This window comes from Festucalex cinctus, chromosome 6, assembly GCF_051991245.1.
Source record: "Festucalex cinctus isolate MCC-2025b chromosome 6, RoL_Fcin_1.0, whole genome shotgun sequence".
Lineage (NCBI taxonomy): Eukaryota > Metazoa > Chordata > Actinopteri > Syngnathiformes > Syngnathidae > Festucalex > Festucalex cinctus.
Window position 1 is genome coordinate 17824733 of NC_135416.1, and position 142116 is coordinate 17966848.

General features: G+C 38.6%; 1 long non-coding RNA gene across 1 annotated transcript; it reads right to left on the reverse strand.

Moving 5' to 3' along the window:
- Positions 1 to 520: 520 nt before the first annotated feature.
- On the reverse strand, positions 521 to 71394 carry LOC144021282 (uncharacterized). The gene is made up of 4 exons (XR_013284094.1): positions 71223 to 71394; positions 9008 to 9109; positions 7748 to 7852; positions 521 to 1118 (listed from the first exon to the last, which is right to left on the reverse strand). It is a non-coding gene; the product is annotated as an uncharacterized LOC144021282 (long non-coding RNA).
- Positions 71395 to 142116: the final 70722 nt, after the last annotated feature.

Here is a 142116-nt window from a genome sequence, read left to right on the forward strand (position 1 = left end):
AGACCACCTGTTTAAAATATCATTGAAAATTTCAGCGCAAACAAATGTTTTACGTAACAACTGACCTCCTGTCCGGTGTTAGTTTAATTTAATCTGTTTATAGTTGCCCTACTACCTGCTAGATCTTCCTAAAGCTTTTGACTAATTTGTTATTTAATTCAAGCACAAAATGTTGCCAGATTTAATGTTAAACTCTGGTTGCTGATTTTCTTCATTTGCTGTACGGTACTTGCTTTCACATCTTATCAAAATGTAGCACCTACTTTTCAAGCTAAGTTTTTTTTTTTTTCCCCTCACCGTGGCGGAAGAGTAACTATTGCTCATAATTGCCTTGTGGATCTAACTAAGAGCTATTTTTATTTGTCATCTCAGTCTTCTGAAAGTGTTTTACACTTACATGGGAGATTGAACAATTATGACAGGAAGAAAATGTGGAAGAAAATCAGGACTTGCTGGCAACCGAAACACAGAGTACACTTTTATTTTTTTTTTATTTTTTATTTTTTACACTGCAACTGAAATCTGCTCTGACAGCACACTGGCCCACTTTACACATCTGTAAGTCAACCAAAAATGTAGTGTAAAACTGATGGGTATATTGCTTGGTTTTATTAGTGTTAGTTGGAGGCTGGGAGATATATTTCACGTGGTATTTTCCTAATATTTCAGTATGTGTAATTTAAAGGGTTATAGTGAGCCGGAGTTTGACCTGGACAAAAGGTGAAAAAATAAAAAATAAATAAAAAAAATATGGAGTCAAAGCTGAAGGTAGTACCACTTTGCAGACCTTTGTAGCTCATAAGTAACATTGTGCCATGAATCAGACACCCTCAAGGGTCGGCACATAACAAGCAAGAAAGCCCATCTTCCCACTCAGCTTTCTAAAGAGTGTGAAGAACATTTTTGGGGGAGCTAGCTTTGCTTGCATAAATAGGACGTTTTAAAAAGTTTAGCTCTACTCTTACACACGCACACGCACATATAGTCTGACAGACAAGGTTGGTGAGAGTAGATGTGGGCAGGTTCAGTGATTCTGATGTCAAAGGCGGTCTGAACGCTATGTGGGTCTATCCTGCCTCCAGCAGACCTTACATGGCAGTTCTCCTCTCAGGGGTGTTCTGAAAAGAGACAGGAAGGGCGGCAAAGGAAAGGGATAAGTGGAAGGATGGGGAATGATGGCAGGTACTGGGGGATTGTTCCAATGCCCTTGACATCCAGGAAACGCTACAATAAGAGGGAACAAGCGCCAACCAAGAAGAGGGATCAAAGATAAGACGCACTCAAGAAGACTGTAACTGGGTGGGAATGTGCACGTTTTCTAACTTATTTAATTACTGGAATATAATGTAAATAGGCATGGTTTTCTGATTGTGTTGTGTTCTGATTATGATTGTGTGGTGCTATACCAATTCAATACATTAAAGACACTGGAATTTCACGTGTGCGTGCGTGTGTGCCTATGTGCGCGCACGCCTGTGCACTCTCACTCTCCAGACCCAGTACGAGACGCAGACCAAGGCTTTTCTTTGGCTGAGCAGATGTTTTGCTCTCACCTTGCCACACCTCATAAAGTGTGATGGCTCAGGACCCTGGGGCCAGAATATCACTCACACAAACACACACACATGCACCAATATGCCAGCACATGCAGAACCTCACTTGCGCAAAGATGCATGCATTATATATATATATATATATATATATATATATATATATATATATATATATATATATATATATATATATATATATATATATATATATATATATATATATTTATTTATTTTTTTCCATTGTAAGTTTTTACGTATTTAATGACCAACAGTTGGATAAAAATAAATTAAAGTCTATCTGTGGTGGTCAGAAGGAAAAATATATGTGCTTTATCAAGAAAAACTGCTTCCAAATACATTTTTGGTTAAACTGCAAGGTTATAATAGCTCTCGTAACCTATTTGTCATCCCAATTCAACGCAGAATTTAATTGGTCAGATTCTGACAAATCGGACTCGTTCACGCAATTTTCCAGAGTCAATACTGACGGAAGGTTGGTCAATGCGTCACTGACGACGCCCGTTTTGCTAAATCTTTGTTAAGACGAGGCTGCAACACAAAAATAAATAATCAGCTACTGCATGCGAAGGCAGAAGCTTGTCTGTGGCATGGGTCAGATTACATCCTTTCTGTTTAAATAAATAAATAACCAATTCTGAATGACATATTTACATCCATAGGCAAGCGATATGGCGTATCGCTAAATAGGAACTGGTGGGTGCAAAGGACAGCGGATTCAGTGTGGTGATGTCACATTCGTTCTAACATAGCCCACTATGCTTTAAAATTAACCAGGATATTATATTATTATTTTTGGTAAATACATGTCTAGACACAAAAATTGGAACACCAGATTTGTATCAAACTTTTTTTTTTTTGCTCCGTTTCCCCATCAATACCTTGAAATGTGCCGCCAGAGGTACACTTCAAATGATGAAAAGGGATGTCTGGGAAGGGTCATATGAGGATGACTAAAAGAGATTTTGAATTATTTAAAAGGTCAGTTGGTTAATACAACTGACCTTTTAATTTTAGAGTGAAAAGTGGAAGATTGAAGGACCCAAAGTTCACATAATTCTTGGCAATTGAATTGTCATCATACACTCACTTATAGGAACATAATTTTATAGTAGTACCCCAATTCCACTCATGAAATGAAAAGCACCTAACTTATTGTCTGCATTGTTTTCTTACTTAATAACGGACATCAATGCAGATAAGTTAATCAGTATCCGAAAGTTTAATGTCATTCTTCAAAATTCAGATTTTGCTTTGGTGAACATAAAAGTGCTAAAGTAGAATTAGAATTACAAGACAGTATTAGTATTATTAAGATAGTGATATTCTAATACAAGTGCTGTATTTACTAGAATTTACACCGATTTGATCAGCTGGATCGGGATCGAACGGTATTTTGCATTTTATGCAAAATCGGTGATCGGCTGTAGCATGTTCATTTGCCGGGTCGATCAATGAAGTCATTGATCGGCTCTGCAAAATAAGACATTGCATGTTGATAAGTGATTTTTGAAGATTTTTTTTTTTCCATGCATTTAATTGGTGTCAATAGGGTCGTTTATAATTACGCCCAAACGACTATGTTTAGAACAGCGCACTGTGCATGTGCGTAGCCAGTTGATTTTCATACAAGAAACACAGGCAGGCGACTGAGGGAGTGTATTTGTATGAGCAAAACGTGCACTTTCACCATAAATATCCTAAATTAACAGACGTATTATGGTTACAACAAACCTCTGCTGCTTTGGTGTCTGCCGCTATGTGACGGATCGAATGAAGGGAGTTCCCAGAGGAATGTCTTACACTGGGTTCAAGCGTATAAACAGCAGGGATTTACTCGAAAAATGTCACCGAAGACACCTATACGAGCTCTCTACATTTCGTTGGTGGAAATGGTCCAGCAGCTGAAAATCCAGACCCAATATGAGCGACTGCAGTGTTTGTGCATGTATGTTTATCATCTTTCTCAGCGCTAGCCCTGCTAGCGGCTACAGCATGCTAGCTATACTACTACTATTGTACTATACATCATGGTTAAATTGTAAATGCACCAAAAAGACCTTGAGTTTACCTATGGAGGTTACTGCTGCTTAGATGTGAAAGTTCATATAAAGTATACGCGCTATAGAACCCTATTGGATGTTTAAAAAGGTAACCTTCATGGCTTTGCTGTTTCGAGGCTTTTTTTTTTTTTTTTTTTTTACGATAATGTACGTGTTTTATAAAATGTATGAAGATTTGAACATTGAGAATGTTTAAACAAGAGAGAAATGTGAGAAAATGTGAATCATAAACATTTTTATGAATGCAAAAGATAAAGTTAACTACTTTGCGGATTTCATTTATTGCGGTTATTTTTTGGAACCTAACCACAGCTGAAAACGAGGGAACACTGTACATCAGACTCGCAGTGTATTTTCATCAACAATAAAGTTTTGCATGGTTTAGAGATCGTGTTTGTGTAACTAAATGGTAAAAAATATCAATAAAAAGTCAAACTTCTTTTTGACAAGATTACAGTACGATGTTTTTAAACCACTAAGCAGTGCTTCTGTAAAAGTGCAACGTGTCACAAAACATAACTTATTTTGAAAAGCAAATAAGGACAAAAAAATTATCTTCAATGATGACGCACCTGCTGCTCGCCTCTTGCTTTTTATGCCTTTCCATGACGTTCTACGGCTGATTTTCCCTGATTGCTCACGTCCACATCACACTGGCAAAGCATTCAGAAACTGTGAAACGAGTCTCGACTGCTTTTGGCCAGGAAATTGTGCTTTTTCGTCCAATCAATATTTAAAAATGTCCGGTGTTTCGACATTTTTGCTAGCGCTGCATTTTTATTTATGTTTTATGCTTGCTAGCACTGCTGCCAAAAGACGATGAGGAAATGATGTACTGTATTTTCCGCACTATAAGGCGCACATAAAAGCCTTCAATTGTTTCAAAAGCTAACCGTGCGCCTTATATATGGATCAATATTGAGCCGCAACAGGTCTCGCTGTCAAGACGCTATCGGTGACCCTGCACGATCGGTGACGCGCATGCGCAGAAGATCCCGCCATCTTGGATCTCTAGCTAATACTAATACTTTACCTCAGAGAAAATGATAAAACAGCTGTTTATTCATTTTGGGAGTGAATGGAGTTGTCAGAAAGCTGGTTTGTATTCTATTAATAAAGTTTGACTGACCTATCTGTTTCGTTGACATTCCCTTTAGCGCAGCACCATCTAATGGATGCATAATGTAACCCCAGCCTCTACTGTAGCACCTTATATATGGAAAAAGTTTGAACATATGTCATTCATTGAAGGTCCGCCTTATAATGCAGTGCGCCTTATAGTGCGTAAAATACGGTAGTCAGATAGCCACATGTAGAGCTTTGTTTAAATTTTTTTAACTAATGATATACAAGATTTTTAACTGAAGCCACTTTTGGCCAATAACAGACCAGTCGTGACAAATGATGTTGGGTCACAAACTCAACTGTGCCTCATTTTCTTGAAAAATAGAGGACAACCCAGCGTCCTGCTTAGAGTTGTGCAGGTCACATCCCTGAAAATTAGGACTGTCCAGCCTCAACCAGTACTCCTGGCCACCCTAGCAGACACTGCGTGTCACCAAGTCACTTTAACAAAAACAAGTAGACAGAAAGTAACAGCCCATTCTTTATTTCCGCCCACTTTGAGGTCTCCGCATGTCAGCCACCAGTTAAGCTGTTCCAAAGTGTGTTTGTTGATTGAACCATGTTGAAATTTCACACCTGGGATGTTGTTCTTTTCCAAAATATGTATACCGGGCCAGTCCCTATCCCCTCCAAATGGCGGTTGTTGACAGTAGAGTAAGTAAAAATTGGTGAACAGACAAAAAATCCTCATTGTGTAAGGTTTGTATTGACCTTCAATCTTCGAGAACGGACATGTCACAATCCAAACATTTTAGAAAAGCTTCGTCACAGTGACAATTAATCTATTCAGATTTAAAATTTTCAAACAGCCATTATTTGGTATGATGAATATATTCCTCCCCGTTTTTCTGTCTTTAGACAATTGTAGTAACTTTTTTTTAAAGTTTTTTTTTTTTCAGCTTTTTCTTTTTATAACACTGTCGTAAAAATGAATTGTGTGATTTTCTCATTTCGACAGGCTGGTCAGTATCATGAAGATGTAGAGATGATTAAATTTGGGGACCACCAGCTTGAAAATTGGCAAAGTGATAGACAGAATGACAGGCAACGTCTTGTCTGTGGAGTCATTATCGAGCTCCCGAGTGTGTCAGAGATTCAGGGCTGAAGGTGCTCAAGCTCCTTAAATGCAGTCAAGGAGACCGCAGAGAAACAGAAAAAGTTTTTAGAGCAAACCGTAGGTGTTTCTTGCCCATTGTTGGGGGTCCTCAACAACCCAAGATACAATCTCAGCAGCTCTAAAATTCTACACATTATTTATTAATTTGACTGTATGTCCTTTTTAAAGAAGCCAGAAAAGTGTACAGGAATGAATCACCACCCCTTGCCTCAAAAATGGTTTATTCCACTCAATTCCTGACATCGCTCCTCGACTGGGAAGATGTGGCCATCCAGTTAATGATGGGCGATTTTTATTTCATACTGATTACTTGTTATGATTTTTTATTTATTTTTTTGATATACCAATACCGATCCTTTGTGTGATTTATTTTTATAATACATTGTTAAATGGTCAATTATTATCATGTGATTTAAAAAAAAACATATATCACATGATAATAATTGACCATTTAACAATTTTAATGTTTTGCTCAAAGCACATTGGTGATAACAAATTACATTACTTAATTTTTACAAAGCATATGTAAATGTTTAAACCTCCGAAGGCACACGAACTTTCCGTGAACTTGAGACAAGCCACCTTAACATTCAAAACAATGAAGTGAATTGTCAAGAATCAATACACATCATGAATAACATAAATACGAATTAATTTATTTATGAATGAACTACACTGCCATTTTACTTTGTCAAATGAATGCTTTGTTGTTGAAGTCCATCTTGAGGTGCTGCTGTATCGGTTCACAATGAGTTTGTTTTATAATTTCAGATTAGAAATCCAATTCAGTCTTTATAAGATTGATGGTTTAGTCACAGATTGCCCCAAAAAGTGTTGTTTTCTGCTTTCATAAATACGGGAATGAAATTGCATTGAATTCTGCAAAACTGGCCAAGAGCACCCCTACGCCTCTGATCCTAGAATTGTTGCTTCTATTTCAGTTGAATATGTTAAAACAGTTACTTGATTTATTATTTTAGCATTTTATTTTTAATAATACAAGTGAGTCTGCAAGAGAGGTGTTTCTTCAGAGTACTAATACCCTGAAGAACTGTACCAGGGAGAATAAAGAAAATAGCAACATTTAAGACAAGAAAGAGAAGCACACACATTCTGTCGGTTTGACAGTCAGACCGGAGGGCAGTCAACACTGCTGCGATTCTCATTAAAACACAAAGGAGAAAATCCCTCTTAATCGTGGAAGCGTTACCCTTGTGGTAATCCACTGTGTTGATTGTGCCGAGCCTCAACGCACAAATCAAACCACAAGGTGGCAGAGAGCCTTGCTGTGCTCCACAGTGGTTACACAAACATAAACTTCATTTTTAAGCTCTTGAAAGACTGACCAGAATAAGAACTAACCGCAGGAGAATAACATCTTATTACTTTGGATTCCAAATAACAAAGACAATTTAAACCAGATATCTTTCAGTTCAACAAGAGCAAACTGGGTAACAAACTCCTCCTCATTTCATCAGTACACTGCGGCTGTAGCATAGGACGATAAGCATAGCATATATGTGTTTCTTCTGTTGCTGTGTGATATTTTATGCATCTTTAAAACCGCAGTATTTTTCAACTTTATCGTTTTGCTGAATTGAAATACATATATTTTTTAGTCCTTTCATATGTACTGTATACATTGTACTCATTCACAATTCACATATACGACTATTCGACTGTGTGAAGATAATATCCCTGGACAGTGAGCTATATACAGCTGTATACATGTGAAACATGTATATGGCTATTTCATCCCTCCTATTTTTTTTGTCTTTTAAAGGTGGTTTCAATGATTTTCTCAAAAAATGGAAGCCAAACATCTGTTTGCTACGTTTAAAAAAAACTGTGCATGCGGAAGACCATCCTACCAGCTCTCCTGCTCATCCGGGGGAAACGCCTCTCAAATGTCGCTCACGTCCGAGCTCATCTTCATCATCAGTCACTTGATACGGATGTCCTCTTGCGGCTCTCACCTATTTTCAAAGTACACGGTCAGCTCGGTGGAGTTACAACGGTGGCGCTACAACGATGAATAGCCGAATCCGAAGCTAGCTAAATGCTACAAACACTTGAAGCGCGCGTGCTTAGCTAGGAACGAGCACGCACGATGGCGTTACACAGATTGATTGACAGAATCGAGAAACAACTGTTAGGATGATCCACCCGGAAGACGCAGCGACAAAAAATTACTTGAATCCACCTTTAACACTGCTTATCCTGTTAAGTGTAACTGAGACCTGGAGTTTATACCAGTTGACTTCTAATGCTGAACGGGTCGCCAATCATGCACCGGAATCACAATCGCCGCAACGGTTGTTTATACAACGTGCCGTGGTGCCAATTTGTGAATAAAAGCTTGACAGGTAATACTGTACATAGACATTGGGTTCGCCTAAGGAAGTAGCCACAAGGATGTTAACTTGACTTTTAGACTGTCAGCTGCCCTGCTCCTTGTCATATAAATTACTACAAATGTCCGGTTCAGCATTGTTACATACTGAACGTTTAAATAAGGTCATGAGCGGTGTCAGCGACGAATAACTTTAGCTCACTGGTAGTATTATGTGCTGCCAAAAACAGAGTGCATGGGTTTAATCCCGGCTAAAAAGAAATAAAAGAATAGAAAGGTCGATCACAGGATCAAAAAAGGTTGTGCTTGCATTAGGCCATAATTAATTCATTTAATTTCATCAAGTAAGGACACTAAAGAGGATTGTTTTTTTTTGTTATGTTTTTTTACCCATACGGGTGCATACCCATAGGCATGCTTTAAAATAGTTATAATGTATGGCATCTTTGACTAAACTTTGCGAAGTATCTCAAGGCCGGTCCAAGTGTCCTCTTTTATGGAAATCAAAAAATGGCCACCCTATGTAACAGTAAACCTAAACAGCAAATGATAAACAGCTTGAAACAAGCTTGATGTGCCCCTTTTATTTGGAGAACTATGCAAGCGAGAGAGTGGATTTTCAGGTGAAACGTTGATACTATCTTATATTTATCTTTTGATGTCAATGCCAAATGTCTTCAGTCTACAATAAAAAATAAAAGATGTGGCATCACTGTTCAGTACTTCTGGAGAGGAGTGTCTGTCTACATGCTCAAGCTTGAAACACAGACCTTCTTACTTTGCATTTTATCTTCATGGTGAGTATAAACAGAGCAACTTGAAAGGCGTCCTGTTTAATCTTCCGGCCGACCACCGATCAGAGTCACGATGTCGTCAGATTCTGTTGGTTACAAAAGACAAAGCAAATATATTGCCTTTGAAACGACATTCTATGCATAGTAACTTACTTTCTCAATTTGGCTTTGTCTGGTTGACTACCCCCTGATGAGAAGCTTTACACAAGCATTCACACATTTGCGCCTTCTTTTTATCGGCGCAAGTGCACAAACATTGCTGTCAAATGCACACACGTACACACAAGCACATCGCTTGTCATTATTCGCTCAGTCAAAGCAGATCATAGAGACATTAATTGAGAGTGCAATCAGGCTCCGAGCCTACGGTTCAAAGGAGCTGATAATAAGCTGTGATAGGTCCAGCTGATGGAAAAGTCAGGCAGGCAGTTGGAATGCAGAGACACACTGCTGTTGCTGTGTGCACTCTTACTTGTCCTTTTATATTTTTTCATTGCACAATATAAATCAATTAATATCAGGGACCGTTTTAAGTGGATGTGGGCTGTTGAATTTGGATGGCTGGTCGAACAGATTTAAAAGCTGATTATTTGTGAAACTATGTTGGATTTGAGTCAGTGTTTTGCCTTATTAGATTCATATTCAGTGAGTGATCTTTATAATCCAGGGCAGGCATAGGCAACTAGTGGCTTGCAGGTCACACTAGGGCCCCAACCTTAGTTGGGAAGCAAGAGTGCTTCAGGTGGAAGGGGTCCACTGACCAATGTGGAGATGCTCGGGAGCAGCTCAGCTCCACAGCAACAGTGTTGTACTGCTTGCTCATGGTTGGATAAATCGGTTTGCCAATAAGATAATGTGTTGCGTTTTAGAGATGTAACAATAAAAGCGATACTGTATCGCGATATCAAAATTTCCAAAATTATATTGTCATCGTCATATCTGTTGAAAGGTTTGGTTTCATTTGTGAAGTTCCAGAACCCTCCAGTGGTTAGTTTATTAGTGCAGTTGAAGTTTAAGTAGGCATGTTTTGGCCACTGTGGCGGTTATCACTCCCATAAATCAGTCATAGCAACAAATATTTTTCAACATTTCCATCAAAAACATGACTTTCCGCCTGCTTCAGCCGAACACAGCATGGTAACTACATAGAACATCATACTTTGTGCAGCTGAGCTATTAACATGACACAACATGAAAAATAAGGTCAAGCCTATTTCTTTTTTTCACTGCTGTTATGTACAAAAACAATATTGTGTTTTTTTTTTTCCCCCAACATGTTTTCTTTGACAATATAGTGAGTTTTCATACAGTGTGTTTTTTTTGTTTGTTTGTTTTACATCACCAACAATACAATATCGTGATTTAATGTATCGTGAAGTTCATATTGTGATAATTTTTGCATTGTGACGTTAGACTATAGTTAATATAGTGAGTTTTTGTACAATATTGTGGTATTTTTTTACATTGCCGACCTCCCCATAATATTGTGATAATTATTACATCATGAAGTTAGAATATCGTGATATCCCTTGTAAATGCATGTTAGTTGTCCACTGGGGGCAGCTGCGCCTACTTAATCCGTCTTCGCTTCTTCGCCCGTAAGTGCAGTTGCTGTTTTACAGCACTCGTAAAAACTCAGTGGCGCTCGTGCATTGTGGAGACTTCAAGCTGCAGTGGCGACAGTTAAACCCAACAACACTGGACTTTGGTTAAGACGGGGAAATAACAACTTGGAAAGTGGAGTGAGGTGTGTTTGATGTATAGAATTGTGGACATTGAAATTGTACAATTTAAATTGTAAATTGTACAACAACCGCGGGTTGTTTAATTACGTGTATGTTTGCTCATTAATTAATTAATTTAGTGACTTGTAGTTTGTTCGTGTTTAAAGCCAATTTTGTGTTATTTGTTGTGTTTATTCTGTTGTTTTCATGGTGCTTCATGCTTGTGGCTACTTTGTGCTACCAATGCTGACGGAAACACTCCAACCAGTAAAAACTCTAAATCACCCGTTTGAAGCTCTGTCTATTTACTCATTCCGTCGGACTCTTGCCTTTGCCATCGTCAGTGTTCTAATGATCTAACGTCTCAAAGTTGAACTTAGTTTCAGTTAACTGTACAACTGAAGCATGACTGAAACCCTTAAATCATCAACAATTACAAGCACTACAAATTGATTTTTTTGGGGGATTTTTTTTAATGTTATGAGCATTTATTATAATCCCTACAATGGATTAAGGGATTAAAAGAAAACCTTTAATTATCAATTAATTGATAAGTGACAATCAAGTCCATCCAGCTGTTAGTGTCCTCTCACAGCCTCTTTGTTATCAGTCTAAATGTGACTTTGTGCTCTTGAATTACTGTGCATGTTTTGTGAGCAGACACTCACGCCAGTAGCACTTAATCTTGCCAGTTTTGTATGCCTGGCACAGCTGTGGTCAGTAAGACAGTTAAATATAATAATGTGTGTAGGAGGTGGGTATGTAATGTCCATCTATTTTCTAGACTGTTTCTTTTCTACTCATTATGGTCGTGGGGAACTGGTGCCTTTCCCAGATGACTATGGGCGAGAGGCGGGGTCCACTTACAGTCACAATGCACAAACAACCATTCTGAATCAGATTCACACCAATGGGTTATTTAGAACCTGAAGCATGTTTTTGGGACGTGGGAGGAAGCCAACGTAGCAGGAGAAAACCCTTGTTTATTTATTTATTTATTTGAGTGTACAAAAGCTAAGGAGTGATTTGTTTTTGTTTTTTTGCTTTTTGTTTTTTTTGGCAAAAAATGCAATACAAAATTCAATCAAATTTCTCCCTTGGTTTCTCGAATAAACAAAGTGTATACAAAAAAGAGGGAGAGGTCGTTGACTGGTCGAAAGACCAGTTTTGTTTTGTTTTTCTTAAATAAAATACTCGTGAATAAAATAGGAGAGCTGGGAGAGACAGAATATAAAACCACATAACATTAGTCCTTGTGATGTTCAATATCACTTTTCTTCAGACTGATAACAATACGAGTACAGTGGTACCTCTACTTACGAAATTAATTGGTTCTGGAAGAAAGATCTTAAGTAGAAATTTTTTTAAGTAGAGATGCATTTTCCATGTACCGTAAATGCCCTAATCCGTTCCAAGCGTCCCAAAATTCAGACATAAATGTTTTATAAAGCATAAAAATGCATCAAAACATGTAACAAATACGTGTTAGAATTAGATTATTCCACAATAAATGAGTTGTGCGTAATGTAGAAAAACAAAGAATAGAGTAAAGAATAAAAATGATGGCCATTTACCTTTTTAACTACTATCCTCGTCGTTTTTATGCCCTCTTTGGTTCATGTTCTCGCTCAGAAGTGGGGGTTTTTTGCCTGGTGTTTTGTTTAAAAAAATAAAATAAAAATAAAAAAACCTGATCCAAGGATGTTTGATTTTTTATTTTATTTTTTAAAACAATCCTTCGAACATTTTCCAAGGGAAACATCATTTTAGTGAGCGATTGCGCAACTGATGATCACTTTTTCTGGGTGATTCTTTTCAACAAATTCCGAAACTTCAGGTACAATGGTGAGGCATCTTTTTCCAAAAAAAAAAAGGCCCGTTTCGTCGCAATTAAAAACTTACTGTGCCTTCATCAATCACCAATTGTTTGAATTGTTGCACTAATTTGTCGGCCCTTAGTTAATACATTTACGATTTAACCCCCATTGGAACACCTCATAGCCCGTGATGAATGACAAGAACGCTGCATAGACACCAATCTATTATCTACGCACATAGATACATACAGTAGAGGTTCCTCTTAGACAATGGGATGCCAGAAAGATGCTAGGTAATAGCCATAGCTGAAAGTATGTTGCCTTAGGTACTGTAATTTTACGTTTCGTATCTTGAAATTTCTCTCGTAACAAGAGGCAAATTTTCCTGTTGAGGCGTTTCATAACTTGAAAATTTCATATGAAGAGACGTTCGTAAGTAGTGGTACCACTGCTCAATTCAAGTAGTCACCGATACCAATACCATAAGTACTTGTGATACATAAAAGTTCCCCAAAAATAATGACAGATAATTTTAAAGAAAAACCTATATACAGTATCACAGTAAAACATTTTTTCTTTAAAATTGCTTGAATTTAAAAGCATTTTATATTCTTCTAATTTCTGATTTTAAAATGGCCACCATTGTGAGTACTGATACGTTAAAATAAGGCTCGGGTATATCGGTAGCCCACCCCTAATTTGTAGGCTACTACTTTGCTCTCAAAAGTGGGTCCTGGCAGTGTGCATAAAATAGCAAAGTCTGTATAACCACAACATGTTTCACTTACAAATAAGAGCGCTCATATTACTGTATAACTCAGAGATATTGCCTGATCTGTTTCCTGGCAACGCTTAAACAATTAAAGTAAGAGATGCCTGTATGCTAACAGAATACGCGTTTGGGGAACGTGTTCACGGTTAATGACCCACAGCTGACAGAGCAGAGAGCCCAGGCCCGGATTTGGAAACTAATCCCTGCTTTTTAATGTAGTATTCTGCAGGAGGATGTTTCCAAGTCAGTCCTTCCTAAGTGCACAAGATATCTCATGGGAGAGTTTCACTTCATTTGGTTGTCTCTCATTTGCTGTGCTACATATTGAAATCCGTTTGCCGTTTTAGGATCATATTCAGGAGGGGGACGCCCCAAAAAAAAAAAAAAAAAAAAAAGTCTCAATTTGACAGGTGGTCATTTATTCAAAAATAATTGTATTCCAGAGAAAAGAAATAAGGCCTCGGCATTTTTCAGCAACATTTCCAGGAAACGGTAGTTAATTCATTAATTCTTTCAAAGAAAGCATTCACTTTGATTGCGAGGTTTGTCAGTAGCGCTGTGCCAAAGCTATGCCTTTTCTTTTCTTTCTTTCTTTTTTTTTTTTTTTTTTTTTAATTGTTCAGGAAAAAAAGGTAGGTGTTGAAGCTAAAACCCATTAAAATGGCTTGTTCGGAGCATGGCGCAGCTGTCAGTGAACCATGCTGGACTGCACTTGATGGTGCATTACTGACTCTCAAATGGTTGAAGTATATTTTATTGTAATTCAGTGTACTTATTAACAAGAGGGAGAAAGTACACTCTTGGACACATCACTAGATACACTTTCATAATGAGATCCTACACTAGAACTATTTTAAAACTGGTGAAGCTTGAAAACAACAGAAAACATCCACATTATAATTTAATCCTTAAAAAGGGATCGTTTCAAAAAATATGTATCCGCACAAATATGCCGAAACATGACAACATGGCAAACAAAACAGAACTGGAAACCTGTGCAATGTAATCATCCAACAATGACAGGAAATGCAGAACGAGCAAGAAATGAGACATTTGTGTCATAACGATGACGATAAAGTAGAGCTTCTGCAAAAATATCACCACCAAGGTAAAGAACATCTGACATGAGTGTTATCGATGTTTCTGGTGGTCATCGGTCACACGAAAACAAGGAAAGATGCAAACATTTTGATCACACAGAACCATAATGGCAGCATTTTCAGATGTATTCACTCTGAGGCCCAATTTGAAAAACAATTGTCGTCAGGCTCCAAAAATCCTGATTCCAAATTGCAATGATGATTTATACAAAACAAACAAACAAACGCTGCAGATAAACTTAATCATGTTTCCATTTGGACAGGGTCTTATGTCCAATTCACACTGATTGAGGAGCGGAGCATTTTCGGTAAGGCATCCGTACGGACTGCAATTCACACCGAGTACATTGCGTGATCTGTCCGTGTCCGTAAACCAGCACGTGAAGACACCGCAAGATCACGGGGGTTCATTCTGGAGAGTTGATTTCATGTGATAACAACCGTGTATATAGAGTAAACAATAGCCGCCTGTCGTCACATCGATATGCTTTTTGGACAATATTTCTGGCTCTTCTACCATGGGTAAGTACTTTTTGTGTTTTAATAGTGTTATTTTGTCATTTTTAATTTATTTTGAGCTGATTTTTTGTCTTTTAAATATCCGACTCATGTCAATCTTTGTAGTTGGCTAGCCCCAAAAAAAAATAGTTCACAAAACGGTTTTATTTTGAAATATACCGGATCTACCTTGATGCCGACACCTGACTTCCTGTCCGGCTCGTGTAATTCTTCAGCTTCGTGAAAATCCACATGCAGAATCCGGAGAAAAAAATAGAAACCTTGCGGAAACCTTCCGCAGCTCCGCATACGCACCACAGCTGGTGGGAATTGACACGCACACTCAAATGATTTCTTTTCCTTGCGGCATTTGTACGGATGCCATTCCGCATCAGTTACGCAGTCAGTGTGAACATTGATAAACATTTGATGGCATTGATAAAAATTTCACAAATGTCTTTATTATTGTTGTTTTAGTTTACTGTGTAATCGTGACAGGGGTGTTTCTAATATTTTGTACCTGCCATGCATCTAAATAAAATTTGACAGTCAGAACTTTATAACTACAGTATCATTCAAAACTTTTTCAATTAAATTTTGAAATTCTAAAATTCGAGAAAGTATCTGTCATGTTCTGAGCCTGCAGGTTGTGCTCTCAGGCATTGTTTGTTTTTATTCTGCAGCAACCTGACCAAGGGGTGGTGCCAATGTGACTACACATCTGTTCCTCATTGTGTTAATCAGCCTGTCTATTTAGAAGCAACTGAGCAGGCTTTCCGTGTAAAGTCAAGAAAAGTAATCTTTATTTATATAGCTTAGCTTTCACAAAGCGCTTTACAGAAACACAACAAAACAAACATAACATAATGGACTATTTACTTGCTTACCATTGTTGCCCGAGCACAGTTTCGACCCGTGTTCCTCGTTTTGTCTCGTACCTCGCCTAGCCTCGCTTAGCATAAGTATTTTTTGTGCAAGTTATTTTTTTAGTTATCTCTGCAATTTATACGTGCACTTTTTGTTTATCATTCCTTGCATTTTGCAAGTGCTTTGATTTGTACTTTGTTTGTTGTGTACTATGGATAAAAAAAATAAATTGTGAAACCTTACTTACCTTTCTAGGATCCATCTCACCCTGACAGGATCATAATCCAATGATTTTTAAAAATGTAATTGCAGAAAAAAATGCAGAAACGGCTTTGCCTGCAAGCTGAATTCTCGCAGTATTTGTGAGTTCGGTAACTTCCGAGAATCCATCTTGTACCGAGCCCGCTGATTTTCACCGATCGTAACCACTGGTGTTTCGGACCAATCACAAAGCAACAGTGTGTTCGGGGGCGGGATATGCGGTGGTGACAAAAACAAGCACAGAAAGAAACAAACAAACCTAACATGGCGACACCGATGGACGCTGCAAATAATTATGTTTGTGCATAATTACCCAGTTTTCTTTTTTTAAAGAACACCAAGAAGTACTTCGTGCCTTTTTAGCTGGTAAAGATGTTCATGCTTATTCCCCCCCTTGAAGTTTTGTACAAAATGTCCCGCCGTTCCCGAGCAGATTACATTGGCGCAGTCCCATATGAATATTGTGGAGAAATTCTTTGAGCGATTCACATTATCAATCTGGCTCTTGTCAGGTTAAAACTGCATATCTTTGAGAGAAATACAGGTCTGCATCAAGGTATAGCTCCAACTTTGACATATGGGCGGCAGTCCATGATTGCACTCAGCCAGTTTCCTGATTCATTCCCACATTTTTAGATGGCTTCATCTTTGAAACTGGGCTTCACCTCAGATAAAAATAATCTTCCATTCCATTCATCCCTCATTCATGAACAAGACCCCAAGATCCCTTAACCCCTCGCTTGGGGCAGGATCTGATGCCCGAAAAGAGTGGAGTGCCCTCTTTTCCGATTGAACTGGTCTCAGATTTGAAGGTGCTGATTCATCTTTCATGAAATATGATATAACAAATAGCAATCATTGATAAATATACATCACCACATTTTTTTTTTTTTTTGCAGGAAGACAATTTTAATTCTGAAAAATGACAAAAATTGAGTTAGCCCACTCTAATTTGTCTAGTATTACTTAACTGCAGTTCTCTCATTACATACACACTCATGTACATGAAATATTATTTAAAAATAAATAAATTAATAATAATAATAATAATAATAATAATAATAATAATAGGGTTGTAAATCTCTCCATTCAAGGCGATTTGATATGCATCTCGATACGTGGGGTGTGATATGATACAAGGACGGATCGATTTTTACAATGGAACGTTTCGGTTCGATAAAGTTGGATTACAATTTGATTTGCTTCGATTTGGTGCAATGATGATTTGATTAGTCGATTGTCACTTTCATTTATAATTATTTTTGACTCTCCACCATTGATCGTTTGAATATCTTGTTTAATTTAAAAATATCTAAATCTCATAATTTGCACATTTACAAGCGTCTGGTTTTATTTTGGGAAACTGTGATCAACATTTTTGCATATGTAAGGCTCTGACATGTTACAGACCAAATTAGTAACTGTCTTTTAAAATGTTATTTTAACATGTATCTGCCTAATAAAATATAACACTTGTAAGTATTGATGGGCTAGTGCCGATACCAGGTATGTGTGCCAATACCAGCCTTATTTTAAGGTTCTTTAATGTTTAGGCAATGTTGTTTTATGAAAATTTATTTAAGATTTTCATTCAAAATTGTTCAATACATTCAATTTTAGTACACTTTTATTTTCCTACAGTCAAGCACAGTGTTAATGTTTTGAATTGTGCATATGTTGCAATGGCCTACAATAATAAATACTAGTTTATTTTAGGAATATATCCTCTACCTCGTTTTTAAGAACGCTCAGCTCCACTATGTTATTGTATTACGATGCTGTCCAAATGGTGGTGATTTTTGGTATGTATCCAGGTAGTTTCTCCTATATTTTCCTCATGCAATTTTATTATAATACATTAAATGTTTTGTCATGATTACTGCATTATTACATTCAACTGCAGCTGCAACTGTAATACCATTAAGACAGCAAACAATGACAATTATGTTACAATTTTAAATAAAAAGTTGTCAAGTGGATGTTGCCAAACCATGAAGATTTGACAAGGGTTCGCGTCCTGGACTGGCAAAATAGTCTGCCGCGTCATCCTTGGTTTTCCCCCACAAGTCTTGAACGGGGGCAATATAGTTACGTTTTGTAGCAGAAGCCGACACAATATTCGTATTTTCACCCTTCCTCAGTTCGCGAGAGAACGGTTTGCTTGATAATATTTGCAAGCAATCAAGCATCAGCATTTATTTTTCCCCGCTAGAATCAGCATGCCGCGCCGGCAGATATAAACAATGCGTCATCGGCTTGGTTGGAGCGATGTTGTGAATCAACTGTAGCCAATCATGTGAGGCACTGGCAGCATCGAGGATTGCGGTATTACTGTATGCAAATTGCACATGGCCATGTTTTTTTTTTTCCCCTTCGTCATTGGCGACGTGAATGGGATGTGCACACCCTGTAATTTCAACAATTGTAACAGCAACATAAACCAATTTACAACATTTTGACTGGGGTATCGGCCGGTTGAAGCTATTTTTAGACCGATTCAGTAGTCGATGTGCCGGTGTATTCGCATCGTTCAAATCAAAACCGGATTAATGGTTCAAATCGTTTTTTGTTACACCCCTAAAAGATATATATATATATATATTAAGGGTGTCACGATTTCGATTTTTTATCGAAATCGATCGAAATTACGTCACGATTTCGAGCATCGAAATAGAAGAGAGGACACACGATTCGATGCCCCCCCCCCCGCGCCCGCCGCCACCGCCACCGCCGCCACCGCCGCCACCGCCACCTCCCAGGAAAGCAAATGAGACGCAGCCATTCAGCTACTAGCTAACGGCACTTGTTAGCTGACTTCTCCTGCAGTCATGATGGCAAGAGCGGACAGACACAGCAATGGTGCTTCAAGCCGCTCCCGCTTCTCTCGTCACCAGTTTGGAAACATTTTGCGTTCCCGGTGAGTTATGCCGACAACGTTCACGTTGTCGATAAAAAGACCACAGTTGCAAGATATGCTATGTGCGCGTACTGTACTCGGCCACGGTGTTACGCCCGGCTCGTCAAGGGGAAGGGAAGTAACACAATAACAGAAAATATAGAGTAGATAAACACGGGTCGACTTTAACATCTGAGTAGTTTTAATTGAAATTTCAGGCAGGGGTTTGACAAGGGAGTGAAAGTGGAAGGTGAACAAATAATAACCGCATTTGACAGAACTGACAGAACGGAGGAGAAACAACAATAACCAATAGGGGTATAATACACGGATACACAATAGCGTCGCGCTGGCACAGTCGTCCAATCGGAGTGTCGCGCTGGCACAGTCGTCCAATCGGAGTGTCGCGCTGGCACAGTCCTCCAATCAGAGTGTCGCGCTGGCGCATTCAAACTGAAGTACCATTATACGGGCACCAGCCGACACAAACACACACATACATACTAGGGGAGCGGAGCCGGCGGCGGGCCCGAGCCGCCAGCCGTAACAACGGGAAACACGACAAACATGACGGGACATTTACGCAGGCATCACAAAGATTTAGATTTATCAAATTCAACTAGAAGTGGGAAAACAACGGTCCAACCAACTATTTCATCCTCATTTACAGTGAAACTTCCACACACTTCAGCTCGCGCGAAACGCCAGATCCATAGGTCTATTTATAGCAGCAGACCTGCAGCCTTGGAAAACGCTGGATTCAAACATTTAATTAGTGTACTTGAACCACGCTACAGTATGCCCAGCAACTGTAAATGTTGGGATATAGTTTGTTCAGGCTGTATTTGTTCCATGACTTTGGATACAATATATTTTTTGTTGTTGTTGCACATTGCACATTATTTTAAGAGGAACGCACAGCACACTGTTGTAACCAAAAACAGTCAATAGATGGCAGGCACCCACTGTGACTTTTTGTTTTTGTTTTTTTATTTTTTATTTTACACTTCAGTAAGAACAAGACGGTTAACTTTATATTGTAAATAAATTCTTTGAATTTGATCATTCCTGCCTAATGTCAATTATCATATATTACATAAATTTACACAAAAATAATATGGAAATTGCATCACCTATATGTAGCCGATCTTTTGAAATAAGATTTACTGTACAATGAATAGAACCAATGATCATAGACTAGCCTTAGCCTACAGAAGCATATGCCTCTGTGTTATAAAGTGGGGGAGCGGGAAAAAAAAAAAAAAAAAAAAATCGAAAAAAAAATCGAATCGTGACCCCAAAATCGAAATTTAATATATATATATATATATATATATATATATATATATATATATATATATATATATATATATATATATATATATATAAGGGCGGCACGGTAGTCGAGTGGTTAGCACGTCCGCTTCCCAGTTCTGAGGTCTCCGGTTCGAGTCCAGGCTCGAACCTTCCTGGGTGGAGTTTGCATGTTCTCCCCGTGCCCGCGTGGGTCTTCTCCGGGTACTCCGGTCTCCTCCCACAGACATGCATGGCAGGTTAATTGGGCGCTCGGAATTGTCCCTAGGTGTGCGTGTGAGTGTGGATGGTTGTTTGTCTCTGTGTGCCCTGCGATTGGCTGGCAACCAGTCCAGGGTGTCCCCCGCCTACTGCCCAGAGCCAGCTGAGATAGGCGCCAGCAGCCCCCGCGACCCTTGTGAGGAATAAGCGGTCAAGAAAATGGATGGATGGATATATATATATATATATATATATAGTGGTTAGCACATCCGCTTCCCAGTTCTGAGGTCTCCGGTTCGAGTCCAGGCTCGGACCTTCCTGGGTGGAGTTTGCATGTTCTCCCCGTGCCCGCGTGGGTCTTCTCCGGGTACTCCGGTCTCCTCCCACATTCCAAAGACATGCATGTCAGGTTAATTGGGCGCTCCGAATTGTCCCTAGGGTGTGCGTGTGAGTGTGGATGGTTGTTCGTCTCTGTGTGCCCTGCGATTGGCTGGCAACCAGTCCAGGGTGTCCCCCGCCTACTGCCCAGAGCCAGCTGAGATAGGCGCCAGCAGCCCCCGCGACCCTTGTGAGGAATAAGCGGTCAAGAAAATGGATGGATGGATGTATATATATATATATTTTTTTTTTTTTTTTAATCGGATTCACGGTCATATCTTCATGTTTGTTGTGTTCATCCTGTCGTCAAATCATGACCAATATACCCATCTACCCACAATGGCACTTCAAACAAGCAGGGTCAATAAACGTGGTGCTGCTTTGTGCGGCAATATTGCACCGTCTCTCTGCTCGACTTATTTAATTTATGGTGCGGCTCCAAGCATCAACTCTGGCATCATCCACTCCACCCACAGTATGAAAGATCTACAGATGAAGTCACCATGATTCCATTGTTTACAATTCCTGGCAAGGTAACTGCAGCCTTTTCTGATCACAACTGGGAGGGTGTGGAACTTTATGTATGATGTGCAGGCTTTGTAACTAATTACAAAATGCTTCATCTTATTCATTATCTAAAATTATATTTTTCAGAGCTCGGCGGATGCAACTGTGGCGCTGAGCAAATGCATTATTCCGAAGCACCCAGACAAGCTCCAAATTAAATCATAGCAATTTTTTGAAGCCTTGTCTCTTCATTACTGAACTCAATATGATCATATTTGTGATCTTAACTCTTTGACTGCCAAAGACGTTTCATGATGATTAGTAAAATTCCAATGAATGGAATGCGATCTTTCATTGAGTAGCCACATTGTATATGTAATAAAGGCAAACAATATTCTTTTTGCCTTGAAAAATGAGTTAAAATGCTCAAAAGCGGCTGGCACTGTGGATTTTTTTGTTTTGTTTTTATAACGCCTGGCAGTCAAAGAGTTTTAATAAAAAATAAATAAATAAATTAATAAATTAATAAATAAATAAAATATTTACTTTGATAATACATGTTTTGCTACACTATATGCTTATGAGGACAGTGTCTGACATTTGACTATATTTGAAGAATAAGATGATATATACTGTACTGCGGCCCTTGTTTTCCTCTTGTAATACAGCATTTAATGTTTCAAAAACAAATGAAATAATCTTAAGTTAAAATGTGCAATGTTTAACATGGACATGAGGTAGTGAAGGGAGGCCAGTATTGGAGTTATGTGCTCCTACAAGCTGCAGTTAAGCGGAAAGCAGCAGCATTTTTTGAACCAACTGGAGATGCTTGAGGGAGGACTGGCTGACTCCAAAATAAAGTGCATTGCAGTAATCAGGACAAGATGTAACGAAGGCATTACTTTACTGTTTCTAAGTGCTTCTGCGAAAGGTGAGGCTTTACTTTATCAAGCTACTTGAGATTTAACAATAGCACCAAAAAAGTCAGTACATCATTTGTTGGAGTGCACCCATAATTTCTGCTGTGAGATTTGTGCACTTATTTAAACACTGTAAAAATATTACACCACCAATAAATGTTTTCCTAAGTACTAAAGAGCATAACAAAATGAATTTGTATAGATTAGATTTCCACACATATTTAATACCTGCTCCCAAAACTTGAGTTCCTAAAGCAAATCGAACATCTGCAGAAGGAGCTGAAACACGAAAACTGGAGAAGGTACCTTTCAAACATGAGACACCAGAGTAATTTACTATGAGGAGTTATTTTGACAGCTTGTACAGAGTGACAAGTATTTGGAATGAAGCACATTTATACTTTGTTTGTTGTAATGTGTCAAAATTGTAATCTAACTGGATTATACCACATTATGTTGACCAATGCATTTGGAAAACCTTATTGCGGAGCATAGCAGGAAAGCACTTGATGTAATCAAAATAAGGAATTTGGGAGCATCGCTGCCCCTCTTCCAATTATTGCTAGAAGACGGGCCTGTCATGTCTGGCACAGAACAAAATATTCCCATACTTGCCATCACATTCTGTCAAAAGCAGTTGATTAATGAATAGACGTGTCAACCACGTATTAGATGCCATGCCTGGTAAGCAGCAGCCGAATTATGCATGAAACCTTCTGTATTATCAGATGGTAATGACAGGCTATATACCAGGTCATATTTTACTTAAATTGCACAAAATATATTTTTAGGATGTATAAACAGCATCAAAAGGATCAAATATATGTATACAGAAGTTTATGGAAAGGCGAACAACACATCACAGGTGACTGTGAAATACCACTCAATTCAACACATCAGCACAATCTCCTGACAGCTAATCTAATGAAGTACCTCTTCTCATCACTGGGCGCCAAGTGGCAACACTTTGTCAAGGCTCTTTAGCATCTCTTACTGATGAACAAGGCAACCTTTTGTGATTGTAAGAGGCACGGTGGGCTGTTAATCACTTCCGATGGAAGGCCTCTCGTAGACTCAACAGCTCCTGTCGTCATACATTGTATGAGATGTGTGATACCAGTGACGGATGCGCAACACTGACGTGATTTTCAACCACAACCATGATCACCCGCGCCCAATTATAATTAGACAGACGCAGGTTTATGTCCATCGAACCGCGTCAGTATAGACGTTCCGTCTAAGTCCTCGCTGAAAATGCGGAAGCACTCTGAGAAAGGTGGGAATCCATCAATGATGGGCAGACGTAAAAACGGAAGTACCCACCTCTGTGTAATAAATATATTGTACAATTACATTTGCAAGTACATTTATACATGGTAATGGCCTGAATCTAATTGGATGAACAAATGTGATTGGATGAGTGTGTTGAGGGTGGGGCGACTGCGCAACGGGGGAGTTTATGTCTATGGTGGGGAGAATGAACTTGGATTCGGAGGCTGAAAGCAAACAGTGTACAAGGTGACAATTTAAAAATATATAAATGACATGAGTGACGCTCTGGCCTTCGTGGGTGGAGTCTGCATGTTTACCCATGCCTGCGTGGGTCTTCTCCGGGTACTCCGGTTTCCTCCCACATTCCAAAGACATGCATGGCAGGTTAATTGGGCGCTCCGAATTGTCCCTTGGTATGCTTGTGCGCGTGGATGGTTGTTCTTCTCTGTGTGCCCTGCGATTGGCTGGCAACCAGTCCAGGGTGTCCCCTGCCTACTGCCCAGAGCCAGCTGAGATAGGCTCCAGCACCCCCCGTGACCCTTGTGAGGAATAAGCAGTCAAGAAAACGGATGGATGGATGGATGGATGGATGGATGGATGGACGGACGGACATGAGTGACTAGTCGACATTGTTTCAACTACAGCCACACATCTTGGACTGCAAAAAAATTTGAAACCTCACCTATAGGTGGGAGTAGCTGTGCAGTACTGAATTTGAGGGCAACCGTAATATCACAATTGATGATCATGTGATTACAGGACGACCCCTCATTTGAATAACATGCAGCATGAAATAAAAATGAGAGCATATATATATATATATATATATATATATATATATATATATATATATATATATATATATATATATATATATATATATATATATTAGGGGTGTTAAAAATCGATTCGGCAATATATCGCGATACTACAGCACGCAATTCTCGAATCGATTCAATAGGCAGCCGAATCGATTTTTTAACATCCATTTTTTGATGGAAAAATATTCAACAAAACGTCTACCGTAACTTTCATGCCTTAAGCATGGAAGAATGTTATATTAAAGGAACATTAAGCCTTAATATTTTATTTCAATGCTGTTCTAACATGAAAACGGTTACAACCTGTTTGTTAAATACAGTGGCTCAGTTTCAGATCAATAAATAATTTTTTATACAAATCTTACAGTTTACACGTACAAGTTTACACTAATGGTATTTTCTAAATTTGAGTAAAAAAAAAAATCGCAACAATTGACTTGTAAATTCTTATCGGGATTAAACGGTATCGAATCGAATCGTGACCTATGAATCGTCAGGTACTAGGCAATTCACACCCCTTATATATATATATATATATATATATATATATATATATATATACACATATATCTTTTATGTATAATTTGTATTTATTTCCACATTTATTTTATTTTTATGATTCTCATTTTTTTTTAGTTTTGTATTCATTTATTTATGTATTTATTTATATCTATATATTTTGTTGTTTTATTTCCATTTATATTTATTTCTGTTTGTATTTAATTTTGAAATAATATTTTTGCATCAGTTTTTATTTAAACTGTTTATTTTTCATTTGGGCATTTTTGGTCCTCCATACCGAACATATATATCCCCATTGCATACTGTAACCAGTGGTGTCCAAACACTCTCCTCAAGGGCCGGAGTCCTGCAGGTTTTGGATGTTTCTGTTGTCCAACACACCCGAAACTCATCAGCAAGCTCTGCATAAGCCTGATAACGATCCTGTTTCATTGGAACAGGTGCGTTGGAGCAGGGAAACATCCAAAACCTGCAGGACTTCGGCCATCGAGGACAGAGTTTGGACACCACTGCTGTACACTAACCATCATAGCTTCTCGTGATCTAAATCTACTGGTCCTTCCATTTGTTATTGATTTAAAATTTTTGTGAGATTTGAAGATTGCAGGTAGATGAAGTTAACAGAGCCACTTAATCTGCAAAAAGCAGATGGTAAAATAAGGCTACCGAATCTGGCTCCCTCAACACTTTGGTTACAACTACAAATTCTGTTCATAAGATTATGAAAAGGATCGGTCACAAAAGAAGTGAGAGTTGTGCAGGTATTACATTTAATCTCTGACATCAAAAGCCAAGTGTATCAGAAGTTGCCACAGGGTTTACATTGGAGTTAAGTGCCAGCTGGTTGTGTCTCACAGTTTCCAAGGAGTGTCTCGAGACTTGAGAGCATTGCTGTGTGACATCCGGAAACCATCAATGTTTGATGTCATGGGAAGTTGTTATATGGAAGAGAGAGAGTGGGAGTGACACAAAAATAACAGAAACAACATTGTAATACATCACAACATTAGCTTAACTCATTTGCTCCCAAAAACGCATAAAAACGTTTTATTTAATATAGTACGACTGTCCCAAAAACTTATTTATACGTTTTTTTTTTCTTCTTTCTTATGCTAGTGCATACAGTAGGCTTTAATGCGGCTTAAAGCAATGGTAGCTATTACAAAAACTGGCAAGGTGGCAACAGAGTATAAGAGATCAGCCAGGGCCATGTTGCAACACACTCTTTTGTGAATAATGATGAAACTTAGCTATATTCTAATGCTAATTACTGCAAAACGGAAACAGATCTAAAATGTACTTTTTTTTTTCCTTGATGAAAGAAGAGACTAATATTTCCTTTGGTAGGTTCCATGTTTTTATAGCAATAGAACACAATATTCTGTGGGCCTTGCAAAATCAGTCAAAATCCAGTAAAACAGGAGCGAAGGGGGTTGCTTCAGTGAAATGGATGGGAGTGAATCTGTTAACTTTGCCACTATCAGCGAAACGTGTAATTTGGTGTTGGTCTGTGCACTGTAAATGCCCTGATTCTCTGATTTTTCCTCCTTGAAATAAATGTCCTGCCAAGCATGGCGTTAAACTTATATCATGATTATCATACAGAGTTACTGACAGTATACTGTATTATGCGATTAATAGCTAAACATGTTCAAAGATCAGACTAAATGCAGCCAAAGCTGAAATATCGACACCACTTTTAATCATAAATGGGTTCTCTGCATGGAGTAGGGGGTTCCACCAGGATTGCTTACATTTGGGGTTTTGGGATAAACTTTATATCTGGATTAGTTTTGACATTAGTGAGTGTTCAATGCTCTGAGTCTGGATTAGATTGTTTCCTCATTTAATTCAGACATTACTATTAAATATGTGGCTTTGCTCAGAAGTGGCATTAAAAGCTTAACACATTTGTTCTGGGAGGAAAAAAGACAAAATTAATAACCTTTACAAGACTTACTTTTTATATATTATTAGTGCATTAAGGGATTAAACTAGAATATGCATATTACAACCAAGCTTTTCAATATGTTTGTAGCTTTTATTATTTTTTTTGTAAAAGTGATCCTACATTTACAAAAAAAAAATATTATTATTAGGGCCACATACAAATATATATAAATATGTATATATATAAATATATATATGTATATATATATATATATATATATATATATATATATATATATATATATATATATATATATATATATATATATATATATATACATACATACATGTATATGTAACGCTATTCTGGCTATTACATCCCATCTCTCTCTTATTTACCTTGCATGTTCTCGTTAGTGAGGGGCGTGGCTTTGGGTGGGAAGAGTGATGATAAAGATATATTGTAATCTTGCTTGTGGTTTGAAATCTGCAAAACCCCCCTTGAAGTTAAGAGATGGATTAAATAGAAAAAAAAATACATTTCTGTGAAACCAAAAAGTAATAAAAATAAGGAATCCTGTTTGGTAGAAAAGTGAAGGTGGATTATGAGGTGGATGCAGTAAGTCACTTGTGTTCTTTTTAACCTTATAGCATACTTGTTTTTTGGTTCTGTGCCCCAGTCTCTATGAATTAATACATGTGACAGTATAAGAACTTAGCATAACACGGAAAGTCAGTACAATATAATAGACAAAATAAGAAAATGCAAGTGCACTGTCAAGTGGAATAAACTACAGCTCAGGGGTAAGAGTACATTTGTTGTCATAGCGACCTTGTGCATGCATCCATCCATCCATCCATTTTCTTGACCGCTTATTCCTCACAAGGGTCGCGGGGGCTGCTGGCGCCTATCTCAGCTGGTTCTGGGCAGTAGGCGGGGGACACCCTGGACTGGTTGCCAACCAATCGCAGCTTGTGCATGCAGTTGAGCAATTTTAACAAAGTGTTCCATGGCTACATGCCGTACGTGTGAATCTCCACGTGCACGTTTTTATGTGCTGGTAGAAGGGTTTTGAAGGTGCATGTGTGGCTGTTACTAATTCATAGCCAGCCCCAGAGACTGTGTTATTCTCCAAGAAAAGATCAGTGTTGCATATTCAGATGATCTGTCTCATGGGGGTCATTAAAAAGCATGTTTCAGAGGAGCCAGCAATTTCACACTGCTGTTAATGAGCTATGGTTATGGCTTTATTAAAACTAACACTTGTTAGCCTGTCTACATTTGGACATCGGCACAGGAAAGACGTCAATGTGAATTGGCCTTTTTGCTGTGCAGTTATCCAAAGAAGCCATTTTATAGACTTGCACTTTGTTCCTTGTCAATCTTTCCTGAAAGCCTTTGAATATGCAGCATGCATTAACTGCACTGTGTCAGTCGCATCAAGATATTTTGAAAATTGAAATGTGCTGCCAACCTCAAAAGTGATATGAAACACTTGACAGCATTGTAATTCAGTGCAACAGGAAGCCAGCCATTCATCGACAAGGCTCTAATTTTGGTGCACCATCTGAAAGGCTGTTGACATCCATTTCCAAGTATTAGTGAGACCCCCTGTCGAATTTCTTTCTAGAGAGTCTTGAGCTGTTGGAGCAAACTATACTCTGGTAATTTGTATAATGTGGAATTTCAAATAAAGAGTGGTGTCAATGTGAATACAGATGTTACATTCTTCTGTTTTGACATTTTTCTTTGAACCCCTGTTTGTGTTTTTGTGCACTTATTTTTCTGCTAAAGGCTAAAAGAGCACAATATAGCATCTGGTGGGGTCATCACAGCTTCCGTAGTTGACCTAATGGTCTCTCACAAATGGAATAGTGGCTGCTAGCAAACAAGGAAGTGAGTGTCGGTCATGAGTGCAAATGCAGCCAGAAATGGGACACAGACAAAAATGAAAGACAAAAGCGAAAATGCTGATATGTTCAGCAAAGGACGTGACCACCACCGGGATATGACACTGTCAATGACTGATGAAGAGAACACTTTCACAGAAACATCCTTTTATCTCTCCGGAAGCATTTGAATTGGGTTAAACGGGGCGCAAGAGACAAACCTGCAATGAGATCAGATCTGAAATTATTCAGATCCATTGGAGGACATCGTCTCCACCAACTAGCAGGAATTGAAGCTGATCCTCTGTGCCAGAAGCAGCACGCTCTACATGGAGCCAGATAAAACATGTGGGGTGCAGGCCGCCACTGTGAACAATCCAAGACCAGTTTGGCAGGGGAGACACAATCCAATAAAGCCTTTGCTAAGCTCGTACTGTTACTGCTGAAGTGGGTAGGACAGTGTGTGATTGGAAATGCTTTATAGGGTTTTCTTTTCTTGTTTTATTAAATTAATTGAACATGTAAACAAGTGACAGAAATATTATACTAATAGAAAGTTAATGAAAAATTAGAGAAGAAAAACGACATTGTTAAACAGTTTACAGGTTCAAAAGGGAGTCGAAAGAAGTTTAAAAAAATATATCTATCCATGCCCCTTGTTCTTTGTACATTTTGACTTATTTCATATTAATACAAAAAGAGCTTTTTCAATACGGAAGAATATTGCATTCACTTGAAATACAAGAAAAAAAAAAAAACTTTGGGCCAAATCCACTAAGAATGAACTATCAGCTGAAAGTGCCATAAATTGCTCTTTATTTGCACGTTTGCCGTTTGCTCCCGCTGAATGTCCCATTAAGGTGCAAACACACCCAAAAAAAAGTTTGACAGTTCAGTGCAGTTTGCACCTGATTTACCACACACGGCAATGCTGGATTTACACCAAGAACACCATGGAAGAACAATAGCAGTTGAGAGAAAGATGGAATTATCAGAAAGCAAGCATGAGCCAAGGAGGTGCAAAAGCGGGACTGTCTCATTAAGCAAGTGGAGAGGAATATGACGATGTCATTCCTTCATTTATTTAATGTCCATAAAAAACAAATTATTGGAGCAATCATTTTGATAATTTCAGAGGTTGATGTGAGCGTATGTACAGATGTGCACATGGATTTTTATACAGTATAAAACACGGCCATGTGAAAGCATCATGTTGATGCCCGGGCTGATAAGCGAAAAGTGGTGTTTTGGGGCAGTGTCATGTCATGTCAAGTCCCCTTCCCACCATGATTGATTGTACCGCAAAATGAGTTTTGGGCCTAGTACAGACCCTTGGGGAATCCCATAAGTGATATTCAATTGATTTGATTGTGCTATGTTTACCTGAACAAACTATCTGTTATCTAAATAACGTTTTGCCATTTATGCAAAACATTTTATAACATATCTCTCTAATTTCTTCATTAACATACTACGATCCATATTATTAAAGAGATGCTTGACTCATTGAACAATTTTAAGCAGTGAAAAATTAATATTTTGTCCATAATGAATTTGAAAACCATTATTTTTTTATGTACAATAATACCTTTAGATTCTCAAGGTATTATTGTTTATTTATTTGTTTATTATTATTATTATATTTTTCTACTTGCTGTCGACTGATGATGACATCACCTGTGCTGAGGAAGTAGGTAACGGCCAATCATGGCTCACCTGTTTTCTGTGATTGGTCTGTAAACTGAGCCATGATTGGCCGTTACCTACTTCCTCAGCACAGGTGATGTCATCATCAATCGACAGCAAGGAGAAAAATTTGTTTTTAAAGGCATTAATTGTACATATAAAATAATGAACGTTACCACATTAATTATAGACAAAATATGAACTTTTTACTGCTGAAAACGGCTCAATGAGTCAAGAATCCCTTTAAACGCTGATTACCAGCAGATTGTCACATATTTAATATTCCTGCTTGCATCTTTGCTGTGGTCAATCAGTTCGTTTGATGTCTTTTTTAATGTCATCCAATCTTTCTGAGTGAAGTATATGCTGTTTTTGTATGTCTTCACTTTAATTTAAATGCTATCAAGTTGTGAATCCGTTGAGTCCATTATCAAAGCTGCTGTTGTTGCTTTAGAACCGTGAATGGCTCTCTTTGTTGTTGAAATAGTTCATTGACTTGCACAAGCGTATTCCTTGTCCAGCTTTACTTTGGGCAGGTTGTCATGCAACCATCTCACATTGCAACAGGGGCTTTTAAATATTTCAAAAGCAAAGCTTCAGTATTTTTCTAATCATAGCATCACTTTTTATGATTTTCTCTAAGTATTTAAACAGTATTTTGTTGATGCTTTGTTTGCTTGGATTTTTGTTAATCTTGGCCTTGATTAATTTGTGACAATAATTATTCAATACGAGTTAGATATACAATAAGTGTGTTATTAAAGCAATGTGACCTGACATTTATCATTGAATATTCCAGGCACATACTTCAGAAAATATGCGAAATACACTCAATGTAAGAAGATGAAGTGATGCAGGGGCTGAGTGAAGTTTGCATCACTGGACTCCCCTGCCACTAATGAGTATTCATCTTCTGTTTGGGTTTGAATGACGTCCTTTTCATCATCACACCATATGCATAGAAAACAGGGTCTTTGCTTTTTGAGAAAACTATTTCGAGACTGCTTTGGTTAAGACATGACAAGGATTTTTGAGGGGAAAACAAATATTAGAAGCATAATTATTTATATTTATTGACTCGTTTAGAGCTGATTGCTTCTTATTAGGTATAATATGAAGTCATACTTTTATATAGAGAACGCATTATGTGTGTGTTTTTTCTCTTTTTTCCTTTTTTTAATTTTACTGCCTACAATAAACATTCCAGAAGGCTTAGAAGTGACTGATTTTAATTCAACTTTCATGACATAAATTATCCCAAACACTGACAAGACAAGGTTTGTTGGGAAACATTGGGAAACAGAGTCTTTATACACAAAAGTACGAAGTAAAAACAGAGAGCAGAGGTGGATTCAGATGGCCTCTGAGAAAAACATTGACTGGATGCAGAGAAACCTCGATTGAGAGAACACATGGAAGAACAGCTTGCATGGAAGAGTAGTGATAGGAAACCTTGAGGTGCTGAGAGAAAACCTCTGTAGTAGTGCACAATTCTATATGACAGAATAAAGATGTATATGGCAAAATAAGAGTCACAAATACAGAACCTAAAATACAGGAGAAAAGTGTGACAATTACAGGAACATAGCAACTGCTTAGCAACTGACAACTTCACTGTCACATGGGAATACAACTGCATGGCAACTACAAGTATCATCACAAGAGGCATAGCAACTACATAGCATTTGACAGCATCAACATCAAAACAACACAATGACCCAACCCAAAACATTCCAGTCCTCGAGAGACGCTGTCTTGCCTGCTTTCGGTGTCTCCCTCCTACAAAACCCCTCATTCAAATGACAAGCTACAATATGTAGAAGCCTGATAACTATCTTGGATCATTCAACATCGAAAACAGGCAGTGCAGCAACTCTTGAGGAGCAGAGTTCCCTACTCCTGAGTTATAGTAAGCACTCAGTGAAATGAATTATTCAAGTACTGGTGACTAACTTTTGATTTATTATTATTATTATTATTATTATTATTATTATTATTATTATTTTGTCCACCACACAAATTCTGCAGAGTAAATTTGACTCTACTAGAGTTGGACCAAATAGACTCAGTTTTAGAGTAATATTTACACTTAGAAGATTGTAAAATAAGTAATTGAAAATAAATAAATAAATTTCACTCAAGGGTTTAGGAACAAAGTCATGACCTTCAGCTTGGGAGACACCGATCTATTCTGGTGAACCACGCAGCTCATGCTGTGTGTTAGTATATCTGATCGCTCATGTCTGCTGGAATCTTCATAACTCCAAGAGACCAAAAACAATATTTTTGATCTCCTCTTGGATTTAAGGAAACAGTAGGAGTGGCATAGCCCGGGTGGTAGTGTGGCAGTCTCCCAAGCTGAATGTCATGAGTAGGTTCCTCAACACTTGAGTGACTTTTATTTTATTTATTTTTTCCAATTCTTTATTTTACTTTCTTCCAAGTGCAAATATTAGCCTACTCTAAACCTGAGTCTATTTGGTCCCACTCTAAATAGTCAAATTTATTCTAAATAGAGTCAAATTTACTCTACAGAATTTACTGTGCTGAAGGAAGTAAAAGTGGACACCAGCAGGAAGTCACATTGCATCCATAACAGGATAAGTGTTATAAGTGTTAACAAGGATAGATGAATATCGGTTTATTCTTTGGCCCAAGCGTTAAGTTCTGTGGAAATTGTTTTTATAATTTTAATTCACTCAGACCTGAAAGAATTGTTTTGCAAAAAATTATTAGCATTCAACTATGCATAAATACACTAAACAGGTTCGATGAAAGAAAAGTGGTTTGTTAGTTTGTTGAACATTTTTTGTAATTATTTGTTTCACTTTATCGGTTGATCAACTCTGTTAGTGATGTAACCCGACAGGCAATGTTTTACATGTTTGCTGCTCGGTGACCTCGACATATTTATCAGCTTCAGGAATCATCAGATGTTGCCATACTCAGTTCAATTGTGGCACCTTCCTTGTCACTTAGTGCCTATTAGCATTTACAAATGATCTGCGTGCTCAACAACATGGAATGCCTCCTCAGTTTCCTCTGTGTGAATATGAAATGACTTCAAGGGCAAACACAAGATCATATTGAGAGAGGGAGAGATGCACTGTGAGGGATACAGAGGTTTATTTCATTCTATCGCTCACTCTGGCTTATACGTCCCCATGGGTGATTAAGTCCAGTGCTGAGAAAGCCGATAATTTCAGTCCTGAATGAATACGCATGTCATCAGTCGGAGCAGTACAATCTATCGGGGTCTTATTGGAATGCATGACTTGAGGGGGAGGGTTTTTGTGCCTGGATATATTGGCGACGGAACAAAATGAGAGCCGCTCGTTTTGTGTGATCCATGCCTGGCTTTGCTGGCAAGTCTTTACCATGCATCAGCCGCCTCTGCTCTTTGGAGACTGGCAGCATCTGCGCACGATGTTTCGCTCTGCCGAGTGAGACAGCACAAGGATGTGCACAACACGACAGGGACGGAGTGACCGTGGAAGTATATGGAGAACAAACAGATACCAATTTAAAAAAAATAATAATAATAACTGTCTCTGAAGGGATACTAAATTGACTAGAGAGCAAACAGAGCAGAACAAAGAAAAAGAAAATATGAGGCATTTGTGTATTTGAGGTGAAAGCTAGAGTACGAAATATACAAGCAGAAGAACGGATCCAGACTAAAGTACAGACCTTAAAATACCAACCAATGACTTTTTGCAGTTATGAATGACACGCATTAAAGTGTGGCATTTTTGTCTTTTTTTTTTTTTTTTTTGTGTTACTGTTTTTCACGTATAGGTATCTTATATTTACTGTTTAGGATTGTTTTCCACCCAAATATTTACTGTAATTCTGACTTCACCACTACACTACAATGGTCAGTGATATAAACTACGAGTGTTCTGATGTATGTTGAGATTACATCGGCGTCAGGAAAAAAACACCATCTGAAATTGTCGACCCTCTCTAAATTGTTCTTTTTAAATGCATAAGATAGACACAATACTCACAACGTAACAGCAGCCCTTATTTTATGATACAATGCATTAACGTATAATCATGTTGCTAGGTAGCGTCGTTTCATCTTTCCGTTTGTATTTTTCTTAGGGCAAAGGAGTGGAAAAAGCTGAGCCGGAGTAAGGGGGCAGGAAGTGTCATGGGAACTTCAAAGGGGTTCAATGATGATGCAAGTGAAAGCAACATATTGCCAAACTCCAACAATGGGCCTTAAGAAGCAGGTATTTTTGAGTAGAGGCCAACAAACTGCTCACCAGTGTGGGCAGGAACCAGTGGCTCTCATCCTCATCTGATCTTCTTGATATTCAGGTTGGGTCTGAAATGTAGCTTTGATTAAGATTCCTCTACTGCTCCCGTGCAAGAAAATATATTTTCATTGAGCTGAAACTGGGGCACAATCATGTGACAGCACATATATTACCTTGAGAGACGAGAAATCACATGAACTGGTGATTACATCATCGCAAACTCAAGCACTTTAATTCTCAAGACTTATCGTTTTTTTTCTTTAATGTGTGTGCGTGTGTACATGCGTGCATCCGTATAAAGTGTTTTTCTTCCTATCTCTTTAACAGTTCAACACATTTGGCAATAAACACAGGACATGGAGCTCCTAACAATTTTGGATAACTACAAAAAAATGATACCAAATTTATCCAAACAACTGACTTGTATTTTCCCTGTCATTCAAACACATCTCTAGCCACTTTTGCAATCTTTACTAAAGCCGGGACCTTTCCTGGTACAAATGGCACTGAACCAGCGCGGAGAGGGTGAAATTGTTTTGACAACATTCTGCCGTCACAATCAAACAAAATCTGAGTGTAAATCCAAGTAGGATGACAACTGATAACTGTGAAAGGAATCTCGTAGAGTAGCTTGCATCCATACTCAAACATATTTTATGTGGCTAAACTGCATGGATAGTTTCATTAAAAGGTTTTGTGACATTTTTGATGTTAGCCTATATTTACTTGGAATTGGCCATACAGTACACATAGGGGGCTTATTCACTAAGAATATGCTGCATCCGGTAATAGTGTGAAATATTGCACCACAACTGCGGCCACAGTCTGCGCCCAGTTACCCACCTATACCGGCGCAAACATGCCCACAAAACTGACAGCTTGGAGCAAATTTGCACCTGATTTACCACACATGGCAATGGATTTGCGCCAAGAACATGGTTGTTATAGTAACAGTTGCGAGAAAGATGACATTATCAGAAAGCGAGGTTGGACCGAGAGTAAGCGTTTATAGCGCTATTAAGCTGTACAGAGCAGAGAGGACGAGAACGACGTCATTCATTCATAAAGTACAAATTATTGGTGTGATCGTTTTTTAAAAATCTAAAAATATATTTTCAGAGGTTGGTGTGGGTGTACAGCATGCATCTGGCACATTAATGTCAAATGTGTGCAAATTACCAAATTTACATACGTGCAAATAACACCGGTGCACCGGGGCGCATTCTGGTTGGCAGAGCACTTAGTGACGGATTTCCCCATCGGCGCGTGTTTAGTGAATTAGGCGCTCCCGGATTGCTCCATTTTTACCGGTTAGCGCCGTGCAAAGGCGACACAAACCTTAATATGGTACTAAGCTTCAACGTAATACAGTACCTTAATTTAATAGCTGTTGTAAGTTACCACTAAATTTATGGCGTTTTCATGAGACACAAAATTCCATAGAGATCCATTTTGAAAATATGTCACAATTTGATTGTGAAATCAACTTGCGTGGTGGGTTAGTGACGCGCATGTGGCTCATCTGCGGGCTACTTTAACGGAGTTTGTGTTTTTGCATTCACTTCTTAATACATACAATATGAGCAAATTAATCAGAATACCGTGCTCATAATGGAAAGCGGTGCAAATGGAAAATTACATTGCCAAGCATACTGAGCCTCGAACATGATGCATCAAATCATCACCCCCCCCAAAACAACAAAAGAGAGAAAGAAATCTATAGCATACGGCCCATTATTAATTATTATTAAAGATCCTCTCATATGAAAAAAGAAGTCCACACTCATTTAAATATCACTCCACCCAAACAGTGTACATTTTAAGAAGGTGCGTAGTGACACACTTAAATCGATGGAAGAATGTGCGCAGCCAAAATAGTGCGCAGCAGAGAGCCTTTTTTGACGGGAGTACCCGGGAGAATATGGCCCAATATGAACAGAGAACAACCTCTCCCATTTAAAAAGTGAAGTGAAATGACTTCTTGAGTGACGAGATGATATCACATGAAGATTTAAAGTGTTACATTAGTTTTCTACCAATACTTCTGTGTGTGTAAAAATAATAATAATAATAATAATAATGATGGGAGTATAAAGGCACAGACTTTTTTCAAAATAATCTATAAAGTGTTGGTATCATTGACGGTGATTTCAAGAGGTCCACTTTCCTTGGAGATTAGCCATCTATCAGTAGTTGTTGGTATTTATTTTTTTGCATTGCATCTCATCTGATTCATGTTTGAGTAAGAAGCGTAAATCAGTGGGGAAAAAAACAGAATGAACAGAACAAGATCAATGTTTTTCATTCAGTCTTTGCACTGTAATACCTTTTTTAGTGACATTCTACGCTGTCGTTTGAAGGTTTGAGGCTGACTTGAATATGCAGAAGCTGAAGCTTTTGTACACGTGTTTACCATAATGCAAGCTGTTTTCAAAGGCCGGGAGAAGAAATCCAGCCCTTTGAGATAAGCGACCCTTTGTTTTTAATCAAAGGCTGTGTTTGAATGAGAAAATGTTCGAAATGACTAGCGTCAAATGAAACAGATTTAGGCAGCTACAGAGCTTTTAGTTATCAAATCAAACCTCAAAACCACACCAATAAGAGAGGAGGCTGTGAAAACAAAATTAACATTTTGCTACTTTGGAAAAAGTTCTGATTCATACTCTAACATTCTCAAGTACAGAAACATCAAGAATTTACCAAGAATCGCCAGTTTTAACAAAACTATTCCAACCTTAATATGCATTTTATTTATGTCATTTACCTGCTTTTCATCTTGTGGCATAAAGTCAATAAAAGTGATACAAAAGATCTTGGAAGCTCCAGTTGGGCCACCAGTGTTTTGCAATAAATGATCTGATGTAGGGGTGAGCGATATGACGATATTAGATCGTTAAGGATCGTTAAGTGTTGACGATCTCATAAAGCTGAAAGATAGACAAGATCGTCTGTAGGGCACATTTTATACAGATTAACTTTATGCGGGCTCAAGCTTGGTTTATGTTTGATGCATCCGTGTGGTCTTCTTTTTTTTCCCTCCACACACGCACTCACACAAACACGCACACAAACCTATTCCAATAATAACCCAACAAATATGCAGCGTAGTAATGCAGCACGTCGGAATTTCACGTTTTCCGCTATTTCCGGGTTTCGTACGCGTACAGCTGCCCTCGTCATTTTTGTCCAATGGGAGCATGGATCGTCACGTGGGTTGATGTGATTCCGCTGTATAGTCCACTTGCAAAAAGCACAGTGTGAATATGAACCACACCGAAATAAAAAAAATAAAGTCCGCTTTTGGTCCGGACCAAACAAGCGGACTAAAGGACTTTTCTGGTCTGAATACACCCGAAAGTAACCAAGGCTGTTCATTCCGATTTATGTTTACATTTATTGCTTTTACTATTACTTCATCCCTCCACAGTCCATCCAAATAGAATGCAAGTCATAAATTGAAAGGCGGACGAAAGTCTTCCCTCCCCAGTAGGTGATGTTTAACCAGAGCAGATGCACATATTCCCTTCCTGCATTTTTGAAGGTCCTTTAGAAGTCACCACTAACTAGAAGCTGGGGAATAAAGTGTCTGGGTTGATGCAGAAGCGAGTTGGGTCCCACATGAGGCTCCGTCAGCGCCGCAACGCTTGCACCTCATACAGATTCTCTTTCATGTGGACTATTAGCATCAGGTAACATGCAACTCGCTGCTTTGAAGTAAACGTAGATATCAAAGGTGTAGGAAGAGACATGAGAAGGGGATGCCAACCATATTATACAGCATCGCTGGTGTTGGGCTGAAACCTCCTACTTCCAATTTTGGTCAATCTCACAGTTTTTACAAATTGATTCCATTGGTCCATTCCTACATGGATGTTTTATTTATTTATTTATTTATTTATTTATAACAAATGATCAACAAGTATAATTTGACAATATGACAATGCTGTTGTTTGGCTCATCAAACGTTTTTTGTTTTTGTTTTTTTCTCCTGCATCGAACTGGAGGTTTGTTGCAAAACTAGCAAAGAATGCTGCCTCTGATGATTGTGACTGTCCTCTTCAAAATGGTACTGTTGTTATTTCTAGAACTCTAAGTTTTCTCTGTTCAGAGTGATTGGAATAGATATTTTCTTGTCATAAAAAACATCCATAAAGTTTGGTTCTTGTATGACTTTTTTTTATTGCTTAACAGAAAAAGTGACTAAATCTGCTGGGTCAAAAATAAATATACAGCAACATGAATTATCAATTTCGGTGACTACGAAAGTTTGTCAATGAAATGAGCTTCATACCATTGCCTCTTAACTTCTTGTGTGTGGGTAGGAGTGGCTGCAACTTCTCTGAGGCTATTGAAATAGTGCTCATTGGCTACCAATGCCCCCAAATGCAGACAAAACTGATCTGAAAACGGAAATAATTGACTTGAACCAGTCAGCAAAATCGCTTGGAGCCATTTCAAAGCATCTGCCGGTCCCAAGACCAACAGTTGCAAGCAATTGTTCGCAAGTAAAAAGTGAATGGCACTGCTTATCACTCCCATGATCAGGAAGAAAATGCAAGCTATCACCTGCTGCTGAGAAAAATTGGTCCGGAGGGTGAAGAGTCGACTTGAGAATCACCAAAAAGCAGATCTGCCAAGAATTAGAAGCTGCTGGAATACAGCTGTCAGTATCCACACAGTCAAGCGTGTTTTTGCATCGCCATGGACTGAGGCGCTGCTGTGCAAGAAGGAAGCTCTTGCTCCAAAAGTGGCACCTTCAGGTTCAACTGACGTTTGCTGCTGATCATATGTACAAAGATAAGACATTCTGGAGGCAAGTTCTGTGGTCAGACAAAACAAAAATTGAGCTGTTTGACTACAAGGTCCAGCAATAAGTTTGGAGGAGAAAAGGTGAGGCCTTAACCCCAAGAACAGCATGCCTACTGTCAAGCACGGTGGTTGTAGTATTATGCTGTGGGGCTGTTTTGCTGCCAATAGAACTGGTGCTTACACAGAGTAAATGCAGTAAGGAAGAAGGACTTGGGCACAGTTGGGTATTCCAACAGCACAATGACCCAACCACAAATCAAAATGGTAATGGAATTGTTATGTTCTGGATTTGGATCCCAAAATGCAGACACAAATAAGATTTTAACTCTTTACTCGCATAACATCGAGAGGCGTAGAACAAACTTGACTAGACGAAAAACAACGAGAATGTATCGAGAATCACTAGACGCTAAGCTTGGGCTGTGGAGGTACACAGAGGTAATAATCCGACAAAAACACAAATTTCTCAGACAGACTTACATAGACAGTGAATCGATCTGATTGGTTGTGACAAGACGTGGGAAACAGGACTGACATGGAATTATCTTGACCAGATAAAGAGATTAAAAATTCTTGACATCACATAGCTTCTGACATCACATAGTGTCTTACCAGTTGAAACTAGATGCTGGTCACATCAGTTCAAAACAGACACTTGACCTCACGGTCATGACCCAAACATAACCCTTGCATGGCCCAAGCATAACACTTGCATGACCCTAGTCATAACAGTAAACATAACCCCTACATGACCCTAGTCATGACAGTAAGCATAAACCTTGCATGACCCTAGTCATGACAGGAATGGCTAAATTTGGCTAGTTTTAAGGTTTTAGAATGGCCTTCCTGAAGTCCTGACTTTAACCCCATTATGGGCAATGCTAAACTAACAAGTCAATGTAAGCAAGCCAACAAATTTAACTGAATGAGAAGCTTACCAGAAGCTTGTGAATGGCTACCAAAGCGCCCAATTGAAGTAAAAATAGCCAAGAGACATGCAACCAAATATTAGCATTGCTGTATGTATATCTTTGTCCCTGCAGACTTGCTCACTTTTTCGGTTAACCGTTAATAAAATCGTAAAAGAACAAAATTTCATGAATGTTTTTTGTGACAATAAAGTATCCATTTAAAATTACTCCATCAACGAAAAATCAATAACGATTAATAAATGGAAGCTTTGGAGAGCCATGATATTATGTTCTTTTCAAGTGTATGTATACTTTTGATTACAACTGGTATACTTCATATTTTGTCATTTGTGTTGATTGATAATCGCTGCTCATCATTCTACTGATTAATTTGCATGCATTTGAAGAATGTTCTTGTGTTCTTCTCATTTGCACATATGCAGTGGAAATGAGACAGTTGGTCTGAGGATATTGTGTGCATATACTGTACATGCAGTATGCATTAAGCATGTGGAGTGTTTATGGATGCTTCTTACTGGTTATTATATTACTATCATACTTGATGTTCACGTTAAGTAGCACAGGATTTAGTTAGAGTGAAGAAAATAAGTATTTGAACACCTTGCGATTTTGCAAGTTCACTCACTTAAAGGGGTCTGAAACTTTCCTCATTGGTGCATGTCCACTGTGAGAGTTGCAATCTAAAATAAAAAAATCTGAATATCACATTGTATGATTTTTAAAGAATTTATTTGTATATATTAGTGCTGAAAATAAGTATTTGAACACATGAGAAAATAAATGTTAATATTTGGTACAGATGCCTTTGTTTACAATTACAGAGGTCAAAGGTTTCCTGTAGTTCTTTACCAGGTTTGCACACAATGCAGGAGGAATTTTGGCCCATTCCTCCGTACAGATCTTCTCAAGATCTCTTCAGGTTTCTGGGATGTCACTGAGGAACACAGAGTTTCAGCTCCCTCCAAAGATTTTCTTTTGGATTTAGGTCTGGATACTGGCTAGGCCACTCCAAAAACATACTTCTTACGGAACCAATATACTGGCTGCGTGCTTTAGTTTGTTGTCATTTTGGAAGATCCAACCACGACCCATCTTCAATACTCAACTGAGGGAAAGAGGTTGTTGGCCGAAATCTTGCAATACATGGTGGCCCTATTCATCTTCTCCTTAATACGGCACATCCTGTCCCCTGTGTAGAAAAACAGCCACAACGCATGAAGCTTCCACCCCCATGCTCACAGGAGGGATGGTGTTCCTTGGAATTGTACTCGTCCTCTTTCTTCATCCAAACATGGCGTTAAGATCAAAAATTATATTTTGTCTCATCTGACCACACGACTTTCTCCCATGATTCCTCTGGATCATCCAGATGGTCTTTGCCAAATTTCAAACGAGCATGTGCTGACTTAAGCAGGGGAACCTTGCGTGTAATTCATGTTCTTATATCATGACGTCTTCGTGTATTACCAATAGTAACATTTGAAACAATGGTCCCAGCTTTTCTTCAGGTCATTGAGTAGTAGTGAGGGCCGATTCCTCACCTTTTCTTGGCATCACTGATAAGCTACCCCACAAATTTGAGATCTTGTGTGGAGCTCCAGTCCAAGGGAGGTTGACAGTCATCATTACCCTCTTCTATTTTCTAGCAATTGCTCCAACAGTTGTTTTTTCACCAAGCTGCTTGGCAATTGCTCCGTAGCCCATTTCACTCTTCTGGAGTGGTTTGCCATTTTTCCCCTGGTGTCTTTTGACAGCTCTTTGGTTTTGCCCATGGTAGCCATTGTAGTCTGACAGATTGTGAGGTGCAGCTCAAAAAGGTGCTGCTAAGTTAGATTAATAAATGAATCGGAGGTGGAGTTTTTGAAGGCACAGTAACAGGTCTTTGAGAGCCAGAATTCTTGCTGATTGGCACAAGTTCAAATACTTGTTTTCAGAACTAACATACAAATACATTCTTTAAAAATCATGCAATATGATTTCCTGAGTTTTTAATTTAGATTGTGTCTGTCACAGTGGACATGCATCTATGAGGAACATTTAAGACCCCTCCATAATTTTTAAGTGGCTGTACTTGCAAAATTGGAGAGTGTTCAAATACGTATTTTCCTCACTGTATATAGGATTATGAGGAAGTAGAGATGGGGGTAGGAGCAAATAAATTTTATATGTTCTTAATATTATTTTTAGAGTTACGTAATCTATTTTTATTGTATTTTATTGTCTGTTTTGTTATTTTAGTTGCCACTCACAATGTTGCAATATAATTCAATTAATCAATTCAATCACTCAATTAACAAAATCTATAATATTTACAGCAATGTTGATAGATGTCCTTTTTAAGCATTCTCATTTTACTATTTTTTATTATTTATCCTTTGTTCGCATTCACTTACAATCTGTATTTGTTTATTTTTTCTCTCTCTCTCGTAGAAAATCACACAAACACATATGCGCCAGGAGAGTATTTGTATGCCTCATTTAATTTATTCCCTTCCTTCCCTTAAGTCTGGCCTCAAACAGTATTTTGGCCAAAACAGTAACATAATGACAGCCCCACTTACCTGAACTAGCAACAGAGGAGAACACCTCCACTACACCGCCTGTTACTGGGTCACTCAGAGTTCACTGCTGGGAGTGCAGTTTTTAACTCTCACTTTCGTTCTTGGAGAAGTTCACATATTGATACTTTGCCAGCTGCAGGAGCCTAGATTGTACAAAAATGGCATGTTCCAAGTTTGCTTCTAGAATAAAAGTGGAGAGTGCAAATGTACAGCCACACACTCAAAGTGCAAAGCCCCTGAATGATAGGGGAGGTGTACATTTTTCTTTCTTGCTTGAGATTCTTTGAGCTCCAGATGTCTGTATTTGTTTTGTATGACATGAAATGACAGGCATCATGTTATTTTTTTACTCAACTATTTATTTTATCTGCGATTGGCTGGCAACCAGTTCAGGGTGTTACCCCGCCTACTGCCCAAAGCCAGCTGGGATAGGCTCCAGCACCCCCTATGACCCTTGAGGAGCAAGAGGTTCAGAAAATGGATGGATGGATTTATTTTATGTCAAAAGGGAATGACATTTCATTTTTGTTGTTTCAAAAATGTGCTGTGTTACAGTATTGTCATATGTGGCCTACGGAAAGTCAATAAATGGGTCTTTGACACGATACTGGTATCAGCAGAGGCCTCGATACTGCATTAAAACAGTGGTATCGGTGTCGGTGAGTACGAACAAGTAACATGCCAATACCATTAATTCCAAACCTAATATAGGACTTTGGATGCAGCATCTTGTGTCTTGCTCATACACGACATTCATTGATATGTGACATGCTGATCTAAGATGTCCTATTGGCCCTTGAATGCTCTGAAACAATGGCAGCACAGCTTTGTCATGTTGAGGAAAACAAAAAACAAAAAAAAACTTGTATGTATTGGTATGGTATTGGCATTGGCCAATACTGCAAAGCTGGGTATCGGAATCGGTATCGAGGGCCAAAAAATGGTATTGGAACAACAAAAAAAGAAAAAATGACTTATTTTCTAAATATTCGTTCTAAAAACGAAAATGAAGAAAACGGAGAATGACTCAGAAGACATGACCACCGTCAAAGTCGAGCCACGAGTCAGATAAACCCCCCCCCCCAAAAAAAAAAAATCATCCAAACTGGATGAAACGTCCAAATCGCCCATTGTCTGTGTTTCCCATCTTCCATTTGTGCACAAAACGTTTTCAGTTTTCTTCATTTCGTTTTTTTGGAGCGTATATTGAGAAAACAAGTAGTTGTTTTTGTTTTTGTACTTCCCGTTTTGTTTGGAAAAAACAACTGAACAAATGATACACAGATTTTTCACTTATCATAAGCTTTGTATTCAAGTACCTCTGATCTAAAGTATATTATTCAACACATCCATGTTCAGATGGTTAAACAGATATTGATGCCATCGGAAGAGATTGTCCGGCATTCTCACAAACAAGCACAAGCACTTCATCCTGCGCATGAGACATGCATTTCACACCAAAGACACTTCTTTTGCTGCTTGGTTAATCCTGTGCCTGCATAGAGACAGAGAATAACTGAAAGAGATGGACAGAGACAGAAAGAGACTTTCATGTAACGGGGTTCAGCCAAGTGTGAACACCAGATATGTGGAGTCCTGGAAAGGAGCCTGATACCCTGGGCCCATCTCGCAAACACAATCAGACATCCACTTGTACACGCACACACAGTACGTTCACAAATGCCTGATAATATAAGTAGGTGAAGTGCAAAGCCATCCCAAGCCTTTTGGAAGACTTCAGAAACTAAATCAGGGTCAGGTACTATATCAAATCAAACCAAATACTCACCAAGAATATGAATAATATGAGACTTTTCAAAAGATGCATGCTATTCACCAATGGATATATTTTTTAACATAACTCCATGTACTACTGACGCCATTGAAAAGTGTTATGATTGAGCAGAAAAAAATGTTCATATTTTTGCTTAACTTAGCCGTTTATCGACTCCCATTTTTTTTCATTGTTGTTTATTCAATTCATGTATCACCAAATTAAGTATAAAATGCATTGGAGGATGAAAACATCTAAAACATGCAGGATAGTAGCCCTTGAGGACTGGATTTGGCCACCCCTGCTTTTGACTTTGTATGAGCAGCAAAAGTTGCAGTGGACACACCTTCATTAACAGCTGGTGTCTGCAAATAAGCTGGGCAACTAATTTTTTTGCTTTCTACCTACAAAAAAATACTTGGAGGAGTAGATATGAATAGAGTTTTTTTTAATTTGCTGGACTTATCAAAAGTGAGACGGATTTCTGTGGAAGATTTTGTGCCTTTTTAAGTCGATGTCTGAAAGGCAGGTGTCAACTGGCACTGCCGAGAAGACATTGGCATGCCAGAGAGAGCCGCCTGCCTCCCTATATGCCCAGATCACACACTGTGCGTAGGGTGCCATACACAATCCGGAGAAGGGGGCGGGGGTGGGGCATTTTCAGCTTTTGCATCTATGGGAAATGTATTCCTGCTATCCACTGCCATCACAACGCAAACTGATCTTTGTAGAAGTATATTTCCAATGCAATGCATCTCCGGCTTAACATAACAAGTACAGCCAGCTTCCAATAGATGTCGGGACAGAGCGCGCAAAAAAAAAAAAAAACACATTTCATTTTCAATGAAATTTTAACATCTAATGTTTGGTCACCCTAAATTAGCCATTATCAACTGGTCAACAGTTAACGTCCAACACTGCCAATATTGATCTCGAGTCTAGACCATTCTTTGCATTATCTTGATAAGTTTACTGCCCTGCTTTCTCATGCCTCAACTCCGCCTGCCTGACAAACCTGTACTGGAATAATCCATCATGTTCCTCTACGTCAAACAGCAATAAACTGGTGGTCAACATCAGCTACTCCTTCATTAACTTTTTGCCTTAGAAGGAAAAGGGCATGTTAGGGAATTACAGAAAGTTCAAATAGATGACTTTGACAGGAAGAAAAAAAATAAAAAACACGAGTAGGTGAGTTTGCATATGATGAATCAAACCTGCTCTGGTTTCATCGATTGAAATATGCACTTTGTTGTATGGACAGTCTGTTGTGGTAGGTGAACACAGCAATGTAAAACAAACAGCAAAATGTGATTTATTGTGTTTGGCTGCAGCTTTACTGTTTAAAAAAAAGCCATGACTATAATTGCATATAGAAAAAAAATGCAATTAGACTTGGATTTCTCCCTGGTGCGTTCGTTAACGTATTGTCTTATTGTGAACAAAGCAGAGCGATGGATTGTTTCTGCTTTGTGGAAATAATGCATTGCTACTCTTCCAATTTCCTGATCACTCTGATTAATTAAAATGATTGGGGTCAGGGATTTCTTCCCAAGGCCACTGGAAGTGAGTGTGCTCAAGGAGAGTGCACTGCAGCGGGATGCATTTATCTGAGCAAGCATGCAGAGAATTAATGTCTAGGATTGAGAAGTTAACCACTGTTGCATTAAAACAATGAGTCATTCTTGAAAGGCTGCAATTATTGGTATTAAAGGAGTGGAGTCACCCATTATTCTCAGGGAACAAGCATTCATACACACGGGATTCAAGCGGCACTCAGAGAGTAAACAAATAGAGTAAAGGTTGGATAAATAAATATGCTGTGTATTTTATCTTATTAAAAAATCCAGTTCTTAATATATACAAGCACGTTTCCCTTTGCCAAATTTTAAAAGGGGACGGATGAAATAGATTTGCAGCTACATCCTCTTTCTCTCTCTTCCACTCCCCTGAAATGTTTTAGTCAAAGTGATATTAAGCGAGTGTGGGCGGTGATTTTTGGTTAAATGTGGGGGTAATCAGCTTAATGCAGAGTTAAAGGGATGATGGGATGCTGGCCAAATAGCTGAGCTATTAAAGTCGCGCCGCATCCCTGCCTGTGACCTCAACTGCAGCTTTAATTATGGCTGTGGTGTTGCCTTTAGCTCCTCATCCCTCTCGCTTTCACTATTTGCCTTTTACCTCCTCTGCAGCCCACATTTGCACTTTTTACAATCTATTGTAGGAGTGCTTTCACATTGACACTCTTAAATCCGTTTTAAGCAAACTAAATCATGCTATGCGCTTGTTGTGGTTGCTTTGGACACGTGTGAACACAGACGTCATCCTCTGATCCAAACTAAAACAACTAGTCGAAGACGACCTGCAAGAGGTCATTTTCAGTGTGTCCGCAGTATCGCAACATTAGCAAAAGCATCAGGAGCTCAGCTAATAGCATTTAACATGTTGATAATATGCTCTCACCACACTAGAATAGCATCATCGTGAGGTAGCTACATACAGGAAACAAATTAGACTGTTCACTCTACTTTGGTTTGGCTTAGCACGTTTGAAGTTTGTGTAGTATAATAGTACAGTGAACTTCCTTTTATTGCGGGGATGCATACATATTCATAGGTGAAAATTCATGACGTAGAAGAAAAAAACAACCCGTTTTTAAAAGAACATACCACTTATTAAAAACTAACCATATATTCTGTGAAATGGTTCAGTCGAACTCTTCCCTGAAAAAAATGTTCACTATATGGGTTTATTTATTAAAGACTACAAATGTACTCTTATAAATTATACTTATTATACTTGTAAATTCGTATCGGGATTAATCGGTATTGAATCGAATCGTGACCTATGAATCGTGATACGAATCGAATCGTCAGGTACTAGGCAATTCACACCCCTAGTGTGTATGTTATATACAGTACTTACTTACTGCTTATAGCATACAAGAAGACTCCAGGCAAAGGCTACTATGAGAGCTTAGTGGTTGGGGTCCTTTTCTGCCTCTCCTCACTTCTGAATAAAGCTGCTTCTCTTCCAGTAGACCTCAGTGCTGCCCTGTATGATGCAGCACAATGTACAAGTACACTGAAGGCACCCAATTCTAGTTACTTGTGATTTTTTGCTATTTGAGGAGAATAGAGACCAAGCCCTACAAGGAATTGTGAAAATCTGTGCTTTAATTTTTTTTCAATATAGCCCGTATGTGAATGATGAACCGCAATATAGCAGAGGGGAAGTGTATCATCTACAAGTACGACAATAAAACATTTTTGATTCAACTTAAAATGAGATCATATGTTCAATCAAATAATACAAATTCAAATTAAAAAGCAAATTTTGAATTTTATGTTTTTTATTATTACAGTCTTCCCTCGCTATAACGCGGTTCACTTTTCGCGGTCTCGCTGTATCACGGATTTTTTTTTTAAGTGCAATTTTGCATATTTTTTTACAGTAATATACCCATTTTATAAAATTTATGAAGGTTTGAACATTGTCAAAGTTTGAACAAGAGAGAAATGTGAGAACATGTAAATGCCTCAATGAGAAAAGTGTATAAATTGTGCAGTCGGGGATTTTAGAGCCTTAAAACATTTATAAGAATTGTAAAACACAAAGCTAACTACTTCGCGGATTTCATTTATTGCGGGTATTTTTTGGAACCTAACCCCAGCGGAAAACGAGGGAACACTGTAATTTGTTGAATGAGCTGTTTTTAAAACAATTAAACAATATAGTAATATAGTTTGAAAAATGAACTAATTTACAATTTGTTAATTTCTGGTTGCAAATTGATAAATTCCCTTTAGTGGGATGTCAATTAATCACAGATTTGTGCTATTTGAAGGGAATAGAGACCAAGCCACACTCTGTTTAGCTCATAAATTTATAAATGTGTGTGTGGCTCTAATTTCAGTGCCTCGCCAGCCATGAACTTCACTGCATATAACTGGTGTGAACATAAACTGAACCGGGTAGATGACATTCTTTCTAAACCCATCAACTGATTTTCCCCCAGAGAACGCGAAAGGTGCGAACGCACCCAACGACTCGCTTAATAAACTCCTGCAGCAGCACCTACTTTCCCAGGTTCATTCGCAAATGTCATTTCCCCTCCTTTGCTTTTCTGTCTCTTGTGACATCCGTTAATATTTCTGAAGCTTCCTTGCTCGGCCCACCCACCCTCCTGCTCTCGCCTTCTGTTCCAACCCTTGCATCTTGAGAGGGGAACAACTCCACATCAACGCACCCGCTCCTGTCAGCTCCTTTTCTCTCTTGTTCTCCCTTCTCGTCCTGCATTCTGTGCTTTGCTCTTGCTTGTCACTTCAGTGCACTGGAGGTGAATGGCAGCTGGCGTGAGCTCGAAAGTATTCTGCTCATTTGATGATATCTAGAGAGGCCAGTGGGAGGTCCCATGCCATGATGACTGTCTATTTTTTATAATCTCAAGTTAGGGAGTGAAGTATGATGCTCTAATATTTCTTACAATGGGTATCAGTGTTTTGGGACGTCTGAAGTTGCCTTTCATTCTTCTTTCTGTTCACTTCTTTTGTCCTCTAATGCCATTCCCCTTTTCCTCAATGCCTGACAGGCTCTTTATCTGTCCGTCTCATCCACTTTGACATTATACTTTTTGCTACCCTTTTTTCTCTTTCGGGAAAAAGTACAATATAATTATATAATATATATGTCACTAACTTTTTTTGCATCATGATTCCATCTCTCTACCTTTGTTACTTCAACAGTTTTTTTCATCCTTCTCAATCCTGTCAAACACAATCTAACCGATTTTTCCCTTTTCACTACCTCATTTCTCTTAATAACCGTTTTATTTATTAATGGTAAATGCATTAACCAGCACATCTTCACCACAAAGATGTATAATCAGTGAATGTTTTCTCACCGGTGGCTGCATACTATTGGAAAAACAAAAAAAAAAGTGTGCAAATGTGGCTGCAAGATCTGCAAGTCAGTCAAACATCTGTTGACATGGTGATAATTTCCAGTGAGCCTGGAAATAATGTTGCTGGCCCAACACATCTTCTATTCTCACAACTCAACAGTGCATGTTCAAGCCTGATTAACTGTATACTGTATGGGAGAATATCGGCAACAGTAATCTTGCTAATCTGCAACAGGGAGAGGCTCGGTGCATCATGAGCTCCCACTGAAAAAGGCTGAGCCTACACTAAGCTACTCCCCATTGGAGAACCCACAGAATTTTATTATTACAATGAGAAATGTTCAGTGGATTCATACATTAACGGGAACTGTTGTTTAGAGATGGAGGCCCCTGAAACAATTGTATTAAATAAGTTAGTGTGACATCATGACAAGTGCAACCAAGTGAAAGGTAAAAATTGATTTAATTAAGCATTTGTTTTACTTATTCTTATGTATTTATTTAAAAAAAAGGTTGGAAAATGTGTAATTGCAGTCACAATACAATATAACTATAGCCTAAGTTAAGTGTGTGCTGTCTGTAACCCTTCAACTACTACTACTAAGGGTGTACTCAAAAAATCGATACGGCAATATATCGTTGTGGGCCTCATTACAATACACGTATCGATACGCAGGCGTCAGAATCAAGATTGCTCGTTAACTTTAAATAGGCAGTTAATGTTTGCCTTTGCAGCTTGCATTGTACCTAAAAAATAAAAACCAGCAGCGTCTTTGAAGTTAATTGCCTTCAATTAACGCAAATATAGCTCACCAGTGATTGGACACTGCGTCTTGCTTAGAAAAATGAAAGCAGAGGAAGAATATCAACATTTATTTGCTTATAAACTTAACATGGCACGTATTATAATGTACCAATTTTCATATATTTTGTTTAAAAACGAAATAGAATGCGTTACATGAAAAAAAAATTGTTTTTATTTCCACAAATATTTCAAATAAGCACATTTTAAAGCTGTAATTTAAATACTTTGATATTTTTGCTCATATCGGCTCATGCCTATTAATAAATGTTCCCGGTGTGTCTGTGAAAGCTGCTCCTTGCTCTACAGTGCGTACATATTTAGACCAGGCATGCCGCTTGGTGGTAAACCAGAAGAGCTGCTCACAAAAATATTTTTGTCAGTCAGCATAACAAACATATGCTTTAGGTATATATATGACTGTTAATATAAAATTCAAGTAAATTAATGTAATATATCGGGAAACGTATCACTTTGAAGATCAAGTATTTGGATACATATGTATCGCGATACGCATCGTATCATGACCCCTTTATCGTGATACGTATCGTATCGTGAGGTTGGCGGCAATACCCAGCCCTAACTACTACACCAGCAATCAGGACCCCAGCAGTGCCAAAGTGATGGATTGCAAACTCTTGGCAAAATGGAACAATGGACGAAAAATTATAAACTGAACCAAAGTGTATTTCTTAAGCTGTCGTTAAACGACAAGATCTATGGCGGGCTATAGCAATCCCGGACCTCGAGGGCCCATGTCCTGCAGGTTTTAGGTGTTTCTGTACTCCAACACACCTGATTACTATAATCAGCAAGCTCTGAGAAGCTGATTCATGTATTGCACTGACGAGGTCTTATAACAACTGTTTCAATTATCTGACAGCTTAAGTTACTAGTTACATAACAATTTTCTGTTCCTCTTCCCACTGTACAGTGAGCAATAATCATCACCAACGATTTTGAACATTGTTTATTTCAACTAAAAAGTGTGAATTTGTTCAGTTTCTATTTACTAGCTGAGTACTAGTAAATATTTGAGGATTATTATCTTAAAAAAAAAAAAAAAAAAAGAATCACTATAACACTTTTACTCTAATTGATAATGACATGAGTGGACTATATACCAGTAGTTTACAATTTCAACCATTCATAGTCGCGTCTTCTTCGCTCGGACCTTTTGTGTTCCTTTCGGCTTCCGTTTTCTAACTAGGGTAAATCCACAACACAACAGCAGCCACAAGTGTAATTTACTGCTTTCTTCCTGAATAAAGTGTGAACATGGGCAGCAAGATGGAGTAGTTATTCTCTGAAAATACATGTACAGTATGGAACTTTTTTTTTTTTTTAACACCGTTAATGAGTCTGACATACTGCCAAAAGGAGTGATGCACGATAATATCGGTGGCCGATAATTATAGGCACTTATCGACCATTTTGACGTCAAACAGATAAACCAGATAAAAGAGAAATCTGCCGATAATTATCGGCAATTTGATTTCATACCGATAAACCAGATAATAAGAAATCCATCAATAATTATAGACATGCAACATTGGTTCATCTGTTGTGTTTCTGGCTCATATCAATAAAATTCAGCTTCATGGTGCTTTACATACAATGAAACATTGTGCAAAGTTTATACAATGTTTCAATGTATTTGCTAGACTTATAGTAGCACTTGAAAGCATATTTGTATACAAATTAATTTTGCAAACAATTATCGGCTTACTTATCGGTTATCGACATCGGCACCTCTAAATTATTGGTGTATCGGTATCGATTGAAAATAGCATTATCGTGCATCCCTAGCCAAAAGCAGATTTCTAGCTATGATGTTGGCTGGCCAGAGGCTGAGCTGCACTGTGTTTGTTTACAGACCATTTCCTGCACTTACCCAATATTGTCTGTTCTATGGCTAGAACTTGGTATGCCTCTGTACTGTTCTGAAAAAATATCTAAATATGAATACAATACATGCCATTTTTACTAGCTGTGTCTGTGACCTACTTAAAAGTATACAAATAATATATGAAAATGCATGAGAATCTTTCATGCCTTCCTATTAAAAAATAAAAATAAAAAATTGTACTCACGCAGACCAAGTAATGTACATACAAAGCAAACAAACTGTGAGACAAGCTAGTTCAAATTATCAAGCTACTCTGAATCCTACAACAAACCATCTTAAATCTTTAATAACATGTAGAGCTATTACAGGATGAAACTCATTACCTGATATTGTCAATACACAAACAAAGTCCAACTTTCAAAAGAAGTTAAAAAAAAAAATAGAAATGAAAAGAAAGTCACAATAACACTCGCAAAATGTGGTTCACCGACCAACAAAGTATTTGGTGCATTTTAGTGGGATGGTATGTGGGTATAAATTGAAAGGTAGAGAGGGATTAGTGTTTTGTTTCATTTTGCTCTCATCTGTGGGGGCATGCACATGCATATTACAATAAATGTAATGTAATATATGCATGTGTACTCTGGGGGAGGAATCTGTATTTACAAGGAAATCATATATACAAACACAAAGCAGGAGCTGCAAGGATTAGATTGGCTATTGGCTAAGATGAAGGTCGTGAGTTCGTTCCTCAACCCTTGAGTGACATTTTTTTTCAATTATTTATTTTACTCTCATCCAAGAGTAAATATTACTCTAAAAATTAGTCTATTTGGTCACACTCTCAATGGAGTCTAGTACACTCTACAAAATGTACTCTTTTTTTTTTTTTTTCTCCCACTTTTCAAACGAGTACCTCAATGTCAGTCTTGTAGAGACTCTCCACCCTCTTTGCCAAAATTTCAGATCATTCAAAGAGATTCCTGCTATTACATATGGTCAATTGGAAGCGTTTCAGAATGCGAATGAGGTTAAACATGCACAAGTGTGCCAGTTGAGAACAGGTTGGATTTATCAACATTCAACACTCATCACTTACTGGTGTGATTACGACGTGCACACACGCTTGTCAAATACAGACATTTTGTGCACTTACATCTTCTAGACTTCCGTCGTACGGACAAATTTAGATCCTATTAAGTCTCTTGACCGCAAACAATTGAATGTTTTTGCCTAATGATTAGTCTTGCCGTGACAGAACTATGATTTTGAGAAATAAGTTCTGGCAACAAATGAAGAGCCTTGTAGGACAGAGTAAGAAGAAAAATGAATGTATAAGTGTTCTTTGTCATTTCTTTATCAATGCCAAAACCAATAATTGATCACTAAATATTATGTATGATGGCTGGAATAGAGGCATGAAGAGTTTTAATGTCAAAACAAGATAGAAGACATGTTTACAGCTTACATATCTCGTCACAACCAATCACAGATCAATTCAATATAAATGCATGACTTTTGAATTTATTTTACTAGGGGCAAACTTCATAAATTTGATTCATCTTCAAGAAGTGGCTCCCTTACTCACTCTTTTTGGTCTTGTGGGGAAAAAAAATTACAGAAAGCATGGGTTGATAATGAGAAAAGGCTCTCCAACACCAGTAAGCAGAGATTTGCATTTGCACTTAAGAAACCTGCTTACTTCAAAATGTGATAAAAATTAAATAGTCCACTGTACACTGAATGTTGTAACAGGAATGTTTTTGATTAATGTGTGTGTGTGGGAATGAGTAAGACATTATTATAGCTCTGGAATAACAGGATTAACAGTACATTTCCCCCTCTTTTTTTAACTGCAAAATAAAAACAGTTGAACAAAAATAACTGATATGTGGCCCTTGACCTCTCTTTGTTATGAGTTGAATGTTTCAAAAGTATATTGTTTCATGACATTGCTCGCCAAGGAGCTGCCTCTCAGTGTGGAGAAACTCTTTTTCTTTGGACTATATGCTAATGCGTTGTATTGATGAGGATCTCAAGGGCTCAGTTGAGCAGTCTATCTCCCACACCAAGTAGCCAAATTCACTCTGTGGGTCACAGAAGGGTTATTGAAGGGTTATTGTATTGTAATCCAGTAATATAAATGTTACATTGTATGGCAGTACATGTCACCTCTCCATTAATTGACATACAAGTTTTTCATGTCAAATATTTACTATCCATTGGAAAAGCTCAAGCTTTAATGCAGGACTTGATCCCGCTGTTGTGTTTATTTCTCCAGCAAGCCTCCAGCTATTCTCCCAACAGCACCATACCACCTGCCTTGTCCAATTTTTAGCAGTTGTCCCTCGGCAAGCAGGATCTCAACACCTGGTTTGTCCCAGGCTCACTCAATCGCCGTACATCTTGTTGTGGAAAGCCAACAACAACATTGTTCAAGACTGCTTTGTACATACAATTTTATCTAAACCTATATAAAGGTACGTACTTGAATTAAGCAAAATGTGTTTCTATACATTCGACCACTGCATACTGTCGGTTCGGTACCTGTGTATTATTATATTCATGGATATTTTTTCACCTTTTTTTTGGGGGGGGTTATTTAGCAATATATATAGGCTTGTTTAGCCATGTGGAGCATGAAAAACGGTAAAAGGGTGGAAAGAAGAATTCCACATTTCAATGTCTGAATGCTAAAAGTGAAGCAGCAAATGCTGCTGTCCTTGTGCTTCATGTGATGGTACATCAGTCATTCTCTACACACAGAGAGAGGGAGAGAGTATTAGGGCACATTAAAGGAGATTAGGGTAAGCAATCAAGTAATGGTTGTCATGGTAACGTCAATCCTAAACTGTTATTAAGTGGAGCCCAGTGGCTAGCCAACAGTTAGATTTCACAATAATAGGAATAAACTATACGTTTTCTGTCTCTCTTAGAGCAATTGTAATTTGAAATCATACAGCAATATACATAGTACATGCCAGATAATCAATGTTCTCTAAATATATTTATACTTTTGACTCTTCACAGCAGCATGGATTACAGAACGAACAGTTTCAAATGTGTTCATATGTAGATGGGAAACTAAAAATGTTTGGAGCCAAATGACATTTTAACTATCCATTTAAGCTGGTAATTTCCTGATTCTATGACATCTTCAATGTTGATCCGTGTTGTCATATTTTGTTGGCATCCACACAGAGCAAATACTTGTTCTCTTTAGATCTTTGTCAAAGTGATAGCATGAAATAGTGATGTTTTGTTTTCTACCGGTAGAGGGATGGGGGGGGGGGGGATTTTAAGCACGGAAAATGACATGAAAATCTCTAATTGTTTTAATACAAAAACTCAAAAACATGTCATATTATTTTACAGCATATAAAATCGTGATGGTTCAATCCTAAAAAAAACAAAAAAAACATAGGGTTATCCAGTATGTTTGAAAATATGTATTTAACACTATAAATGTTTTCTTGTAATAACGCAACAGTGATCGGCAGTTTTTCAAATTTGCCATTCCACCAAATACTTCTTTTTTTTCTTGTCAGTCTTCTTCCAAGAGGATTAGGTTGGTGGGGGTCTGGGGGCTTGTTGTCAGCCTCCAGACTCTGAGATCACCAACACACCATTTGTGGAATGCCAGGAGACCCCAAAGACAACATGAGAAGAACGGCCAATGTCTCCTGTGTGTCCTTTTTTTTTCCACAGAAAAATGAAATTTCATGTGTATGGCTGTATGCAGTTTTAAATAACACTACGAAATATTGTTCACGTGTTTCAGTGTCTGTGTGTATTTCCTTAATTTCCTTTTTTTTTTTTTTTTTTTTTTTTAACCTTGCATGTATTAGAATCACAATTTAGAATGTTTTCAGCGTGTTCATGTGTATCAGTCGTGGTTGGATTGATTGAACTTTGACATACAGGACTTATCAGATGTGAACTATAATTTTAATATATATGATCAAAGATGGGACCAGGTTAATCTGAACACTTTTCCAAATTCTTTGGTGAAGCTAGTTAGTTCCCCTCTACTCACAAATTACGTGAGACGTGGAAGAGTCCTGATTTCGGAGATCACCAAGAAGAGATCCAAGGTCCCTTTCTTTTGTTGCTCTTTTATTCTTCTCTTCTCTCTTGGCATTTGTGTGTTTCCTGTTGTTTTCCCCTTTTGTGGCAGGAACTATGATGAACTTCACATCTTTTTCATCCCCTCTTCTTTTTCCAAGAACTTCTTTTCTTGGTTTTCTGAGCACTAAAGTGCACCATCCCCGTTATTGCAAACCCGATGGCCACAGTGTTAAACACTACCCCCACGAACGTGTGGGCTGTGCTCTCCCAGAACAGATCGCCAGCACACCTCCAAAGTTCGTAAACAGACCAGACTACACCTGGAGAATTGCACATTGCAACTACGAAGGGCCACGAAAAAAAACAACAATTAATTAATTTAATAATTAATTGAACCAATTTATGCTCCAATAAATAATTGAAAAGGGAATCAAATCTTGATTTGCACTCAAGGCTTCCATTACTACTTCACAGCTGCATTGTTCAGTCAAACAGACATAGCCAGTCATGAGCGAATAACAATACCAAAGGACTGCGGATCCGTTTGTGGCATCGACGATCCCAAGAAACAAAACAAACACGTCTGTGTTCTTCAGCATGTACACCAGAGACACGTGAGTGATCATAAGCACCACTGGGTCAGCAGGTTTAATCCATATCGGCTACACCTTTTCTTCTCCTTCAGCACAAAATGTCTTGCCAAACTCCAGGAAGCGTATCTAGAGGCGAGCTAGCACAGTGTATTCACACTCCAGGTGTAAGAACAAATCCCACAAACCTACATCAGCAGCTGACTAAAAGATTTCTTGTGGTGCTCAACACCCTGAGCATTAGGTTTATTAGAATCACTGGTCAATCTTGTAATGCTTACATGCTGACAGTTAGCGAATGTGTCAGGATGCTGTAAAATACAATGCCATGCAGTGTAGCTTTAGGAGTGGTATTTTTGCAAAGACAAAAATCCTTCGGATTCTGGGGTGACTGATGTTGGACAAGATGGAAGCCAAGGCACTTAAGTTCCTTCATACCACAATCATCACACTATGATCTACACTTCCATTGGTCTAATAGGTTTCACAAAGTGTTTAGGATCCACCGCATGCACCCTCCAGCATTAAAGGGTTGCTCTAATGGCGGAAAAAGATGTGTATAATATTTGAGTTAATGCAAATGTAAAGCTTAACTGGCACAGAGAGTGCCTTCAGCTTGTTGAACTCCATGTCTGATGATACTTCCTGTTATAAAAACAATAACAAAACCATGTAATGGATTTTGTGGCATGGAAAAACACAGGGCAGCTTGAACCAGGCAAAAAATATGTAGCATTTGAAGCAAAGGGAAATAACCGCACAAAGCTAACATATCCACGCCATGCATCACACAATCAATTCTTTAGGTAATTTTGCCAAATTATTCATCAATCACTGATTCTAATATCAGTGGATTACATTTGATAATCCTGTGGAAGTTTAGATGCAACTTTGTTCAAAAAATGTTTTGAACAAAATTGAAGTTGAAGATTATCTTTTAAAATAATGCATGTTGATGTGCTTAAATGTTTTCTTTTGAATTTCATTGTTGAAGTGTGAAATGTGGATTTCAAATCTTCTCTTCTTGGTGTGTTCAATTGATTAGTCATGCACTACAATATTGTAATGTCCTAGAATTCAAATGATTATGATCAGACTTACAAGGTGCTTTGAGAAAATGTGCCCGTGGTAGGTCCGAAGAAAATCCGCTGTCAAGCTAAAGGATCGTCTGCGCTCAAAATTAAATGTGATTAATCCGCATTCATCCATGATTAAAGATTACATGATCTTTTTTGTGATTAATCACCGAGTTAACGCTTTAACAGCACCAATAGATAGATAGATAGATAGATAATGTTTTTCATCAATCATTCTATTTATCTCTGCAGTATCAAATCGTGAGGTAATATTACTTCAAAAAGGGAAGCTTAGTGACAGGTTTTATGATCAGACTTTTAAGGTGCTTTGAGAAACTGTTCCCATGGTAGGGCCGAAGAAAATAAAGTTAACATGAATCCTTTTCAGGGTATCTTTATTTGGGAACTAAGGGAAATGCAAGACCACCGAGCTTATGGGAGCTTTTGTTTTCAGCTCTCACCTCGTTATTAGGTCAACACCACAAAATCCCTGCATGGTAGTCATCCTATTTCTCAGGATATTTGACACTGCTCACCCAGGAAGAAGCTTTGGCCCGCGTAAATTGAATTTGGAATATTAATATTCCACACAGGACCGTTTACACTTTAAAACAAAGCTGGACACATAATATTGTGTCAGTATAAGCCGTGGGAAACCCCTCCATCTGTATAATGGGCCCTCCTTCGCAAGACTGACAAAAAAAAACACCCCTCCCATCTCTACCATGCCACCCCCAGTGCCATGGAAATGCTTTCTCAACAGAAGCCTGCATATTGCATGCAATGTGTGACCCATGTTTGTGTCATGTCATTACACCTGTAGTACATGCAAATCCTGCCCTTTCATCAGCATGGGAGTTGAGGAGCAAGTGCAACAACACCCTAACTGGCAAGTAATGACAGAGGTCACCTACTTGCGTCTGGGGATGCATCTGACATTAATTATCCTCGCTGTTATATTACCCTATTAGCTAAATCCCAAGAGGTACCTTATCTTTACTGCCATCTGCTGGCATGGCATAACAATTGATTAATGAACAAACAAGGCTTAAAAGAGCAGGCACTCATTAAAACTCATTTTATAGTACGGGCACGGTGCCAAAAATCTTTTGGGTTCTTCAAACTGACTTCACACGCCTTCTGCCCCCGTCTTTCAATACCTTTGGGAGCAAAACTGAAAAACGGTGAATCCTTCGGAAATAAGGCCCACAATTAGGGAGAGGGGTTGGAAGGGAGTAGTGGTGAGGGTGTGCATGCGTGACAGAGGAGAATAAAGACTTGAGGGAAATATGAGAGACTTGCGATGCACCTGCATTACAGCAGATTGTGGCCCGCAATAATGCAGGCACAACACCATTAAGAACAAGTTATTACCCTCGAGGGAGTTATTGGCTTTGTGATTTTTTTATGGGCACTGTGATGGCTGGAAATTGGCAGGAGATCTTGTAGCATTAATGGAATGCTCTTTAGAACAAGTTCCCATTGGATACATTTCACATGCCTCACTGTATAGTGCACGGGAATATGCATATGTATGTTTCTGTGCTTGTACTTGGAAGATTGTAACCTTTCAAATGCCTCATTGCGCCAAGAAATTCACACGAAATACTATTATCGCTTCTGAATTTCTATCTGCTACAAAATGGCAGCAAAGGCAAACAGTGTACCTACTATGTTGTGATGCCACAGTGATTTCTTCCTTTTCACATGAGATCAGTGAAATTTTATTAAGTCCAACTCTACTGAAGAAAATTATAAATGCAACACTTTTGTATTTGCTCCTATTTTTAGGTGAGCGTAGTCAAAGTTTTAAAACTTTTTCCACATAAACAAAAAGACTTTTCTTCAAATATCGTTTATAAATTTGTATATATATATATATATATATATATATATATATATATATATATATATATATATATATATATATATATATATATATATATATATATATATATATGTGGTGGTGGTCTTCTTTATCAAGATAATCCATCCCACCTCACAGGTGTGCATATCAAGATGCTGATTAGAGAGCATGATTATTGCACAGGTGTTCTATAGGCTGGCAAGTATAAAAGGCCACTCAGTAATGTGAGGTTTTATCACACAGCTCAATGCTACAGATGTTGCAAGTTTTGAATCTGAATGCAATTGGTATGCTGACTGCAGAAATGTCCACCAGGGCTGTTTGACTGTGTATTTAATATTCATTTCTCTACCATCAGACATCTCGGAAGGGATTTCAGACAGGTGATACACCCGGCCTCACAACACACAAACAATGTGTAACCACCCCAGCCTAGGACCTTCACATCCAGCAAATTCACCTTCAAGATCATCTGAGACCAGCTACCCGGACAGCTGCTTCCACAATTGGTTTGCATAACCAAAGAATTTCTACACAAACTGTCAGAAACCATCTCAGGGAGATCATCTGCATATTCAACGCCCTCATTGGGGTCTCAACCTTACTGCAGTTTGTCGTCGGAACCGACTTGAGTGGGCGAATGCTCACATTCAATGGCATCTGGCAAGTTGGAGGTGTTCTCTTCACGGATAGTGAATCAACTCGATAAAATGAAACGTGTTGTACTGCATGAGGCAAATGTTGGTCACACAAGATGTTGACTGGTTTTCTGACAACCACGAACATACCCCCCCCCACCCCCACCCCACCCCCCTTACAGGGAAATGACCATTCAGTGTACATTGGTACCTCTACTTACGAAATTAATTGGTTCTGGAAGAAAGTTCTTAAGTAGAAAATTTTGTAAGTAGAGACGCATTTTTTCTGGGCGATTCTTTTAAACAAATTCTGAAACTTCATGGAAACTTCCGGTATGGCGAGGCATCTTTTTCAAAAAAAAAAAAAAAGGCCCGTCTCGTCGCAATTAAAAACTTACTGTGCCTTCATCAATCACCAATTGTTTGATTTTTTGCGCAAATTCGTTGGCCGTTAGTTCATACATTTACGAAAAACACCTCATGGGCCGCGGGATGAATGATGAGGACGCTGTATAGACACCGATCTAGTATACGCTCATAGATACCTATGGTAGAGGTTCCTCTAAGCCAATGGGATGCCAGAAACATGCACAAACACCGATCTAGTATACGCTCATATCTATGGTAGGTTCCTCTTAGCCAATGGGATGCCAGAACGATGCACAAACACCGATCTAGTATTTACGCTCGTAAGTACCCATGGTAGGAAATAGCCATAGCCGAAAGTATGTTGCGTTCGGTAATGTTTTTTACCTTTCGTATCTAGAAATTTCTTTCGTAACAAGAGGCAATATTTTCCCGTTGAGGCGTTTCGTAACTCGAAAATTTCGTATGAAGAGACGTTCGTAAGTAGAGGTTCACTGTACATCCAGACTAGGGGTGTGACGATATCTTGATACAGCGATACATCGTGATATTTTGTCTCACAGTGGATTATCGATAATATGCCTATGCCAAGTATCGATACAGCCGCTATAAAGGCTCCATTGTTCATTACTTATTGAGCAATTACTTGGAGGGCCGCTAGGGGGAGCACCTCATAAGAATGGCAGGGAAATGTCCGGAAGTCTTCAGGCGAAAAAGACTCAAGTAAACAAAACACCGGCTGCATACAAGTCAAAGATGTGGATATTGATAGTGTGGAATGGTTACATTTCGGATTTTATCATATGGAAGAGAGAAGAGAAGGACTTGGGTATATGCAAGAACTGTCTCACAAGTTACACTGGAAACATGACAAATATGAACAGCCACTTAGAGCAGCATAATCCGGTGCTGAAGGTAAGAGGTAATCATTCTCTACTTAAAGCAAAACTCCTTTTGAATTCTCCAAAGGCAAAGTTGATCACGCACAGAATCCCTGTATATATTTGCAATCCATCTCCACCCATATAGCGTAGTTGCGAATGACGGTTTTCTCTACGTGATTTTTTTTGGCGTCAGGGGCACGAGGTAGATGTCTTGCTCAGGGAGTTTACAGCAGGGGCAACACTACACAAAAAACACACATGACCCTGTGATACGTTAAATAATGAAATGGAGCTAAAGCTCCCGAATGTCAGGGCACTCTCCCAACTTTCCAAACTTCAGTAGTACAACAAGAAATGAGTAACAGCGTGATGAATGAATTACGAATTAAGGCGGAAGTCAACACGAATGAATAGTGGGCTAAAAGTGACTGGTCGTATTTGTGGCTAAGCTTGCACTGAAACAAAAGGACAGCGGAACAAACTAACACACGAGAGCGGGGCTGGCTAACTAAACGAAGGGAGGTGAACACACACAGCCAGACCACGACTGAAGACAACCGGGTAAAATAACTGGCCGAAAAAATTTCACTGAGAAAAAGAATTACAACTTTGTAAGATGAGATCAGGGCTAAACTAATGCACTTGAGTCGTAACATTTTTATTTTTTTTTTAAGATAAACATGAGCTTACCTTTACTTGTGAAAAACATTTATCTGTCCAGCGAGTGACTCAGTTTTGCATAAGTTTCTATGAAAAATGTGTATTATATCGTCAATGTTAGTTTTAAAACATACCTTTCGACTTTTTGAAGCACGCATTTCTGAGGAATGTTAATAATGATTTGATTGATTTTAATATATAAAATTTAATTTAATTTTGAATTTCAATTTAATTCAAAATTTATAAAATGAAACAATTGACTATGTAACTGACTGGCATGTTGTATGACAGTGTTTAAGAAAGTCACAAATTTGTTCACAGAAAGTTCTCATTTAAGAAGACAATTGTATTTGTTTAAAAAAAAAATGCACGAAATTACTCACTCTGAAGAAGGCACCAGTTTTAATAAGGTTTTTCAGTGATGGTACAAAAATAAACTATTTTGTCATTGAAAAAATATCAGTTTATGTCTTGAGTATCTTTAGAGTGATTATCGTGGAATTATTTCCTGACCAATATATCGATAATCGCAGCAGCATCATATTGTGAGATAATCGTTATCGTGAGCCTTGTATCGCTTATATCATATCGTGAGGTACCCAGAGGTTCCCACCCCTAATCCAAACATATCTACAATACAGTAGTCCAATTCTACTTAACATAATCAGAATTATGCCCGTAACAACAATGGACTTGATTGCCATTTCCTTCCTCCCTCAGAGAGGAGACATTGTCAGAGGAAGCAGAAAGGAGGCAAGCAAGGTGGTAGGGTTGGCTAGTCTAATGGGGAACCTTCAAGTATCACACCAAATGTACTTTTGCTGAACAATTAAAAGGAAATATAAAAAGCTGCAGAGGGTTCACGAGCATGATGTCGATTTATACTGTGTTTGTTTTTGCAGAAACACACCAGACTCCTGAAAAAGAGAGGGGCTAACAGAACACTGAGTGGACACAACTCCCAGTTTAGGAGGAAAATTTCAAACTAGTGGATTGTGTGTTCAGCAAGGTTTATTGGCGGGATGCTCTGCTGGTTTGCAAACACTGTCCGATGCATGTGGAGTTCATGATTATCAAGTACCTCCTATGTCTTTCCATCATTCCCCCTACCATCAACAACACAGTTGGGAATGAGGCACTGGAAGAACTCAGGCATCAGCAAAGAACAGAAAGCTGAACTGATTTGGATTAGGTGCTGGTGAATTCATAAATACATATCTCAGTTCTTGTTAAATATTAAACATTTGCACTTTTCAACAAGGGGGAACAAACACTTTGGATTCTGCCTTCATGTCTTCAAACTGGACAAACTGGTGCTGGGGTCTATTTCACAAACCAATTTGTGATAATACTTAGGTGACATGCCAACATTCTGATTTTTTTTTTTTTTTAAATGATCACACCCCTTATTTTTATTTTCTGAATTAATGAATGATGTCATTGTCCTCTCTGCTCACTACAGCTTAATGGCGCTAAATGAGGAAAATGCTTCTGCACCTCCTCGGTCCAACCTCGCTTTCTAATAATGTCATCTTTCTCGCGACTCTTACTATAACAACCATGTTCTTGGCGCAAATCCATTGCCATGTGTGGTAAATCAGGTGCAAATTTGCTCCCAGCTGTCGGAATTTGTGGCCATGTTTGCGCCGGTATATGATCAGAGGAATATCCTAAGTGAATAGGTGGTTAACAAGGAGCAGCGAGTGCAGTTGTGGAGCAATATTTAGCGCTCTTAGCAGACGCAGCACATTCTTAGTGGATCTACCCCAGAGTTTCCTCTCTCAATGTATGTCAACTTGCTGTTCAGGGTTAGTCTCAGTGTTTGTTGAACATGGTTTGTGAAATGGACCCCTGAACACCTCCATGTAATTTTCTCAGTGAGAGGATGCAATCAGTTTGGGTCGGCAACACATTAAACACCACCGTTCTCATCACAGGTTCCTCCACACTTACAGATGTGTTCCAAGACCCATTCTCTTTACGCTGCTGACCGTTGACTGCACACCAGCGTTGAGCAGCAAACACATTTTCACCATGATTAACAACAGATACCTAAGTTAGCCAGCACACCATGAGGTAAAGAATCTCCTCCTGAACGTGTCAAGACCACAAGATTATTTACGTCAGGAAAGGATACCTCCAAATAGGAATAGCAATTAGTAATGTATCTTCATTAAATGCATATTTACAATGCAATATGTATGTATGTATGTTGTTTCGATATAGTACCGTCTACATTTTCAATTGCTCAGAGGGGCAGCCATTGAATATCACATTACTGGCATCACTGATCTCAAGGCACCACTGTATTGACAAAGACGAAAGAAAGAAGACTAATCTGGTTCTTAGTGTGTTATATTTATGCCATATTAATATTTCTAGATGAATGCTGTACATATCTGTCACATCAAAATTAATTGGAAAGTCACTCATCAATAAAAGGAATCACACAGTTTAATCTTGTGCAGCCACATTTAGCACACAGAAATCTGAGGCCATTGCTCCCTGACTGTCACGATTGGAAATTGCAAAATATTCACAAATACTATCATTGACTAAGAGATGCTATAGATAGACCTAAATGTCATTTGTTAATCACAATTTACCAGAGCAATCCCCAAATACAATGCAAACATGCCTCCCGTAGTAGCTGCGTGCAGGTTCTAAGAATGCTGGAAAATTCAAAATAAAAAATAAATATGCCATTGTTTGCAAGGTTCAACAAAAGGATGCCATGAATGTGTCTATTAATGTAGCAGTACACAAAAAAGACAGTGTTTGTATGTGTTATATGTGTAAAACTTGCTTGTTATATGTATAGCAAAGTTATTTAGGCAAAGATTTTTTCGATGAATCTCCATCAAACAGACTACACTGCCCTGTCCACTTTATTTTGGAGGAGGGAAATACACACAAGTCAATCAATTACAATATGTTGATTTTAATATACTGCTAAACAACAAGTAGTGTCTTGAGATACAAGTTTAATTCATTCTGTGACCAAGCTCGTAACTCAGAACACTTGTTCCTCAAAAAAATTGACTGAACAACAACTCATTTCGCGGGAAAACCTGTCATTTGTATCTGAAAAAAATTTCATTTGTATCTCAAGGTACCACTGGTGGAACACAAACATGATGTCCACAGCTTTCCCTTGTTCTTACTTAACTCTTTTACTGCCACACGTTATTAAAGAAAAACTTTGATATGACAGAGGCTTTGACCATTGACAAAAATAGAAACAATGCTTCCATCTGCTAGCCATAGTTTAGAGTGTTTTAGATTCCATAACCCATTGACCAGGCACTGAGAATAAAAATGAAAAAAAATTGTTGACGTTATTTAACGTTTATGGCAATATACGTCGTGATTTTACTGATCGTTATGAAACGTTTTTGGCGGTCAAAGAGTTAAAGGCCATAACAAAATGTACACCGTTGGAGTCGGGCTGAAATCTCGTGAGTCACAATTTGGCAAATGTCATATTTTTTTTTAAATACTTTTGGTCAGTCCACATCCCGTCTGAGTGTGATTTTCACGAGTTATTGACCAATCTAAAATGTTGAAAATGATTTGCTCTCTTTGATGATATAATGTTAATGGTTGAAAAAACCTCTGACTACAAAGTTTTGGCCTGACACGAGCGACATGCATTACATATCATTCTCCAATCTGACAAACATATATTTTGACCACCAGTGTGGAGTGCTCCAATAAATAAAAGGGCCCAGCTGACCTTTGAAAGACACAACCCGACACAACCTGAAAATGAACGAGCAGGTGGAAGGACATCGCCGCATATAGAAAAATGCCCACATTTGCTGCCTCAAGTCTGGTAAACCAAAGCCATGTGTTTATTTTTACCCAACGGGCGTGCGGCAAACCTGTTTGTTTTGTGTGTGTGCCCCTCCCTCAATGCTCACCCAACCCTCTCCACACTGACCTAATGCCCCGCTCCTGATGTGCGCTGTCGACAACACTGCAGCGATGACGGTGAAAAATGTGATTGATTTACAGTGCATTCCGGGAGCTAAATCATGTTACTGTTTTTAAAATATACTACGCTGTGAAACAGTGCTTTGATGCATCTAGGGGGAAAAAAAAGGTAATTGGATTTACAAGGCTTTCATCAGACGAAGATCAGCTTCATCATTGTATACGGAAAAAGGTGCTCAACATGATTCAAATTTACAAACTGCCAGGATTCATAATTAATTTAGAAATTTAGTGAAAACACATTGAAATATTGTCAATTCCGTTTCTACATTAATATTTTAAAATTCTCACACAACTGATCAACTTCATTTATCATTTAATGATGTTCTCAGATGTTACAGCACACTGAGAATTTCCCCATGTTTACACATTTTTGTAAGTGTTCCATTTAAATAATGTCACAAACGACCATAAGCTCCTCTGGCATCTCTGTATCACTTGGAGACAGCCATCGCTAAAGCTATTCTCACTGAATACATCGGTGTCCGCCTCTCCCAACACTCATCCCCTAATTATTCATAAAGAGCTGAATGGGACATTGTTCGTCGAGACTGTGGCTCCAGTAGACATTGTGCAATGGGCTGTACACCTACGTGTGTATGTGAAAGCTTGGTAAACCAGAGGAAAATAAAGAAAATAAAGATCTCCAAGTAGCTCATGCACAGCCAGCCAACTTTCTAACTGGTAATTAAAATACCTTTGACCAAACAAGTTCAGCTGTCTTCCTACTATTGTTATGGTAACGACGGCTCAAGAAGTAAACTAGTTCCCACCATCAAGTGGGTGAAGAGGGAATGTGTTTAGCTTCATCATGTTCTAAGCAAGTATCTCACTGAGCGCCACAGGCTTGCGAGGGTGCGCACATGTAGCGAGTGTTTCGTTAGACTATGTATTTATAATGCATAGGATATGTTTGGTCAATAACAGAATTAAGTATAGATATAATCTGATGCAATGAACATGAATTGGGATACTATTAAGTCGGGATGTTTGATACAACTTTTTTTCAGACCTACCTATTAGGGATGTCACAATAAGGGCAATATCGTGATATTGTGATGTTAAAACTCCCACAATATCGTCATCGTCATGTTCCCAATATTTAAAAGGAACACATTTGTTAAAAAAGTCAGGTTGATTTCCATTTGTGCAGTTCTGGCACCCACTAGTGTCCAGTTTATTAGTGCAATTTAATTTTCATTTGGGATGTTTTGGCCTTCTATGTTTAAAATCTATGCTAATTGTCAAATGAAAGGGAATCTAATTTGCTTGTGAAGCGATCAATGTGTGCTTGCATTACCAAGTAAGTGCCTCAATATTGTTATTAGAGATTGTAGGTGGTTTATATGCATTGCTGTTATGTACAAAAGCACAATATTGTGCTTTTTTTTTTTTTTTTTTTTTATGAGCTCTCTTTTTTTTTTTACAATATTGTGATCTTTTTTAAATATCGCCAACCTCCCCACAATATCCTGATAATATCGTATCGTGATGTTTGGATATCGTTACATCCCTACTACCTATACCGGAAGGAAGACTTAAGTCTTGAGTAGTCAACGATACAGATGCCAATGTTGCATTCAAGGATGGTCGAAGGTCTGCCTCGAGTATAAAACTAGATAGCTTTCTTCATTCATAAACATTCCCCATAACTTCACGTAACACAACGTACGTGACAGTATACCGCTATCTCCCTGCAAGAAATTACATGGTGAACTACTGAACTGTAAGAAATGCTTTTGAAATTAAATGAAAATAATAAATGAAGTAAAATTGCAAGAAGGCAAGTTTGCTGTAGGTCAGAATGAGTTTTAAGAACCACAATAAAAAACAATTTACCACTATCCACCATTGTGGATGTTTACTTTCACCTGGGTCAGAAGTTTCAGGTCAGAAGTAGGAAAAACCAACTCGGATATATATCCGACTTCCGACCATCCTTGAATGCAGCGTAAGCACTAGGGGTGAGCCAGATATGCATTCTACATGAGTATATAAAATAACGTGAAAGCGCTGTGGAGAAATCAATATATACAAGTGAGGCTCATTTAGCGAGTGGGACGGAGTTGTACATACAGGTTGTTACTACAAAGACCAAGATTACTTGTGAATTCAAATAAGAAAAGAAGGTGAAAAAGAAAGTAGAGTGAAAAACAATGTGCCATTCATTCGAGGTATTCCGAATGAGTCTGTGAGCAAGAATTTGGGTTATGAAAGGGGTAACCCAGGGGTCTTATTCGGGTTTTTATTGCGTGTTTTACAACAAATATGTCTTTGGTGAACGAATAGAAAACATATCATAGAAAATTGCCATTAATTTCATGCAATTTTTTGGAAATTCTCTATATTGGGACATATAGGCCTTTCTTTAAATTTATCTGTGTTTTTTTTGTGTGTGTGGAAATTTCACGTATTAAAAGTACTAGTGAAATCGGTGAGTATTGAAGAGTTGGTCTGAGGAAAAGTGGTATCGAACATCCCTAATCTTAATCATATATGATGATAGCATGATTATTATTAGTTTCACTGCACTCAGGCAATTCATTGCTTCACTAAATAACCAGCTGCTACCTAACACTTCTTGGTAGCCTGGATTAATGGTGTATGAGGAAGTAAATTTTTCTTCCTTTGTGTTTGAATTTTTCATTGATTAAATAATCATCAAATTAAATGTAAAGGCTGCAACACAAGTTTACATAAAACATTAAATTCATTTCTGTATGTCATTATCATTCTATCCTACTATCTAGTCAGATCTTCTTCCCCATTGCCAACACAATCATTACCAACCGGAGAATTAGGCAAAAGATCAAATTGTCCTTTACTGATTTTCCTGAGATTCCATTGACATTTGCAATAAAGTTGGATGGAAACGTAATGAGGGATGCAGAGAGGCAGTCATGGCTGTGGTTCTCTGCACATCCATTCAGAAACCTCCCTGGATAAGCACCCACTTTCGAGATAAAGCCCTTGTATCATTCAAATGTTAATAGGCTTTATATGGGCTTAAACCTGCATTTATTATCGTGCAAATTAACCAATTTCCTCATATCTATATGCTGCTGTTAGAGCTGGCATGTTTAGTTGTCTGAACTTAATTAGAATTATTAGAATAGAAGGATAATAGATGGCAAGTATGGAGGACAAGGAGAGAAAAGAAAAGGGAAAGGTGAAGCTTTTGCAGAAAGTTTCCTCATACTTCCTTTTGAACACGCAGATTCAAGGATGATTTCATTTTTCTCAGTGTTTCCTTTTTTCTAAGCAGGAAAACTGCTATATTCTAGGGGGAGATGATTTTCCTAAAAAATTGATAGCGAATAACATACAATTGATATACAGTTGCTGTGGAGAACAATCAATGCAAAACAAATCAATTGCAGTGGTAGAGATCTGTTATTAGGGACCAGTCACGGGGTGCTTGTGGAGTCGTGGATGTTAATGGTTCTTGGTGGAACAGAATTGTCCTCATTGCGGTCGTTTTTCGCCAAATCTCTCGTTCTCGACTGTTATTTTGATTAATGTCACTCACGAATGCCGTTCAGGTGAGGACTCTTTGCTAAAATACTAAGTTAAGGTCCAAAAGGAAGACATGCCCATCACGTCGTGACACGCTGCCCTCGGCACCTCCAAAATAAGTCATTATCCATTTCAGCAGTCAAAACACTTTTATTGTGATGAGGTCCGACAGCAGCAGTGCCTCTAAATGACATTTTTAGAGGAAGATTTCCGCAAAAGAGCAACACGACTGCACAACGTCTTATATCTTACTTCGAACCTTGAAACTAATAAATGAATTGTAACGCAACACATTTCACATACAATAGCGGCGTTAAAAATATGGGGAGAATAATTAATTGGATTTATTTGTTTTTGAAAAAAAACAGTTACCGAACACCGTTAGTTTAATCGTCATTATTCCCAACAGTGACGATTAATAGTAATCAATGTAATCCCATAAGATTTTCAGTGTAGTGCAGAACCTATCCCACAAATATCATAACTAAATTGTAGAATTTGCAGACTGAGGTGAAATGAATTACTTACACTGTAACTAAAATGTTTCTTTCTTTTTATAACTCAAAATCAAATTTAGATATCCTTGATAAGAAGATCCATTTTGTTATTTGGAACAGCCTTGGTTAGTAGAGAACGTTTGATGATACTGATTATGTATTTGACAATGGCAATGATCTGGACAATATCGGCAAAATAGACATTTTAATTAGTTTCGAATCTGGCATTTTTTATGATTGTTGTGGGCTAAAATAATAATATATGAAATAAATCACAAATGCTGTGAAATACAGTGCTTAATGCTATCATGGCCAAAATCATTGTCATCACTACATACAATCATTGCCATAAGTACTACAGACGCAACTGATGCTAAAATCTGGCATATTTAAAACTTAATTTGTTGTTCATCAATGACCATTGTCCCTCAAATAAAATGAAAATGAAATACTACATTTACTCCTCAAAATCATCAGCTTCCACTTGATCTCTCTTTAAAACATTTGTGCACTTTCAATAAAGAGAATATGGTGCTATATCCTCAGTTTATAATTCTACACATTTAAAGACATGTTAATTGATTGATTCATGTCAGACAACAGCCCAACTCTAAGCATGATATAACTGCGACCGTTTCTCACATTAATTAGTTCAGTGCGCCCGACAGACCTTGACTCCACTATCAGTGTGATTTACCGAGACTGGATATTTCTTTCAACACTTTTCACGTGTTTAGCACTGGTGAAATAAGAGAAATACAATTGCTGGCGCTATTAATTACACTAGGCGAGCGTGTCGCTATGACTTACCAAACAAACACTGGCATCTTGTTCTTTATTGCTGTTATGGTGCTTGCTTGTGGAGTCGCGATGACAGAAATGTCAACAATCGCTCCTCATTTTCCGGCAAATCACTACTGTTATTTTGATTAATGTCACTCAAGAATGACTTCCAGGAGAGTGAGGTAGACTCTTTGCTAAAATGCTCAACTAAGGGCCAAAAGTAAGACACGTCCGTCACACGGTGACACGTTACCGCTTCGCCTCCAAAATAAAAGTCACTATACATTTCAGCTGTCAAGACACTTTTATTGTGACGAGGTCCGACAACAACAGTGCTTCTAACTGTGCGGAAAATACATTTCAGAGCAGGGGGAATAATTGGTTAAATTAGTCAGTCCATTTATGAAGTAAAAAAAAAACAAAAAAACGGAGTTAACCGTTAGTTTAAACGCCGTTATTCCCAACACTGATAATTATATATTTAGAATTCCATAAATATGTTAGAAATACAAAAAATAGAAGCAAATGTTTACTTGTAGAGTACAAATGTCTGAGTGAATTTAGAGTGGCAGTAAATTAAACTAAAAAAATAACAATTACAGAATTAGGTTGAAAGAGTAGTTTCTTCTCATTGTCTGAAACAATTAATCTGCTTACAGTTTCAGAACAAATTATGCATCAGTATTTGTGTTGCTGTCATGTTGAGCCATTGGGAAAAGAGCAGAATTTGTAACCCATTTGGAGAGGAAAGTTTCAGGTAAGACTGCAAGGATAAGGTGGCTGCTTTATATATATATATATATATATATATATATATATATATATATATATATATATATATATATATATATATTAGGGCTGCACAATATATCGAAAAAATATCAATATCGCGATATTGGCCCTTGCAATATGCATATCGCAAAGGCACGCAATAAGTTTTATATGGAATTTTATGCTTTTTATATGAATTTGACCAGTCATATGCTAACTAAAATGTGCATCGCCATTCAATATTTGAAAATTATCAAGACATAATTACAATTAAAGATTACATGAAGGTTGCTTATTTTGCCCCATGAAAAATGTTTTTCTTTCATTAGGTAATAAAAATTTAATTTCTTTAGGTAAATGTTAAATATCGCAATAATATCGATATCGCGATGTTCCGCAAGTATATCACATATCGCATGTTTTTCCAATATCGTGCAGCCCTAATATATATATAAATCGCTAGAAAGGTGAATTCATGGAGAAAACAGTGACACTGGTTTGTTAGTGTCAGTTACGTTGAGTTTTGCCCTTCTACCTCCAAATGTCTCCTTTCATCTATAGTTGCGAGTGAGTGTAGGTTGCAAAGAAGAGGACAGTCAATCATTCCACTTTTGAGTGACAGATGACCTCCAGCATAACCCCCTTTTCACAAAATCTGTAGCGTAGGCCTACACACTGTTTGCATGTCTCCAACCGTTTTGCCATTGTACCCGTGTCATTTTGCTAAATCATTCATAATTTTTCTTCTCACCCATTTCTTCTCTATTTACCATATATCTAAAATTTTCTCTGTTTTCATAATTCAAAAAATATGATCTCCAAATCGTTTCTTATCTCGCAATTCTTTCTTTCCTTTTCTTGACACTGCCATTTGAACAACCCCTTCTCTGCTCTCCCCAGGCGAGATTCTGTCCATCTGCTACGTCGCTGTGACAGGACAGTGACAGTGACCACTGACACCAACACAATCAGTCAGAGTCTGGCAATTGGCACGGACAGATTTCTTTCTCACTGGGTTTTTGAGCTGCCCAACTGCTCACTTGGTGATCTATTGCACTGATTTTCAGAAGGCGGGTTGTGCAGGAATGGGTGGTGACTCAAATGGAGTAGCAAATTGGCCATTGAAAACGAATGCCAAATCATAATTTTTCCATTCTAGCTCTAGCTAGGATGATGCTATTTACAATGTAGGTGGATTTAAAATGGGATGAAAGAGGAAAAAAAACAACATTTATTCTACCGTTGGCCAAGTTAAGGCGCGCTGCAGGATCATAGTTATTTTAAACTAAAAAGGTTGACCTTTCCATCTGTTGACACGCCGGTGTAAATTATGCACCAATATGTTTGAGTAAGTAAATATGGCTTTGTAAACATATCATCAAAATAAAGTGCTATATATGCACTCCATTTACTTTTCAAAACAAATTATGTATATATATTTTATTTTTTTGGCTAGTAGCGAATGTTGACCTTTGGTGTAGATGATGCCACACAAACCAATACCTTAGAGCAGCTTGTCCACAGGCATATTTCTTAAAAATAAGATCCAGAAATACATTAAACGTGTGCATTAGTTGGCATGAGTCTAACGAGGCTGTGGCAATTATTTGAAGAAGATTAGTGAGTGTAGTTTCATGAGTGAGTAACATGACGAGTCAGGATGAAAATGTGCCAGGTGTGGTAAGAATGATATTTTTTCTGTTCTTTCTTTCTTCTTCCTTTTTTTAACGAATATAAGACTGTTTAACTGACAAGGATGTAATTGTATAATGCTTGATAACACTGGAAAAGAAAAAAAAAGCATGAAGAGTATGTGTCAGGCCGGCAGCAGAAGTACACAAGCCTGCTAGCTCTTTTCTTATTTATTTATTTTTACTTTTATGCCATTACATGTAACAAGAGTGCAGATGATTCAAACACTGCCATTTTTGTTTTGTAACATGGCGATATCTTTTGTAGTAAGGAGAATTTGCTTGCTGTTTGAACATGAGCTTTGTGTCTTTTAGAGTATATTAGCTTGAAATCATAACAAATGTAATCATTTGATAACCAAAACCCATGAAGGCTTTTCTACTTCCTTATGAAATGTTTTTAGCAAAAGACATTTTAAAATAGTTTAGAATCCACCCATCCATCCACTTTCTGAACCGCTTGCTCCTCACAAGGGTCGCGGGGGGTGCCGGACCCTAACCCAGCTGGCTATGGGCAGTTAAGTACACCCTGATCTGGTTGCCAGCCAATCGCAGGGCACACAGAGACGAACAACCATCCACACTCACAAGCACACCTAGGGACAATTCAGAGCGTTCAATTAACCTGCCATGCATGTCTTTGGAAAGTGGGAGGAGACCGGAGTACCCGGAGAAGACCCACGCAGGCACACAGAGAACATGCAAACTCCACCCAGGAAGGCCGGAACCTGGACTCGAACCCGAGTCCTCAGTACTGGGAGACGGACTCATTCACTGTGCCGCCCCCCTGTTTAGAATCATCATCATAAAATGATATCATTCATAACCATCAATTAATTGTGTTCTGAAATAGATAATTAACTGATCATTAAATTATTGTGGCCATTGCTTGACCAAAATGTCATCCTCAACAGCTCACTCCTTTCATTCACACATCAACACCACTACCTGCCACCACTACCTCCGTAACATCAATAGACCCCCCCCCCCCCCAACACACACACACACACACACACACACACAACTGACATTCTTCATTGCCTCGTCACCTCCCGTTTGGATTATTCCAATTCCCTCCTATTGGGCCTCCCCCAAAATCCTCTCCATAAGATCCAACTGGTCTGCATCATTACACAGACCCCCACTTACTGCCACATTACCCCTGTCCTCCAGCACCTCCACTGGCTCCCTGTAAAATATCGCATCAGCTACAAACCTCTCTTATTTACTTACATGGCCAGCCACAACCTTGCCGCTCCCTATCTGTCAGATCTCCTGCAAGTGGCCATTCCCGCTCGTTCGCTCAGATCCTCTTCCTCCATTCATCTCTCTTTACCCCCAGCTCACTTCAGCACTCTGCCCCCGGACCTCAGAAACAGTGACGCTCCCTCCACCTTCAAAACTTACCAATTCTGTACTGCCTAATGAATGTTTCCAAATGTTTTCCAAATTCCAGTTTGTCATTTCAATTGCATTGATTGTATACCTTTTTTAAATTTTATTTTATATTTATTTATTTTTTTCTGCCCAAATTTTTTGGGTTTGTTTTTAACTCTCTTAGTTTTCTTTGCCCTGTAAAGTGTCCTAGGGTGTCAAGAAAGGCGCTGATAAATTCATTCATCCATCCATTATCTTAACCGCATACCCCTCACAAGGGTCTTGGGGGTGCTGGAGCCTATCCCAGCCCGGCTTCGGGCAGTAGACGTGGTATACCCCGAAATGGTTGCCAACCAATCGCAGGGCATACAGAGACGAACAACCATCCACACTCACAAACACACCTAGAGACAATTCCGAGCACCCAATTAACCTGCCATGCATGTCTTTGGAATGTGGGAGGAGACCAGAGAAGACCCTCGCAGGCACGGGGAGAACATGCAAACTCCACCCAGGAGGTCTGAAGCCTGGACTCGATCTTGCGTCCTCAGCACTGAGAGGTGAACGTGCTAACCAGTCAGCCACCATGCCTCCCATTAAATTCATTATATTATTATTGTTATTATTATTATTATTAGTAGTAGTAGTAGTAGTAGTAGTAGTAGTAGTACTATTATTATTATTATTACTATTATTATTATTTTTATTATTATTATTACTGTTATTATTATTATCTTCAGGTCACTTATAAAATATACGACACTAACAATGGTCAATAGTCCTTTAAAGGTTGTGTGCTTGGCCCATTATGCTCATGGTGTCTGAGGTCTTGCTCAGTAAAATGGCAGCCCTCCTCTCGTGAGATTCAGGGCCAATGTCATCCAAAAATCAAAATAATTCCTTGTCACCAATTGCACCCTTTTGGACCTGAAGTCCAATTTAGTTCTACAAGGGTGTATAATGGGCCATATTATATATATATATATATATATATATATATATATATATATATATATATATATATATATATATATATATATATATATATATATATTATATATATATATATATATATATATATATATATATATATATATATATGGCAAAAGAAAGGAAAAGTAAGAGGAAGTCCATAGTCGTGTGGACGTAACTTAACTGCAGCGGATAGCATGTAGCTACGACAAGGATTTGCTATTTAAAGCAGCAAGGGGCGCATTAATTGACCAGGATTCTCCCTTTGGATACAATCTGACACAGAAGTCTAGTTAAGGTAAGTCATTTAAACTACTGCATAAAGAAAAGCTTTGCCCAAGTGGAAGTTGTCCAAATGGTGTATTGTGTATTTTTCGAGAGGTAGACTCATGATTTGCTTGCATTGAAACAAAGCCAATTTTAATGTTATAAAACAATCAGCAGCTCAGAGCAGCGAATGCTAGAACTGTTTCCTTACGGTGCCTCCTTTTGGGAGTACTTTGAATAACAGAAGAGTACATTTGAACAACGCTCTTGAGTTTTTGAACAGAGTACGTGCACCGGCATATTTCTTTCGGTTCGTTTTTTTTTTTTTTTTTGTAACTGTGTGCTTGGGCATATTTCCGTGGTCTGATATTTTTGAAAAATAAATCCCAAAAAGGGGAATTTCAACCTGCCAACATTGAAATTGCCCTAACTTCATCAATTTATGAGGTACCACCATATTTGAAAGGGCATGTAGAATTAGAATAAATGAATAACGAAATTTTCATTTTCTTAGAGATTTTGTGAAAACGCATATATATCCATCCATCCATCCATCCATTTTCTTGACCACTTATTCCACACAAGGGTTGCGGGGGGTGCTGGCGCCTATCTCAGCCGGCTCTGGGCGGTAGGTGGGGTACACCCTGGATTGGTTGCCAGCCAATCGCAGAAAACTCTCTCTCTCTCTCTATATATATATATATATATATGAAAGAATAAGAAGAAATTAGAATACAAAAGGATAACGGTTTTTGTTTGCACTGTGCTAGGGTATAAAAAAGTAAGTAAGTTAAAAAGTTTTAAAGACTCTTAAAGAGTGTTCAACCACCACAGCTGTCTTATCTCTCTGAGCATGTCCCCTGATGCTTTAAAGACATGGGAGGTGGTGGTGCATACAAAACGCCCCACTGGCAGTTGAGGTACATGACATACACCTTTTAGTTTCTCACTGAGCCTTTCATGTGACATTACAATGCAATGTGTGTCGTAAGTGATAATAACAAAACCCGCTCAACAATGCACCCAAGTGACACATAAGTATGGCGGAAACAGAATTAATCATTATTTCCGTGATTCATATTACTCAGTATGTAAAGGGATTAAGGGTCTAATTATTCATTGATTATGTTGGTAGCTTGAAAACGTAGTGGGTTTAATCTCATGAAAAATTTAATTGGATCCTACTTCCTTGGGATAGACTGACACACACTCTCTACCTCCAAGCATGTGCATGTCCTCAAATAAATCTAAAACCCATTACATAAGCCACTGGTGACTTGTTAGCATTGAAATGATTTACAAATTCACTGCTGTGCCACTGCTGGGATGAGATGTGCCGTACTGATGTGGTCGTGGAATTCACATCATAAAAGAATATGATCAGCACTGCATACTTTTATCCTCTGTATGTGAGTGGTTTTAATTACAGTACAAATCCACGATGGTGAGTGCTTTTGAATTGCTCAGCATGTGACAAATTATAAGAAGGTAAGGGATATGGGGGAATGATAAACTAGTGGCCTGTTCAGATGGAGAAGGTGCATTGTATTTAGATCTCTTATCTGTAATAGTTTATCTTGCACTAGGAAATTCCTGTGGGACACTTTGAACTCAACACAATGGTGGTCAGTGAGGCACAGAAAAGAAATTGATGTACCACTACACAGAGTGGGGTTTCTTCTTCTTCCTCTTCTTCTTTTAATTTGTTCACTGTTATTTGTTCTATGGGTTTTGTTACAGTAAGTTTTACACCACCTCCTTATCTTTGCTTTTTTATTTAAAAAGATTTTCAAGTCTTAAAATCAAAATCCTATTTCGTCCCTCCCGACCGCCAGGGGGCGGTGCTGTATGTAACCAGCACGGAATTCCCCTTGTCGCGATTCGTTTTACTACTCAAATCCTGCATTCACCATTCAAGCTCACTGTCATTGTGAGATTTGTGGCACGCAAAGAGTTTTGTTGACTTTTAAACATATAGTTTATCACAAGATGAAGAGTTGAGGTGGTAAAACATTCTGCGACAAAATAGATCCAAATCTTCAGCAGCCAAAACATTGGTAAACAATTTACAAATTGTTTTGCTATGTTCATGTATGGTGCTGAAGTGTATAAATACTTTGACCATTTCAATTAAAACTGACAAGCGCTTTATCTGTCCTCAGTGTCCTTAGCTCCCTCCTCTCCCTCTTTAACAGGCCGTGGGTCCATTTCACTAAACAGGTTTAAGTGAGAACCCAGAGTCTGTTAATATAGTTTTGGAATTTTTCATTTTAGTTTTGATTTCGTTTTGAGTTTTTTTTAAATTTGGTTAGTTTTAATTAGTTTTCAGGGTGGTTCTGTTAGTTTGTATTAGTTTTAATTATTTAATAAGTGCTTCGTTTTAGTTTAGTTTTAGTTAGTTTCAGTATTAGTTTTAGTATTACTTGTGCGCAATATCTAATAAACATAATGGGAGCAACGGCATCTGAAGGTGCTTTTATATTGGCTGCTGCGAGATGACATCACTTCTATGGGACACACTTTCAAACGGCCTTTTTCCGGTTAATATCAAAATAAATGATGGCCAGTCCAATGACTGGCCAGATGGCCAGTCCAGCTCTGCTCCTTCAGCATGACTGCTAGCCCACCACCACCATTGTGATATTTGCTGATGACACCCCCCTTGTAGAATAACAGCATTGAACATATTTGACTTGAATTCCACTTAATACTTACTGAATAAAATGTTGAGCTAGTAATAGTTCTGCCATGGAGAAGATTAATTTCAGAAAATGGATGGATGGATGGATGGATGGATGGATGGATGGATGGATGGATGGATGGATGGATGGATGGATGGATGGATGGATGGATGGATGGATGGGTACATGTAAACATATGACTGTGGAGGGTGCGATAAATTACATTTGTATACTACTTATTGTTTATTTCAAGTCAGTGCTGTGTCATAGTTTGTTAACACACATTTACAAACTTTGTGTTTTCTTGGTTTGATACATTGGATTTGATTTCTTTTGTTGAGTCTGCTTTGGTTTACAAGACTTGACACTCAATACATGTATTCAATGATGTTGTGCCAGGGATTACAGCACAGAGAATAGCAGCAGTGCAGAAACAGAAAAACATTGTTTTTTCTTTACATTGTTTTCTGTCATTGGTCATTTAAAGGCTGTGACAAACTTCATATCGAACTATCATATCAAAATCTCTTAAAGACCAGTGTAGTTATATGAGCATCAAATAATGTTGCTGTTCTTTTTTGGACAGTTACACTCTTTTTGTGGAAGGAATAATGTGACATGAATCGCCACATTCCCCTTCATGTACTGTCATGCTGGGTGACGTAACACTTTTAACGATTAGCTGTTCCACTACTCATCACTGTGTTTTGCCTTTTTCGTTGACTTAAATAGTCAAGACGAGACATTCACAGTTTTTAAAAATATAAAGCAATTCTTTGATAGCATCATGGCATTGCTTTAATTTATGTCGTGCTGATCTGTAATTCCTAATTACTCGTTCCATACTGTATGGGTCTTTGAAGAATTAATTTGTTTAAAAAAATGTTCAGACAATAAATGTGACTGAACACTCTCTGTTAAAGCTGATCCTTCTTTTGAAATACGCCACAAAAGGCCAAGGCTTTTATTCAAATGATACTTTTATCAGAAGCTGCTACTTTATATTGTCACTGGATCTCATTGAATAAAAACACGGCCATGTAATGTTAAGAGCTGTTTTAATTCCTTGAATTCAAAGCAAAGATACTGTAATGCTTCTTCTCATATATCCTTGAGAAAAATGTGCTCTCAACCAACGCAACAACAAATTGTGACAATATAGCATTGTCATTTTTATTCTTCGCTAAATTTTTATTGCTCTAATCAATGTGAATACGGTATGTGCGAGATTGAAAATGAATTATGCAATTTTTCTTTTTTTCCCATTGGCCTCTGCCCTTTTTTATGGTGCACGTTTTGACTATGGAAAACCTGAGTGAGAAACTTTAGGCCAATTACTGTACCTTACCTCAGTACTTCATCTGTTTCTAATCTGTCTTTCTTTTGTTTCTTTTTTTTTTTTGGTGACTATTAAGTTTCCCCTGCTCTTCTCTTGGTTTTCTCCCTCACCTTCCGGCTAATTTTTTAAAATTGTATCTCCAAACACATCCCTTTACTGGATTGGCTCTTTCTGTAACCACCTGCCTTAAAATGGGCCCTGTAAATTAAGAAGGAGCAACATATCAGGCAGTATAGTAATTGTGTTTCAATTGGATTAAATATATTTTTTTTATCGCTGTGCACATGGCACGAGTGTACAATGCTGTACTTTTTAAAAATTACTTAGAAATGAATTATAAGTCTGCGATTGGCTGGCAACCAGTTCTGGGTGTACCCCGCCTACTGCCCGAAGCCAGCTGGGATAGGCTCCAGCACCCCCACCTTGTAAGGTGCAAGCGGTTAAGAAAATGGATGGATGGATGAATTATAAGTCAATGATGTTTATTGTGAGAATAGCTAATGTGTTTCAGTATTTAAATGATATTCAGTTTCCTATATATATTATATATATATATATATATATATATATATATATATATATATATATATATATATATATATATATATATATATATATATATATATAGTTTTTATGTTTTTCGAATAACACCCTCTTACACTTATGTATGGTGTAGACAAAAGTGCCTTGCGAAAGTGTTAGCCCCCCTTGAACTTTTTTCAACATTCAGGCTTGGAAATAAATATATAAAATTGTGATTTTATTTTTGTTTCTGACGAATCAATACCAAGTGGGACACAATCGTGAAGTAGAATGAAAATTACACAATATTTTAAATGGTCTTTTTTTTTAATAAATAAAAACAGAAAAGTAGGATGTGTGAAAAATATTCACCCCCTTTTCCCTCAACATAGCCTACTGACTTCACAAGCTCCCTGATAATTTCTGAAAGGAATCAATGTTGACCTAAATGATGATAAATAAATTCCACCTGGGTGTAATCTAGTCTCGGTATTAATACACCTGCTCTGCAGTGGTCTCAGTGATCTGTTGTAAGAATATGACTGAATATGGCATGGTCTGACTTTCAGGCTGGTTCCATCTGTGTCTTACACATCTTGCATATCTGGCTCTTGAGTGGCATGCCTTTGATTGTGAGATGTCTCTGCCCTCCGGGTAGAGGGACATGCTTCAAAGTCATAATACAGCACAATGGCTCCTTGTTGTCAGGTGATTAGGCAGACTGTTGTGTTGTCTGGCAGCAATTTCAAATGACAATGCATGTCAGAGTTGACGAATGAGCCGCGTGACTGGCAGTGTTTTGTCTTGTAGACCTTTTCGGTGCGATGAGGACGTCATTATGTTCATTTGGGATTTGCTAGAAGAGGCACCTTTTAAAGATAAAAAAAAACCTGTTATTGCCTTCCTTGTCTTTTGCTGAATATAGTATGGCCCTGTGCTGAGTTGTGAGTGATACATAACAGTATAGTTAATGATGTGTAAATGTCAGCATTAAAAATAAACACGTTGGTTTGGTGTCTGTCTCACACACATAAAGCTTTGCTACCTCCTGCCAAACTCTGTTCAAACACCCTGGCTGTGACTGAGCCCGCTTCCTTTTAGCGCTCACATTTTGTTCGTGTTATTGTGATAATTGCATTGTTAATAATAAATTCCGTTTTTTTTATGCGCATAAACAAATGACCCAAAACAGACTAATCTTCCTAAAAAAAAAAAAATGTTGCTCTATTGTTAGAAGTAAAATGCCTCAAGTCTAACTTCTGCAACTACTGCAGTAAAGTTAAAACGCTAATAAATTTAGACTACACATATCTTGAGGGCATGAATTGGGAAATAAAGGAAGATGTTAGGGATGTGAAGGAGAACAAGGTCAGTGCTGGGGTGGGGGTTTGGCTATCAAAGGGCTTACTAGGTCAAAGAAAATAAAGCCCAGGGGCAAAGTCTACTGTCTCACCCAGTGTGGTGGGTGCCAACACAGAGATAAGTTTTGGCCTCTGACCTTGAATCGCTCCACATTTTGAAAGAGGTCAGAAAAGCACATCTAACCCCCTGTTTAGTATGTCGAATGGAGATGCTTGTTCAAACAGATGTTTTGCTCAGTAACCTTTTTTTTTTTTTTTTTTTCTGAAGTCCTGTCAGTTTTGCAATGTGCAATTTGGTGGAACGGTCATGTCTTGCTAGTAATGAAACTGAACTGTAGAAGCAACGACACGAGGCACTTTTTCACAACATCCACTTCAAGAGCTCATTCAGCATATGTGCAAAACTATAACCCCGGGTTTTCACTGGATGCGGTTGCGGTGCGGTTGCGGTGCGGTCCGGCGACGCAAGCAATTAGATTCCATTCATTCGAATGGTGCAGTTTACACCGCTTGCGGGTGCGTTGCGTGTCGACTGCGGAAGGCCTGCGGCGTGCCGCAAGCCTTCCGCAAGGATAGCCTATTTTCTATTTTTGCCGGACGCCGCAGCGGTAGGCCTCCGGCAAATGGCAAGCTAGCACAAAACACATCGAGCGGGACAGGAAGACCGAGGCAGTTTCAAAATAAATTTCCGGTTACCTTTCAGAATAAAATACTCGCCAGCTCCTATTTCGCAAGTTTTTCAGCAAAACGTGACGTGGGCGTCGCCGGGCCATGTGCTCATTCACGGTTTAGACACCAGCGAACATGGACGAGGAGAGGTTTATATTGGAGGTGGAAAACCACAAAATAATATATGACACGGCACATCCTTTTTATAAGGACTGTAATGTATTGTGAGTTTGATGTTCGCGATTGCTTGTTGTGCCCGTCTCGCTTGCCGTACTGAGCGGCAGCCGGACGCGGAAGACAGAAATAAAGAGTGGACCCGCACTGACCCGACTCTCGTTATTAATATACTTTACAAGGACAAACAAAAAAAGGATGCTGCATGGAATCTCATATCTTTCTGCTTCTCTGTTGAGCAGACTTTCTGTATGTTTGTCGTTGTGAAATGCCACATGATCGCGCGCGCGCGGTCCCGCGAGACACGTTGGGAAGTGGGCGGCGACGGAGCTGCCGGACCGCAGCTGTGCGGAGCCGGTGTGGATTGACAAAAAAATTGACCCGTCCGGAGCACGCAGTCAAGACGCACCGCACCGCAACCGCACCGCAACAGCATCCAGTGAAAACCCGGGGTAATACTAAATTTTAATTGTTTATTTTTAGTACAGTTGTTTTGAATATTCTCATAATGATTCATCATCAAGAACTGGCAATCCAGATCTTGAATTTACAATTATTTTTGTTATTTTGTGCAAGTGTTCCTATTAGTGGCTAATACGACGGTCTCAAATTTACGGTTCCTACATTTTTTTAGAACCTGGCAATAGCCACATTGATAATTATGATTCACGCAAGGGAGTTCTCCACAATATCAATCTGGGATTGCTCCAAGGTGATTTTCTTGAGACAGGCGGGATATTCTGTACAATACAGTTCTTCGAGCTGGTTGGACATCTTGCGCACATCTACCTAACTGTTCCAGCCTTTAAAATAAAACTAACAAATAGTTTTGTAATAAACTTGTAATTAAGCAAAGTGGCACTCTGTAAGATTGTACTTTAGAAAAAAACAGGCTTAACTTCAAGAGAATGTAGAAAATGAAACCCTATTATGAAGCTCTATTTTTTTGCTCCGTTCATTTGACATTGTGCTGCTCCTTCTGTTGTATGTGCCTTGTCCACCTGGGGGCAGTATACTACAGACCTGATGCTGATTTGTTCCGGCTGTGCGAGGGCGCCAACGAGTAGACGTCGGACATTGTGGTGTCGTGCAAACAAAAAGTCAAGCTGCTGTTATATCACGCCTCCTAGTGGCTACTTATCAATGTTTACTGACACAAAAGTCGCACGTCATCATGATCATGTTTTGTTGTGGTCTGCAGGCTCCAAATATGGCGAACACAGGGCATGGCTCGGCCCCAACAGCCATTATCCGCCAGGAAGTGACACCGCCACTTCCCCTTAAAAGTCAGGTGCCACGAAGTGCTTAAGAAGAAGACTGCTGTTCCGTTTGGATAGGTTTCTTAACTCGGGTGTAGAACAACAAAAACAAAGCCTCAAGACCAAGATAAGCAACTTGCAGCTTCAGATTCACACTGGTCGCTTTCATCCTTCTGCTGACTCTCTGATTGTCATTTCAAGAATGAGTCTTGCATTTCAATGTGTTTTTATTTGTTTTGTTCACTTTTCCAATTGAATTTGAAATTGGATGGTTATGGTGCTCTTGTAACATTAAAATAAAATGTTTTCTTTTTGTTATCAGATTTATTCAGCCATTTCACCCCCCACTAGGTAAATCATGAAGCAATGCAAGAAAGGTTTTGCTCTTTTTTTTTTTTAAAGCAATTCAAAACAACCGTTTCTCATGCCTCCCAGGTGACAGCTACAAGTGGCTCGATGCATCCCAAAAGCGTAATTGCCACCATGAATATGCAAGATGTTATCATAAAGAGTTTGTGTAAGTACACATACATCAACATGTCATATCTTTGATTGCGTCGGTGTACATCATCTTCCTATGAAAGTTATGTTGGAACTTAATATACTACTTCTTCCCAAATCATGATTTTTTTTTTTTTTAATTTTTTTTTTAGCTCCACTGCAATTGTTTGTGTTGTTGTGTTTATGTTTCTACATCAACTAAATAGTGCCAAGAATTACAAGAATTTTGCACTTGTGATGTAAAATGCTAGTTAAGTTTACATACACACATTTAAGTGCACTGTATGGTGAGAAAAAGGCACATAAAAATCCAAAAATAATGTGGTATTTACTTTTGGTATTTTTGGAGGTTGAAGTTGAGATAAGTAGAGATCTGCATGTGAATTTTGATGAGGATTCATTGCATTTCTGTGCCATGAAGTGACGCTTAGCTTTTGTACATTTACAGTTGTGATTTTTGGTATGTAAATCAAGTACAACTGTATATGTACTTCTCCGAGCTTTATATATAAAATTTGCGATTGCAAAATCATCAAAATAAAAATTAAAAAAAATTAAAAAGCCATTTAATCTTTATTCACATCACAAAAGAACATACCACGTGTTATGTTGTTTAATGTCGTTAAACATGCACTCTCTTAGATCAGTAGCGGTAGTTCAGGATTCTCCCATAAATTCCCAACGGCCACCTGGTTCTAGGCTACCAAGCATTGATGTGTTTTAGGCTCTGTTCACACTTCAGGTCATGGAAATTCCAATGTGTGTGATGTATCTGATTGATTTAGATACCAAATTACAGAATTGAGGAAAAAAGTAGAATGTACTCATCAAGGGTAAAAACCGTGTATAATAAAAAAGTACTGTATTTAGATTTCACATCAACTGATAGTTTAAAAATTCCTAGAAGGTATCATTTAGAGTAATTGAGGAATTGTTGTTCCCTGGTCTTACCTGGTTTCAACTGGATAAATGTACGCCAGAGTGCAGATAGATAGGAAGGCACAAAGCCAGGACAGGTCACAGTGACACAACAGTCTAGCGCAAGTCATCTATCTAACCATTAAGAGCCCTAATCTAACAATATCAATGTGGATAGGACCTTGCCGGCTTATGTTTTAGTAGACTACAAAGGAGGTACCTTGCATGTGGTCCGTCTCTCTGAACCGGACTTTGGATGCTATCGCTGCACGGTGGCCAACTTTATGCTCGACACGGTGGTCACCAAACACTGCGAGCTCGTCTTGGCGCCTAAACTGACAGCCAACTGCCATCGGGATGGGCGTCAGCGTCACCGCGCTGATCGCCATTGGTGCCGCCGTCTTTTACTACTGCCGCTGCCAAAAGAGGAAAGAGCAGTAAACCAGCCACAAAATACTGCACCTACTCCCGAAAGGCGTTTCACAAAGATGAGCAAGGCATCTTTCTTTTTTTTGTTTTTTTGTTAATTTTTATTTATTTATTTATTTGTTTTTTTATTATTTTTTTGCTCGAAAGTGAGGAACACACACAGCTAGCAAAACATGCTCACGTGTTAACAAGTTGTTTTAATGTTCACACAACATAAGAATTAAAGATCAAAGTTGCTATTCTTTGAGTTCAATCAAGGCACAAGTTTGCCTTCTCATGTTCAAACAACACGTCAGCAATGCCAACACAACTCAGAAAACAACAACGTCATAAAAAGTATCTACCAGCACAAGTACTTGTGCTGCATTCGAGGCTGGTCGGAAGTCGTACTTTTCCGAGTTCAAACCAGGAAGTGTGTATGGGAACACCTGCTTGAACTCGGAAATTCCACCTGCGAAGTCGGGAAAAAAAGGACCCCGACTTCACCGATGGACTTCAAGTGACGTCACTCTACAATGGCGACCCCTTTGGAAACAGACCGTGAATGGTAAAACACAATTTACTTGAGGATAAAACTAGATATCTTTCTTCATTCATAAATATTTGACATAACTTCACGTAACGGAACGCACGTGACAGTATGCCGCTATCTCCCTGCATAAAATTATACGGTTAACTACTGAACTGTATGGAATGCTTATGAAATAAGAAAAAACAATACATGAAGCAAAATTGCGAGAAGGTAAGTTTGCTGGAGGTCAGAATGAGTTTTAACCACCAAAGTAAAAAACTATTTACCACTATCCGCCATTTTGGTTGTTTACCTTCACCTCGAACGCTTTCAGGTCAGAACTGGGGAAAAAGAACTCGGATGTATCCGACTTCCGACCATCCTTGAATACAGCATTACTCACCGATACCAATACCAAGTACTGATACCACTAGTACTTTTGATACTTAAAGTGTAACTCAACAGGAAATCAGACTCTTACTCCACCCCTCACTAATATTTGTAAACGTTACTCAAAGGGGTGTTTCCTGGAGGACCATTTGGCATAAATAATGATCCTGACCACTGAATCAGGTGCGTTGTAGATTGGTCAAATTTAACCCTATTTTTTTTTTTTTGGTAGATTTGACCAATCTGTCTTTAGAGTGTATAGAAAATGGATGGAGGGAATTTCTTAATGTCCAGTAATTTGATAGTAGCCAAATAATTTCTACTGTAAAACTGCAAGCCATCTTTATTAATGAGTAGTTGTCTGTTACAAACAAAAAACATCGATGGTGTATGAGACGAAAGATTAGATGTGAATCGAATTGTAACTTTGAGGTCCTGCCTCCCTCCCCTCCACAATCATGTCTGTCTCCTTCATCTGCTTGTTTCACCCGCTCATCGTCACCTCGGCCTCATTTAAAAATGGCTCCTTTCTTCAGGGTAGTGTTAACCTCGACCATTCAGTCACACAGCCCCAAGGCCATGATTAGAGAGACGGGGAAGGGAAAGAGAAAAATGGACAGAAAAAAAGTGAAGGTTGCTGAAAATGTGAATGTTGGCCTCAGCTGTACACAATAGTATGATGTAGCCATCAAGCATTCACTTAGATTTTCTCTGCCTGTTTTCCTAACACAGCTACTTTGATCTCATTGACTCACATAATTGACTTGACCTTATTACGCTGTCTTTGCTGCTACACAACTCATTTATTTACTGAGATTTGTAAACATGATTAATGATCATCAATATTTTCCTGCCGTCCACCTTCCATGTACCTGTTGGCTGATTAAATAGCATTTCTTGCCATATGCATCCATAACCTAGCAATTAAAATTGTAAGAGTACACAGAAGGCATTTGTTATGCCTTTAAGGCAGTTCCACAACCTTAATAAAGCTACGGCACCCATTTTACATCTCACTGCACTCCACCAAATAAATGTCACAAAACGTATGAATACTGAAATGATTTTTGTCCCCATTTATTTACAAATTGACTAAGTGTGAATTCTGGATCTTTTTAATTGAACACAAAACTGATAAACTTACAGGGAGCCAGGTCATATCCTGTTGCATGAATGTCAACAGGAAGACACCCCGGGTTGATTGTTTCTTCTGCCATCTATTGGAAGAGCATATATGGTTCTACCTGTCACTATTTGCTGAATGTTTTCATACTTCCAGTCGTTTTTTTTTTTTTTGTTTGTTTGTTGTTTTGGTCAGCTTGAAGGCCAAACCCAGACACCTGCCCACGGGACTGATGTTCATTTCCTGGAATCAAGTACCCACACAGAGCATTCCATCCACATATGCAACTTTCTTGTACTAGTAGTTTCTTGTTTTCTTGTAGGGCCTGTGAACAATATTGTCATGTTACTTTGTATCGTGGACATACTGTGTCAGCCATTCAGTTTACGACTCAGACATGGTGTGGTCCGGCAGCTCCGTCGCCAACCACTTCCCGCCGTGTCTCGGGTGACCGTGCGCGATCATGTGGCATTAAAAACAACGACAAACACACAGAAAGTCTGTGCTCAACAGCAGTGTTGCCGGTAACGCGTTACTTAGTAACTTAGTAACGCGTTACTCAAAAAAGTTGCTTTCTAAAGTAACTAATAGTCTAACGCGTTACTTTATTCTACAAAGTAGTCTGATTAAAGTTACTGTCCAGAGAATCAATGCGTTACTCCACATTTTCATGAAGAAGGCAAACTATCTCACTGTTGTAACCGTCACAAACAACTACTGCTAACTACGAAGATGAGGCAGAAGTCATTGATCACCACACTGAATTCAGCCATGGTCTGGTCATGAATGGTTTGCACATTCAAAACAAAAGTGATGATACTTTTACTACTAGTTTTATTAACCAACAGGCACACAACACAACAAAAAAAGTGTGCATTATGGACCATAAAAGTGGTAAAAAAAAATAATTTATTTCCATCCTCAACTGGTCCATGAAGCATTATGGGATGAGGTCGTCTCCGCCCTCTCGCCAGGGGGAGTGACGTCAGACAAGTTACGTTTTCAGTAGGGGTGGAACAAAAAAACGATTCGACCGAACCATCGTTCGTCAAGGGGAGCTAAACGACCGTATCGGTTGCGAGTGAGGCTTTATGGTTTTCATAACAATAGCAAGAGTTCTGCGCCGTGCTCTACTTGTTTTGTTTACATTTCAGTAGCATCACCATTCAAGCTACTTCCGTGTTTCCGTGCTCGCGACACGGCGCGCGCGCGCGCAACGAGTGACAACATACAAATGGAGACAGTTAGCAGAAGCCGGTGCCGTACATCTCGGTATTTCCCATGGCTATCGAGTCCCCTCGGTGCACTTGTATGTCCCGGGCCGGCGTTGGTACTGCGCGCGAGCCAAAAAGAATAACTCCCGTGACGATCCAATGCATGGATTCAAACGACACAGGTATGTCCCACAGCCAACACACCAGCTAAGCTAAAAGCACACTGCAAGTATCTCATTTCTCAGTTTGTGGCTCCCTGTCAATGTCTACAACTAGCATGAGCAGCAGATAGGAGAACTGAGACGTGCCCGCGATTACGACAGCCCAAAAAACAAAATATAAACAGTAGTGATTCTGTGGTCATCATCGTGTCTCAGATTAAAAAAACAAAAAAAGATGTTATACATTAACCAAAAATGAAAGTGATGACAAAAGAAAAAACAATTGTTAAATACAAAAATTGTTGATTAAAAAGGGAAATGAACTTTTGGAAATATTTTTGCATATATTAAGTGGTTAAAATGTGTTTGATAGATTTATTGTTCCATAAGGTGGCTTCATATTTCTTTTGGCTGGACGGTAGGTTTATTTCATGTCTTAAATTTATGTTTCTGAAATACTTCACAATGTGCAAATATTCTGTTTAATTGTGTTGGTGTCTGTCTAAAGGTTAAATATTTATATTTAACATTAAATTATCAACCTTTTGTTTTCCTGATCCTTATTTTGAAGAGAAAAAAACAAACAAACCAAAAAACAATTATAACTGTCAATAACTACTAATAAATATTTAAACTGATACATGTGTACACACTGGAATAGCGGAACAAACAAACAATAGAGGAATTTAGGGGATTTTCATTTTCAACCTGGATAGATTTTTATTTTTTGTTTAATAAAAAGTATTTACGTTACAAGAAGTCAAGAGAGACTGCCTATTTTGTTTTTCATAAAAAAAACCTTTATTTTCATGTTAAAAATGCACTTTCAATAAAGTATTTGGAACTCCGTTTCTACTGCATTATTTTTACGTTGAGATGGTGTTATCGGCAGCTGCTGAAAGTAACTAAAAAAGTAACTTTTAATCTAACTTAGTTACTTTTAAAATCAAGTACTCAGTAACGCAATTTAGTTACTTTTAAAACCAAGTAATCAGTAAAGTAACTAAGTTACTTTTTCAAGGTAACTGTGGCAACACTGCTCAACAGAGAAGCAGAAAGAGAGGTGGACTTTTATTATTTTGTGGCTTTCCATCTGTAATATAAACCTCTCCTCGTCCATGTTCGCTGGTGTCTAAACCGTAAATGAGCTACGCCCACATCACGTTTTCATGAGTGAAGCTTCTTCATTGTCAGTCGCTGACTGACTGATATGGTCACTGCTAAGCTGCATGCTGTGTATACTTTTTACCATTATCAGGTTTAAAAAGAGCAGAGGTTAGGTGTCACTTGTACTCTGGCGTGACGACCGGGGCCTCTCCCCACCGGGCTCGGTGTTCTGGTGTCCCGCCTTCTCCCCTGGTGCTTCCTCCTCTGCTTCCCCCCTCCCGCCGCGGTGCAAATCTCGCGCGGCTGGAGGTGGGGTGGGCACATCTTCCCTCTCTGCGCTGCTGCCCGGTGCCGGTTTCCGGGGGGGGGTGGGGGGTTCTCGCGGGGGGCCGGGTTCGCGGGGGGGGGGGTGGCGGCCGTCGGGGGGGGGCGGCTTGTTTGGGGGGGGGGTGGAGGTATGGGTGGGTGGGGGGTTGGGTGCTGGGGGTCGGGGTGTGTTCGGGGGTTTGGGGGTCGGGGGTGGTGGGGCCTGGGTCGTGGTGGATGGCGGGTTTGGGTGGGGTGCGGGGGGGTCGTGGGGGGATGGGGGCTGGGGACCGGTGGGGCGCTGTGGGGGCCCGCTGGGCCTCGTTCTGCGGCCTTGGGCTCGGGGGTGTGGGCCGGGGCTGGGGCGGGGGTGTTCCGGGTATCTGGGTCGGCTCGCTGACCGGTGTCCGCTCGGGTGGCTTGGGGGTGGCCTTGGTGCTGCCGCGGCCTGGGGATTCCGGGGGGGGTGGGGGGGGGGGGGGGGTGCTCGCTTTGCTGGACCGCGGTTGACGGCTTCTCTCTTTGGTGGTGGTCCTTATGCATGCCAGATCCGTCGCACCAGCATCTACTGAAACTCAACAGAAGTACCCTCTCCCTCCCACAGCCCCTTGAATCAGTTGGTGCTGGTGTCTGTGGTTCTCACTTTTCTTTATCTATCCTTCCCTCCTTCCTCTCTTTAGTTTTTCCTCTGGTCACTTGAGATCTTAATTTATTAGAAGTATGAGGTTTCTGGGGTTGGCATAAGACTCCGGTTTTGTAACCACGCAGGAGGGGTCTTGTTGGTGCTGGACTTCACTTTGATGGATTGGATGTACTGGCTTCTATTGATCTCACTCTGCCTTATCGATCCTTCCCTCCTTCCTCTCTTTAGTTTTTCCTCTGGGCTCTTGAGATCTCGCTAAATTTGCTGGAATTTAGAGGCTTCCGGGGTTGGCGTAAGACTTTGATTTTGTAATCATGGGGAAGGCAGGAAGTGTTTGGTCGGTGCTGGATGTCACTTTGATTTACCTTTCTTTTCTCTTTATTTCTTTTTTTTCTGACCTTTTCTCTGGTCTCCTGACCATTTAAATCTCACGACTCTGGCAAGATTCTGAAGTACCTGGTTAAGGCGAAGGGTAATGGGATATTTATAAGGTTTTAGGTGAATGAATGAGTATAAATTTATACGTATTTGCACGCACGCACGCAAACGCACGCAAACGCACACACGCAAACGCACGCACGCACGCAAACGCACGCACGCAAACGCACGCACACATACACACACACAAAAAAAAAAAAAAAAAAAAAAAAAAAAAAAAAAAAAAAAAAAGGAAAAGAGCAATGATGACAAGACGTTGAATCGGTAAGACTACCGAATGAACAATTCTGAGCTCTTCAAAAAAAAAAAAAAAAAAAAAAAAAAAAAAAAAAAAAAAAAAAAAAAAAAAAAGAGCAGATTGATTTATGCATGGTATTTTATTTATGAGACTCAATTTCATATAGTACCATTTTGACAAATGTCTAAGGTTAGATACACCGTATTATCTTACATGTTTGATATTTTTTTTATTTTAGAATGAACAGACTGCAGCTCCGCACAGAGGTGTAGCTAGCTGCATTTCTGCGTAGAAGAATGACAGCAACTTCAACTGCTCTGGTGTGACCCCTTTATTCACACCCGTCACCATGGGCGGGCCATAGGGGTCCGTGCCCGCCCAGTTGAAGCATGGATCTCTAAAATGGTTCTCCTTTTTTTATCATTATATTTTTCCATTCATTCGGTTTAGCAGTCTTATATCCGAGTGTCAGTAAACGCAACACAGGTCTCGGGGTGTCGGAGGTATGTTACGTTTGTGTTGGCTGCTTCAGTTCATTGCTTCTATTGCTCACCACTCGCCGAATTGTTCTTGTTTTTGGCGTCGGCTACGGCCAACGGTGGCCATTTGTACAAGTAACGTTTTCTGGCGGCATTCTTGCAAGATGTCACAATATGAAGAAATAGTCGTATGGTTTTGTTTGATTGATAGCCAGTCTTATCTGCAACAGCCATCACAGTCTTACTGAAAATAATGCTAGGTATGCCTTACGCTGACTTATACGCATACGCGACAAATGTGTCAATGTTGGCGTTCAATGCAAGAGTCATGTACATTTTGTACAAGTGAAGCTGCAAGTTTCTGAGGACGCTGGCGCACATGACAAGTGAGGAGGGACATACTACAAACTACTTTCGTGTCGGCAACTAAAGAGTCACTTGGAAAAAAAAAAAAAAACTCTACGGGACCCACATATCGTTTTGGCATCTAGAATGAGGTAGGATTTTGCTTTCCTTTTTTCTTTTTAATTCTGCTGCAGACACCATTCAAACAGGTGGCCCGTTCGAAGCAATATGTCAGCACATCCACCCTATTGGATGTGGCAATTGTATTAGACATTACATCGGCAAAAATAGTAAGATTGACTTTGAATGGGATAATATAATCAAAGGTAATAATAATTCCTTATTAATCCAATGAGTTGTGGCTTGATGGTACATCTCCAAGGAGAAACAGAAGGAGGTATCTTCACAAATAGCTTCACTTTGCCTCATCCAATATGGCTGCGGCGTCAACGTACTCACGACGCCACACTTTATGTGTGTGTACTGTAAATGCATCTATGATAATACTGTCAGCGGGCGCCATTCAATGGATAGATGCACGACAGTGCTACATAAATTTATCCAAATATATTGGGCAAGTTAATGCTGTCAGTATGGTATTCATAATAATTGGGCCCGCCCATGCATTTCATGTGCCCCCCTTAAGCCTGGGCTCTGGTGACGGGTCTGCCTTTATTGCATACTTTTTTTTTTTTTTTTAAATCTGTATTTTTAATGTGATCTGCTAAACTATATGTAACACAACTAAATACATTATCCTCACAATGTAAAATTAAAGTGGATATTGCGCGAATGCTGCAGAAGGTCATGTCCCAAACTCTAAAAACATTGGTTAAATCTACCAAAAAAAAAAAGGGGTTAAATTTGACCAGTCGCTCTATAGACAGCGGATAGTCGCGCCTTCCGCCTTCAAAAAGACAAACAACTTGTAGATTAGTGCGCGTCTATCAGCTGCATGCGGGGCGCCGCGCAGTGATACGAACAAACAGAAAAATAATCTGACTTTTTTTCAGGAGGGAGTTTTGTGATGCAAATATATCACTCTTTTGAACACAAATTGTTTTCAGAAGAAAAACGCTTTATTTAGCTGGCCCCAGCCAACTTACCAGACTATTTTCTTCTCGTCCAACACTGGACCAGAACTCGTGGCACAGAATGCTGTCAGGGGTAAGTCAGTGCTGATCACACACCACTGGAGGTGAGGATGATATAGAGATTCATAAAAAAAAATCTGAACTATACCTCTTCAGACATGGATCTTTCCATGTGCCTTTAAGCACAGGTGGGTAGTAACAAGTTACATTTATTCAGTTACTCTCACCTGAGCAACTTTATTGTGAAAAAAAAGGACTTCTAAGAGTAGTTTTACCACACAATACTTTTTTACTCACTTCACGTGGATGTGTGAAGAAGAAAAGTTACGCTTACATCGGGCTACACTAGTCATTACCCGCTGCCCTATTCATACATTAGATTTACCGTATTTTCACATCACCACTCCGCTTGACCGACTGTGGGAGTATTTCCGTGGACACACACATGATGTCTTGGTGCGTTCGCTTTAAGAAACTGCCACCTATGGTCGTTAGACTGGGAGGCAGCTGCGAGCGAGTTATACGCCACGATTTGTGAATGGATTGTGCATGCTTGGGCTCACATGTCCGCTTGCACTATTGCTCGAGCTCAAAAAGTTTGTTGTTGTTGTTTTTTTTTTAAATATTTTATGATTTGAATATAATTTTGCACATAATTGTATGTTTGATGACATTGTTTTTAAAAATAAATCACACTTCATGTTTAAGCAGTTAACTCAGTACTTGAGTATTGTTTTCAGTGAATACTTTTGCTTGTACTTGAGTGATTTTTTTTTTATGACAACTTTATACTCTACTTGAGTAATATTATTTTGAAGTAATGCTACTCTTATTTGAGTACAATTTTTGCTACTCTACCCACCTCTGAAGACAGCCATTGTCAGGCTCCTTTCTGAAGAGAGATAAATTGGACACTGGTCTGTATTGTGTCAGCTTTGCATTCTGGTTTTAAAGTAAAATGTTTGAGATTGCTTTTAACCAGTTAAATTAAACAATGTCATGAATTCCAATTAGAGTTTAGGACAACTCGCAGTACCAAGACAACAGTGATCAAAGGTTTAAATGATAATAAATTTATATGGATATTGAGACGGATGGATGCATGCATGATGTGTTCTGGTCTTACTGGATCTAAGTGCAGCCATTGATACAATATCTGCCTATAAATCTGAACTCTCCCACCCATTAAATTACAATATATTAAATAAAACGACATCTTAATCGAAAAAGATGGATGGATAACGTTTCTGACTGTGCTTTCCTTTGTTGCTGCTGTTGAGAAGTGCTGCAGTTACCCTGGATACCTCAATTGAAAAGTTTTAGTTCATGGTTTTAAAGGGTATTGAATATGTGGTGAGCAGATATTCCAAGAAAGAAAGAAAAAAAAAACTTTAGAACTTGAAGTATCTCTACTTTATATTTTACATTGTTTTTTCTTTTGCAATATCCTGGGAGCCTCATTATCTAAAACTGATGGTGCATTGTTCCCAGAGGTGCAGCATTTTGTGAATACGATAAAAGTATCTTATACATCTATATATCCTGAGCCCGTTGCACACACGGACGGTGGTGACTCACTGAAGCAGCTGAAATGAAAGGTGTAGTTGTGTTTGAGTCAAGGGAGCAATAAATGTTAAGAGCAATTTTTCCACCACGTGTTCAACATGCACAAACATGAAGAACATTGATTTTTGAAACTTTCTTCATGGTGAATTGCTGTAGAGCAGCAGATCAAAGGGAGAATCTGTTGGTGTGCGGGGCTGTAACCCGACTGGATAATTCATTTTAATATATACTTTCCACTAAGGAAGAGTTTTTTTTTTTTTTTTTTTTTTAATGTTCTTCAGTTTCTTATCTGGACATCTTGTTGTAATTTCATTTGCATGACTTCAAATGCCAAATGTGATCACTTAGAGGTATTTATTTTTTTAATTTTAATTGATCAATACTGCATTTGCCTTCACCTTAACAGATACGGCAGTAAGGGCACCGACATGACCAGTCCAGCTGCTGCAGAATGTCGTGTGAATCCGAGGCTGTTTTTATGACCTTTCTTTGGGGAAAGTGGTGACTGAGGCCTACTGTATTGTGCTCTTTAGTGAGTGAACTATCAACAACACTCATAGAGGTTGAGATGGTGCCTGAATCATTGTGATGGCAAAAAAGTAACCTTTAACAGTGTATGAATAAACCGTTGACGCTGTGTTTGGTTGACATTTACTTTATTGCCTCGTTGTTTGGGGTCCCACAGAGTCCACTGCTGCGTGCTGAATTAATTCTAATAACTATAAATGTTGTTTGTATTTTTTTTTTGACCTTATGAAAACCTAATATTTCCAAAATGATTCTTTTTCACATGCTGACATGAACGGTGCGGTTAAGGGCACTGTCAAAGGTAGATATCTCCATGAAGCATTATACTTGCCATAAAGTCAAAAAAGCATGAAATGTAGGCTACTTTAAACACAGTGTTAAGTTTAGGGGCAATTCGATCTCTCAGGGCCCAAAAACTTATTTCAGGAATAAACTATTCCAAAACTGAGTCTTATTTGGACACCGTCAATGGTGTCTTGACCCATTCCCTTTCAGCCAACACGTGCACATTTGTTTTTTTTCTGTAAGGACACATAGCACTCTATAATACCTTATGTTATTAAAAAAAAAAAAAAAAAAAAAAAAAAAAAAAAAAAAAAAAAAAAAGAGTAATAATGTAAAGAATTCAACAGTTTATATATGAAGAATTATCCTCAATAAAAAAAAAAAAGACTAATATTAAGGCATCTTGCTGAGTCACAATAATAGTAGTAGAGGAAGTACAACTCTTCTTTGTTTATGTCTGAGTGACTGTATTATAATGCCTCCTGGTGGTCAATAATAACACCAGAAGGAGCACCACAATAAAGCATTAACCTGAGCGTTTTAATCTATTGTCAGTATTCATTTTGTACTACCATTTGTGTTCAAATCAGTAGGTGAAAGGGTGCGAATGCCCCAACCAGCTACCTATTAGCTTGCCAGTGGCAGTTTCATGAAGCATTGTTAAAACCACTATCCCACTGAGTTCGAGTGTTGCCGAACGTTTGGAAAGTTGCGTTTTTCTAGAGTTCGAATTTGGTCAGAATATGTCACATTTGATTTGTGAGTTATTCGAAGTTGTTGCCATTGTTTCGCCAACATGCACATTTGCTCATAATCCCGTTTTAATTCATATAAGTTTGTCGTAAAATGGGTTCTTTCGAGGTCCTATTCATAAATTCACTCTGACGCCCATATATGGTGAGAGAGTGCTTTTTTGTGTAGAAAAATCTTTAACATGAGCATTTTATTTTATGTTTGTGAAACACATCAGCAAAATGTCTGTTTTTGGTATTTTCGGTAGGCTACTGACTGGGTTGGTTTACTCCAGAAAAAAATGCATTGGTCTACTGCTAATGTGTTTGATAAATGAATAATATTCCCCTGGAGATTAGTAGTGTTATAATCTCTTTATTTTTATTTTTTTTTAAATCCATTCCAGTCCTCTTTTACTATGGATCAACATTTAAATAACCTTTATCAGATTTGATGGTTTAGTCACAGACGTTCCCAAAAACTATTATCCATCCATCCATCCATCCATCCATCCATCCATCCAGCTTCTTAACCGCTTACTCCTCACAAGTGTCGCGGGGGTGCTGGAGCCCATCCCAGCCAGCAAAGACTCTTATGTTTTCTTAAATTAATGCAGGACTGAAAGTGTGTTAAAATATTAAAAACAGTTACATTTATCTTACTTGGCTGTGATTGATCCCCTGCCTGTCAGTATAAATCCAATGTCAATGTTGCCTATTTGATCATGTTTTAGAAAACAGGAAGTAATGTGAAACTTACAGTACATGACTAAAACGATGCTATCATAAAAACAAAATTTTAACAAAACTATCTTATGCGTAATGTTGAGACAGGCATTACCTTTGCATTAGTAATGGCAGACCACAAATCTTAATTCCACAAGCAATTTATCATGATGTGTTTTCCCTATAATCGTTGCATATGGCGATTTTACTGTTTCAGCTCGTTGTCTTGACCTGTGCCCCCGCTTAATCTATCTGTCCTTTTTTTTTTATTCCCGTAATCACACAATCTATCATCCCTATGTGTATATTCCCACCTCTGCGCGATCCCTTAACCTCCCCTCTTATATATATATATATATATATATATATATATATATATATATATATATATATATATATATATATATATATATATATATATATATATCTTCCATTAGATCTCAATTTCTCCACTCTTTCTTTTTGCCTGCAAACCCTACCCCTTGAACATCTAATTTCTTCTCCAAATGCCATTCCTGATTTCAAACCTTCTTACGTCTCCTTTTTTTGACATCAAGCCACTCTGATCATTCCTTGCAGCTTTCGTTCCACCTCCTTTCCCCTCTTCTCCCCCTCCCTTCGTCCCTCGCTGGTTCCTGACCTCCATCCTCCCTATGATCCTCCCACCAGAGTTGAGGCCATCTGTTCCTTCAGGAGAACCAAGTGCTTCCCTGCCCCTATTGCTAGCAAGACTACATGCAGGCATGTGCAGAGACATTTTTGGGGGCAGGAGCTCAAGACAAAAATTGGGTACCCATTGACATTACCACTTGGAGATATTTAAACCACAGTATATATTTATTTGTCTTCACACAATCAAAACGGTCAAATACTTTTTTTACCAATTGGTGTGAAGGGAATCTACAGTGGATATAAGAAGTCTACACACCCCTTTTTCAAATAGCAGTATTTTGTGATAGCAAAAATGAGACAGATTAATCATTTTAAAACTGTTTTCCACTAATATTTAAACTATTATCTGTACAACTCATGAAAAAAAATAGCTAAGATATTTCAGAGACGGAAGGCAAAAATAAACAACTGAAATCATGTGTTTGCATAAGTACACTCACCCTTATATACTTATGTATTATTGTTAAAGTTCCTCTGCCCACAAACACATTTTAGCTGTTCTCGTAGGCTTTTCAGAACATTTTTGTTAGTTAATCGGCCGCCGATTATAATTGGCCAATTATTGCCCTTCAAACATCGTCCAAAATAATCCGCCAACTGACCGATTGTTTTACCCTTAAAATGTTATAATCGAAGAAAACCGAAGTTTCCAACCTTGTGAAAGTACCCTGAATGGAGCATTTTTCTTGCGTAGCATTAGCAAGGATCAAGATGGTGTCTATGTGTATGTACTGTACCCTGGTCCTCGAGGCACACTATCCAGCCTATTTTCCATGTTTCCCGATTAAAACGCCGGTGAGGATCTTTATCAGTCTTCTATCAGTCTTTATCGGTCTTCAAAGTAGTTTAAACAGGACTCTGGTTGCAAGATGGGAGGAGTAAGATGGCTGCCCTGTGGCTTCAATGGCGTGTAAGGGCCATAGGCTATCCAGTAATATATAAAAAAACAGTGAGATGAACACAACACAGGAGAAGTGACAATGCTACGTGATTCAAGTCCAACATCAAGCAAAACATTTTGCTGTAACAGCATAAACAATCTAAGAAGGTTGCGCAAAACGACGACGGCTATCCGCCATTGTTGTTGACAGACTGGCGGTTCATGCGCAGTCACCTGAGAATTACGTCATCACCGGAGAAGTAGCTATCCTGCATATGGTGTACACATAGGAACGTATGGGGCACATTTTGAAATATTTCCAGTCTAGAACCCAAACGGTCGGTAAGAAACTTGTGCCGATACATTGAAATGGGCGTTCGCGTGAACGGGGCCTTATCTTCTGTCTTTTTTGTTCAGTTCTTGTTGGTCCATTGTTTGTTGGTTGCTGTCAGTGTTCCTATCAATGTCATCCCTTGTCGCTGTTTTGTTGACATTCCCTTTAGCACAGCACCAGCTAATGGATGCATAACGTAACCCCAGCCTCTACTGTAGCGCCTTATATATGGAAAAAGTTTTAAAATATGTCATTCATTGAAGGTGCGCCTTATAATGAGGTGCGCCTTATAGTGCGGAAAATACGGTATTTTTAGGGTGGTGACGAAATTTTAGTTAACACCCAAAATGTGAGTGACAGAGTTACTTGTGTCTGCAGATTCCCCAATGGAAACATCTGACAAAGATAAACATCCTCATTATGACAGTGTTTCAAATAAACTGCACTACAAGGTGGGATTTGTTTACCTGCACTGATTCCCAGACTGGGGTCATCGATGAACACCCTGGGAAATAATTTTGTGATTTTGCGACTTGAAAGTTAGAGATGGTGTTAAGTGGATTAGGTTACTTATACAGTCACTGAAGGAACATGTCTGAAATGCACCACACGCCCGCCACTGGTCGATGTACATGCACAGATGTGTGTGTAAAGCAGCAGTAAAAGTTCAAGGTCTTGGTTGCCTCTCTTTAGGCGATGCAACGTTCATGCAAGAGCATCCATCGGTGTGAAATCACTTTGCATAGGCACAGTTACCATGCTTGCTTTCTCAAAAGAATAAAGAGGGTTTTTTTCTCTCCCAACCAAGACCTCAGGCATTGTGTGCAAATTGGGGATGCAATGGACTTGGGTGAAAATGTTCTGTTGAAAAAATACTGTGTATTAGCGCACAGAGAGAATTTAGAGGCTTCTGTGCTTGTTTACTGCTTTTCTGAATTGACTGGAAACGTCCATGCTGTCCTGCTTCTACAATGTCATGCTATTTACAGCACTCATCTGGCTACTATGCCATCAGCACACATAAATAACACGTAGCAAATCAGGGTGAAGCAAACAAAACCAAAGTGTGCCTTGTGGAAATGTGGCTATAGTAATGTTAATTACAACTAGCACCTGATGCATTTTTCCTGAGGGGAACGAGGGGAACATCTATTTGTTCCACTGGATCTGGTGACTAACACAACTAATATTAGAGTAGAGTACGTTATTTGAAGAATAATGTAAACTCAAACGTAACTAAAGTAGCTTCATACTTAATTTAAACCAAACTGTGAACACAGGAAGCCAATATGCTAATTTTGAAGTCTGTAAAATACGCCAGGTTGTATGTTATAGCCAGCAGATGTCATCTTTGGTACGTACAAACGAAACCAATTGTACATTTTGGGGGGATTCATCACTCAACTTGTGAATTGCGCCTTGACAACAAACAGTACCATGAATGTCCACAATACACCCACCTTTCGCAGCCTTCCCAAGCCTTTCCTCTCATCTGAGGAGCAGCTGTGCAGATTCCTCCTTAGGGTGAATCCTCTTCTAGCGAGGAGGCCTGCTTCACAAGAATGACCCAATTTATCAGACAGGCTGTTGATGGATCTAAATTAAAATCTGTGCGCCAATCTTACAAAGGCCAGTGGTAATCATATTCATATGGAATGGTTTCAGTTCCACGAAGGCAGTGGTCCCCAACCCTTTTTTTTTTTTTTTTTTGCAACACAGACCAGTGTCACGTAAAGACTGGGGTAAATATTTTGATGGATCAGAAAGTGGAAGCAAATGATTATGGTAAATATGCTATCCAAGCCACCTGTGGCTTATTGTTGTAGTGGGAGCCCTGTGCTTGTTTCTCACCAATGAGCCAATTCTGTCTTTATTTTCATATATACATTATATATATATATATATATATATATATATATATATATATATATATATATATATATATATGAGTGTTTTCCTCGCTCGTTTTTTGCTAATCCAAAACCTTGATGGCTTGCTTACACAATATTTCGACGAGTCTGATTGTGCTCGTTGAGGCCTGATACCAACTTTTTAAAGAATAATTAATAAGGTGGCTTAAAAAAATCATAGAATTTTTGCTGCCTCAGCAGATATTCCATTCTTGATTGAACAAAAATGTTCAAGATTTAAATTGTTTTTTTGTTTTTTTTCACATAATTTGTCAACATGAGCTTTGAAGGAAATGTTAGCGTCAATCAGTAGTCCAAGATTAGTGAGTTTGGCAGCAAAAATGTCTTTGGAGCAACCGTGAGCAAATACATCATATCATCTTGCATACATGATATGTTCGACATCTGAGGGGAGAACGGAAGGCAAATCATTAATATAAAGATTAAATAATAAGGGGACTATAACTGATCCCTGAGGAACACCTGTTGATAATTTCAGAAGCTCAGATTTATAGTTGTTAATTGAAACACACTGAGAGCGGACAGAAAGATTTACCGTATCAAACGCTCCAAAATCCAAAAATACTGCTCCCACTGCACCACCCAAATCTAGAGCTGCTTTAGTTTTCTCGACAGACATGTAGCGTATAGAGCTTACGCATAATATAATATAATATAATATAATATAATATAATATAATATAATATAATATAATATAATATAATATAATATAATATAATATAATATAATCTATCTGGTGCAACAGATCATCATTTTGTCCATATGGTTGGTGGGTAAAAAAAATAAAATAAAATTATACATTTACACGGAAGCAACATGATCAGTCCACATTCATCATAATAGCAGCAGAGGAAGTTGAAACCCCTTGTGGATCACGTAAGTCGCATGTTTGGGAGCATTTTGGCAACAAGGGGTGAAATGAGTGCTCAAATTAATGATACAGGATTTTTTTTTTTTCTGCCTCATATATATTATCAGTGAAATCACATTCATAGCATGGGATATGTTCCAGACCCACCTACAATATATACAACCACATTAAAAAAAAAATAAAAAAAAGAAGTACATCCTTGGTAAAGCGAACTGCTGAGAATAGAAGTAACACTCTCGCTCAGATCATACAAACACTAAACGTTCAGTTAGACCCTGTTGTTGTGCAGATGGATTGGGGGCAGAAGCCTCCCCTGTGATGGAGATTGCCTTTGATTCCTCATGTAGGTGTGAGTACTAAGTGCATTTTTTTTTTGGCACGAAACAGTTGACTCTGCGACGGAATATACATTTTGCAAAATAACACAGCCAAGTTTTTTCCCCACATTTTCTGCAAAAATATCAATTGCTATTTAAGTACTCTAAGTAGGTAAGCAGGTACAATTCAACGTAGATTTCAGCTTGTAACACTAAACATAATAGGTGATGTAATGCAATTTGTAATGTAATACAGAGGCCTTGACTTGTAAGTTTAGTTTGTAATGTGACCAAGCTTGTAACAGTTTATTTGAATATCAAATCACATCAATATTTCACATAAAATAAACTTGAATACCATTATCTGCTGCTCACACCCTTAAACATCACAATATTTCTGTTGGGATTTTTTTTTTAAATGAAAATAGCACTTTTTTGTGTAAAAACAACATAAAAAGTAGTGTCAAGAAATAAACTGGTCACTGCATTTGTTGGACTCTAAGAAAAAAAAGTACTCCGGTGTATAAGTGACATTATTTGGGTAAATGTTATAAGAACTGTGATCAAAAACAGTAGAGCTTGGATTTACAACCCACATATTCCCCGTTTCCATATCATGGGTCCAGTCGGAAATACAATCCGGGCATGCACTACTTCACTCCGACCATTCGGAAACTCAGAGCGTTGTTCAAATGTGCCGTTCGGTTATTAGAATGGCGGAGCCCATTTTGTCAGGCAGTCCAGATTCAAGCACAAGCTGTGCTGATTGGTTTATAACATAGGCTGCATTTGGAAATTAATGAGAGGAGAATGCGCTCTGCCTCTTCGAGCACTCACTCAGGATGGTGTGTCAGAGTGACTTTCTGAACGCACCCGGTGGTGATGACAAGCGTAGGAGTTGGACAAAACCTCCTACTACGGAAAAGTTTCTTCTTTCAAATGGCTTACCTTAACTTGAATCCCCCTACGCATTGTCGCCAAGGGTAGAATTCTGATCAGTTCTCACATCTTTTACAATGAACTTAGCTTTTGTTTTTCTTAAAAAAAATCTGACAGCAAGACTACAAATCTATAAATATGTTATGTTTTCCGAATATTTCAGTAAGTCATTTAATTTTGATGTATTTTTTTATTCATTGCATTTGCAAAATGTAATAATAGTACCTTTGGTTTGAAATCCTGTGAGCAAAGCACCATCGGACCTCATAACGATTCCACCCAAGCAAAGTTTATTCATTCATTTCCTTAATTCTTTTTGTTCTAGCCTTATTCATACCATTCATACCAAATTATAATGTATTTATTATCAAAGCTAATTTATTCCATGGAGGAATTTTATCTCTTTATTTTACATTTAACATCAGATTTTGTATTATTATTATTTTTTACATGGACTATACTGTTGAATTTGAGTCCTCATTGCAGCAAATAGCAAAACAGTATTGTTGTAAATATTGGACAATTTATGAGTGTGGTTCGACTTGTTTTTGACCTTATTAGGACAATCAATTTTTAACACACCTCAGATATAAGGATAATCCTACAAGACATAAGATTAAAAAAAAAAAAAGGCTCCCAAAACAAGGCAAAAAAATGCCAAAGTGACAGCTTATAACTCTAAAAACTCGTAACATGGGACACTCTTCAATCAAGGCACCACTGTATAGCAATATCGATCACATAACTTTGTATCACTCCTCGTTATTATAGTCAGAATCTGCACTTAATTTGTATGCAATTAGGATTTCCTTTTCTGCTTTGATGAACTTATTTGAGCGACTGAGAAGTGTGAAATCACAGCAGCATAATGAATAATCCTCACTTTAAAAATGGAAGCCACCAGCCCATCTGTCATCACATGAATGTGGAAAATGTGAGAAAATCCCTTGTAAAGATCTGCATTCCCATTTCGAGTCGATTCATTCTTTGCCAGAAGTCAATTCATTTTGCAAAGGGACCACATGAAACACTGGGACTGTTGTCGAGGGCCACACCAACGTGCCAACCTCAGCTGTGTTCCATTTGACACTTTTTATTATACTGAAATGAATAGAAGCCCTTTTGCATGCAGTCTTATGAAATTAAATTAATAGCAACATTTTCTGAGCTGAAAAAAATGGAGATGGTTTGTCAACAAATCAGAGTGCAAACATCCATCCATCCATTTTCTTGAACACTTATTCCTCACAAACATCACGGGGGGTGCTGGAGCCTATCTCAGCTGTCTTTGGGCAGTAGGTGGGGAACACCCTGAACTGTTTGCCAGCCAATCGCAGGGCACACAGAGACAAACAACCATCCACACTCACCTCGGGACAATTTGGAGCGCCCAATTAACCTGCCATGCATGTCTTTGGAATGTGGGAGGAGACCGGAGTACCCGGAGAAGACCCACGCGGGCACGGGGAGAACATGCAAACTCCACCCAGGAAGGCCGAAGCCTGGACTCGAACCCGAGTCCTCAGAACTGGGAGGCGGACGTGCTAACCACTCACCATTGTGCCGCCCGCAGTGCAAACAGTAAAAGTGAAGAATGAATCTTACCCAGCCTCCTGCAATCAACCTTCCACATGCCCAAAGGTGCAACTTTCAATTTAGAATACTGAATTTGTCATCAGTTTACATCAGAACATCCCTCCAGAGTACACAAAATTCTGAACTGAGAAATGTTCGAGAAAAATGTATTTATTTATTTATTTGGTACTTCTGATTAGTACATCCTCCTTGCAGTTTAAAGGTTGTGGTTTGAGTTATCATGTTCTTCCCATGTGTGTGTGTGTGTGTTTTCTCGAGGTGCTCCGATTTCCTCCCACATTCCAAAAACATGCAGGGTAGTTGAACTGAATACTTTTAATTGCCCTTTTTTTGTCTATATGTGCCCTACAATTGACTTTTGGTTTTGTTTTTTGTTTTTTTTGCATTCAATGTAAGACATAAGCAGCACGTCAACACTTTAAACTTACTTTTCTACTGTATACAAGTCACTCCAAATCTTTTGCCTCATGCATTATGGGGCGGGAGAGACTGACTTTGGAAAGTTTTGTCAATTACTTGAAATTTAAACTTCACGTCATGCAAACACTTTAGCCAGAGCAGATCAATTTGTGTTGCCGTGTTAGTATTTCTTACCGATTTTTGCTGAATTGAATCACGTTCTTATTAACAGAATAATAAAAGATAAGTTGCAGTCTTGTTTGAGTAAATGCATACATTTCTGAATCATTAGCAGGGACACGGCATCATCATCAAGCCATTTAAACTATGTGATTTAACAGGGAATGGTGAAATAAAACAAAAGCACGCAGTATTTTGCTTTTAATGTGCTTATATAACTCTTGAAACTCTTGAAATATGTTCATCTTTGACTAGATATTAAAAAACACTGAAGCTGCAGCTGATGAAGAGTATACTGAACAAACAAAGGATTTTTTTCAGCCGTAATAATGACTCTTAACCTTAGCTTGGAGGATTCAAGAATATGAATCCCCTGTAAAATTAGCTCAAAGATGCACTGCCTTTGCTCACAGTTTAGTACGATTGATTCAAACATTGAACTCCAGTAATTAAATCAGCGGTTTACATGGTTGAGAGTTGAGACAAGTTGACATTTAGCAATCCACATTTGGTTTTGTATCAAGTCCATTCCCTATAACATTGAATGTCACAGCAACTCACATGGTCTGTTTGCATGTCTTAATAACCATGACCTTTCCTATTAGTCAAGTGACATTGATCCACTGGTTCTGTTCTGCAGCAACTGCCCACATAGCTTTTAGAGGAAGGCAATGTTATGATGGCCAGTTTTCAAACATTAGTATTGCAATCACTGAACTGAATCTAAGAGAGAATCAAACTAACACAAAAGCTTTCCTTGCAACACTCCAACCGCAAGAAAAATGGGCCAAAATCACAGCAGTGGCGACTGCTCATTACAGAGTGGCCCGGCTATACCTCGGAAAAGCTGAAACTAACATCATCAATCTTTGATATGACATTTTATTGAATTCTACTGATCCCCTTCAATTAAATTAACTTTTAATCTTGTTAAAATGTTTTTGCTGTTAAAAACAAAATAAAAAAAAATAAAAAAAAAATAAAAAAAAAAATAAGATGCTTCCAGACATACCGGAACTGAAATAGTTAATAAAGGATCCAATGGGAACAAATTTTGATCGACTCACTTTTTTCACTTATCATCAAATGTGAAAATGTAACTGATACCACTGGGTTGATATTGACAAGTTAAAAACCATCAAAGAGCATTTGTGATTGACTCAAGGATACTTTGGTGTGGTCACAATGGCAGGGGATCAAACCCACAACCTCTGAGTTACAAGACAACCACTCTACCACTGAGCCACGCCGCCCCATATCAAATGTGGTATTCATGTAGTTTTTACATAATTACGGTATTCAACTGCCAACAAACTCACTTCCTAGACAATTTATCAGAATTTTCATATTTTTAAAAAAGATTGTCAGCAAGATTAATTACAGTTGGACTTTATGACTCGGGGCCCGATTTCCGTGTCCAGTGCAAGAATAGCACAAAATTGGGGATGGGCGAGTACCGATACCAGGTATCGTATCGGGCCGATACCAGCCTTTTTTCAAGTACTCGAGTACTCGTGACGCAGACGAGTACAAGCGACCGATGGCAGAGGGGGAAGACGTTAAGTGAGTCCTACTTGCCTGTAACTGGCGCTAGCTTGCAGCACTAAAAGAGCATTTTTGTGTTTTATTTGGAGCATTAAGACTATTGAAGACTGACTGTGCTTTTTTTTTTGGTCAAAATTAAAGGAAATATATTTGTTTAAAAATATCTTTTAGTGATTTTTTTTATTTGTTCAAATGTACTACTGGTATCAGCAGTTGGTATCGGTGAGTACTGAGGGTCTGAGTATCGGTATCGGTCTGAAAAAAAAAATGGTATAGAACATTCCTACACAAAATGCAGTCTAACTGTGCACATGGGAGGAGTTTTCTGTCTTTTTTTTATGAATTCATAGACCAAGTGCAGTTCGAAACAGGGGTCTGCACTGGTTGTGGGAGTGAACACATCTGACGTGATTCCTGGCCAAAGCGGATCTGCTATTCCCTTTAAATTCAGCACAGGAGAGGTGTGTGGTCTATTTGGTGGAAACATAATGGAGTCACTGGAGTCCGTGCAAGATAAGCGCACAGTAAGTGTATGAGGAAAGAAGATACCCACTTGTGGATGATATAATGCTGGCTGCTGCAAAGTGGGCGCCTTCCACCCCCAGTCTGTGTTTGCCCCTCCCCCCACTCCAAACTACACACACCCCAGTTGTTCTGCACTCCAGGGGGGTGTGCCATTTGAACTGTAAACACATTTGACTTTTCTACACACAAAAAAAAATCTGTGTACAATAAAAATAAAAAGGGAATTACTCAACGTTACTGGGTGGTTTGAGTTAGAGGGGCCAGGGGAAACTGGCTTGTGATAGACGCATCATACAAAGAGTAACAGTGTTGACATTTGACTTTAAATTATTCCCACTTGAAACAAAGCATAATGTGGACATTTGTTGTGACAGTTGCATTTGTGATGTGTTGGTGACATCAAATCAAACTTTATTTATATAGCACCTTTCATACGTTCAAATGCAACTCAAAGTGCTGAACAATTAAAACATCCATAATACAATAAACAAAAAAAGCCAAAGCACCCCCACCATATCCCCATAATCGTACCCACAGACACACACGCAAACCACACAATGGTGGGGCACAGAAGAACCCTGTGAGGAAAGGCACCCAGGAGGAGTTCATCCACACTGAGAGGGCGCCATCTTTAGTAGATGTCTGTGTCAGGTCGACCTCAGTCGACAGAAAGAGAATCCCAAAAAAGGCAGGTCCAGAAAGGAAAATACAATTTAGAAATTTATTTACAGAAAAACTCATGAAAACAGAAAGTGCTGGCAAACACAACCAGGATAAGTAACAAAAATTGTGAGCACAACGGCTGGAGGAAAACACGAACTTAAAAATACTTGCAAAAGGCAAGGTACAAAGGAGTACCAGAAAACACTTGCAAAAAGTATGCAAGGGAATAAATACAAAATAGAACTAACAATATCTAACAAGACTATGACTATGACTATGACTTTAAAAAAAAAAAAAAAAGGTGCAGAGAATTATTGTCGCTAGTAGCAGTGAGCAAGGAATAATCCAACAGTGGATTGCTGTGCCAGGAGTCCTTTTCAAGTCCACTAATTGATTAGGTAATGCAGCCCAGGTGTGGTGCTGGAGGAAACGCCCACTCACACAACTGGGGAGGAGAAAAACAAACAGCACTGAGAGCAGGATCATGACAGTCTCCATCAAAACGGCGACATCGAGGGCATATTGTCTAATTTCCCCATACATTCCTACTTGCTTTCACCTTGATCCTCTATCAAACTCCTCCCTCCTCGGTGGAATTTCTGGTGGGAGGTGCTCGCATGTAAACAAATGACTGAGGAAGTTGTAATTAGAGAAATGAGATGAGTCCATATGTTTCTCGAAAGTTAAAGGTATGACTACACCCACGACTACCTAAATGGACATCACAAAAACATCATCCAATTACAATAAAGAAACAAAAGATGGGCATGTCCAAGTTAGGAGGTGAACTTGACAACAGAAACGATGTAATTTGTGTTATGACAAACTTAATGAACTTTTGTCATATAAACTGATCAAATGCAATACAGTGGAACCTCTACTTACGAACGTCTCTTCATACGAAATTTTCGAGTTACGAAACTCCTCAACGGGAAAATATTGCCTCTTGTTACGAAAGAAATTTCTAGATACGAAAGGTAAAAAACATTGCCAAACGCAACATACTTTCGGCGATGGCTATTTCCTACCATAGGTATCTATGAGCGTAAATACTAGATCGGTGTTTGTGCATCGTTCTGGCATCCCATTGGCTAAGAGGAACCTCTACCATAGATATGAGCGTATACTAGATCGGTGTTTATACAGCGTCCTCATCATTCATCCCGCAGCTCATGAGGTGTTCCGATTTTTCGTAAATGTATGAACTAACGGCCAACGAATTTGTGAAAAATTCAAACGATTGGTGATTGATGAAGGCACAGTAAGTTTTTAATTGCGACAAGATGGGCCTCTTTTTGAAAAAGATGCCTCGCCATACCGGAAGTTTCCATGAAGTTTCAGAATTAGTTTAAAAGAATCGCCCAGAAAAAGTGTTCACCAGTCGGGCGGTTGCTCACTAAGATGATGTTTGCCTTGGACATTTCCGAAGGATTGTTTAAAAAAACAAAAAAACAAAAACAAAACACACATCCATGGATCAGTTCTTTACAAAACACCAGGTAAAAAAAACAACAAAAACCCCCCTAAAAAAACACTTCTGAGAGAGGAGAACATGAACCAAAGAGGGGAAAAAACGATGAGGACAGCAGTTAAAGAGGTAAACCACCGCTTTTTTTTCTTTACTCTATTCTTTGTTTTTTACATTATGCACAACTCTCATTTATTGCGCAATAATGTAATTGTAACATGTATTTGTTACATGTTTTGATGCATTTTTATGCTTTATAAAACATTTATGTCTGAATTTTGGGAGGCTTGGAACGGATTAGGGCATTTACATGGAAAATGCGTCTCTACTTACAAAATTTTCTACTTAAGAACTTTCTTCCAGAACCAATTAATTTCGTAAGTAGAGGTACCACTGTAGTTGCTTATCTAGACTTGCCCTGGCACGGAAATGTGAATGTACCGTTTTTTTATGCTGAGTCTATGAAAATAGGGCCAAAAAGCTTGGACGATTCCCCAATGCATTCTAATGTTTGCGACACGTTTGAATGCATTGCACAATCTGCTTTTGTGATACATATGTTTCTCTCACCCTGGATGTCAGGTTCCGATGTATGGTCCTCCAGGCATGGTGACTGACAGGCCTAGGAGAGTGATGCTGCCCTAATGCAAAATCTGTGTTTATTCCTTTCTACACGTATTATTGGGGATTATTACCAATACCTTCATATACAGTATTGGCAGTTCTTCACATGCTCGGGAGCTGAGTGTTCCACGTGTAGTAGCCTGTGGTTCCGATTTGCATTGCTATTTGGATTGCTACATGTGATTGTTTTTATCCTTATTTTTTAGGGGGAAACAAAATAGGTAAGCATTCTTTTTAGACGGGAAAAGGAGACAATAATCGTTTGACTTATTACAGACTGCTTGTGTAGCTGCTCTATTTTTGTTCATTTTTACATAAAAATGAATATTAACTACACGGGGTGGAATGCTACATCAGAATGCAGCATCATGTATTTAAAAATTCAGGGTCAAGAGTTCACTCCTCATTAAGACACAAACTGAAAATAAATCGAACAACACAAAGACGAAAGAAAGATATTGTTGAAATTTATTCTGACATTAAACGAAACAGCATAAGTAAAACATCGAAACACTGTTGGTGTCAAACTAAAAATTAAAAGCTGACATTTCTGTTTTCATGTTTCTCGCTTTGTTTGTTGCAGAAGTTGTTGTGATGTTTCTTTAACCTTGCCTAACCTTAATCAAATGATTGCCTCTGCTATTTTAGGAAATGTTAGTTAAAGGTCACCCCAAAGTTTCTGTTTTTAGAACTTCAGTGGAGAAGATTATTGCATTTTTTGCATTAAATATAACATTTCAAAATTATGCATATTATTAACTTTAACATTGGAATAATGAAATGAGAAGTAATTTATTTGTGGATCAATTTGGTCAGTCTCTTGTAGCCATCCATACTCTATTTGCTTATTCACTGAAAACTCACAATGGTTCAGTGAGTCAGACGAATAAAGCAGTTTTTCAGTGCAAACTGGGAAACACAAAATGTAAATAAATAATACACACTTTGTAGAAAAAAAAATCACCTCAATCATTAAAATCTGTTGAGAAGATGGTGTCGCTTTTCTATATATCAACAATGGTTATTTTTCTGCAATTATGGATTTGTGATCAACTGCCTGAGTAGAATAATAAACATAATTACCCCGACTGAGAAAACCGTGTTTCCTGTTTTTCCCAGAATGATCGGGTGTCTTTGACTGACTACAGAAGCATTTTGTCAGTCCCGCTGAGATAAACATACTGTATACACGTGTTTCGACACATACATGTGTACAAAGTTAGTGACACATGGATTGACTCATAGACAAACAAATAAAAAGACAGCTAGTGACAGATGGGGTCATGCGCACACACTCCCGAGCACACGCACGCACACACAGAAGCTCTTCAGCTGATCAGAGACGGTTCCAGTGTCACCTCTCTCTTCCCCAGCACAAAGCCTCCGAGGAGCTTGCTATGTGTCAGTGACGCCAATTTGTAGACGATGTGCCTGCCACCTCTGTGACTGCATATTTGTTTGTCATGGGGGAGGGAGTTAAATATTTCATACCCGTGGAAAAATGGAGTGTTGATACTAAAACTAGCTTCTCAAACGTCTTGCAAACGATATATTGATGTTCAACTGCAAGTGAACTACAAGTTGGGATGCTGTCACGAGAAAACTATTAATTGATGCTGTTGAAGACACATCATGGCAATTTGGAGATACCACAGATGTGTGTGTGGGCTTTGAAAGATACAGGCAACCAAGTAGAGGAAGTTCATTTAGAAACCATTCTTTCAAAGTAAGAATTTTTTTTTTTACTGCTAATCTCTTAGGGGCTTATTTTGATAGACTGGCACCGCTGCGCTTGACGTAAAAACAGGCCTAACTTCATTTTGGTGCAGGTACAAGTCCAGTCTACCGTGTTTGGGGCTGGTTGCGTCTCTGGGCGTTCTGGCGCACAAAGCCACAACCCCAACGCAACTGATATTTTTCTCACAGAGACTAGTCTGCACTTGGCATAAAAACAGGCGCATCATTTTCGTTCTTGGGCAAGACTAGTTTATGAATTCTAATCATTATCATCTTAAAAATATTTTACCAGTTCTTGAAGTGATACGTTCTTTGGTCAGTTCATTTGAGAGCAGCCACGCTCTTACCGTCAGTCGTCGCGAACGCCCAATCAGCAGCTAGCGTCAGACGTAGGCAGGATTGTACTACACATACAGCCTCGCTATTGGTGTTCAGGAACGAGTCACTGAGGAAGCTTCCCGTTCGCGAAGACGTGAACGGGTCAGTGAGTGAATGAGTCAGTGAATGAACGTGTTGCCATTTCGGGTTCAGTAAGGATTGCAGTGAATGAGCGCGTTGGCATTTCCGGTTCGCGAACGAGTCAGTGAGTGAACGGACTGCCGTACCAGTTCAGTGAGTGAGTGAGTGTTGTCTTGACATGCATCCACTGGGGGGTGGATGCATGGTCGAAGGTGCACGGCAGTCTCCAACTGCCCACGTCACACGCACTGCCGACTACAACATCCACAAGAGGAGGTTTTGCAGTTTCCCTGGACAAACGCACTTTAGTCATCTCTCGAAGCCCAGTGAGTCAATTTGCTTCTGGAATGTCAAGCACGGCGTTCATTCCGACCACCCTGATTTTAATGCAAATGAGAGATGCCACTCCTATTGGTCGGGACCCGACTACATTGCCTCCCACAACGTTGCAGACGGCCCTGTGCGGCCAATTTTACCTGCACAAGGTCTAGGTAAATACTAAAAGAAAGAAAATTCCACCCATGCGCAGAGTTAGACTGTAATTTGCGCTAGACTTGTGCTGAGCACAAAAATAGGGCCCTCAGAATTTCTGACAATACATCAAAGCAATCATCACGATCATAAAATACAATTAGCATTGTTGCGATTTGAGTTTGAAGAAAAGATAACAAAGTTAACTTTAAACAAACAAAAAGATGTCTCCCACAGCAGCAGTTCAAACTTTGTAATTGTTGTTTTGCTGTTTGGGCCATGTATACCAAAAATGATTCCTTGATGTGGTTAATGTTGCACTGTTTCCAAACAAAGACGGCATATTCTTTTTTATCTCCAAAGCCTTGAGAAATGTGAATTCTACGCAAAGCAACAAAGAAAAAGAACAGACTTGTCGCGCCAATGTTTTGACATCTCCAGGCAGAAAGCCACAGCTGAGCTAATGGTAAGTGATAAAATGTAGGTTTATGAGGGATTAGTCGGCTGTGTGTGTGAATTAGACACACGCACACACACGCAAATGCACATGAAGGCACACGAGATTCCCCAAGTTTAGCGATGCATTAGTGGTGTTTACAACAGCTTTGAATGGGGCTTACCCTCTGCTCCTGTAATGCCCGCCCTCCCCATCACCGCCACCATGTAGTACAAACATTCAAGCTACGGAAACCGGTTTTGGAGAGGCTTTAGTTAAAGACGGAAATTGTCAGCAGTCACAGATGTTCGGGTCACCGAGAGTGGGAGGGATGGAAACAATCGCGCTGGTTGTTATAGTGTGGTGACAAGGAGAAGTGGCCAAGAGGTCAATAAAGTGCACTTTGCACCTTGACATCAGGACGAGTGCAGTTCCAATGGGTGGTTATTCAATTAGAGGAGGAAAAAAAAACTGAGATAGAGTCAGGCAACCATCAACAAAGATGATACATGAATACAAATTCTATCTAAAGCATGAGTACGAGAAATAAATTATGTGAACATTTTTTGCTTTTTCATTACATTTTACTCCTTGCATTATAGACTAAACTATACAATAAAAGTTAACTATATAACTACTAAATACGCACTAAACTTTTACACAGCCACATGATGGGGTTTGGGTTTCCCGAACGCATCTCCAAATGCTGATAGTGTGAAGCAGTTCAGACCATAACATTTATAAATTACAGTAAAAACAGTATAGCTTCTACTAATACTAGTAGCAAGCAAAAGCTCCTTTTAATATATATATATTGTATCAAAAAGATAGTTTGTGCTTGATATAGGACAGAAACACTCTTAGCTCAGAGCTTAGCAAACACTGGAATCTTCTTAAATCTATACTAATCCATTATCCTCTCGGTGCGCTGTTTTCAATGGGAGGGGCAAGCGTTTGTGTGAGTGCGTGTGCATGCGTGTGTGTGCAATACACTGATATTTAGATTTATGGAAATAATTTAAAAGCAACAAAACACTAATAGTATATGTAAGCAGGCAGCCTTGGAGTGGTTGTCGGTAGCAAACGAGTCATACAATGTGCGTCATTGTAGCTGATGTCACAGGTATATATTTCAGGCCGATTACTTTAAAAGGGAAAACTTGTGAGTTTCTATTTTGTGATATCACACACTTATCTACATATTTCCGTTTTTATTCTGCCATGCCACACCAGTAAATCGGCCCACAAAAATAAGGTAAGGCACATTTGCCTTTCATTCACATTGATAAGCTTTTTGACATTATTTCTGGGGGCTTTGGCTCTTCTACCATGAGTAAGTACTTTTTATGTTTAAATTAGTGTTATTTTTGTCATGTTTACTTGATTTGGACCTCGTTTTATGTCTTCGCAGACATATACCAGAGCTACCTCACATGCTCACGCTGGACTTCCTGTCTGTCTCGTGTTCTTTCTTCAGCTTCATGAAAATCTACATGTGGAATCCGCAAAAAAAAAAAAAAAAGCGGAAACATTCTGGGACACACCCGGATTCGGATACACACAGCACCGTAGCTGGTGTGAATTGATGCGCAGACTCAAAGGCTTTCTTTTTCTTGTGGCGTCCGTACGGAGCCTGTTCCGAATCTGTACCACACAGTCTAAAAGCGGGTCAAAAGTAACCCAATTATGGATCAAAAATGGACTGATCCACTTTATAGGTCAATTTGATCCAACTTTCTGGGTTGTTTTATACAAAATGAGGAATTTATTTGACCCACGTTAAGGATCTGACCAATATTTATGAGGTTGTTTTTTTTTGTTTTTTTACACTAAAAAGACCCATTTCTAGACTCAAAGTTGGGTCAAATAGAACCAAGTAGAGGATCAGTCCATTTTTGACCCAGGCAGCTGGGTTATTTATTGGGTTATTTTTTACCTAACTGTTTTTAGAGTGCAGTCTGTGGGAACTTGGCGTCAAACTGTATTAACAAAAATGAACTGACTCTAATGAGGTGTTAACTGTTTAGAAGCACTGGCTCACACAAAAGCAGTCAATAGTGCACTGACACACAACACAAGTCAATAAAACATTTTTTTTTAATCGAAAGGACGGCAAAAGAACCAAATAGTCCATTACTTTCTCTTCCTGTATGTGTGCTTGAACGTGTACTGAAGATTGTATGAGTGATGAGGCAGCATCTGTTCCGCTCTCTACAGCAATGATAGACTAATCAAAGACAATTATGATGTTGACAAAGCCACCCAGCCGATAGTACTGATTCAGCCTCTGCAGGAGTTTACATTTTCAATGGAAGCATTGGAAACACTTTAGTGTCATTTGTGCACGCGTGGTTTTGACTGTGAGCAATGTGGAAGATATGCAAGCTCCCATAGATAGTAATTGACTGAAAATACGGTACACCAATAATTTACTAATTGAATGCTTAGTACAAAATCTTGTTGATTAAAATACTTCGAAAAAGGAGGGCAATCCTCTTGGTGGCAGTATTATAAACAATATTATGCATCCTTTCAAGTAATTCTATTGATAAAATAATGCAGATGATAATGTATGAAACTTATGAAAAGATACATCCTCAACTTACATCCACCCATGGGTGTAGTTAGGCGTATTTTAGGAGGGCTTCAACCCCCCTAAAATATTATAAACCCTCCCAAATATTTTTGGTGGATCAGTCAGCATTTCCTTAAAATCCTCAAGCACATACATGCTAACTCTTCACTATTTACAGCTAGATAGCTTGGAAAATTATTCCTCTCCAAAAACATTTACCTATCACATTGGAGGAGTAAATAATGATTTTAGCAAGTATATATAAGGTGAATATAAATGTTAGATGCAAGTTACTGGTTAAACATCCATCCATCCTCTTTCTGAAGTGCTTATCCTGAGACACCAAATAATGTAAAAGAGATATTTTGTATGTGCATGTTTGTGTCTGTGTGTGAAAGAGAGAGACAGCGGGAAAGAGACAGACAGAGAGCGAGGTGGTGTGAAGGTCATTTTTACAGCGAGGCCTGCTAAGGTGTGGGCTGACCCACTATAAAACCACAGCAATTAAAGAACAGCAGTGGACAGGGAAATTGACGTTGCACAGCAGTGCTGCCATCCAACATGGCCTCACTTGCACAGTGTAAACACTGACACTGCAGCAACTGACAATGAGAGAGGAGAACAGGTTATGCAAATGGTCATGGCCTCTAAAAGACGAGAGTCAGTGGAGTTTCTCCTCACTGTCAGGAGCAGAAAGTTAACTCTACAAACAAGTCACTCCAGCTCTGAATCTAATCTATTCTCCCTCGCTTTCCTTGTTAGTACGTGATTGTAGAACTTTGACCGAGATCAAAACTCAACTGGGAATTTTAGAATTGGATCTCAGCTTTTGAACTCCAAATTCACCGAAATGTGTTTTCAGATCCAATTTCTTAAACCACACCTTGTCTCCTCTGACCTGAAGAGTTCCCCGTATTCCATTCAGTTCAACGAGTCTGTTATCTTTTCCTTCATGTTTCTTTCTGACTTGAGAGAGCGCGAAGGACGGCTGGGTTTAGTGGGTATATTTTCATACCATTCTGGTGGGAGAAACTTGGCCTTGTTTTCAAAGCATGGTGCCAGATGGTACGGGCAACTTGCGAGACAAAGGAGGAGATAAAAGAAAACAAGGTTGACTCCAAAATGCCAAGACCAGATGAGAAGACATAACCCAATTTACACACACCCTGACACACACAGACGTCCAATTTTGCATCTTGATCACCACTTCAAAAGACCACTTTAGGAGATTTTCTGCATGCTATTGTTAGAATGTGAACAAAACCATCTGTCCATCCCACATGGATGATCCTACATTTGCATGAACAATAAGTAGGTGAAACACAAACATATTACTTTTTCACTTCTGATGCTCTAAAAGGAACTGAAGAAATTACTAAGTACATTGATTTTACAATTATTTTCACTATATTGTCAATGGTTTGTAGTAGGGGTGTGAATTGCCTCGTACCTGACGATTCGATCCGTATCACGATTCCTAGGTCACGATTCGATTCGATACCGATTAATCCCGATATGAATTTACAAGTAGATTTTTGTGATTTTTTTTAAATCAAATTTAGAAAATACCATTCAGTAAACTTATACATGTACACTGTAAGATTTGAATGAAAATGTGTTATTTATTGATCTGAAACTTCAGTCTTAGAACTGTATTTAACAAACAGGTTGTGACATTTTTCATATTTGAACAGCTTTGAAATAAAATATTAAGGCTTAATGTTCCATTAATATAACATTCTTCCATGCTTAAGGTGTGAAAGTTAGATGTTTTGTTGAATGTTTTTTCATCAAAAATGGATGTAAAAAAATTGATTCGGCTGCCCATTGAATCGATTCGAGAATTGCGTGCTGTAGTATCACGATATATTGCCGAATCGATTTTTTTTAACACCCCTAGTTTGTAGGTATGATGCCTTGCTCAAGGGTACATTGACAGTAGCCAGCAAGCAGACTAGCATGTAGTTGCAATGCTGTCTTTAAATTTTTCATCAAACCCGTCTCATACGAATGCAACGACCAAGCCCGACATATACTTACAATTTAAACTCGGAAACTCTCAATTTCGCTTTGAACAAATGACTGATTTATTTATTAACATAGCTTCATTGATAATGGCTGTCTTGTTCTGACAAACCTCTCATGAAAGTTAACTGTTTTACCTCATTTTGGTGAGAGACTGACTGCAATCTTACATGTGGAATGACCCCTGAACACTGCCAACGTTCCATATAAAAGGCACCAAATGCATTTCTATAGGGATGAGTAGTAACACATTATCAACTACAAATTATAATTAAAAAAACAAAAAACGTTGAATTGGCGCTACATACTTAAAAAAAAATGTTGTTAGGGGGCAGGGTTGAGCATATGGTGAAGCCAGACAGCTTAGACCCTCTTCAGACCAACAAGGTGGTACAAGTCAGGTCAAGCAGTCAAGCATAAAGATTGTACTTACACGACCTTATGAAGAGATGATCCTGACTTCTGTTTACTGCACAAACCTCAGTAATCACCCCAAGCTTCGGGCAGGAACCCTTACCAGAGATGATGGGGAAATCCACAGCATGGAAGGTTTTGAGACCTGAGGTGAACTATTGTTTCCACAAGGGACTTGGATCAGACAAATCGGATGGTTTTAAAGTTAAAATAATCCTACTTTTGGGGACCACAATTAATAATTGCACACTTTGTGTGTTGTAGTTAATTACATTCTCCTGCTAATGTTCTTAAAGGTGAGATTGTTTTACAAGTGACATCTTCACAAATGACAGCAGAGACATATGGCACGTACGCATCAAACTCTCAAGATGTTTTTGCTCTGGCTTCCCGATAAATTGTAGAGCAAAGATATTTTTTCCACCTGTCCCTTTCAGACGAAGTGTGTAGGCACACCCCATGTGGTTGGACACAATGAGATGATTTGATGTGCCACAATGTCAGCACAACAGATGAAACTGCATTGAACAAAAAATGCACATCGGTTCCATACACACGGGACAGCGAGTTGAAATGAAAATGTGATGTTATTCCTGTTGAACATGGAGAAATTCTCAAACATGTGATTTTATTAAGTTATGGAAGGGAATTAAATACAAACAAAACTAGAGATGAACAAAACTAATATCACCGGCACCAACTCAAGTTTGGAAATGATGAAATGATTAGTGAACGCACACACGCAAACGCACGCACGCACGCACGCAAACGCACGCACGCACACATACACACACAAAAAAAAAAAGAAAAAAAAAAAAAAGAGCAATGATGACAAGACGTTGAATCGGTAAGACTACCGAATGAACAATTCTGAGCTCTTTAAAAAAAAAAAAAAAAAAAAAAAAAAAAAAAGTTTGGAAATGATCAAAATGACACTTGCAAGACTTTTAGTACCCCCACACTTGGAGCCAAAACACATTCATGATCATGTCCACAAAAAAAAAACATCACAAAAAAAATAAAATAAAAATAAATCAATAATTATAGTCCAATATTTTTAGGTACATAGGCATATATATATATATATATATATATATATATATATATATATATATATATATATATATATATATATATATATATATATATATATATATATATATACATATATATACATATATATATATGTATGCAGTGGGTAATTACTTTGCAATTTAAAAAAAAAACAAAAAACAAATTTTGCAGTGTTTGTTGTTTTCCTGGCTGGATTATTGAAATCCAGTTAGCAACAAATGCTAAAAAGAAGGACAACCCTTTAGACAAATCAAGGAAAAACATGTCATGGTGATTTTTGATGCGGAGGGCTAATCACTGGGTCTGGAAATCCAGACCATAATAGTGTCGTCACACTGATAACCTCTTTTCTGTTTTCATTTATAGCCCTATTTTCATGCAAAGTGTAAGTAGGCCTACAGCACAAAGTGTGGGTGGACTTTTCTTTTTATTTGGTATTTTCGTAGACAAGTGTAAAAAGGTATTTGCACCGTTGTGAGCATGAACACAGCAAATTAGTTTCCTGGGCAATGGCAACAGCGCCTCTTGTTCCCTTTGGAACCAGTTTGCTCATGGCAAAAAGGGGAAAAAAAGCAACACAAACATATGTAGCAAGTAGCACCTTAAACTCGACTGCTAAACGCAAAAACACGAAGAGATGCATTTCCTTTACCAAGAATAGAGGAATCTTTGGATGCTTTGGCTGGGGCCCAATGGTTTTCAACATTAGATTTGGCTAGTGGCTATAGCCAGGTAGAAATGGCAGAAAAAGATAAAGCAAAGACGGCATTCTGTACACCATTTGGTTTATTTGAGTTTAACCGTATGCCGTTTGGTTTATGTAATGCGCCAGGTACATTCCAGCGGCTCATGGAGCGTCTGTTTGGGGACTGCCGTTATCAATCTGTACTTTTGTATCTTGATGATGTGATTGTTTTCTCCTCCTCTGTGCAGCAACATTTAGAGAGGTTGGAGCAGATATTTTATCGCTTGGAAGCTCATGGATTAAAGGTAAAGCTTTCTAAGTGCAACTTTTTTCAGAGACGTGTAAAATATTTGGGTCATGTGGTTTCAGCGGAGGGTGTTTCCACAGATCCAGACAAGGTGGCAGTAGTGCGGGATTGGAATCGGCCTGACAATTTGGCGGAGCTTAGGTCATTCTTGGGTTTTGCTTCTTATTATAGACGCTTTATTGCCGGGTTTTCAAATATGGCTGGTCCTTTGAATCGATTGGTGGCGAAACTTCTCCCCTCAGGTAGGAAAGGTAATACCCCAAAGAAGCTTTTAGCCAGGTTTTGGGATGTTGAATGTGCACAGAGTTTTATTGGTCTTAAATCTGCTTTAACAACAACCCCTGTCCTTGCTTATGCAGACTTCCAGAAACCATTTGTTTTGGAGGTAGACGCAAGCCATGGGGGTCTGGGGGCAGTTTTATCACAAGAGCATGAGGGTAAGTTGAGACCAGTCGCTATTGCAAGTAGGAGTTTGAAACCGACAGAGCGCAATATGAGTAATTATAGCTTGATGAAGTTGGAACTGGTGGCACTTAAATGGGCAGTTACGGAAAAATTTAGGGAGTACCTTCTTGGGAACAAACAGTATTTACAGACAACAATCCCTTGAGCCATCTGGCAACTGCAAAACTTGGTGCCATAGAGCAAAGATGGGCATCGGAGTTGGCCTCGTTTGGCCTTACGCTTAGGTACCGCCCAGGCTCTCAAAATGCAAATGCAGATGCATTGTCTCGTCTTCATTTAGCTCCTGGGGACTTCCCAACAGAGGGGGAGGAAGTGATCGGTGACTAACTGGCTCTGACCTCTCTGTGTTGCAGTCTAAGGACCCTGTTATCAGCAGTTTCTTGAAATTTTGGGAGGAGAGAAAAATGCCTAATGCAATGGAGAGGCAGGAGCTTAGTAAGGGTTCGAGGGAGTTGGTACGTCAGTGGGGCCGATTAAGGAAAAAGGAGTTGGTGCTCTACCGGTATGTCCAAGGCCCTGATGAGGAGGTTCAACAGCTTGTGCTCCCCCAGTGCTTATTGGAACGTATACTTCGCTCTCTTCATGATGAGCATGTCATCAAGGAGTAGAGCGCACCTTGCATTTAATTCGTTCTAGGTATTATTGGCCAAACATGTATAGTGATGTTGAGAGATGGTGTAAAAACTGCAATCGTTGCGTTATTTCGAAAGCCCTGCAGCCTAAGGTTAAAACCTATATGGGCACAGTCAAAGCATCCCGGCCCCATGAAATTTTGGCGATTGATTTTACAGTTTTGGAGCCCTCTACTGATGGGAAGGAAAATGTTTTGGTTATGACGGATGTCTTTTCAAAATATACTCAGACCGTCGCAACCAAGGATCAGCGCGCTAGTACGGTAGCAGAAGTTCTAGTTAAACACTGGTTTCAGTTGTTTGGACCCCCGAGTCGTATTCACTCGGATCAGGGGCGAAATTTTGAAAGTGGTCTTGTTCAGCAACTTTGTAAAATCTATAAGATCGATAAGAGTCGCACTACGCCTTACCATCCAGAGGGAAATGGCCAATGCGAGCGGTTTAACCGTACTTTACACGACTTGTTGCGAACCCTTCCACCGGAGCAGAAGCGTAGGTGGCCTCGGCATTTGGCTCAGGTGACTTATGCTTATAATACCACAGTGCACCAGTCGACGGCTAGGACTCCTTACTTTTTGATGTTTGGGAGGGAGCCAAGGTTGCCTGTGGATATGCAGATTGGAGTGGAGGAGTCCGAATTGGACCTCCCTTTGGAGGAGTGGGTGGAGGAACATCAGAGGTCCCTAAGTATGGCTTATGATGTACAAAAAAGATTGGATAAAAAGAGAGCACAGAGAGAACTTAGAGAGCAGGACCAATGTATGGCTGCTGACTTCTAAGAGGGTGATCTTGTTTATACAAGAAATCGTTCCGTTAGGGGGAGGAATAAAATCCAAGATTTTTGGGATCCTGCCCTTTATCAAGTCGTTCATCCACCACCCGCAAAAGGGGGTTGTCTATTCAGTCGCTCCAGTGGGTCAGGAGGGGCCTCTTCGGCAACTCCATAGGACAGAATTGAGAAGTGCAGTTGAGAGCCGAACTGAGAATTGTACTATGGAAGACGCACCAGCGGACGTGAATGTAGATGATAGTGCTGGTAATTTGTCTGAGGTAGAGTCTGTACTAGAGTTGGATAGTAATGTAACTACTTATCCTGCAAATGCTGAGTTGTTTGATACTCAACAACCTGGATCAGGATCCCACTCAGGAAACGGGCGTGCCCATAGTTTTCGAACCACGGAGGTCAGCCAGGAAAACAGCAGGGCAACACTCCAATCCGTATCGGCTGCCACAATCGGTACAGGTGGGGAAAACCACTACCTCCTAAACTTAGTGCTTCATTTTTTTACATTGTCGGTTCGACGATGCTCTTTGTCGGGGAGGAATGTAGCAAGTAGCACCTTAAGGGGTCGCTGTAGTCCTTGAACCAAATTAGGGTTAAATGAGAGCACATGTGTGTGTGTACATGGGTGTGGTTAAAAACGCCACATTGAGTTGAGCACCAGAGTGATTGCTGGGCTCGCATGTAGGTGTTGTGAAGCGAACCTGTTGGTGAGTGTATTTTAGACTGTTTTGAGTGTGATATTGATAGATTATGTGTTTTAATAATTTCTGTATGACAGGATTATATGAGGCGTTGGTGCCAAGGAATTCACTGAGGCAAGAATTGTCATCCGGGTGCTTGTAAGCAGAACTGTGTGTGTGGCATTTACGACGCACAGGTATAACCTTTTTTTTTTATTGTTTAACATGTTTAGTGTCTGTTTAAGCATGTTTTTAAACTTGTATATGATTGTAAATACTGTAATTGTGTTTGTTTTTTACAGTTATTCTACACTGCACCTGCTGTCCTTTTTAGAATTATTAAAGGTTTCTTATCTTTTTATTGTTATTCTCAGGTCACTTCCCTCATAAATATATGTTACTTGTTAAAGAAAATTGACTATCTAATCTGACTCCAAGCTTATTATATGAAATACGGCACTACAACACATACAATTGCCAGTCCATCTCTGACCACCAATATGTTTATCATTTCACCGCCATTACTGTTTATTTAATGTATGAATAGAAATTGAATTGTTTACATCAGCATGAAATGAGCTATAGTTTCACCAGCCCTTTGTGTTGAATAATTTAGCACTCATGTGAAACTATTGAAACTATATCATCATCATCGAATGTTGTGCATGCTTTGGACATCTCAGTCACAATTATTCTTGGAATAAAACTTGTAAAAATGTCTCTAGCTAGAAAATATGGGGGACGGGCTCAATACAGCAAAGGAAGATAAGCTACCTTTTCAGATGGATTCTGTATTCCTCCTCTGTCTCTCTCACTGTCTTCCATTTTAACAGTCTCTGTCCTTGCTAATAAAACCATAGGGTATTTTGCTTCCCATTAAATGGATTATACTCATTTCTCTCTCTGACAACTCTGCATTGAGAGAGTGCGCCTCAGTTTAACATTGTTCTAATTCCACTCACTATTCTTTCAATAAAACATTCATCATAATAATTAACCATTTTGACATCTAATTTAAACTAATTTGTGGGGAATAAAGCTTACACTACTGAGCTCCTTGAAAGGCAGTGGAACTTGTAATCATCACGACAATGTGTGTTTCAAAATACATGGTTAATTTGGTTCATGTGACTATTTGAATATTAGGTTAGTGTTCAATAACAGAGCATTTGCCAAACCAGAGAGGTGAATGACAATTTAATATGCAAAAAAGCTCACCAGTATATCTTACAACAACTAGGGATGCAGTGAAATTGAAATTGTGAGAGATGGGGCTGAAGCAAATTAATCTTTTGAATGAATGTGCTGAAAGGAATCGTTTTATGAGGCAAATCATTTCTTTCTCACTTCAGTTGAGCTCAGCCATAAGGATATGTTGGATGAGAAACTCTTGCACAAATGGTGGCTGGCCAGGGAGAAACCCATCCGTGGCGCAAAAAAAATGTTTGGGGACCACTACCCGAGAGAAACTATGCCAAAATCAAAGTTACGCTAACTGTAGTGTAGCAGTGATCTAAACTGTTCTCCTCTCTGGTCGGGCATTTAATAAACAATTTGTACTTGGCTTGTTAGTGTCTTAGATACACTTAGACAACATCACCAATACAATTATCAGGGACTCCGTAAAAGTCTAAATCTAATCCAAAATGTGCACTGAGGCTCATTCACGTCCATATCCAGAAGAATGCAAATTCATGATTAGAATAGCTTGTACTTTATTGAAAATATATTCCAGAGCAGGAGAGCAGTGTTGGAAAAACACTGCCACATTGGTGAACCATTCATTGTTGATGTAGAAACAGAAATTCGTATTTTGCTTTCGCCGGCGAGCTGTGGGTTATGATCCCAGTGGAACATCTGAAATCCACCCAGATGTTATGCGCTGTCCGGGATCTGCCCACAAAGCTATGTCTCTGTGAAGCGCAAAAGACAAAGAGGAGGAAAAGTCTATCTTTTCCTATATCTTGTCAATCTTGTTGTTGCTGTGTCGGCGTGCGTGCATTGGAGTGGAAAATCCCAGGTAAGTGTGTTTGTATCCCTCGTATACGGAGTCGCAAAAGCATGCCAGGTCGAGTCCCTCTTCTACGACATCTCACTTTTGTCATCAAAAAAATGGACCAGATCTAAAGCAGGCAACAGCATAATACTTCATATCTGAAAAAGAAGTCGGTAGTGATAATAATGACAATAATGACTGAATCAGTGACAGATTCCTTTAACAATTACACATTGTGAACATGTAACAGTTTAATCAATGTACATTGCTTTGTTTGGGGGAAAAAAACTTTTTTTTTTCTCTCTCAGCATTTCTCATCTCATCTGTAATTGGCTGTCTGGACAGTGACATTTCAGCACCTCATAAAAACGTGATGTGACATGCTAAAGCGGATTTTTTTTTTTTAATGGTTATAAAAGTTCAGAGCTCCGAGGACTGTTTTGTTTGCACCTTGCAACAATTAGTTCAACCTGTGAACTGTTAAGTGCAATTTTTGCAATGATTCCAATCTAAGTAAGTGCAGTGCACCACACGACTGATCTTATGAGTAGTCATGCATGTTTCATTTGAACTAATTTTCAGCCTGAATTGTTGTAGTTCAAAGGAGAAAACAATGTCCACTAACATCTCGACTGTCACATGGCCTGTTACAATCTCCAGACATACATGCAGGTATAGATAGAACCAACAGCACAATGTGTTCTGTAACTAACAGCTTTAGTTCAGCATCTGTTATGGATTCAAGAAATTACACAGCTACAGAGTGGGCAAAGATTTATTTTACAATATGTGCTGCAAGCTAGACTGATATTTATTGTAATTTTAAACAAAGTTGTGAGCATCCATCATGGGTTTGAAAAAGCAGATTTTTTTTTTTTCCAGCCATCTATTTTCTGAAGAGCTTATCCTCACTTGGCGCGGCAGGAAATTCATGTACTTGACAAGGAAGACATGCTGGGTTTTTCTGTAGCTTGTAGGGGGTAAAGACAGTTTTGAAGTCATAAATAATGTGTGCCTATTGTATGTAAAGAAGAATAAGAAGAATCAACAGTTACTTTTCATTACATATACAGTACATGCATATTCACTAAAGTTGACCTTGCTTTTCACCCACCACAGTAGTGAACACAGCAAGACCAAAGCATAGTGGGACAGCGGAGCAGATACTTGCTTAAGGGCACCGGGGAGGTTGTGGGTGCGTGGTCTATTGCCACATTTTGTCTAGCTTTGTTTGTTTTGTTTTTGGTCCAACCATTCATCAGTGGCCTGAACTGGGATGCTCATAATAGCAGGCGGTGATCTTAACTAGTGTTGTTCCGATACCGATACTGGTATCGGAAGAGGTGCCGATACTGCATCAAAACACTGGTATCGGTATCAGTGACTACTCACAAGTAACATGCCGATACCATACAGGATTTTGGATGCAGCATCTTGTGTCTTGCTGGTGCAGAGGACATTCACTGGTATGTGATGTGTTCACTGCATGCCGATCTAAGATATCCTATTGGCCCTTGAATGCTCTGAACCAATGGCAGGACAGCTTTTTCATGTTGAGGCTCCCAATAACGTATAAATACGTTTTTTTTTATGTTCTAAGTGTCCCAAAGATGTATTTGTATGTTTTGTTTTGTTTTTATGCTAGAGCATACAGAAGGCTTTGATGCAGCCTCTCAACTGCAAAGAACGGTTGAGAAATGGTAGTTATTACACAAACGGCCAGCAGGTGGCAGAGCAAAGGAGATCAACCAGGGCCATCTAGAAAAAAAGCTCAATTACTTAGAATTTTAAATAGATTTGTGAAAACTGATGAAACTTAGCTCTCTTCTAATGTGAATTGCTGCAAAACGGAAACAAATAGAAACATACCTTTTTTCATGATGAAAGAAGAGACTTTAATCTTTCTTTTGATAGGTTCCATGCTTTTATAGCAATAGAACACAATATTCTGTGGGCCTTGCAAAATCAGTCAAAATCCAGTAAAACAGCCGGGAGCGAACGGGATCATTTCTGTGAAAATGGCTGGGAGTGAATGAGTTAAGTATCGGTATGGTATCGGTATCGGCCGATACTGCAAAGCTGCGTATCGGTATCGGGAGCCAAAAAACACTAATCTTAACCAAGTGACCAAGTCTGCCGCGAAAACTATAAAAGTAAAAAGTTAAAAGTAAAGAACCATGTATGTGAAGCGTGTGTAAACAATACACGTTTTTGGATTATAGATCAGTGTTGATAAATAAATAAATAAATAAATACTTTTTTTATGTTAACATTTAAATGTTAACCGAGTGTCCATATTGAGAAGAAAGTAGTTTAAAACTAAAATAAATACTTCCATTTCACACAGCATCTTTCCTAGTCTAGTTAGGCCATTGGACTTATTGTGGATAGATTGTTTAAAAAAAAAAAATCAAAAATCAAAAGAACATCAAGAAATAAAGCGTTACAAAGCTTTTTAGAGTCTGTCTCCACCTACTTGGCTGTTTTGACATGATTCCCTCATTATTAGTTTCTTTCTGCGACGACAATCTCCTTCAACATGAACTGAGAGATAATAAAACACAATCAAGAGCTTTTCCTGATTTTGTATATTCCATTTTCCATTTTGAATGTGTTGAACATCATCATTGACTTCAAAAAGCTGATCCCCCCATGCAATAAATTATGTAACTTTTGCTAAATAGAGAACGGTAGACAAAGTGTAATAATTGTTGGAATGGATTCCAGGTTAGCCTGATATTGGAGGATGACTGCCTAAAAAATGTGTTGTAAACACAGAACGTCATATATTGTTATTGAGTATGATCTGCATTATATGATCCAATAGTGTAATCTTGCCATTAGAAAGTATTGCATTCTACATTTTCAATTCATCAATGCCTCACTTTACTTACTCTCAAATAATGCAGTTACATAAAACCAGCTGGTAACTGCCAAACTCAAAATGAGTTTAAAATTGATAGGATCTGATAATTACTTAAGGCTCTATGCTTTTAAAAAAATCTGGAAACAGTTGAGTAAATCTGAGTGAAGGGGCACAGATAGCTTAATTTGTGCCATCTGTGGGATAACAACATCTTTGAAACCCTTCGTGTAAATTATGCACAATTTTCCACTCACTTCATAAGTCTTCTAAATTCCTGGTGGATAACGCTCAAAAGTCGACACATGCACGTGAACGAGTTGTATGAAGTACTTTGAAAGCGCTATATAAAAAAAGATGACTAGACTTGACTTTTCTCTTTCTAAGTGCTTTTCTTCCTTTATCTTAATTTTTTTTTTTTATTATTATTAAATGCAGCAATTAAGGTTGAAAGGCATGTTGCTGTCATGCTCGTGCTCATGTTCCTTCTCATTTTGTCATATATGCATCATGTGTATATGTACATGCTCATGGATAGAAAATTAGTACTTACTATGAAACATTGTCGCAGTGGGAGCTTTGTACTAGGGAATCACGACATGGCTGGGGATGTCACAGCGGTTTAACTGTGGCTCCGGGGAAGGACATGCACAAATGCACACATATAAATATACACATTACAGACAAGCCAAGACATCAAAAAAAATTCTTCCAGCATCAGGTCTATGGGGGATTCAAGGGGATTAAATACAACATGCAACCTTGGAGACTTGCCTTTGTATGGATGAGGCATTTTCGCTCTCAGCACTCCTGCGAGGTTGCGCCCATGTTTTGTCGATAAAACCTAGAACGCTTGATTATGTTTAAAAGGCTTGAAGAATGCTGCTCTAATTTTGCAGCCGAGGTAAGGACACACTTGTTGGATCGTTCGGTCACACTTGTGGCAGTGAGAGATCAGAAGAACGAGGTGAAAGGTTGTTAGCTTCATTTCAATTGCATGACAAAAAGAGGTGTTCTATTCATGTACTCATTACAAAGATGACAAGGCCACGTGCACACGCAAGCACACACACATACAGTTAATACAAAAAAAGCTCTTCCTTACTTATGGCTAATAATATCGAGAAATCCTTCCCTGAGCTTCTTTGGCCTTGTCACCTGTGTGCGCAAATTGTCATTGTCAATTGTCATACTTTGAAGACTCTTTTGATTTCTGACTGTTTTACGTGGGATTAAATTAAAATCAAATATATGAACACTGTTAAACTTGAAGATAAAAATATGATTAACGATTGGCCCTTCCAAATAGTCTCGCCCGTCCTATAATGCACACAGCGCATATTTGGAATGACTTCTACAGGGGTGCTCACACTTTTTAGGCATGTGAGCTACTTACAAAATGATCTACCCACCACGAAAATGCTAAACTAATTACTGTCAAATGTATTGAGGATTCTTTGTATGTACAATGTATGTTGATGTACCTTGCATAACCGAGTGAGCCAATATTGCAAAACACATATTAATTAACTATTTTTTTTTGTAAGGGATGCATTTTTTTTATTTTTTTTTATTGTAAGTTATGCATAGTCTGGACAGTAGCGGCTAGGGATGTAACAACATCCAAATATCACGATACGATATTATCACGATATGAAGCTCACAATACGATAATAATCACAATATTTTGGGGAGGTTGGCGATATTTAAAGAAGGTCAGAATATTGGAGAAAAAAAAAGAGCTCATACTAAAAAAACAACAACAACAAAAAAACAGCAATACATGTAAACTACCTCCAATCTCTAATAATGACAAGGCGGGGTCAAGTAGGACTCAGACGCAGGCGTAAGGTAGGCCACCAAGGCAGCAGGTTTATTTCCGGCCAACAGTGGTCTCCTCTCAAACTGAGAGGAGAACAGGGAGGGGAAAAAGTGGAGAACAAAAAGCGCTCCACTAGGGAGGAAAAAACAGGCAAAAGGTACTGCGGACAACAGAAAGCGCTCCGCTAGGGAGGAAAAAGGGCACAAGGCAAAAGGGGTAACTAAAGGCGCTCCAAAAGGGAGGAAAAGGCACAAAAACAAGGCAACAACGCTAGGCAACATGAATGAGGACATAAGGACTGTGGTCGCTTCCATGCACTGACGGTGACACTTCGGCAACGGAGGGGAGAATGCAGGTGGCTTTTATTGTTTGGCTTGATTGGTGGCAGGTGGTGATAATCATGGGCGGGGACCGGTAATTAGGGAGCGGCAGGAAGGGCAAGTGACCTGGGGTGAGAGGAGAGTTAGATTTTCAGGATAAGACAGGAAACATGGATACCAAAATAAAAGCATGGGCCATCACACCGGTGGCGGCGTGACAAATAACACTTAATACTGAGGCACTTAAACAATTAGTTTATATTTATGTCACTCACCACGTTGATTAAAGTAGTCCGTTTCCTTCCCGCTCCCCAAGAGCATTTCTTATTTGTTTACATCTGCTTTTGAAATTTTTGGTGGGTTTCACGCCAGGAGCACGGACTAGATATCAAACTGTGGCATTGTTGCCGTAGACACAGAAAATAACGTGAAAACGTCGTAGCGAAAGTGAGGCCCGTGTAGCAAGTGAGACGGCGCTGCACATGCAAGTCGTTCCTGTACTACAAATACCAAGATTCCTTGTGAGTACAAATAAGTGAAGAAGCAGATAAACAATAGAGCATGCGCACAATGCAAACCCATGCCCCATTCAAACGAGGTATTTCGAATGCCGTTTACATGAAAAAGAGAAGGTGATAAAACCCAGGGGTCTTATCTGGGGGTTTAAAAACATGAATAATATCATATTCTGTTTTTTGCGCGTACTTGCATGGCCTTTCAAATGTGTTAAAAAAAAATAATAATGGCAATATTTGTGTTTTAAAAGGGTTATTGTGTGCATGTTACTGGAGTAAAGCAGTGCCCTACAGTAAGTACAAAATTGTGTACCACCTTCCGTGAAAGGCAGTCTCTCAGCAAATAGTAAATCATGCATTTAATTAATAATAATGAAGATGTCAACTCTAGAATGAAGTCCACTGATGCATGTATGATGAATGTGAGGATAGGCATAAGTGATAATATAACACTGAGTACAAATAAAATACTTAACTGAAGACTAATAAAGTACATAAGTCCCCTCCCTGCTCTCTTTATCTCACTCTTGGTACCATCAATCAAAAGGCAGTTAAATCAGCAATGTGTTCTTTATCCAATAAGACATATAAACTGCTACATTGATCCAAGTTACATAAAGATAGAACATTATCAAACCATTTGTAAACAATAGGGGTTTGTAGTGTATTGCTGTTATTAAAATATTATGTTTCAACTTAGTATGGTGTGGGTGTTAAATAGTTTTAGCTTGTTCAAACAACACACAATAATAATAATAATAATAATAATGATAATAATAATAATAATAGTAATAGCAATAATAATAATAATAATAATAATAATAATAATAATAATAATAATAAATAAGAATAAATAACATGTTCAAACAACACACAATAATAATAATAATAATAATAATAATAATAATAATAATAATAATAATAATAAATAACATGTTCAAACAACACACAATAATAATAATAATAATAATAATAATAATAATAATAATAATAATAATAATAATAATAATAATAAATAATAATTAGCATTGAAATTGCTGTAACTGCGTCAATTTTTATGGTACTTTCATGCATGTGTTATATATCATTTTAAAGGAAATTATGTGTAGAATTAGAATACACAAATACCTCAATTTGCATTATTTGAACCATTGAGGGCCATTTTAATGGGTGAACATGCTTTTTTTGGCGTCTCCTGAAAAGTGATGAATTTACAGTTATGAGGATTCCACCCAATGCCAGCGATGGGCGGTTTTAATGTCAGTCTGGCGATCTGTCCGTGTGTTTTAATATTGCGGCCACTCGTTAAATTTTGGCCATGAGGCGGATGTCACTATAAATACACCAAAGACATTTTGCACAGCAGTACCCCCCGCTCTTCATTTGCAGTGTTACCTGACTTAACGACACTTTAAATTATGTCAAGGGTGCGGAGTAGCTTTGATCAGCTGTGGGGCATCTATTATAATTATTATTACATCAGTTTGGACAGGGCTTTTATTATCAATAATGCAAGTGGATAGCCTGGTTACTTGCTTACAAAGCACAGTGACTGAACTTAAAACCCCAGAGCCTGAAAAAAAAAAAAAAAGTTGTGGAACAAAGTTCATATTCAGTGTGTCTTTGATCCTGTCAGCAAATCAGTGTTTTAAAGAGGCTGCAAGCTGAGTGCTGGGTTAAAATGCCAGTTTGATGTGATCATTCACATCTGATTTGACAACTGATATATGACAAAAATGCTCCATTACCGTAACTACGTTCATGTTCAGGCTAGCGTATGTCAAACCTGCTTCACAAAAAAAGAAAAACAAACATTTGAGAGGGTCATATAGCACACCTAATTCTGCTATCCCAAATTGAACCTTTGGGTTTTCATTACAATCACTGGTTTCTCCAATTCTATAGACACATAGCTTGTTTAGGCATCTATGGTGAAAGTCTGTGCTTTAAGAATCTGTATGAATCCTGCCTCCCTTAACTATCTCCCCAGGCAGAAGACCCCTGTTTCAGTGTGACAGCTCAGTGCATGCACAAGCAGGAGACGAGGACAGACACAGAAACAAAGAACTAGACAGAGTCTGGGTTGAAGAAAAGTGGAAAAAGATTTGGAGAAATACAGACAATATCCAGCACTGGATCAACGTCTACCCTGCACAACATGCCAACAAATCCTCAGTTTTTGGACCTGAAGCTTTCCTTCCAAGAGGGATTACGGCTCCCGTGGCTCACTTTGTATCAATGGAGGGTTGAGAGGTTGAAGGGCATCAGTTAAGATTCCTCTCTCAAGAGGAATGAATGCCTTTGTTTGTGAAATCCTATGCTATCATTATCTCAGTGGTAGGTGGTATTACATGTCTGAATTGATATATAGATCCTATCAGACACAATGTTATAAATTGTGATTAGACACTTTTCAATTATACATATAGATATTTAGGTTTATTTTGTGTTACATTTAATAAATCCTTTATCCAACTGAAATGGAAAATACAAAATAAATCAGTGTTTTTTTAACCTGGGTTCCATCGATCCCCAGGAGCTCAGTGAGTCAGTCTCAGGCGCTCTGCAGAGGTCAAGAAAGAGACACACCTGACTCAAATTATTTGTGATGATACTCCCTTGCTTGTCTATAATTGGCTGCAGCTGAACACACTCGATTAGTTGGCCTATCTGTGCTGCTGGGTATTTTGTGTTCTTTGGCAGTCAACTTGTGGCTTTTGCAATGGTATGTTGAGTTTGCAAAAAAGGAAAGTGGTTGGACAAACTTTTGCTACACGAATTTGCATATATAACAGAGCGTACGGTGTTCCACAGGGCTCAATTCTGGGGCCTCTGCTCTTTTCATTGTATCTGCTGTCCCTTGGATTCCATCTTAAGAGAACAGCAGTGGTTGTTTTACAACGCTGTAGAAATATAGAGGTGAGTAATGGGAGTCCTAACTCGGGATGTAACGATATCCAAACATCACAATACAATAGTATCACAATATGAAGCTCACGATACGATAATTATCACGATATTGTGGGGAGGTTGGCGATATTTAAAAAAGGTTACAATATTGTAGAAAAAAATTGCTCATACTAAAAAAATCAACAACAATATTGTGCTTTTGTACATAACAGCAATGCATATAAACAACCTACAATCTGTAATATTTAATATTGAGGCTCATATTTCTTAATGTACGCACACATTGAGTTCCTCCACATATTGACTCGAGTCAGTTCACAGGCATATTACGTTCCCCTTCATCTAACAATTAGTGTATCTTTTAAACATAGAAGGGCCAAAACATCTCTAATGAAAATTAAATTGCACTAAAAAAAAAAAAAAAAAAAAAAAATAGCCACTATAGGGTGCACAAATGGAAATCAACCTGACTTTTTGAACAAATGTGTTGCTTTTAAATATCGTGAGCATGACGATAATGATATTGTGGCAGTTTTAATATCACAATATCACGATATTGCCGTTATCGTTACATCCCTAGTCCTAACTGCATGATTTGCAATGTCAAGTTGAGCAATTCTAGTCCAGCGCAACGAGCTAGCTTTAGCAAAATTAAAGCAGAAAACTGCATGGAGATTGGGAAAACAATAACACAGCACTGAATTATGAATTCAAGGTGAAGAGCGCCAAATTAGATGAAAAGTTCATTGTGTTCACCAGTAAACCCTTTACCTACGATTTGAATTGGTGGCATTGGTGGTGCGTTTGGGGGTGCATAAGGTGCGTTTCCATTACCCTTTTTCGCAAAAACAAAAGCGATATTGTACTATTTCGATAAAGTACAATTTCGAATTGTCAGTTTTTCCATTGAAGAGAGTTTCGCTTCTGAGGCGCAACTCTCGGAATGTCCCGTCTCGCGAGACCTCGCTGTACTGTAGGAGGTGCTCATGATGTTTACGGTAGAAGGACACCCGGTGTAGTTATATTACTTTAAAAACACTCACCCCTCATCGGGCGGTTTCGGGCATTTAGTGTTGGTGTTGTGTGTGTCATCGGCAGTCGGCAAGCAGTTCCGACACGAAAGCGAGTGGCCCCGTACTTCCTACTTCCTCTAATCCTAAAATGTTGTTCTTCCCATGCAGAGGCTGGGTAAAAGGCGGGTTACAAATTGTTAAAAGTTTCTGTTGTTTTCTGGCGTCCTCCCTGCTAAATTAACCAGACATAACAGGACAGGATTCCAAGCTCTCCTCTCCTTCAACTTTTCGAAGGAGGCTAGCTCGATTACAACTCTCTTTCTTTTGCGCTCATGACGTGCAGTAGCCGGTACAAATCACTTCAGCATGTACAACTAAAATACAAACCCGAAATTAATAATTCTCAAAACAAATAGTAATTTCAAGTTTAATAAAAAAATAAAAAATACACATAAACAACGTGTTACAGTCCTTTCCTCCGTGACCGGGCGTGTGTCACATGACTACTAATGCGCAAAAATTGTTTCCATTACACTTTTACGAAATACTTCTTTTTCGATACGTCTCAAAAACCACCTCATGAGAGTGCAAAAACTTTTTTGCGATATTTGAGCGTTTTTTTTTCACAAATCCGGTGTTTCCATTACCAGCTTACTTTTGCGAAACATGCCTTTTGCGCAAAACTGAGGGTAATGGAAACGCACCTATATTTTATTTTTCAATAAAAGGGTTTGGTGAATGCGCATAGGAAACTGCTGGGGTTCAGTACTTCCGACAAGGTTAAGAACCACTGACTTAAAGTGAAATATACAAGCAGTCTACTAGGAACGTTATAATCAAGAACCCGGCTTGCATTGTCATGTGCTAAACCATCTAGAAGCAGAAGTTGTGGTCCCCCCCCTAGACCCCATTTTACGCATTTGTTGTTCTCGGAAATATTTTCTCCTTTAAATCATCCATTGTGAATGTGTACTTAGTCTGTTTTGTGTTTGTCAATCACGTTGTGTTAGCTCAAAGCTGGGCGGCTGAGGTCTGTCCTCTCCTGGGTATTTTCCCCCTTGGTGGGGTCAGGCCATGAATCAGAGGCCTGATTCCGTCACCCCAGGTTACTAACTCACTACTTCCTATCCACAATGTTGCAATGAGAGGGGATGGTGGCTGAGAGCAAAATGTCATCAGGCCTAATGAGTGCGTGCATAAGTGTGTGTGTGCGTGCATGCATTTTTTTTTTTAAGCTAAAGTGGAGTAATTGTAAAGTAGGACAAAATGACTGAGCTCTGATGAGGGACAGATCCCTTTCTATATTCAGAATTGCCATTATACAAACAGCATTTCATGTCATTTTTGCACACTTAAAAATTGTATTATGTGGGGGAATCTCATCCTCTGTTGTCTTCTGATCAAAACAAAACACATCAAATATTATCTTCAATCAAAACATATACACAACCCACTTTCAGTAAGTGTGTAATGTGCTGTTCAATGAGACGAGATCCAATAAAAGAGTATATCTGCCTTTGAAAAGTTTATGAATAATTCTGTCATGACTGAGACAAGTGATTTTAACATACTGTATTTATTACTGTGGGTAAAGTTTGAACTGCACCGCAACATTTCGACAAGTGTTGATGATATTTTGTCACTTTTTATGTAGTTAAACCAAATATTGTAACTCAGGTGAAAATCAAAGAAAGTCAAATGATATTCACCTCTAACATGGATCCAAATTTTCTTGATCAATGATATTTAAATAATTGCATCCATTGTCTAGAAAATGGTTTCCTTATTGCCATACCTAGCCATACATTGTTGTTGTTTGTGTGTCTCCGTGCGTGCGTTAGACGGTAAGTTACTTCTGATGGAGATATTGAGCTTTTTAGCTGCTCAGTCTGCCTACTTGGTGTTAATCTTTTTTTTCAAAATTGCCCTGTTATCCATTTTGCAGGCATATGGGTAGGATGTGAACAGTGGATTAATGTTGCTCTATCTTTGGAAGAGCTTTCTCCCAAACTGTTGACCTCCATGAATTATATTTAGATCTATTTTGCATGCCGCCAGCTCCCTACTTTATGATATGTAGCCCTGGTGGTGACACTAAGTCAGGTAGGAATAAAACATTAAAAAGCTCAATAGTAATGACAGAACACTTTAAGTAAAATAAGAAATATAGCGAGTTAAAAAGAGGAGAATAATATTTGAACATATTGACCAGACTTGAGAGTCAAACAAGTGTGAAACAAAGTTGAAGGTAATTATTGATTAAAAGATCCTCTTTACAAACTCCAAAATACCTGACTACATTTTTTTGTTGTTGTAAAAACAGATAAGGGGAAAAAATCCAATCAAGCTAATTTTGGCCTTGTCCACATCATAGTGCAGCTATCACAGTAAAACATGCTGTTAACAGCATCTTTGGTGAGACCTGCAGACTGTAATGAAAGCAGCATCTGCTTTGAATACCGTTAACTTTGTATCCACTCCAAGGGCTGATTAATTAACCACATTTTATTTCATCAAACGAGGAATGGAAATGTTCTTTGAGAGTATTCGCATTCAGTTCGGGCAGTTATTTTGAGAACTGATTTAATTAAAAATTAATGTTTGGATTTAATATGCCTCTTGTATCATTGCAACAAATACTTTTTCTAAAGGTTAAGAAGTTAGAACAAAGTGTTTTTTTTATTTTTCCATCTTTGCTGTCTTCTATGAATTAAGGATCTGCGGCCAATTCACAAAGACTAATTATCTTTGACATGAAATTGTGACATCTTCCAGACAACCGTAAGTGTGTCCATGTCTTAAAGTGGAGCAAAATTACAGTACGTCTCAGGTCAATTGGTTGTTGTTACGGACCGACAAGAGTGGGAGAAGGATGTGAGGATACAGGCTGTCATAGCTGTCCGCCGGTGTCCGATGAGGTGGCGAGTTGATGTCAACCAGCAGAGTGTCTGTGAAAGGGAAGTGCATGCGTGTTGACTGATGGGCCTGTAAAAAGATAAGGCAGCACAAGAGGGGGGGTAGGGGTGGGGGGGGGGGGGGGGGTGGACATGTGTGCCTGCGTGGGCGTGTCATGTTACGCTTGTGTGTGTGTATGGCAGAGTGCGTATGTCTGATGAGGTGTCTGTGTTGAAAGGTGATAGGGCTGATGGGGTCTCTTGAAAGTCTATTTAGCCAGAGTAATGAAGTGCATCTGCTAGGGATGAATATGAGGGAAAGGCTCGGAGGCTCAGACTGACAGCTAGGTCACCTCACTCAACCTTGTATCGTGAAAAGATGGGAGATAGACACGATGATTCAGCTTCAATGACTTTGTCTGCAATGGAGGCGCCTTAAGATCCGGTCAACCCAGGGTCATTGATTAGAATGTTCGTCTGCTCTTTAAGGTCATCTGTAGTTGACTTAACAGGATGCTGACCTCGTCTTTTCTTTTTATGGTTGTGCCATTTCGTGGTGGAACTTAAATATTGTTAACATATCTTCAGAAATTTAATTCCTAATTCACTATAGGATATATAGGACATTTTATCCTCACATGGTTTCTCTGTGCCCCGCCATTTATTTATTTATTTTTTATTTTTTTACATAGTTCTCAGGTTGTACGTGTGTGACCGTGTTTGTCTGGATGCTGGTGGGATTTTTATGTCTGAAAAGTACGATGTAAATAAAATTCGATTTGATTTAAAATGAAAGACAACTAGAGTATTTCTACAAGATTTTGGAGTTCACCATCAAACATGCATCATCTTGCAATTGGTGCATCCATAAAAAAACCACCATTCTTAACTATTGTTAGTTCAAAACCACAAACTCATTTGAAAGCATACGCAGCTTAAAAAACATATTCAACCTTTCTCACTTCTGAAAAATATTGGATATCATTAGATACACACCACAATGTCACGTTCAATATGACCCTCATTAGTCACTTGGTCTACTGAAGTGTCTAAAGCTAATTAAGAATTAATACAGACTTCTACAGAGTAAGCCTCTTTTTGGTTTGACCATTTCATTCATGAGCCCCAAAGCAAAACCTCCTGTTTAGTTTGTGCTTTAATGATGATATTTTCTACTGTCATTTGTCATGTTTATTTGTCTTATTTTTGGTAATAGTTTGCCCCTTCACATTTCTCCTTTCCGTCTCCTTCCCCTGGTGTAATTATCTATCCCAGCCTCTCAGCTTTACTTTCTCCTTCTTCTAATACCCTTGGCCCCCATCTGTTCTTTGCCAGTTCGTTACCTTGCTTTGTCTCATTAGTTCTGTTTGCATTTTCCCTTATGGTTATCCTCATGTTTTGACCTTTGCCTGTTCATATTGATCAATGCATTTAGCCTAGCCTTTGTCAAATGCGTTTGCTACATTGGGCTGCTTTCTGGTTTGTAGCCATTTTTAGAAATAAAAATACATTTTTTGTTTATATTAGACTCAGTGCTATGCCTTTGGGTCTAGCTTCTCTTGTCCAGTTGTGACAAAAGGTACTAAATGTTAGTGTTCACGAGTGGCTGGAGCTGTCAAAATTAATCGACTAATCGATTATTACAATTTGTCGAGTAATCATTTGGAGCCATTTTTTAATTTACAATTGTCCAAATCCTCTGATTTCAGCATATCCACAGTAATTGTTCACTGATTTCTGTAGTTCTTCAAATCAAAATAAGACATTTGCAAACATCTGTTTCTACTTAGCAAACAATGACCGAACCAGTAACGTAGTACCACGTAAACCCCCCCTTTTTTAATCACTATGAATGCAAATTACGAAATAAACACCAATCACTGGTTAATAAACTAAATCAGCGGGGAAAAATGCTTTTGTAATTCACTTTAATGCAAAATTCTAATGTATCCAATTAGTCGATTAATCATTTGAATAATCGATAGATTAATCAACTGTAAAAATATAGTGACAGCACTACTAGCAAGACAAATGACCATACTTCAGAGAGCATTTGAAATTTATGACAGGTTCAATGAATTACGTATTTTGATAAGAAGCATTTTGGTAAAATTTGACCCTATCAGGCCACTGTGCTTCTTGAGAAAAGGTGTGCATCACATTATAGCTGGGGTTACGGTCCAAAAAAAAATACTCGCAATAGGTGAAATCCGCAAAGTAGTCAGCTTAATCTTTTTACACTTGTTAAAAATGTGTTCAGGCTCTCTAACTCCTCACCACAAACTTTATACACTCTCCTCAGACAGGCATTAACATTTTCTCAAATTTCGCTCGTTTAAAACAAAATATATTTTAAGTGACAGTGTGTAGTATTTAGTGCGATCTAGTGGTGAACTAATAGAATGCAACAATTTTGAAGCACGCACACTAGAGTGTCTCAGAGAGACCACACTTCGCAACTCTATCATCAATTACTACCAATTATTATTTGGAGTCTGGCAAGCAGGGGTTAGTGGGAGCGGGGCACGCAAGAGTGGCTCGCGGGAGAAGCTAGCAAAAGCTTGTGAGAGCAAAGCAAAGGGACGCAAGTGGCGAGAACCACTTGCAGGCCACAGCTGTAGAAGATAAACCGACTGGGTCCGAAACTAGCTGCAAGCACCACCAGATGTTCACAATGTTCTTTTTCTTCATAGCAGTGATTACTTGACTTATGATTTTATATATATATAAAAAAAAAAGTACATTGATATGATCAAACGTTTTTTTTTTTTGCATATTATTGAAATGAACGAGTTTTTAAAATTGATTATTTCACCCCTAGATGGCATTAAATCATACACACTGCGCCCTTTAAAAAATGGGTAGGCCTATATACTCCATTAAAAAAAAATAAAAAAAACATGCAAATTTGGACTTTAAAAAAAAAAACGCAAAACATCGAGGTAGTGAAAGGTGAACTACATTATCGTGAGGAACATTGTACTTGATCTCTGTCAAAAAATTACCAACCTGCAATAATTTAAATGAACTACATGTTTTAATATGCAACATTGCTGGAACGGGGGCTTGCAGCTAGTATTACAGCTTAGTATTATACAGCATCAGGCAAACCGGATGTGTCTCATTCATATAGTTAATTTCTATTAACTATCCAAAAATAAAACATTTAAAAATCTTTTCATTGTTAAAATCATTCCTGCTACCACTAATGGATTAAATTGAGGGCTGCTTGGTCAGAAATGTCTGTTTTAGTTCATCTCAAAGGTGTTTGATGGAGTTTGAGGTCAGTGCTCTGTAAGAGCCAGTCAGGTTCTTCAACAAGAAACTCACCAGCCACGCATTTTTTGACCTTGCTTTCTACACTTGGGGGTCATCACAATAGAACACAATAGCCTTCCGAAACTGTTCTCACAACGTTGAAAGCACAAAGTGTCTGTAAATACAACTAAAATTCACAAGATTTCCCCCCTTTACATTTTAACCAAACTTGTGTTAAGGCGTTATTTCCAGAACAAGATTCTTAGGAGATAAAACGGTTTCCTGGGACGGGAATGCAAACATTCCTCTCAAATCTAAAATGACACATAGCAATTATTACAGCTAATGCAGTTGTCAATAAAAAGCAATAATTGTGAATTATTACTACACGTATAACCTTTGTATTGTGTTTTGGGTTACTCCAAAATTATAGGGATTCTTTACAAAACAAAGAATGTTATGAATAAGAAGTCCTTATATACATTATTTTGCTCATTATTATTACCATAACAGCATTTCTGTTGCGGGTGAGAGTCAATTAATTGGACCCCAAAGCAGACGAAAGCTGAGCAGGTAAGTATCGGCAATAGTTTAATAACAAAAAGAGCACGATGAGTTCGTGAGGAAATAATGCAATACAAAGTACAACAAAAATGAAACAAAAGGAGCACCAATGGCGATGACAACTATCTAGCAAAAAGTACAACTGAAATCCAAACTAACTGAACGGCTGGGCGGAGTCCCAGCTGAAGGACGTCGTCGGATAAAAATACAATACTACTAAGCATCTAACAAAAGGCACAAATGCATGTACAAGTCGCAGGAG